This window comes from Mirounga leonina, unplaced genomic scaffold (genome assembly GCF_011800145.1).
Source record: "Mirounga leonina isolate KUSES-001 unplaced genomic scaffold, KU_Mleo_1.0 Mir_94, whole genome shotgun sequence".
NCBI lineage: Eukaryota > Metazoa > Chordata > Mammalia > Carnivora > Phocidae > Mirounga > Mirounga leonina.
Genome location: NW_023270855.1, coordinates 22,463 through 166,641, shown reverse-complemented (window position 1 = coordinate 166,641; position 144,179 = coordinate 22,463). Strand labels below are relative to the sequence as shown.

The 144,179-nt window shown below is 44.0% G+C and overlaps 1 protein-coding gene across 9 annotated transcripts; it reads left to right on the top strand.

Annotated features, from left to right (window-relative positions):
* The first annotated feature begins 29,071 nt into the window (after positions 1-29,071).
* On the top strand, positions 29,072-137,809 carry SLC41A3 (solute carrier family 41 member 3). Of its 9 annotated transcripts, XM_034996418.1 has the most exons (12): positions 34,966-35,061; positions 37,335-37,429; positions 45,556-45,842; positions 65,930-66,037; positions 97,384-97,455; positions 109,436-109,580; positions 112,477-112,623; positions 115,279-115,423; positions 116,572-116,651; positions 131,602-131,736; positions 135,573-135,721; positions 136,917-137,126. In XM_034996418.1, the coding sequence occupies exons 3-12, from the start codon at positions 45,588-45,590 to the stop codon at positions 137,124-137,126; spliced, it is 1,446 nt and encodes a 481-aa protein (XP_034852309.1). In that variant the 5' UTR covers positions 34,966-35,061; positions 37,335-37,429; positions 45,556-45,587. The 9 variants fall into 9 exon arrangements, with proteins under 9 accessions (XP_034852307.1, XP_034852311.1, XP_034852312.1 ...); XM_034996416.1 differs by lacking the exons at positions 34,966-35,061; positions 37,335-37,429 and adding an exon at positions 29,072-29,335; XM_034996420.1 differs by lacking the exons at positions 34,966-35,061; positions 37,335-37,429 and adding an exon at positions 34,679-34,728.
* Positions 137,810-144,179: the final 6,370 nt, after the last annotated feature.

The window sequence follows — 144,179 nt, the reverse complement described above, 5'->3', positions numbered from 1 at the left end:
CTCAGTCCCACAAAACTGTTCCCACCCACTTTAGGTGCCAGTCACAAGTAGCAGATCTCCAGGTTGCCCCACAACTTCTGTCTGATTTGGCTACAAATCGGAGGTTCCCATGACTCCCACCTGGAGTTACATTAATTTTCTAGAGGGGCTCAGAGAACTCAGAGAAACACTTATGTTTCCCGGTGTAATAAGGATATGATAAAGGATACAGATGAGCAGCCAGATGAAGAGATGCATAGGGTGAGGTCTAGGAGGGTCCTGAGCACAGGAGTCTCTGTACCAATGGAGTTGGGGTGGGTGTGGATGTCTTTGCCAACCTGGAAGCTCTCCAAACCCCATACTACTGGAATTTTTATGGACTCTACCTCGCATAGTCATGATCAGTCATTAACTCCATTTCTAGCCCCTCTCCTGTATCTGGAGATTGGTTGGAGGCAGGGGCTGAAAATGCCAAGCTTCTAATCATGGCTTCATCCTTTTGGTGACCAGTTGCCATCTAGGACCCTCCCAATCACCTCAATAGAATAAAAGATGCTCCTAGTGCTCTTCTCATTTAGAAATTTACAAGGGTTTTGGGAACCCTCTGTCCAATATGGGGTCAGAGACAAATATTAGTGTTCTTACTTAGGAAATTACAAGGGTTTCAGGAGCTCTGTGCCAGGAACCAAGGGCAGAGACCAATATGTATTTTCTATTATCTCACAGTAACAAGGATGAAACTATTAGTTTACCCATTTCCTTTATCCCCTTCTTTCTTGAGTTATAGAACCCCAAATTTTACATGGGCACATGGCTGACCAGAAGAAAGACAGAATTCCCAACCTCCTTTGCAGTTAGGTGATGGTCATGGAACTGAACCTAGCAGACGAAATGTGAATGGAAGTAATACCTGCCACTCCAGAGACATGCCCTTTAAAGGGGGGTCATGCTGTTGCTCTCCCTCTTTTCCTTCCCCTGGGCTGGCTGGAAGCAGACCCAGGAGACAGGGTGGTGGGCATTTTCCGACCATGCAGATATGGCAACACCTGTGGAGGGGGATAAATGGCACAGAGTGGCAGACACTTAAATACCAAACATCATGGGGTGATGTTCCAGAGTACCAGATGGTGACTGGTACACGGAGGTGACTGGCACATGAGGGAAATAAACTTGTTGTCTTTTTGTGATTTTTTTTTTCCCTCGGAGTTTACCTACAGTGGTAGGAGGGATGCTTTATTTACTTTTTTTTTTTATTAACGTATAATGTATTATTTGTTTCAGGGGTACAGGTCTGTGATTGATCAGTCTTACACAATCCACAGTGCTCACCATAGTACTTACCCTCCCGAATGTCCATCACCCAGCCACCCCTTCCCTCCCACCGCTCTCCACTCCAACAACCCTCAGTTTGTTTCCTGAGATCAAGAGTCTCTTACAGTTTGTGTCCCTCTCTGGTTTCGTCTTGTTTCATTTTTCCCTCCCTTCTCTTTGATCCTCTGTCTTGTTTCTCAAATTCCTCATATCATATGATACTTGGCTTTCTCTGATTGACTTATTTCACTTAGCATACTACTGTCTAGTTCCAGCCACGTCACTGAAAATGGCAAGATTTCATTTTTTTGATGGCTGCATAATATTCCATTGTATATATATACCACTTCTTCTTTATCCATTCATCCGTTGATGGACATCTAGGCTCTTTCCATAGTTTGGCTATTGTGGACATTGCTGCTATAAACATCGGGGTGCATGTGCCCCTTTAGATCACTACATTTGTATCTTTGGGGTAAATACTCAGTAGTGCAATTGCTGGGTCATAGGGTAGCTCTATTTTCAGCTTCTTGAGGAACCTCCATACTGTTTTCCAGAGTGGCTGCACCAGCTTGCATTCCCACCAACAGTGTAGGAGGGTTCCCCATTCTCTGCTTCCCCACCAACATCTGTCGTTTCCTGACTTGTTAATTTTAGCCATTCTGACTGGTGTGAGGTGGTATCTCATTGAGGTTTTGATTTGCATTTCCCTAAAGGCAAGTGATGTTGAGCACTTTTTCATGTGTCTATTGGCCATTTGGATGTCTCCTTTGCAGAAATTTGTGTTCATGACTTCTGCCCATTTCTTGATTGGATTATTTGTTCTTCGGGTGTTGAGTTCTTTATAGATTTTAGATACTAGCCCTTTATCTGATATGTCATTTGCAAATATCTTTTCCCATTCTGTTGGTTGTCTTTTGGTTTTGTTGACTGTTTCCTTTGCTGTGCAAAAGCTTTTTATCTTGATGAAGTCCCAAATAGTTCATTTTTGCCCTTGCTTCCCTTGCCTTTGGTGATGTTTCTAGGAAGAAGTTGCTGTAGCTGAGGTCGAAGAGGTTGCTGCCTGTGTTCTCCTCTAGGATTTTGATGGAATCCTGTCTCACATTGAGGTCTTTCATCCATTTGGAGTCTATTTTTGTGTGTGGCGTAAGGAAATGGTCCAGTTTCATTCTTCTGCATGTGGCTGTCCAATTTTCCTAACATCATTTGTTGAAGAGACTGTCTTTTTTCCATCGGACATTCTTCCCTGCTTTGTCGAAGATTAGTTGACCATAGAGTTGAGGGTCCATTTCTGGGCTCTCTCTTCTGTTCCATTGATCGATGTGTCTGTTTTTGTGCCAGTACCATACTGTCTTGATGACGACAGCTTTGTAATAGAGCTGGAAGTCCAGAATTGTGATGCCACCAGCTTTGCTTTTCTTTTTCAACATTCCTCTGGCTATGCGGGGTCTTTTCTGGTTCCATACAAATTTTAGGATGATTTGTTCCATTTCTTTGAAAAAAGTGGATGGTATTTTGATAGGGATTGCATTGAATGTGTAGATTGCTCGAGGTAGCATTGACATCTTCACAATATTTGTTCTTCCAATCCATGAGCATGGAACATTTTTCCATTTCTTTGTCTTCCTCAATTTCTTTCATGAGTATTCTATAGTTTCTGAGTGCAGATTCTTTGCCTCTTTGGTTAGCTTTATTCCTAGGTATCTTATGGTTTTGGGTGCAATTGTAAATGGGATGGACTCCTCAATTTCTCTTTCTTCTGTCTTGGTGGTGTAAAGAAATGCCACTGATTTCTATGCATTGATTTTATATCCTGCCACTTTACTGACTTCCTGTATGAGTTCTAGCAGTTTTGGGGTGGAGTCTTTTGGGTTTTCCGCATAAAGTACCATATCATCTGCAAAAAGTGAGTTTCAGTTCTTTTTTTTTTTAATTTTTTTAAAGATTTTATTTATTTATTTGAGACAGAGAGAATGAGAGAGACAGAGAGCACATGAGAGGGGGAGGGTCAGAGGGAGAAGCAGGCTCCCTGCCGAGCAGGGAGCCTGATGCGGGACTCGATCCTGGGACTCCAGGATCATGACCTGAGCCGAAGGCAGTCGCTTAACCGACTGAGCCACCCAGGCGCCCCTGAGTTTCAGTTCTTTGCCAATTTGGATGCCTTTTATTTCTTTTTGTTGTCTGATGGCTGAGGCCAGGACTTCTAGTACTATGTTGAATAGCAGTGGTGATAGTGGACATCCCTGCCATGTTCCTGACCTCAGAGGAAAAGTTCTCAGTTCTTCTCCATTGAGAATGATATTCGCGGGGCACCTGGGTGGCTCAATCATTAAGCGTCTGCCTTTGGCTTAGGTCATGATCCCAGGGTCCATGGGATCATGATCCCATGATCCCCATATTGGGCTCCCTGCTCCTCGGGAGGCCTGCTTATCCCTCTCCCACTCCCCCTGCTTGTGTTCCCTCTCTCACTGTGTCTCTCTCTGTCAAATAAAAATAAAATCTTAAAAAAAGAGAGAGAATGATATTCGCTGTGGGTTTTTCATAGATGGCTTTTAAGATATTGAGGTATGTACCCTCTATCACTACACCCTTAAGAGTTTCAATCAAGAAGGGATGCTGTACTTTGTCAGATGCTTTTTCTGCATCTATTGAGAGGATCATATGGTTCTTGTTCTTTCTTTTATTAATGTATTGTATCACATTGATTGATTTGTGGATGTTGAACCTTTGCTGCATCCCAAAGATTTTGAACAGTTGTGTTTTCATTTTCATTTGTTTCCACGAATTTTTAAAATTCTTCTTTAATTTCCTGGTTGGCCCATTCATTCTTTAGTAAGATGCTCTTTAGCCTCCATGTATTTGAGTTCTTTCCGACTTTCCTCTTGTGATTGAGTTCTAGTTTCAAAACATTGTGGTCCAAAAATACGCAGGGAATGATCCCAATCTTTTGGTACCAGTTGAGACCTGATTTGTGACCCAGAGTGTGATCTATTCTGGAGAATGTTCCATGGGCATTAGAGAAGAATGTGTATTCTGTTGCTTTGGGATGGAATGTTCTGAATATATCTGTGAAGTCCATTTGGTCCAGTGTGTCATTTAAACCCTTTATTTCTTTGTTGATCTTTTGCTTAATCTGTCCATTTCAGTGCGAGGGATGTTAAAGTCCCCTACTATTATTGTATTATTGTTGATGTGTTTCTTTGATTTTTTTACTAATTGGCTATTATAGTTGGCTGCTCCCATGTTAGGGGCATAGATATTTACAATTGTTAGATCTTCTTGTTGGATAGACCCTTTAAGTATGATGTAGTGTCCTTCCTCATCCCTTATTATAGTCTTTGGCTTAAAAATCTAATTTGTCTGATGTAAGGATTGCCACCCAGCTTTCTTTTGATGTCCATTAGCATGGTAAATTGTTTCCCCCCCCCCACTTTAAACCTAGAGGCGTCTTTGGGTCTAGAATGAGTCTCTTCCAGGCAGTATATTGATGGGTCTTGTTTTTTTGTTTTGTTTTGTTTTGTTTTTTATCCAATCTGATAGCCTGTCTTTTGATTGGGGCATTTACCCCAGGGTAACTATTGAAAAATATGAATTTAGTGCCATTGTATTGCCTGTAAGGTGACTGTTACTGTATATTGTCTCTGTTCCTTTCTGGTCTATGTTACTTTTAGGCTCTTTCTTTGCTTAGAGGACCCCTTTCAATATTTCTTGTAGGGCTGGTTTGGTGTTTGCAAATTCTTTCAGCTTTTGTTTGTCCTGCAAGCTTTTTATCTCTCCTATTTTCAATGACAGCCTAGCTGGGTACAGTATTCTTGGCTGCATATTTTTCTCATTTAGTGCTCTGAATATATCATGCCAGTCCTCTCTCACCTGCCAGGTCTCTATGGATAGGTCTGCTGCCAATCTAATGTTTCTACCATTGTAGGTTACAGACCTCTTCTCCCGAGCTACTTTCAGGATTTTCTCTTTGTCTCTGAGACTCATGAGTTTTACTATTAGATGTCGGGGTGTTGACCTATTTTTATTGATTTTGAGGGGGGTTCTCTGTGCCTCCTGGATTTTGATGCCTGTTTCCTTCCCCAAATTAGGGAAGTTCTTTGCTATCATTTGCTCCAATACACCTTCTGCCCCCTCTCTCTTTCTTCTTCTTCTAGGATCCCAATTATTCTAATGTTGTTTGCTTTATTGTATCACTTATCTCTCAAATTCTCCCCTTGTGATCTAGTAGTTGTTCATCTCTCTTTTTCTCAGCTTCTTTATTTTCCATCATTTGGTCTTCTATATCACTAATTCTCTCTTCTGCCTCATTTATCCTAGCAGATAAAGCCTCCATTTTTTTTTTTAAGATTTTATTTATTTATTCATGAGAGACACAGAGAGTGAGAGAGAGGCAGAGGGAGAAACAGGTTTCCCGCAGAGCAGGGAGCCCGATGTGGGACTCGATCCCAGGACCCTGGGATCATGACCTGAGCTGAAGGCAGATGCTTAACCACCTGAGATACCCAGGTGCCTAAGCCTCCATTTTTTATTGCACCTCATTAATAGCCTTTTTGATTTTGCCTTGGTTAGATTTTAGTTCTTTTTCTCCAGAAAGGGATTCTCTAGTATCTTCTATGCTTTTTTCAAGCCCAGCTACCATCCTTATAATTGTCATTCTGAACTCTAGTTCCGACATCTTACTAATGTCTCTATTGATTAGGTCCCTGGGAGTCAGTACTGCCTCTTGTTCTTTTTTTTTTTTGAAGTGAGTTTTTCTGTCTTGTCATTTTGTCCAGAGGAGAATAGATGAGTGAGAGAACAAAATGCTAAAAAAAATGCTAACAGGTAACAACGGCCCCAGAAAAATATACACTAAACAAATAAGAAGAGACCCAAAACTGGGGGGAAAAGAAAGGTGGGGGGAAAGAATATGATCAGGCTGGCGAAAATAACAGAGCCACACACAAGATTTTGGGTTTATTTTTGTCTGTAGAAGAAATTGCCTCCCAAAATTTTAAAGAAAGAAAAACTTATATATATATGTGTGTGTGTGTGTGTGTATATATATATACAAAAAATACGAGTAAATGCAATGAAGGAATGGAATATGACTGTAAAAATGAATATTAAAAAAGGAAATGATAAGAAGTGGGTTGAAAAAAAGAATGAAAAAAAATTTTTTTAAAAAGAGAATGTGATCAGGCGGGAGACTAGGACAATGTCATACACTAGATTTAGGGTATATTTTGGTCTGTTAGAAGAAACTGTATCCCAAAATTTTAAAGAATGAAAAACTTTTATTAAGGTTATATATATATTAAGGTTATATATATATTAAGGTTATATATATATATTAAGGTTAAATACAATGAAGAGATAGAATATGACTGTAAAAATGAAAAATTAAAAAAGATTTTAAAAAGTGAATTGATAAGATATTGGTTTAAAAAGGAAAGAAGAAAATTTTAACTAAAAAATAGAAAAAGAAAAAAAAATTTTTAAATTAACCTTGAAAGACTAAATAATTAGGGGGAAAACAGCCATGAATTCTATGTGCAGTATTCCCCTAGTGCTGGAGTTCTGCCTTTCTCATTGATCAGTAAACTTGGTCTTGGCTGGTTGTTCTTGCTGATCTTCTGGGGGAGGGTCCTGTTGCCATGGTTCTCAAATGCCTTTGCTGGAGGCATAATTGCCCCCCCCCTTGCCAGGTCCAGGCTAAGTAATCTGCTCAGGTTTGCTCTCAGATGCTTTTGTTCCCTGCACGCTTTCTGTACAGCTTTGGAGGACGAGAGTGAAAATGGTGGCTTCCCAATCTCTGCCCCAGAGGAGTTGAGAACTCAGGGCCCCACTCCTCAGTGCATCCCCAGAGAAAAGCAGTCAATCACTCCCATCTTCCCAGTCTCTGGCAGCACTCCGTGCTCACCCGGCCTGTGACCGAGTGTTTCTCTCTGGCACACGACCCTGTGTGGAGTCTTCAAACCCAGCAGATCCCTGTGGTGCACTCCTATGCCACTCCTCCTGGGGGAGGAAGGGGAGTCTCCCCAGATCTGCCATTTGTTGGGTCCCCGCTGGAAGAGCAGTGGCCTGACTGTGCCACAGATCATGGTTTATGGCAACCCCGAGCTGAGAGCCCACTCCTCGGCTCTGTCTCTGCAGCTGGCTTCCCCACTCTGATACCTGGGAGCTCTGCTGCATTCAGGCACCCCCAGTCTTCCTGTGACCCCATGGGTCCTGAGACCACACTGTCCCATAGAGAGTTCCATCCCCTAATTAGCCACTGGAGCAACGTCCCTCAGCGGAGCCAACTTCTAAAAGTTCCAATTTTGTGCTCTGCTGCTCTGTCACTTGCAGGTAGCGGCTGACGGAGAACCCCTCCCCCGCCGTCTATCATCCTGTATATTGCCTCAGATTCACTTCTCCGCACGTCCTACCTTCCAGAAAGTGGTCACTTTTCTGTTCAGAGTTGCTGCTATTCTTTTCTTTGATCTCCTGTTGAGTTCATAGGTGTTCTGAATGGTTTGATAACTATCTAGCTGAATTCCTGGGATCAGATGATATTTAGGTCTCCTACTCCTCCACCGTCTTGCTCCAGGATCATTTTTTCATGATTTTTAATGCATTTCTCTTTCTCCATGTTAACAGAAGAGTTAGAGGCATTTCAGAAATATAATAAACAAAATAAAAAATGCATGAGTGAATTGGGGCAAAGAAGAACGCAGCAGAAGGATAAAATCAGGGGTGAGGTTGGTATCAAAACTGCATGCTGTGAAATTTTATGCCATTTTAAAGATGGACCACAATTTAGCTCAGAGCTTTCTAGCTTACAAGAGTGTGAGGGAAATGGACCTGTGATTTAACTCACAGAGTCCATATGAGAGAAGAAACCAACTAGTTTTTCTGGAGTACAGAAAGAAGCCCATTTTATGAGTCCTCCTAAAAAAAAAAAAAACAAAAAAACCCAAACATTTTATCATATGATGACCACTGCCTTATACTATTTTATAGTATAAAAGTATATTTTATAGTAGGGTATTAAGCTGCAGACTGCTGTATCTTATGACCTTCCCCAAGGTAGGCTGAGCACATGTCGACCCACTGGTAGCCCAAGCGACCAACATGGTGGCATGGTTGGAACACTACATACTCCAACTAAAGTGGGGTGTGGTGGGGAAGTGGATGAACTCTGAAGCCCAGTTATAGCTCTCTGTTGATCTGACTTGATCTAAACATGATGAGTCAGAGGAAATAGAATTCATCAGAACCCATTTCAGGCAGAGCCTTGTACTTCTTCAGAAGAAATGTTCTGATGAGGTAAAAAGGGGCTGGTGGGGTTGTTCAGGATCAGAAGATGACCAGACTTGCTCTGTGAGATACAGGGAAGAGATCCTTGAAATATGTACAGGGAGGAGGTGAGTGGACCTGGCAAATGCTACAGGGGGAGGGTAGGGAAGGTGACCCCCTGGTGGCTGAGGCAAAGGGTCTTTGGGGGATATGTGGGAGTGTGTGGTGGAAATTCCTTCCCCTTCCTCCTCCAAGCTCAACAATTCCTCACTATTCCCTGTGCTTTCCTGTGAACTGCTCTTCTTGAGCAAACCCCAAAGAAGAGACGGTTTGTGTACCCAAGGAGACACAGGCAGAGGAGAGTATAGGAGCAAAGAAAGTTCACTGGTTATGTGAGTACACACTTAGGTGCAAGGTTGGGTTGTACATCCATCAGTAATCTTCAAAAACACTGCTTCTCCCAAGGGAATGTGTAAGGTGCCTTGGGCAGCGAGTACCTGGAGGGCACTCTAACCACAACCCCAGTGTCGTGGGGTCCTCTGCGCTGGGCCAAAGAGTGAAGTGCCCTTATAAACTGCATTTCAAATGGGCAAAGGAGTTTAACAATATATTAAAGACATGAGGGTACACATTACTCTACAAAGAGCATCAAATTGAAATCCTTCCATACAGTAAGCAGTCTTGCCCAGAATATATGCATAAGACCAATTCACTTAGGAACAGAGTCTTGGTACATAGTAAACATTTGATAAGTACCTAGGAATGAATGACTTGATAAATGTATCTCATCCTGGCCTTTGATGAGTTACTAAACTTACTCTGTGCTTCAATCCCCTCATCTATAAAATGTCACAGTGTTTTGAAAATTGCCTAACACTCAGTGAGGACAAGATAAATATTAGCTTCCCCATATGACTCATGGAGTGGATTAGATCAATTTCAAGGTCTAGTTTATATTAAAGTTGTTATTTGTTCATTGAGCAAATGTTGAGTGCCTACTATAAAAAATGAGGGCAGAATCAGAAGGAATGAAATCTTGCCATTTGCAATGACATGGATGGAATTGGAGGGTATTATGCTGAGCAAAATAAGTCAATCAGAGAAAGACATTATCATATGATCTCACGGATATGAGGAATTCTTAATCTCAGGAAACAAACTGAGGGTTGCTAGAGTGGTGGGGGTGGGAGGGATGGGGTGGCTGGGTGATAGACACTGGGGAGGGTATGTGCTATGGTGAGTGCTATGAATTGTGTAAGACTGTTGGATCACAGACCTGTACCTCTGAAACAAATCATACATTATATGTTAAAAAAAAAAAAAGAAGAAGATAGTAGGAAGGGAAAAATGAAGGGGGGGAAATTGGAGGGGGAGACGAACCATGAGTGACTATGGACTCTGAGAAACAAACTGAGGGTTCTAGAGGGGAGGGGGTGGGGGATGGGTTAGCCTGGTGATGGGTATTAAAGAGGGCATGTACTGAATAGAGCACTAGGTGTTATACACAAACAATGAATCATGGAACACTACATCAAAAACTAATGATGTAATGTATGGTGATTAACATAACATAAAAAAAGGATGCAAAAAAAAATGAGGGCAGAATGCACAGCTTGTTTACTTCATGATTCCAGTGCTTGGTACAGGCTTCATATATAATAAGTGCTCAATATATATTTTTTGATGAAATGAATAAAGCTGTATGCTGCTCATTCTAAATTCTCAATGCCATGGGTTATCTTCTAGGGAAAAAAAAATACATTACTATAATTCTTTCAAGAAGTAGTAAAGAACCTGACTAGATTTGTTTACTTTTGGAAAAACATGGAAGAGCCACCAAGGAGTTACTTCTGTATCATTCAGGATTGGCTAGCTTAACAACTCAATGAGCTTGTTTCTTACTTATGTTATGTGTCCATCACAGATTGTCAGGGGCTCCTTGTTCCAAGATAGTAGCATCTGCATGGAAAAGGGAAAGACAGCCTGGAGTCTGTGTCAGCACTTAAGTGCTCTTCACTGGAAATGACATGTCACTTCTGCTCCTAACCAACTAGTCCAGGCTAGCCACAGAGACCCACCCAACCAAGGGAGTAGGAAGTTCAGTCTCAATGTGCCCAGAAGTGGGAGAACTGAGGACCAGGGCCAGCATTAATCACTAACCCCAACAAAGGCTCTCAGCTCAGATCAGGAAAGTTTTTTCTTTAACTGCTAAGAAATAGATAATTTCATACTTATGTTCCAGTGCATAGAAAAAGATGAACATTTTCTAATTCTATCTACAGAACTATCATGTCGCTAGTATCCAAACTTGACAAAGATATGGAACGAAATGAATGGGACAAACACACAAATGGCAAGATAGTTAAAATCGGCAATAATATGCTCATAAATTGAATTTGTCTATATAGAGAGAATAACTCATTATGACCAAATTGTGTGCATCCTAGGAATACAAAGATGGTTTAAAGGAAAATAGAATCACCTCCATTGACAATGAAAGGTCATTTTCATGTACCTGTATTCAAAAATTCAGTTTGTCCCTTAATAACTCCGTGACTTTGGATAAGTGTATAACCTTTCTGACCCTTAGCTTTTCATATCTGTAGAGTGGAATCTTCACAGTCCTTACTTCCCAGGGTAATTGAGAGAGTCAGAAGACAATGAATCTGAAGAGTTCAGCACGTGTTTGTGTGCGATGTCAGTGCTCTATGCCAGCTGATTCTTTTGCCATTATTATTATCATCACATTGAATCAATAGCTGATTCAGACACTTATCCATTTCTTTATTCCACAAATATATATTGAGCACCTACTATGTGCCAGACACTTTCCAAGAGGAAGTTTCTGCCTTCATAATTTCCAGTAGGCAAAAAAACAGGAAACCAACAAGTAAATAAGTCTAGTATATATCATGTAGTGATAAGCATTTGGAGAATTGGGAATGCTGTGTTTGGGCAAGAGTGGAATGGGAGAGGTACTATTTTTATGGGGTGCTCAGGAAAGATCCTTCTGATAAGGTGGGATTTCAACAGAGATATGAAGGGAATGGGAATGAGGTAGGACACTGTTCAATGTGTGACACTGTTCTATAAGAAATGAAGTTTATTTCTACATCTCTTGATTTTGCTTGGCCTTGTGAATTTCTTTGACCAATAAGATGTAACAGATATGATGTTGTGCCAGGTCCAAGCCTTGGCCTCAAGAAGACATGAAGCTTTCACTCCCTCTGTGCTTGGAACCACCCCCACCCTGTGAACTAGCTTTTGAGCCAGCCTGGTGAAGGTTAAGAGACATGTGGCTCAACATTCCTGGTCCCCAGAGGCACAGCCACCTAGATGGTCAGCAGCTGACTGCAGGCATATGCATAAGTCCCAGAGGAGACCAATAGATGAGCCACTCGACTGGGATCAATCTGAATTATTGGCCCACAGGATCATGAGATAAATAAATGAGTGTTGTTTCCAGTCATGCAGGGTGGCTTTTTATGTAGCCAAAGCTAACTGATAGAGATAGTTTTAAGAAATGTAGTATCTGAATTAATATTTAAGTGTGGAAATTAGACTATAAGGGACATGTGTAGAAGGAAGGACACCATTAGAAGGTTGTTCCTCTAATTTAGGTGAGGGGAGGAGGTGGTATTGGTGGAAGTGATGGGGATTGATTTTTCTGGGCATTTTTTGAAAGTAGAACTAATAATATTTGCTGATGGATTGGGTATGGGGGTGTGAGAGAAAGAAAAGACTTGAGAATAATGTCCAGATGTTTGCTTGCACAACTGAAGTCCCTAAGTGCCATTTAGTGAGATGGAAAGGACACAGAAGCAAGTTGGGAAGGAAGGTTGAGTGGGCTGGTTTTGGATGTGTGAAATTTGAAATGCTTATTAAGCATCCACATAGAGATGCTAAGGAGACAGATTACACAAGTGGAATTAAGGGGAGAGGTCCTGTGGATTGGAGCATCATCACCATTGAAGGTTCTTAAATAGGACATGACCCTGGATAACTCAGCTAGGGCTGAGTATAGATGGGGGGTGCAGACTAAGGACATGCCCTGGGGCATTGCCAGTGTTTTGAGATTGGGGAGATAGGGAGGAACCAGCAAAGGTGAATGAGAAGGAGTGGCCAGTGAGGTAGGACGAGAACCAAGTAAGTGATGTCCTGGACTCCAAGCTCGGAAAGGCCTTTAAGGAGGAGGGAGCCTTTAATCAATGGTGTCAAATGCTGCTGTATAGGATGAGAACTGAAGACTGACCCCTGGATTTGTCAACAAGGAGGTTATTGGTAACCTTGAGGTGCACCGTTTTGAAGGAGGACTCAGGGCAAAAGCCTAGGGAGAGTGAGAGGAGATTCTGGGAAAGCAGGTATGTACAGCCCTTTCAGAGTGTTTATAAGAAAGGGCTGACTCTGAAAAACAACTCTGGAAGCTCCTCAAGAAGTTAAAAATAGACCTACCCTATGACCCAGCAATTACACTACTAGGTATTTATCCAAAGGATAGAAACATAGTCATATGAGGGGCACCTGCACCCCAATGTTCATAGCAGCCATGTCCACATTAGCCAAACTGTGGAAGGAGTGGAGATGTCCTTCAACAGATGAATGGATAAAGAAGATGTGGTTCATATATACAATGGAATATTACTCAGCCATCAGAAAGGATACTTACCATTTACATTGACATGGATGGAACTGGAGGGTATTATGCTAAGTGAAACTAGTCAGTCAGAGAAAGATAATTATCATATGGTTTCACTCATATGTGGAATATAAGAGGATCATAGGGGAAAGGAGGGAAACCTGAATGGGAAGAAATCAGAGGGGGAGAAAAACCATGAGAGACTCTGTACTCTGGGAAACAAACTGAGGATTGTGGAAAGGGAGTGGGGTGGGGGGATGGGGTAAATGGGTGATGGGCATTAAGGAGAGCACATGATGTTATGAGCACTGGGTGTTATATGCAACCTATGAATCACTGAACACTACATCTGAAACTAATGATGTACTATATGTTGGGTAATTGAGTTTAAATAAAGAAAAAGAAAAAAGGAAAGGGCTGGGAAAAGTGGAGTGCAACATGCAGTGCAACTATGGGAACATTCCACTGGAGAGAGAAAGATGTTATCTTGCAGGGGAGAGAGGGGGTGATCATCACAGCGATGCCTGACTAAGTTAAAGAGTATGAAGCTCAGCGGGTAAGAGAAAGCCATCCCCTACTCGTTGTTAAGGCTGAATCAGTAGATATATTCTCATTCAAATGAGGAACATCATTGCTTGATATCACCACTGTCTCTTAATTGCATAACAAGTTTTGGGCAATGCACTATAGCAAGGAATAAGTACAAATATTGCAAAGGCAAGGAGCCTTTTATTCAAATCAGTAATCCCATTTCTGAAAATGTATCATAAGGAATTAATTAAGAGTGACTAGGGGGAGGCATCAGCACTCTTCGCCCAAATCCAGTTCTCCTTGCCTTTCAGACACATGGAAAACTGCACTTCCTGGCCCTCTTTTGGGGGGATGGAGCCATGTGACTAATTCTGGCCAATGAGGTGTGAAGGGACGTAAATGTGTCACTTCTGGGCCACATCAATTAGCGTCTGGACTAAGACCCTTTCTCCAGTCTGAGGTGGTGACTAGCAACATATGACAGGGTGCTGCTCTGCCTGTTCCAAGTGACGTCAGTGGATCTGTGGCAGGAGCAAGAAAGTGGCTTTTGTTGTCATAAACTACAGGGTTTTTTGTTGACACAGTTTATTCTGACTACTGCAGTGATAGATGGGTGTTCCTCTGACTATAATTCTTAATAAAACTCTGTTATATCTACTCTAGAGCAACCAAAATATCAAAAGGTAGGGGAAGAGTTAAATCAATGATTCTCAACCCTGCTTGTTCCAATATCTTTATTTTCTATAACAAATATTTTATATCACCCTTTTTATATCCCCAAAGATTGATAAATAATATTTCCTTTTTTTAGGGGCTTAAACAAGAAATTTATTTTCTCACAATTCTGGGGGCTAGACTCTGAGATCAAGGTGTTGGCAGAGTAGTTTTCTTCTGAGGTCTCTTTCCTTCACTTGTAGATGGATGTCTTTTCCCTGTGTCTGATAGATCATATTTCCAATCTATACTTGTAACCTCAGTAAAATTACTATATTGCCCTCACTTTAATTCACCTGAGATATAAAGAAAAGGAATTTTACGTAAATTACAAGTGCTTCACTGTATAGGTGTTGGAAGAGCTGGGGTTCCACCCACTCTGGAACACTAAGCTGAATTCAGATTTTTCTTACAGGAATTGCAGACCAGGATCTGACCTGGGCGGCCCCCTGTGCCTTTGGCCTTGGCCATTCATGGAAGGGTCCAAGCATAAGCTTTTCTTTTTTTTTAAGATTTTATTTATTTATTTGACAGAGAGAGACACAGCAAGAGAGGGAACACAAGCAGGGGGAGTGGGAGAGGGAGAAGCAGGCTTCCCACCGAGCAGGGAGCCCAATGCGGGGCTCGATCCCAGGGCCCTGGGATCATGACCTGAGCCAAAGGCAGACACTTAATGACTGAGCAACCCAGGCGCCCCCAAGCATAAACTTTTAAAAATGTTGTGCTAAGATACACATAACATAAAATTTATCATCTCAACCAATCCCTTTTTAAAGATTTATTTATGAGAGAAAGAGAGAGAGAACAGAGGGAAGGGGCAGAGGGAGAGGAAAGAATGTCTTAAGCAGATTCTGCATTGAGCATGGAGCCCAATGTGGGACTCAATCTCATGACACTGAGATCAGGACCTGAGCCGAAACCGAGAGTGAAATGCTTTACTGACTGTGCCACCCAGCCACCCCAGCATCTCAACCAATTTGAAGCATCCAGTTCAGTGGCATTAAGTACACTTACATTGTTGTACAATGTTCACCACTATCCAACTCCAGAACTTACTCATCTTCCCAAACCGACTCTCCAAAACATAGACTTTTTATTTTTTAAAGATGTTTATTTATTTGAGATAGAGAGTGAGAGAGAGAGATCATGAGCAGGGGGAGGGGCAGAGGGAGAGGGAGAAGCAGGCTCCCCACTGAGCAGGGAGCCCCATGCGGGGCTTGATTCCAGGACCCTGAGATCATGACCTGAACCAAAGGCAGATGCTTGACTGGCTGAGCCACCCAGGCACCCCTACATAGACTTTTTAATGATGATGGCAAATGAGAGGGCTCAGAGAGCTGAGATATCACTTACAGCCAGAAGAAAATGCACATTATAAAGCTTACATCCATGCCTTTTCACTACATACTATACAATTTAGAATTTTAAATAAATCCTACAGTGACTTAATCCTAGCTCAATTATGTTACATTTTTAAACAGGAATGTGTTCCATGATAATATTTAAAATGCACCACAGGGCAAGATGGCGGCAGAGTAGGGGACCTCATTTCATCTGGTCCCTCTAATTTAGCTGGATATCTATCAAACCATTCTGAATACACACAAATTCAACCTGAGATGTAAGAAAATTTATCTGGATCTCTATAAGCAGAAAAATGACTACTTTACGCAAGGTAGGAGGTGTAGAACCTTGACTCTTCAGGGGAAATATCAGAAGATAAATGGAGGGGAGGAGGGAACCTCCATAAGCCAGCCACTGGAAAGTGATATAACACTGGAGCAAAAAATTGGGACCTTTGGAATTCTGCTCTAGTGAGAGACATCCCTTTCTGAAAAGGGCACAGGGGATGAATAGAGCGGAATTCTAGGTGGATTATTGTGGGCTCAGGATTCCAGGAGGGGATGGAGAACCATCTACACTCCAGTGGACCTCAAAAGAAAGCTGGGGTAGCAATTCTCATATCAGAAAATTAGATTTTAAACCAAGGACTATAATAAGAGATGTAGAGGGACACTATAATCATACTTAAAGGTTCTATCCAACAAGAAGATTTAACAATTGTAATATCTATGCCCCAACATGGGAGCAGCCAAGTGTATAAACCAATTAATAACCAAAATAAAGAAACATATTGATAATAATACTTTAATAGTAGGAGACTTCCTACTCACAACATTAGACAGATCATCTAAGCAAAAGGTCAACAAAGAAACAAGAGCTTTGAAGGACACATTGGACCAGGTGCACTTTGTAGATATATACAGAACATTCCATGCTAAAACAACAGAATACTCCTTCTTCTCAAGTGCACATGGAACTTTCTCCAGAATAGATCACATACTGGGTCACAAATCAGTTCTCAACCAATACCAAAAGATTGAGATTATTCCCTGCATATTTTCAGACCACAGTGCTTTGAAACTGGAACTTAACCACGAGAAGAAATTTGAAAGGAACTGAAACACTTGGAGGTTAAAGAGCACTCTGCTCAAGAATTAATAGATCAACCAGGAAATTAAGGAAGAACTTAAACAATTCATGCAAACCAATGAAAATGGAAACACATTGGTCCAAAACCTATGGGATACTGCAAAGGCAGTCCTTAGAGGGAAGTACATAACCATCCAAACCTCTATCAAAAAATAAAAATGCCAAATGCACAAGCTAACCTTACACCTAAAGGAACTGGAGAAAGAACAGCAAATAAAGCGTAAGCCAAGCAGGAGAAGAGAAATAATAAAGATAAGAACAGAAATCAATGAAATAGAAACTAGAAGAAAAGTAGAACAGATCAATGAAACTAGAAGCTGGTTCTTTGAAAGAATTAAGATCAGTAAACCTCTGACCAGACTTATCCAAAAGAAAAGAGAAAGGACCCAAATTAATAAAATCATGAATGAAGGGGGAGAAATTATGACTGATACCAAGGAAATAGAGACAATTATTAGAATTTATTACCAGCAGCTATATGCCAACAAACTAGGCAATCTGGAAGAAATGGATGCAATCCTGGAAACTTATAAACTACCAAGACTAAAATAGGTAGAAATAGACCATCTGAACAGACCAATAAAGCCAGCAAGGAAATTGAAACAGTAATCAAAAACCTCCCAAAAAACAAGAGTCCAGGGAGAGATGGCTTCCCTGGGGAATTCTACTGAAGCTGTTCCAAAAAATTTAAATGGAAGGAAAACTTCCAAACTTGTTCTATGAGACTAGCATTACCCTGATCCCAAAACCAGACAAGGACCTTATCCAAAAGAAGTACAGACCAATATCCCTGATGAACATGGATGCCAAAATATTCAACAAGATCCTACCCAATAGGATCCAACAGTACATTAAAAGGATTATTCACCAGGACCAAGTGGGATTTATTCCTGGGCTGCAAGGGTGGTTCAACATTTGCAAATAAATCAACGTGATAGATCACATTAACAAAAGAAGAGACAAGAACCATATGATCTTCGCAATTGATGCAGAGAAAAATTTGACAAAATACAGCATCCTTCCCTGATTAAAACTCTTCAAAGTATAGGGACAGAGGGAAGATACTTCAATATTGTAAAAGTCATCTATGAAAAGGCCACAGTGAATATCATTCTCAATAGGGAAAAACTGAGAACTTTTCCCTTAAGGTCAGGAACATGACAAGGATGCCCATTCTCACCATTACTGTTCAATATAGTACTAGAAGTCCTAGCATCAGCAATCAGACAACAAAAAGGAATAAAAGGCATTCAAACTGGCAAAGAAGAAGTCAAACTCTCACTCTTCAAAGATGACATGATACTTCATGTGGAAAACCCAAAGACTCCACCACCAAGTTATTAAAACTCATACAGAAACTGAGCAACATGGTAAGATATAAAATCAATGCACAGAAATCAGTTGTATTTCTATATACTAAGAATGTAACTGAAGAAAGAGAAATTAAAGAATTGATTCCATTTACAATAGCACCAAAAACCATAAGATACCTAGGAATAAACCTCACCAAAAAGGTAAAGGATCTATTCTCTAGAAACTACAGAACACTTATGAAAGAAATTGAGGAAGACACAAAGAGATGGAGAAACATTCCATGCTCATGGTTTGGAAGAATAAACATTGTTAAAATGTCTATGCTTCCTAGAGCAATCTACACTTTCAATGCCATCTATATTAAAATACCACTGGTATTTTTCACAGAGCTGGAACAAACAATCCTAAAATGTGTATGGAACCAGAAAAGACCCTGAATCACCAGCAGAATGTTGAAAAAGAAAACCAAAGCTGGGGGCATCACAATGCCTGACCTCAAGCTGTATTACAAACTGTGATCATCAAGACAGCATGTTATTGACACAAAAACAGACACATAGATCAATGGAACAGAATAGACCCCTGAAATGGACCCTCAACTCTATGGTCAACTAATCTTCAACAAATCAGAAAAAAATATCCAATGGATAAAAGACAGTTTCTTCAGTAAATGGTGCTGGGAAAATTGGACAGTCACATGCAGAAGAATGAAACTGGACCATTCTCTTACACCATACACAAAAATAGACTAAAAATGGATGAAAGACCTCAATGTGTGGTGGGAATGCATCAAAATCCTAGAGGAGAACTTGGCAGTAACCTCTTCAACATTGGCCACAGAGACTTCTTTCAAGACACATCTCTAAAGGCAAGGGAAACAAGAACAAAAATGAACTTTGGGGACTTCATCAGGATAAAAATCTTCTGCACAGCAAGGGAAACAGTCATCAAAACCAAGAGGCAACCCACTGAATGGGAGAAAATATTTGCAAATGACACTACAGATAAAGCATTGGTATCCAAGATCTCTAAAGAACTTCTCAAACTCAATACCCAAAACACAAATAATCCAGTCAAGAAATGGGCAGAAGACATGAACAGACACTTCTCCATAGAAGACATACAAATGGCTAACAGACACATGAAAAAATGTTCAACATCATTAGCCATCAGGGAAATACAAATCAAAACGACAATGAGGAGGGGGAGGAGCAAGATGACGGAGGAGTAGGAGATCTAAATTTTGTCTGGTCCCAGGAATTCAGCTAGATACGGATTAAACCATTCTGAACACCTATGAACTCAACAAGAGTTCAAAGAAAAGAATAGCAGCAACTCTCTGAACAGAAAAGCGACCACTTTCTGGGGTAGGACGTGCGGAGAAGTGAATCCGAGGTGATATTTGGGAAGATAGACGGCAGAGGAGGGGGCCTCCGTCAGCCGCTACCCGCAAGTGACAGAGCAGCAGAGCACAAAATCGGAACTTTTAGAAGTCGGCTCCACTGAGGGACGTCGCTCCAGTGGCTAAGTGGGGGGTGGAACACTTGCTGGGACAGTGTGCTCTCAGGACCCTCAGGGTCACAAGAAGACTGGGGGTGCTTGAGTGTGGCAGAGCTCCCAGGTATCAGAGCGAGGAAGCTGGCTGCAGAGATGAAGCCAAGGAGCAGGCTCTCAGCTCGGGGTTGCCATAAACCGTGATCCGCAGCACAGTCGGGCCCCTGCTCCACCAGCAGTGACCCAAAAAGCGGCAGATCCAGGGAGACTCCCCTTCCTCCCCTGGGAGGAGTGGCGCAGGAGCACACCTCAGGGATCTGCTGGGTTTGGAGACTCCACACGGGGTCATGTGCCAGATACAGAAACGCTCAGTCACAGGCCGGGTGAGCATGGAGTGCAGCCAGAGACCGGGGAGATGAGAGTGACTGACTGCTTTTCTCTGGGGGCTCACTGAGGAGAGGGGCCCCGAGTTCTCGGCTCCTCTGGGGTGGAGATTGGGAGGCCACCATTTTCACTCGTCCTCCAAAGCTATGCAGAAAGCTTGCAGGGAACAAAAGCTCCTTAGAGCAAACCCGAGCAGATTACTTAGCTCAACCGGGCAAGGGCGGGGCAATTGTGCCTCCTGCAAAGACATTTGGGAACCTCGGCAACAGCCCCCCACCCCCAGAAGATCAGCAAGAACAGCCAGCCAAGACCAAGTTTACCAATCAATGAGAATGGCAGAACTCCAGCGTTAGGAGAATGCAGCAAATAGAATTCATAGTTTTTTTCCCATGATTCTTTAGTCTTTCAAAGCTAATTTTTTTAACTCTCTTTTTCTTTTTTTCTTTTTTGAATTTTTCTTTTTCCCTTTTCAATGAACATCTTACCAATCCATTTTTTAAAAAATCTTTTTTTTTTCATTTTTAGAGTCATATTCTATCCCTTCATAGTAATTAACCTTATTTTTGGTACATATATATAAGTTGTTCTCTCTTTAAAATTTTGGGATACACTTTCTTCTAACAGGCCAAAATATACCCTAAATCTCTAGTGTATAGCTTTGTTCTAGTCCCCTGCTTGATCACATTCTCTCCCTTTTTTTATTTTATTTTTTTTTAAATTTTATTATGTTATGTTAGTCACCATACAATACATCATTAGTTTTTGATGAGTGATCCACGATCCATTGTTTTCGTATGACACCCAGTGCTCCATGCAGTACATGCCCTCCTTAATACCCATCACTGGGCTAACCAATCCCCCCTCCCCCCTCCCCTCTAGAACCCTGTTTGTTTCTCAGGTCCATAGTCTCTCATGGTTCATCTCTCCCTCCAATTCCCCCCGCCCATTTTTCCCTTCCTTCTCCTAAGGTCCTCCATGTTATCCCTTATGTTCCACAAATAAGTGAAACCATATGATAATTGACTTTCTCTGCTTAACTTATTTCACTTAGCATATCTCCTCTAGTCCCATCCATGTTGATGTAAAAGTTGGGTATTCATCTTTTCTGATGGCTGAGTAATATTCCATTATATATATGGACCATATCTACTTTATCCATTCATCTGTTGAAGGGCATCTCGGCTCTTTCCACAGTTTGGCTATTGTGGACATTGCTGCTATGAACATTGGGGTGCATATGGCCCTTCTTTTCACCACATCTGTGTCTTTGGGGTAAATACCCAGTAGTGCAATTGCTGGGTCCTAGGGTAGCTCTATTTTTAACTTTTTGAGGAACCTCCACACTGTTTTCCAAAGTGGCTGTACCAACTTGCATTCCCACCAACAGTGTAAGAGGGTTCCCCTTTCTCCACAACGTCTCCAACATTTGTTGTTTCTTTCCCTGTCCATTTTTGCCATTCTAACTGGTGTAAGGTGGTATCTCAGTGTGATTTTGATTTGGATTTCCCTGATGGCTAATGATGATGAACCATTTTTTCATGTGTCTGTTAGCCATTTGTATGTCTTCTTCAGAGAAGTGTCTGTTCATCTCTTCTGCCCACTTTTTGACTTGATTATTTGTTTTTTGGGTGTTGAGTTTGAGAAGTTCTTTATAGATCTTGGATACCAGCCCTTTATCTGTAGTGCCATTTGCAAATATCTTCTCCCATTCTGTGGGTTGCCTCTTTATTTTGTTGACTGTTTCCTTTGCTGTGCAGAAGCTTTTTATCTTGACGAAGTCCCAAAAGTTCATTTTTGCTTTTGTTTCACTAGCTTTTGGAGATGTATCTTGAAAGAAGTTGCTGTGGCCGATGTCAAAGAGGTTACTGCCTATGTTCTCCTCTAGGATTTTGATGGATTCCTGTCTCACATTGAGGTCTTTCATCCACTTTGAGTTTATCTTTGTGAGTGGTGTTAGAGAATGGTCCAGTTTCATTCTTCTGCACGTGGCTGTCCAATTTTCCCAGCACCATTTATTGAAGAGACTGTCTTTTTTCCATTGCATGTTTTTTCCTGCTTTGTCAAAGATTATTTGACCATAGAGTTGACGGTCCATATCTGGGTTCTCTATTCTGTTCCGTTGGTCTGTATGTCTGTTTTTGTGCCAGAACCATGCTGTCTTGGTGATCACAGCTTTGTAATATAGCTTGAAATCGGGCAACGTGATGCCCCCAGCTTTGTTTTTCTTTTTCAATATCTCCTTGGTGAATCGGGGTCTTTTTGGATTCCATAAAAATTTTAGGATTGTTTGTTCCAGCACTTTGAAAAATGTCACTGGAATTTTGATTGGGATGGCATTGAAGGTATAGATTGCTCTGGGTAGCATAGACATTTTAACAATGTGTATTCTTCCGATCCATGAGCATAGAATATTTTTCCATCTTTTTGTGTCTTCTTCAATTTCTTTCATGAGTGTTTTGTAGTTCCTAGAGTATAGATCCTTTACCTCTTTTTTTAGATTTATTCTGAGGTATCTTATGGTTTTGGTGCTATTGTAAATGGAATCGTTTCCCTAATTTCTCTTTCTACAGTTGCAATGTTAGTGTATAAGAAAGCAACTGATTTCTGTGCAGTGATTTTGTATCCTGCCACATTACTGAATTGCTGGATGGGTTCTAGTAATTTGGGGGTGGAGTCTTTTGGGTTTTCCACATAAAGTATCATGTCATCTGTGAAAAGAGAGAGTTTGACTTCTTCTTTGCCAATTTGAATACCTTTTATTTCTTTTTGTTGTCTGATTGCTGTTGCTAGGACTTCTAGTACTATGTTGAACAACAGTGGTGAGAGTGGGCACCCTTGACGTGTTCCTGATGTTAAGGGAAAGGCTCTCAGCTTTTCCCCATTGAGGATGATATTCACTGTGGGTTTTTCATAGATGGATTTTATGAGCTTGAGGAATGTTCCCTCTATCCCTATACTCTGGAGAGTTTTAATCAGGAAAGGATGTTGTATTTTGTCAAATGCTTTTTCTGCATCAATTGAGAGGACCCTATGGTTTTTCTCCCTCCTCTTATTAATGTGTTCTATCACACTGATGATTTGCGAATGTTGAACCACCCTTGCATCCCGGGGATAAATCCCACTTGGTCATGGTGGATGATCCTTTTAATGTGTTGTTGGATCCTATTAGCTAGGATTTTGTTGAGGGTTTTGGAATCCATATTCATCAGGGATATCGGTCTGAAATTCTCCTTTTTGATGGGGTCTTTGCCTGGTTTGGGGATTAAGGTAATGCTGGCCTCATAGAATGAGTTTGGAAGTTTTCCTTCTGTCTCTATTTTTGGAAACAGCTTCAGTAGAATAGGTATTATTTCTTTTTTGAATGTTTGGTAGAATTCCCCAGGGAATCCATCAGGCCCTGGACTCTTGTTTTGGGGGAGGTTTTGGATCACTGCTTCAATCTCGTTACTGGTTATTGGACTGATGTGTTTTTGTTCTCATTGATTTATTATTATTAGAGAAACCCTTTCTGGATAAATAAATGAACTAAAATCCAGCCAAGTTGAAATAAAAAAGGCTATAAATGAGGTGCAATAAAAAATGGAGGCTGTAACTGTTAGGATATTGAGGCAGAAGAGAGAATTAGTCATTCACACAATGCCTGGGGGGGGTGGGAGGAATACGGCAGGAAGAGAGCGCTGATTCACACCTCCACTGAGCCTTGCCTGGCATCCTAACAATGCAGAATAAATGAGAGAGCAAACGTCCAGGGCCCTCATGTGCTGCCTCGCTCTTGGAGCAGGTGGCGCCTTCCCTGGAGACAGAAGTCACCGTTCCCTCAGGAACACACCACCTGTGGCCCTGTGACTGGCGTAGCTCACAGCGTGGCTTGAGGAGATCTGTTATAGAACACTCATGTCCACAGTCACAGACTCCCCAGGACAGCAATGTAAATGACCCCCTCATGGCCTTTCCTTAGCTGGACCTGATATATCCTACTTAAAGGGTCTATCCAACAAGAAGATCTAACAATTGTAAATAACTATGCTCCTAACATGGGAGCAGCCAATTATGTAAGCAAATTAATAACAAAAGCAAAGAAACACATCAACAACAATACAGTAATAGTGGGGGACTTTAACACCCCCCTCACTGAAATGGACAGATCATCTAAGCAAAAGATCAATACGGAAATAAAGACTTCAAATGACACACTGGACCAAATGGACTTCACAGACATATTCAGAACATTCCATCCCAAAGCAACAGAATACACATTCTTCTCTAGTGCCCATGGAACATTCTCCAGAATAGATCACATCCTAGGTCATAAATCAGGTCTCAACCTGTACCAAAAGATTGGGACCATTCCCTGCTTATTTTCATACCACAATGCTTTGAAACTAGAAATTGATCACAAGAGGAAAGTCGGAAAGAACTCAAATACATGGAGGCTAAAGAGCATCCTACTAAAGAATGAATGGGTCAACCAGGAAATTAATGAAGAATTAAAAAAATACATGGAAACCAATGAAAATGAAAACACAACTGTTCAAAATCTTTGGGATGCAGCAAAGGCGGTCCTAAGAGGAAAGTATATAGCAATACAAGCCTTTCTCAAGAAACAAGAAAGGTCTCAAATACACAACCTAACCCTACATCTAAAGCAGCTGGAGAAAGAACAGCAAATAAAGCTTAAACCCAGCAGAAGAGAAATAATAAAGATCAGAGCAGAAATCAATGAAATAGAAACCAAAAGAACAGTAGAACAGGTCAACAAAACTAGGAGCTGGTTCTTTGAAAGAATTAACAAGATTGGTAAACCCCTGGCCAGACTTATCAAAAAGAAAAGAGAAAGGACCCAAATAAATAAAATCATGAATGAAAGAGGAGAGATCACAACCAACACCAAAGAAATACAAACAATTATAAGAACATACTATGAGCAACTCTATGCCAGCAAATTCGATAATCTGGAAGAAATGGATGCATTCCTAGAGATGCATCACCTACCAAAACGGAACCAGGAAGAAATAGAAAACCTGAACAGACCTATAACCACAAAGGAAATTGAGGCAGTAATCAAAAATCTCCCAACAAACAAAAGTCCAGGGCCAGATGACTTCCCAGGGGAATTCTACCAAACATTTAAAGAAGACTTAATACCTATTCTTCTGAAACTGTTCCAAAAAATAGAATTGAAGGGAAAACTTCCAAACTCGTTTTATGACGCCACCATTACCTTGATCCCCAAACCAAAGACCCCATCTAAAAGGAGAATTACAGACCAATATCTTGATGAACATGGATGCAAAAATTCTCACCAAAATACCAGCCAATAGGATCCAACAGTACATTAAAAGGATTATTCACCACGACCAAGTGGGATTTATCCCTGTGCTGCCAGGTTGGTTCAGCAACTGCAAATCAATGTGATACAATACATTAATAAAAGAAAGAACAAGAACCATATGATCCTCTCTATAGATGCAGAAAAAGCATTTGACAAAGTACAGCATCCTTTCTTGATCAAAACTCTTCAGAGTATAGGGATAGAGGGTACATAACTCAGTATCATAAAAGCCATCTATGAAAAACCCACAGCAAATATCATTCTCAATGGGGAAAAACTGAGTGCTTTTCCCCTAAGGTCAGGAACACAGCAGGGATGTCCACTACCACCACTGCTATTCCACATAGTATTAGAAGTCCTAGCCACAGCAATCAGACAACAAAAAGAAATAAAAGGCATCCAAATCGGCAAAGAAAAAGTCAAACTCTCACTCTTTGCAGATGATATGACATTTTATGTGGAAAATCCAAAAGACTCCACCCCAAAACTGCTAGAACTCATAGACGAATTCAGTAAAGTGGTAGGATATAAAATCAATGCACAGAAGGCAGTGGCATTCTTATACACCAACAGCAAGACAGAAGAAAGAGAAATTAAGAAGTCAATCCCATTTACAATTGCACCCAAAACCATAAGATACCTAGGAATAAATCTAACCAAAGAGGCAAAAATCTGTCCTCAGAAAACTATAAAATACTCATGAAAGAAATTGAGGAAGACAAAAACAAATGGAGAAACGTTCCATGCTCATAGATTGGAAAAACTAATATTGTGAAGATGTCAATGCTACCTAGAGCAATCTACACATTCAATGCATTCCCTATCAAAATACCATCAACTTTTTTCAACGAAATGGAACAAATCATCCTAAAATTTGTGTGGAACCAGAAAAGACCCCACATAGCCAGAGGAATGTTGAAAAAGAAAAGCAAAGCTGGTGGCATCACAATTCCGGACTTCCAGTTCTGTTACAAAGCTGTCATCATCAAGACAGTATGGTACTGGCACAAAAACAGACACATAGATCAATGGAACAGAATAGAGAGCCCAGAAATGGACCCTCAACTCTATGGTCAACTAATCTTTGACAAAGCAGGAACGAATGTCCCGTGGAAAAAAGATAGTCTCTTCAACAAATGGTGTTGGGAAAATTGGACAGCCACATGCAGAACAATGAAACTGGACCATTTCCTTACATCACACACAAAAATAGACTCGAAATGGTTGAAAGACCTCAATGTGAGACAGGAGTCCATCAAAATCCTAAAGGAGAACACACGCAGCAAGCTCTTCGACCTCAGCCACAGCAACTTCTTCCTAGAAACATCGCCAAAGGCAAGGGAAGCAAGGGCAAAAATGAACTATTGGGACTTCATCAAGATAAAAAGCTTTTGCATAGTAAAAGAAACAGTCAACAAAACCAAAAGACAACCGACAGCATGGGAGAAGATATTTGCAAGTGACATATCAGAAAAAGGGCTAGTATCCAAAATCTATGAAGAACTTATCAAACTCAACATCCAAAGAACAAAGAATCCAATCAAGAAATGGGCAGAAGACATGAACAGACACTTCTCCAAAGAAGACATCCAAATGGCCAACAGACAGATGAAAAAGTGCTCAACATTGCTTGGCATCAGGGAAATGCAAATCAAACCTCAGTGAGATACCACCTCACACCAGTCAGAATGGCTAAAATTAACAAGTCAGGAAACGACAGATGTTGGTGGGGATGTGGAGAAAGGGGAACCCTCCTACACTGTTAGTGGGAATGCAAGCTGGTATAGCCACTCTGGAAAACAGTATGGAGGTTCCTCAAAAAGTTGAAAATAGAGCTACCCTATGACTCAGCAATTGCACTACTGGGTATTTACCCCAAAGATACAAATGTGGGGATCCGAAGGGGTACGTGCACCCCGATGTTTATAGCAGCAATGTCCACAATATCCAAACTATAGAAAGAGCCAAGATGTCCATCAACAGATGAATGGATAAAGAAGATGTGGTATCTATACACAATGGAATATTATTTAGCCATCAAAAGGAATGAAATCTTGCCATTTGCAATGACGTGGATGTAACTGGAGCGTATTATGCTGGGCGAAATAAGTCAATCAGGGAAAGACATGTATCATATGACCTCACTGATAGGAGGAATTCTTAATCTCAGGAAACAAACTCAGGGTTTTTGGAGTGGTGGGGGATGGGAGGTAGGGTGGCTGGGTGATAGACATTGGGGAGGGTATGTACTATGGTGAGTGCTGTGAATTCTGTAAGACTGTTGAGTCACAGACTTGTACCTCTGAAACAAATCATACATTGTACGTTAAAAAAAAAAAATAAGAAGGCGATAGAAGGAAGGGAAAAATGAATGGGAGGAAATTGGAGGGGGAAATGAACCATGAGAGACTATGGACTCTGAGAAACAAACTGAGGGTTCTAGAGGGGAGGGGGGTGGTGGGATGGATTAGCCTGGTGATGGGTATTAAAGAGGGCACGTAGTGAATGGAGCACTGGGTGTTAATCGCAAACAATGAATAATGGAACACTACATCAAAAACTAATGATGTAATGTATGGTGATTATCATAACATAAAAAAAATGCCTATTAAAAAAAAAACCACAATGAGATAACCAATTTACCCCAGTTAGAATGGCTAAAATTAACAAGACAGGGAATAACAAATGTTGGTGAGGATGTGGAGAAAGGGGAACCCTCTTACACTTTGGGGGAGTATGCAAGATGGTACAGTCACTCTGGGAAACAGTGTGGAGGTTCCTCAAAAAATTAAAAATAGAGTACCCTATGGCCCAGCAATTGCACTACTGAGTATTTGCCCCAAAGATACAGATGTTGTGAAAAGAAGGGGCATATGTACTCCAAAGTTCATAGCAGCGATGTCCACAATAACCAAACTGTGGAAGGAGTGGAGATATCCTTCAACATATGAATGGTTAAAGAAGTTGTGGTTCCTATATACAATGGAATATTACTCAATCATCAGAAAAGATGAATACCCACCATTTGCATCAACATGGTTGGAACTGGAGGGGATTATGCTAAGTGAAAATAGTCATGAAGAGAAAGACAATTATCATATGATTTCACTCATATGTGGAATATAAGGAATAGCACAAAGGACCACAGGGGAAGGCTGGGAATACTGAATAGCAAGACATCAGAGAGGGAGGCAAACCATGAGAAACTCTGGACTCTGGGAAACAAACTGAGGGTTACAGAAGGGAGGGGAGTGGGGGAATGGTGTGGTGATGAGCACTGGGTGTTATATGCAACTAATGAATTGTTGAACACTACCTCAAAAACTAATGATGTTGGTCTATTGAACATGATAATAAGAAAAATGCAGCACAAGTTTTTTAAGCCCATTTTGACATTCCTTCATTTTTTAAATATACTGTTATCCTCCAGGCATGGAAGGGGCCCAGGCCTCTTGGGCCTTTGGGAGAAAATGGTCTGCGTCTTATAGGCGAGGAGGTAGTCTTTCCTCAGGCTCTCATGTCTGGTGAGTGGCTGACCCCTTTGCCAGCTGCTTTTCAAAGTGAAGTCAGCAGAATTTGTGGGACTATTTTTAGTAACCAGCTCAGTGACCTTAGGCCCTCTTTCTGAGGTCTGGGGCCTTGAGGTGTCTTCCCAGCAGCCTGGGTGTTGTTTCTAAGGGTCCTGGGTGTTGTTTCTAAGGGTCCTGTAAGCCCTGAGGTGGCAACTTCTGAATGTGCTATCCTCCTTTGTGGGGCTATTCCATCCTCCATCCCCAGGCTGGCAAGATCCTGGATGTGGGCCTAGTTGCTCCCGACATTTCGACCTGGAGGTTGAATCAGCAGCTTCACTGAGGCCAACCCTGAGTCCATGCCCCTACCCGGGTGCTGTAAGTCCCCCTGCATGAATCTTAACAAAGACAAGAAGTCTGTCCCCAGATGTTAAGTAATTTGGGGGGTGGAGAAGACTCCTAGGTCTGCTGTGGGGAGGTTTTCTAACAGAGGCATGATCATCCCTTGCATTGTAAAGCCAGCACTGCCAGACAAACCTTGGTAGGCAAGCCTCAGTTTCCTCATTGGAAAGTGGGAACGGTAATGCATGTTCTGCCTGCCCCCCAGGTCTGTCACAATGATTCTGTGACATCATGGATGTGAACATGTGTTGGAAAGTCCCAGTGAAGTGCAAGGTACTATTTCCATTACAGCATGAACAGTTTTGTTCATGGTTATGCTTTTGCAAATTGCAGGAGGGGTCCAAGTAACGGCGCTGTCTTCCTTCCTGGCAGCTTTCGGTGCAAGGGCGGTGGTCTGGGCCCAGTGCAGAGGGAACTGCTGCATTCTTGTCCCACCTCGAGTCCCATGTGGTTCTTCCTGCTGTCACTGAGTCTCTATCAGTTCCCTGCTGAGCTCTGGGATGGGGTCACTGATTTGGCAGGACGAACAATAGCAATGGCCCACTTCTCCCCATGTGAGTGAAGCACAGGGATGGCCTTTGGGTGTGGGTGGACCTGCTGGGGTTGTGGGCACCACACCAGCCCCGGATTATTCAGCATGCCAAGTGGGGAACAGAGAGGGGCAGGCCCTGAGTGATCTTGAAATATCTTCATCATCATCACAGACCAAATGTCTTTCCTTGGAATTTTACTGCTTCCTGTGTAAATATGACATCATAAATTTAATATCAAAGAGCAGCTAATTCATGGAGCAGTCATCTTTGAACCGGGACACTAGGTGAATCAGAGCATCTCCCTTATAAAGCACTCATTTGTTCATGCATTCATTCACTTGTTCACTTGTTTGAGAGAGGCAGTCTGGTTGATGGAATGGAAGGGCATCTTTAAATTCCTTTGGAACAGAGTTTGAATCCCAGCTCTCTCACTCAAGGCTGTGACCTTGAGCAAGTGGAGTAACTCTCCGGGAGCTCAGTTTGCTCATCCATAAAGAAGGCAGGTGACATTCCCTTCCCTGGTTTGCTCTGAGGGTTAGCACTGATGTGCAGACAGCAATCTGCACCCAGAGTAAGTGGCTAAGAATCAGACTTCTGCTCTCCAGCACTGCAACTTTTCATTTATCCTGCAATCAGCAAATGTCTTTCCAGTGCTGCAGATGTCCCTGCTTCTGGCCCCCTCAGGTTCCCCCTCCAGTCCCAGACACACCTGCCTGACTTCTTAATGTAGGCCAGCAGTAGTGCCCAGGAAGGCTTTCTCTGCCTGTGGGCGCCACTTGGCCCACCTTGTCTGACAGTTCATCAGGCCTGAAGGGCCAGCACACTATTGTGCCCTGGAAGTAGCCCTCACGTAAAGATTGGGGGGGAGTTAGGATTTGCACACCCTTCAAGATATGTCTGAGGTTCCCAGAGGTCCAGGCAGGACTGAGCTCCAGATGCCCGCAGTGGTAACTTGCTTGGTAATGAAATTTTCTTGGCTGCCCTCCATTCCCTGCCTCACCTCCCCCTCTTCTCCTACCAATGTTTTCTGGGATCATCTCCCAGATAAACTACTTGTACTTGAATCCTCATCTCAAGGTCACTTCTGGGGGCTGAGAGGGGGCAATTTAAAGCAAGCATCTAATAGGTACTAGCGGATATGTTCAGAGATGAACAGAGCCTCCTCCCTTGGGGAATTCACAGTCTAAGAAGCAAAAATATCCAACCTGATATAGCACAACGACATAGTTAAGAGGTGTTGGGGGTTGGGAGAAAAGAGGTTGAGGGGCATGTACTTGAATTTCCCAGGGGAGGACAAGCCTGAGCAGAGGCTAAGGGAGCCATCGCAGAGGGCAGCCTCTACAGGGACAGGACTGGGCAGGAGGCCGACCCCGCTGCAAGGTGTGGTCTCTGAAGGGGAGGCCAAGTGGCAGCACAGGGCAGGTGGGCTTGTTGTGAGAAGAGGGTGAGGGCCCTACACTCCGAAGTCATTTTGTGGGGTCAGTTTGCGGGGCAGGGCCACACCCCTCCACTCTGGGCAGAGGGGCAGTCAGGGCTTGGCCAGCCCATCACATGGGCCTCTGAGACTGTGGGGGGCTGGGCAGACCTTGAAATGGGGCTGCTGCCACCAAGATGAAGGCCATTTGGGGAAGACAAGGACTGGCTGGGAACGAAGGATGGATGCTGTAGTGGCAGAATGACAGCAGGAAGCTGGGACAGACATGAGGAAAGCTGTGGGTAGGGTAAAGCCCAACTTGTGCCCCAAACCTCCTTCAGTGATCCATCCACATGCCTGGAATCAGCCCCCTGCTTGGGATTTGTCCTGTCAGAACTTCAATAGTAACAATAAACATAGTAGCAGGAAACATGGGTTGAGCCCTCACTATCTGAGGGCTGAGGACTTTACATGGATGGCTTCCTGTCAACCTCAACCCTTTGAGGTAGGCACTAATATTAATACCACTTTGCAGATAAGAAAACTGAGGTTCATATCTTTCCTAAACTCAGCTCGGGCTTCCACAACAAAGTACTACAGACCAGGTGGCATGAAAAACAGAAATTTATTTCTCAGAGGTCTGGGGCTTGAAATCCAAGCTAAAGATGCCAACAGGATTGGTTTCTGGTGAGACTTCTCTTCCTGGGTTGTAGATGGCCACAATCTTGCTGGGTCTTCACATGGCCTCTTCTCTGTGGGCATGGGAGAGATAGGAAGAGAGAGAGAGAAAGAGAGAGATGAGAGATGAAAGACAGAGAGAGAGAGAGGAAAAAAGAGATGTGAGATGAAAGATACAGAGAGAGAGAGGGAGATGAGAGATGAAAGACAGACACACACACAGGGTGGGGGGCTCTTGAGTCTCTTCCCCCAGTTGTTGGGACACGAGTCCTATCTGCTCAGGGTTCCACCCATAAGCCCTCATTTAATCTTTATTGCATCCCTATAGGCCCTATCTCCAAGTACAGTCACACTGGGGATTAGGGCTTTAATATACAAATTTGTTGGGGGGGGAAGACATAATTTAGCCCATAATATCCCCTAACATTGTATAAAACTTTATCATTTACAAATGTCATTTCATAAATGGTGAGGTCTATATATCTTAAATTTCCATCCCAAGACTACAGTTTGGCATAGTAGCTCTTTGCAAAAGCTACTCACTGCTTAAAATTCAGACAGGCCTGTGGACTCCCAAGGCAGCATTCTGGGTGGGCACTTACAAATGCTGTAAGTGAGGGGAAGAGAATGGGGCATGAGCCAGGACCTAGTGCACACCACCTGCCACTTACCAAGGCCCTTAGGAATGGGTTCTGTTTCTTAGCATGGCGATTGTCCTTTGGAGCTTAGCTGGGGCTGCCCTCTTCACAAGAGAACTATATTCTCCCCATGGTTTCTTTACTAGAGGTCAACTGTTAGTTGACATTTATCATTACACTTTTGTTGGTTTATTCTTCTTGCAGTGGAGTTAAGTAGGAAATAAAATGTTTCTTATACCCATATTGAAACAAGATAAGCCCACCTAAAAAATTACAGAACCCACGGCAAGATTACAAGTGGGGGCCCACAAACCATATGTTTAAGTACATATGCAAATAAAACATGGCCGGGGTGCCTGGGTGGCTCCGTTAGTCAGTTAAGCATCTGCCTTGGCCTCAGGTCATGATCTCAGGGTCCTGGGATCGAGCCCCACATCAGACTCTGCTCACCGGGGAGTCAGCTCCCTCTCCCTCTCCCTCTGTGCGTGCTCGCTTTCTCTCTTTCAAATAAATAAATAAAATCTTAAAACAAAAACAACAAACATGGCTGTAAAATAGAGTTCATTCTATTTTCTGGCCTTGACAAATGTACCTCCATAGCAACTTGGGAGGCCGGGTTCAAATGTAGAATTCTTGGGCTCCTGTGTAAAGATACAGGGCCTGCCCCCCCACCTGTTCATTCTCTGGGACACTGATCCAGGTATACATCCTAGAAGTGGGCTTAGGGTCATTCAGAATTCCCAGGTCCTGGGGAGTTGGAGCATGGTCTAGAAAGTTTAGGGCAGGATTACTGGCTACCAGTGGACATAACCCCTCTTTCTGTCAGGAGGGCAGGAGGTGCCAGAGGATGGTTAGTCCCCTGAAGCCTAGGTGCATAAGGAGGTGTGCAGGCAGTACGCAAATGTGGAAGACTGCACATTTGCTGAAAAACAGGGTGTGCATGTGGGTATCTGTAAACTTGTAAATATTTTTGTCTTTAATATGCAGAGTTGTCTTTTACTGAAATAATATCATGTAGTATTAAATCTTGTTAAATATCTAGCTTTCACTTGCCCTTGCATTTCCACCGCTGTTTTGGACTTTCTTCTGGTTGGACTCATGTTGAATTTTGCCTGAGGCTCTCTCCCTCCAAAATCTCTCATCCCTCTTTAGATCTTGGTTAGAAGAGGCCCACAGTCAAGACATTTTTGAGTCAATCAGGGAAAACAGAACCAGACTGGGTATTGCTAACTTTGTTAGGTGTGTTACTGGTATTATGGGAATGCTTGAAAAAACAAACATTTATAGATTAGATAAGATACTCAAGTATTTAAAGGTGAAATATGTCTGCTGGAATGCTTTAAAATTGCTCCAGGAAAAAAAAACAACAACCCAGATGTGTGTGGGGGGGGGACGGATATAGATGGGGGGGGAGGCAAGGTGCAGGCTATGATGGAAGCTGGTCTATGGATGTGTGGGACAATTCCACTGTTCTACTTTTGCATGTGTGCACATTTCTACAATTAAGAAGTTAACCACAAGAACAAAACGCTATTCCTGGAGACTTGACGGAGCACTGGCTGCCAGCGAAGCATTTGTGCCTTAGGAATGGCCCGTCTTCACACCCCCTTTAAAGACGGGATCCTCAAGCCCCCTCTCCTCCCTGGAGGTTTTAGAGCCCGAGATTCGGTTTCCTTTGTAAACCAGGCCTCAGATGATTCACTACAACACAGGAGGAGGGGAACTTGGCGCGCTCAGGCAACGCTCGGTTTACACAGTCATAGCCTGGTTGAACCCGGCCTGGAGAGGACTTCTGGGCCCAAGAGTCCTCATCACGAACTCGACGCTCCCCGGCCCCGAGGGCGGGGTCTGCGCCGCCCCGCCTTCCTGCGCGCGCTGGGCAGGGCAACGCGCTGGTCAGTCTGGGGCCGCCCCTCCCCGCCTCCGACCCGCCTCCAGGGCCGGCCCTCGGCCCCGGCCCCGCCCCCGCGCGCAGTCTCCGGGTCCCGCCGCGGCCGGGAGGGGTGGCTAGAGGAGCGTGACTTCCCCGTTTCCTCCGTGAGCCTTACCCGCGGCCCGACCACCTCCTGCCTGTCTGTTGTGCGCCGCCGCCCGGGAGGGTATCCGGTAAGCGCGGCCCGGCGCCCCACGCGGGCTGGGGCGGGGGTGCGCGAAGTCTGGGGTAAACCGGGGGTGGGGTCCCAAGGAGGGCGTTCCGAGGGAGGGTCTAGATGTGTGGGGGTGTCACACTGGAGAGGCCCGGCCCAGGGGAAGCGCCGGGGTGGGACCAGGGCGGGGGATGCGTAGAAGAAGGAGTAAACCCAGGGCTGTTCGAAGGTATCTCGGGGCTGGGTGGGGCACACCTGGGAAGCCCAGGGCTTGGGGAACGTGGAAGACGAGGTAAACCGAGAGCCAGGGTGTCCGATGGGAGGCCCGGGCCAGGAGATACGCGAATGTAAGGTAAAACGGGGGAAGGGAAGGAAAAGTGGTTCCAGGGGCACCTAGGGCGGAGGTGGCGCCTGGGGAGGTAGCCAGGTTGGGACCCAGGGCAGGGGCAGCTCTGGATGAGGGACCTGGGGTGGAGAGAGACAAACCAGGGTTGGTGCAGTGCCCTTGCGGGTGGGAGGTGGGGAATCCAGACCTTGAGGGGTGGGCAAGTCTTGTTCCTCAGGTATCTCTGAGGCTCCCTCCTCCCCCACACATCCAGTGTTTGGGCTTAACTGGCCTCCTCTACCACACCTACTGATCAGAAACTACCCAGGTGGGTACTCCAGGTGATTCTGATGCAGCTATAGTTTAAGAACCACTGGTCTAAAACATTAGAACTTGGAGGGGTTTGAACTAGGTGGGGGACTGTCCCGGTGTCTTGTGACATAAATGCGTTATTAAATCTTCACAACTCTGAAGTCAGTGCTATTGTCCCCATTTAACAGATGAGGCACTGGAAGCACAGAAATTGAACTTTTCCTAGGACCCGCATCTAGGAAGGGGAAGAGCTGGGATTCAGACCCTTTGGGCAGGCTCCAGGGTGCTCCCACTGAACCCCATCCTCTGTGAAGCCCAGAGGCACTTTGACTCACAGCCAGGTAGTGGGCAGCTGAGTGGAGCCGATTGGTTCCAGCATTTCGGCTACCCAGTGAGTGGTTAGGAATGGCCATTCCTCCTGCCTTGGGGTGAGCACTAGTTTGTATGAGGTGCTAGCAACCAGGTCTCAGACCTGATGTGCACTGGGATTCCCAAAAGGTCTTGGATTCAAGGCCAGCTTCTCCCTGACTCACTGGGAGGCGTCTGGATGATCATTGACCTTACAGACTCATGTGACTGGCAGCCAGTGTTCATCTGGGCCCTGGTCCCCCTGCCCAGCCCCTCTCATAGCCTGCGCCAGAGGAAGGGGCTCCCAGCACTCTGGCCCTACAGGACTCTCACTCCACACTCTGACGCCTTGGCTGGGTAGTTCTTTGTTGTGGGGGGCTGTCCTGGAGCACTCCCTCCATCTCGTGTTCTCTGGGGGAAAGGCTGGATGGGCACCGCTGCCCTGAGTCCGTGCCATCTCCCCCCAGCCTTGCCCCTCTCTGTGGGCTACAGGAGAGGGTTTATTGTGTCCACAGCCACTCTCCCGACAGGAGCCTCCCTTACCAGCAGGCCCCAGGACCTGGCGTGTTCATTCATCTGTGCTCATTTCTTTTGATCCAAATGACACTGGAACCCATTCTCCTTCTGAAACATTCCCACGTTCTCCAGGAAACGGAGTGCCTCTGGCCACCATCCATGGGGATGCGAGGTCCCTGCTCGTGGGTCACGGTGTCCCCACACCGTAAGGGACACAGAGCAGGTGGGAATGCCTGCTGGGTGCTGACCACACTGGGCCTCTGACCCATTTTAGATGATTTTAGAGGACATTCCTCAGTGTGCTTTCCTCACACAAGTTTCTCTTGGAGCTGTTCCCTGGGATCCCCCTAGCTCTGCCTTGCACCTTGAGATGTGGCCTCTTTCTCAGCAGTTGGGGAATCCTTCAGTTTAGCTTGGCTGCTGGCCTCCTGATGTCAACCTGGTTTCTTGGCATATTTGGAAACTCATTTGTGTTCTACCTGAATCTCACCACAATGAGTGGGTCATCCAGAGGGTTTTACTCCTTTTGAAAGGAAAGAACAAATCTTCAAGGTTCGTGTTTCTCTAATCTAGTTTTTGTAAACATTTTTTGGGCCTCTTTTAAATTGGTTATCTTGTCTGGATATCTGTGCCCTTCAGCTGGTGCACTTTCCTGCTGCCTGGTTATCTTGTGACCACAGGTGCTGGGTGATTTTTCCTGCTCTTCCCAGCACTGTCTGCCTTGTCCACTCCTTCCTGCTCACATGCATGGGTCACGGATGTGTCTTCTCTTCATGAAGTGATGCAGTGGTGATCAAATTGACAAAGGGCCCAGTTTATTAAAAGCAACAAAGGAAGGATTCTCTAATAGGCTGTATTTCATCCTTTGTTGACTTTTTTTGCCTGCAGTTTTATTCTTTATGGGTTTTATACATTTTGTATTAATTTAACTTTTCTGTTTTGATGTCCTAAAGAACCTGTGGCCCTTTGCGGGTTCAGCTTGTGAAGTGGTAATTATACTGTGTTTATTATTATTATTAGATGCTGAAGCTATCACTGATTGACAGTGGTAGTCTGTTTACATTTTGTTCCTTTGTCATTTTAGTCCCTCCTCAGACAACTTCTGAAAGCATCTTATTTTCTAGCAACAACAGAATGTTCCAGAGCCATCTTGATTTTTCTCCTGCCTCAAGTTATGGGATTCATTGTCCTCTAAGAGTCCTGGTTCTGAGTATTAGAGGTGAATATCTGAGTGTCAGATGTGCGTGGGGGTACCCCCCCCCCCCAGACTAAGGGAAAGTTCTGTTGCTTTGGACTACTTTTAGAAGTGTCAGAGCCAGAAAGTACATCCTTTTTAAAGGTTGGTGTTCACATTGACTTTGAGTATTTTGATGCCATGTACACAGCTATCCTTGCAGTACACCATGGCTGCTAAGATTTGTCTCCCACACTGGAAGTCCTCAACTCAGCCCTCAACTCTCTCACCCCAGAGGAGGGCAGGTGAACTGTAACTGAAGTCACAGAGCCCGAGCATTGTCAGCTTTGATGCATAACAAAGCACAGGAAAACCGAGGGACTTAAAGCCAACAGTGATTTATCCTTTCTCAATGTTCTGTACATTGCTGGGGTGTAACTTTGGCTTCACGGGGTCATCTGGGGTCACTCGTGGGCCCTGATTCCTTTTAGTGGGGGAAGCAACAGAGTTGTCTTTTGAAAACAGAAAATCAGTCTGTGGAAGAAACATGAACTCCTTGCTCTGCCTTTAAGGTCCTACAGGACCGGCTGCCCTGCCATCCTCTTGCATCCAGGTACCGCAGACTTGTCAGCCTCTTTGCAGTTTCTTCCTTGGAAGCACCAAGTTTGCCCTACCCCAGTACCTTTATACTTGCTGCTGTCTCTGCTTGCAGGGCTCTTTCCCTAGACCTTTGCACAGCTGGCATTTAAAAAAAAAAGTTTTATTATTTATTTTTTAGTAATTGCTACACCCAACATAGCTTGAACTCACAAGAGTCACATGGTTTTCTGACTGAGCCAACCAGGCGCCCCTGTGCAGTTGGTATTTTTTTTTTTTTTTTTTTTTAATGAATTAGAGCTAAGTAAAATGTCACCCTCTCTTCTAGGGCCTTCCTTGATCCTCCATCTGTATCCTACCCTACACTTTCCCGGCAATGCCCCTGTCAGTTCACTGTATTAAATTTCTCTTGTTCATTTATTTGTTCTCTTGTTTATTTCTGTCTCTGCCTCTAGAATACAAATTTCCTGAGAGCAGGACCTTTATCTGTCTTGCTTTTCACGTGTTCTTGGTGCCTAGAAAATCCCTAGCATAAAAGGAAGGAACAAAATGTTATTTGTTGAATGGATGATGAATCATTCATGCACTGAGGGGGCGAGAGGGATGAATAGGTGGAGCACAGAGGATTTTTAGGGCAGTGAAACTACTCTGTATGATATCATTATGGTGGACACATGTCATTAAACATTTGTCCAAACCCACTTGAGTGTACAATGTAGGAGCGAACTGGACTCGGGGTGATTATGATGTGTCAGTGTAGGTTCACTGTAACATGCTCCTCTTGTGCAGGATGTTGGGGGAACTCTCTGTACCTTCCTCTCAATTTTTCTATGAACCTAAGACTGCTCTAAAAAAGAAAGGTTTTTTTTCCTAATAGTGCACATCCATTGGGAAGAAGTCTGAACAGTATAGATGTGTATAAAGTCCAAAGGATTATATCCATGCCTCCTGAACCCCAAGCTCTTTCTGTTATACCCAGGCCTCCTGTGTTGACTGGTTGGGTGGCTGGGGTGCCTTTCATGGGAAGGATGAGATGGAGAGTCGATTCCAAGACATCGAGAGCTCTGCGTTAGACCTAGGGTGCCTGAGACGCTTCTCAGACCACTGAGTAGGAGGTTGACTCTGTGTGTGGATCCCGGCTGAGCTGGAGAACTCTTTCCGGCGGGGGGGGCAGCGCAGCACATCATTGTTACTTCAAGCGCGGGCCTGGGGGAGGTCCGGACACAGGCTGTGGACAGAAGAGAGGTGAGGAGAGCCTGGCATGTCAGCGCTGGAGGTCGGGGGAAGAAGCCACAGCAGGACACCAGTGGAGTAGGACCAAGTGAGGCGCACATGGAAACCTGGGAAGGGCCACCAGGAAAGACAGAGAATTTCAGATAAACAGTGAATCACTTTTCAACGTAAGAGTGTCCCATTTGACCTGCTGCATCTGGCAGCCCAGAGCCGGGAGGAGAAGGCTGTGACGTCCATCTGGCCTTTCCACCAGGATGCTGTAAAGCCCAGGGAAGCCTGTGGGCCTGTACTACTTGTGATGAACCCCCAGCCAGTTCCCCAGCTGGAAGCACAGTTGAGGCTGGACCAGCCCTTGTGGTTCTTACTATCACAGGAAGCGCCTCAGCAAAAACCATCAGAAAACTTTGAGGAACAAGCTTTCTTACAGGTCCCGGAGGGGACACGGCACACCTCAGGGCCACACGGCCACACAGTGCAGTCTCAGGTGGAGAGAGGGAGGGGGCGAGGACATGGGGCTCGGCCTTTCCTGGGGCGAGATAACTAGGGTTTCATGGGTTCACTGTTTATCAGATGATTTAAAACCTAAGAGCAAGAATGAGGATGAGGGAAGGGAGAAGCGGGGTCACTCAGGCAGTCAGTGATCTGGATTACCTAGGATTTGCTAAAGGGGGAGCTCTGGGGGTGCAGTGACCTGGCTCTTGGGTTGGTTTGCCAGCAGCTGTGTCCTATAGCTGGGTGTGCAGATGTCTTTGATATGGATGCCTTGGCCATCAAAGGCTTCCTGTCAGGCACACACTACAAAGGAGTCCCGAGGAGCCTCAGGAGAAACAAAGTCAGCCAGCACCATTAACATAGCCTTTATTCTAGAGTGCTGAACACTAGAAGGCTTCCAGAGAGCATTCTGACTTGGGGAAGGAGGGTGGAATGTTTTATGGGCTTTAGCAGGAAGGTATTGGTTAGAATTCCCCTAGACTTAGCAGGAAGGGGGAAGCCCCAGTCCAGCCAGTTTCAGAAATGAGAGCAGGGCATTGTTCTTGAGGGTCAGCAGCTCTTTCAGGCAGTTGACTTTATCAGGAGGGATGAAAGGAGCAGGAGCTAAAGTCCCATGCAGGAGGGGGTGGGGGGCACACTGCGGGGGCAAGGATGTGGGGAGGCCATGGTGGGCAGGTCTCAAGTCCTTGAGAGTGTCTCATGACATGCTGAGGTTTGGGGGAATTGTTTGGCATCGTGCAGGTGACCTCTGGCCTTGGCAAGGGCCACTTGTGCAGGGAGGAGCCGGATGGGTGTTGTTGAGCACAGAGGCAAGGACACCGAGACAGTGGGGATGTGTCTCTTTCATTGTGTTCTGAAGGGGAGGAGAGAAATGGGGTACAAGCTAGAGGGTGGCTTGAGGTCAAGGGAGCTTGTTTGAGAGGGAGATTCTAGAACAAGATCCTGTTGTCATTAGATGATCCTGCAGAGGTAGAGGGGAGAAACTGAAAAGGCAGGAGAGAGGAGACCCTTGTGAGCGCTGGTCCTTGAGAGGGCTGAGGTGGGTGCTGGGGCACAGGCGAGAGGCTGGCACCCCTCACCCCCTTTACCCTGTGTTTCCTCTGCTATGTGATGGAGGCAGTAATAGACCTTCTTGGGACTTGTGAGGCTAAGGGATATGAAGGACCGCTGCATGGGTCATGGGTAGCTGTGTCTATTATTTTTTTTTTTTTTTTAAGAAATTTTTGGTCTGGGTCTGCCGGGGTGGTTGGGCCCCCCCCCCCCCCCCCCAGCTCTGTTTTACTAATTGTCCTTCCTCCCCATGTGTTCCAAGGGAGCCACATAGAATAGCAGAATGGGGACCTGAGACCCTGTTGACGATTTTATATGTGGCTCGCAGTGATGGTTGGACTGGGACTCTTTTCTCCATTGTTACCTGCTTTCCTACTATGGCCAAGCCTCCCATGTGAGCCTGACTCACTTTATCAGCACTGCTGCCCTGAGTGGGATGAATTTAAAGAGAATGTTTGGTTTACCTCGAGGGTTCAGGCTTAGAGGGTTTAGGGCAAGAAAGTCACTGGGATGGTAGAACAAGGGTCTTAGTCCTAACGAATGACCTGGGCCTGGACCAGCCAGGTAAGGGTGGCTCCTGTGGGGGGCAGGACCAGGGCGGGGGGCCAGGGTGGGCCACGCTGGGCCTGCTGTGGCAGGAGGAGCAGACATTTCCTGTCCCACTGCTGGGCTGCTATAAAGCCTTTAGGAGTCATGCAGGAATAAGTAATTCCGGTTGTTTGTTTGTTGTGGTTTATTGCCTTTCTGAGCTGAGCAAAGCCTGCCTTGGCCCAAGTTCTGTAAGGCTTGTGTGTGCGGATGGTTCCTACCTTCAGAGGTGTCCCTGAAGATGTGAGGCCTCCTCTGTGCCCTGCTTACTCGTTGCTCACTCAGGCTGTCCTCACAGGCCCAGTGTCTCTGTTGACTTCGATAAACCTGCTGCACATAGTGCAGGGCCCCTGGCCCTCTGCCAGTGGGGAGGTGGGGCTGGTGGCCTTGGGCGGCTTGTGGCTACAAGTTAAAACATGTATCGACTAACTGAGAGCAGTCCTAAACAATAGTGTCTGCTTTCTTTGCAGGTTAGATCAGTAAGTCATACTCCCATCTATTCCTGTCTGGTCTCTTCGGCCAACATCAGGCCTTCAGCTCGGGTCATGATCCCAGGGTCCTGGGATCGAGTCCCGCATCGGGCTCCCTACTCTGTGGGGAGCCTGCTTCTCCTTCTCCTCCCCACTTGTGCTCTCTCTCTCTCTCACTCTCTTTGTCTCTCTCTCTCAAATAAATAAAATCTAAAAAAAAAAAAATTAAGGAAAAAAATTAAATCCTGTGGAAAAGAAGGTTTTACCAACACCTGGGTGGACTATCAAGGATGACATGAGATGCTAAAAACAGAGGTGGACAGGTATATACAAAACAACCCAAGATCTAGAACATTGATTTTTTAAAAAATAGCATGCATGAGTGTGTCTGTGTGTGTACGTTGGAAGGATATATACTAGATTTAGTGGTATTTGGGGGCAGTAAAATTGTTGATGATTTAAACTTCCATATTTACACCTTTTTTGTTTTCTAAATTGTATTTCTTATGAACACATTACTTTTGTATTAAAAAACAATCAAGTGATTTTTATTTTGTAAAGGATGGTCCCTCGGGAGTAGAATAGGTGGATCGTGGCAGGTCATTTAGTTGCATTCGACACAGCAGTAAAATGAGATGGTCCCACAGCGTGGCTGAATGTGAGAAACCTAATGTTGGCCGAAGAGACGAGACAGGAATAGATGGGAGTATGACTTACTGATCTAACCTGCAAAGAAAGCAGACACTATTGTTTAGGACTGCTCTCATAGTTGGTAACACTAAGGAAGGAATCAACAACAGCTGAGGAGTGGTTCTTCCCAGAGTTCGGACAGTGGTACCCTGTGGTAAGGAGTAGGAGCTGTTATTGGACAGGGGCTCAGAGAGTTTGGGAAGCTGGTAGTCTTCTGCTTCTTCCCCTTATTCCATAAATAATTCATGAATATTTTTTGACACACAAATCACGTACCATAAAATTCACCCCTTCAAAATGTATAATTCAGGAGAACAGAAAATACATGTTCACACAGAGACTTGTGTACATATGTTCATAGCGGGGTATTATTTGTAATAACCAAAAAGTAAAAAAAGTTCAAATGTCCGATAAACAAAATGTGGTCTATTCATACAGTGGAATATTTCACTAGTATATGAAACTTTGTTCCTATATATAGCTCTGTACTCTACTTTGTGCTCCTACTGTCATACAAATTGCATATTTAGTTATTGTGTACCCATATATAGTGATTTGTAGTTACTGAATTATGCAATTGTCTTTGAATTGGATGAGAGAAAGAAGAGTTATTAACAAAAATGCAGTTATGCTGTTTTTTATATTTGCCTTTGTAGTCACCTTTACTCATGCTCTTTCCTTCTTTATGTGGATGCAAACTACTATCTGGGTCCTTTCGTTCCAGCCTGAAGGACTTTCTTTGGTGTTTCCTATATAGGGCAAGTGTGCTAGTGGCAAGTTCTCTTGGTTTTTGTCTATCTGGGAATCTCTTAATTTGTCCTTAATTTTCGAAGGATGCCTTTGCTTCTCATAGAACTCTTGGCTGGCAGTCTTATTCTTTAAGCTCTTTGAATATGTCATCCTGCTGCCTCTGGCCTCCATGGTTTCTGATGCGAAATAAGCTATTAATCTTGAGGAGCTCTTGTACATGAAGAGTGACTTCTCCCTGCTTTTAAGATTCTCTGTCTTTGACTGATAATGGTGTGTCTTGGTATGGATCTCTAAATTTATTCTGCTTGGAATTTGTTGAGGTTCTTAAATATGGGAATTTTTCTGATCATATTTGGAAAGATTTTGCCCATTCTGTCTTCAAATATTCTTTTGTACCCCTTTACTCTCTCTTCCCTGAGACTCCTGTTATGCAAATGCTGGCTTGCTTAATGGTGTCCCACAGGCCTCTGAGGGCTTGTTCATTTTTCTTCATCCTGTTCTGTTCTTCAGATTGGATAATCTGTTGATTTATCTTTCAGTTCAGTGGTTTCTTATTCTCCCTGCTCAGGTCAGCTGTTGCACTCCTCGAGGGAATTTTACACTTTGGCTATTATATTTTACAACTCCAGAATTTCTACTTGGTTCTTTTAAAAAGTTTTTATCTCTTTATTGATATTCTCTGTTTGGTTAGGCTTCATTTTCATACTTTCTTTGGTTCTTCAGGCATGGTTCTTTAAGTTCTTTGAACGTATTTAAAATAGCTGATTTAAAGTTTTTGTCTAGTAAGTCCAATGTCTGGGCTGCCTCAGGATATTTTTTATTAATTGCTTTCTTCCCTGTGCATAGGTCATAGTATCATGTTTTCTTGCATGTCTCATATTTTTTGTTGAAAACTGGACATTTAAAATTCTATAATGTGGGGCACCTGGGTGGCTCAGTTGGCTAAGCGTTCCAGCTCTTGGTTTTGGCTCAAGATCATGATCCCAGGGTCCTGAGATTGAGCCCTGCATCGGGCTCTCTGCTCAGCGGGGAGCCTGCTTCTCCCTCTCCCTCTGCCTGCCGCTCTCCCTGCTTGTTTTCTCTCTCTCTGTCAAATAAATAAAATCTTTTAAAAGATTTCGTAATGTGACAACTCTGGAAATTAGATTCTCCCCTCTTCTCAAGGTTTCTTGTTATTGCTGCTTGCTGGAGTTGTTGTGTCTTTGGTGACTTTTCAGAGTGACCTCTTTAGTTTGTATTCTGTGTTGTATGCGGCCACTGAAGTCTCTGCTCGTGGTCAGGTAACGCTTGGCTAGAGATCTCCTTGAAGGCCCCGCGTGGAACTGCGTGGAACTGCCGAACATCCCTGTCTGTGCCTGGGGGCTCTGTGTGTGCATTGGGGCACACCTTCAGCACGTTGTCTGGTAGCGGACAGCTCTGCCTCGCCCTCACTTTCTGCTTGTGCAGAGCCTCCAGAGCAGCTGGAGGGTAGAGCTTTGGGCCTTCTCAGCTATTTTGTGAGCAGATGCCCAGCCCAGTATGAGTGGCCTTCTCGATTCCCAGGAATTTTTAGGAACTGCAAAATTTGCACATCTAATTCCCCTTTTCCTTTTAGGCTTTTTGGTTAGTGTATTATTTACCCCAGCTATTACCCACTGCCTCAGGCAGCTGTGAAGTGTCTTTAATTGTTTCCAACAAATGTCCCTCAGGGCAAGGCTTTTGTACACTGAGTGAATTAGGAGTGGGGTGAAATACAGATAGTTTGTAAGTGGCAACTTCCAGTGATCCACCTACTAGGTCAAAGAATGACAATTTTTTGAAAATGAGGCTTTGAAAGAGCTTGAGCCCATTCTGTTCTCTCTGGGCTGTTGGTTTTTTAGGCTGCTGCAGAACCAGAGAGCAGGGGGTGGGACTAAGGCACAGTTAATATATCACAATCACCTCTGTTGCTGTTCTTGCTAAAGATTAAGCATTTTTTTTCTTGAATAAATACTCTTTGCATTACTGCAAGCCTTTGATTAATTCCCAGAGTTCTGAAAAAGTGGATTCCACACTTTTTGCTAGTTTTCTTGTTCTTTTATGGAGAGAATTTTCAGTTCCCTATACCACCAGGTTTGCTAACTCCAGTTCCTAAATATTTAGTGCTCTCTTCTATAATGTGTTTTTTTCCCTCAAATATGTGCATATTAAATAAAAAATCTATTTAAATTGGGGTTGCAGGAGACCATGTGGAGGCAGTCACTGTGTGAGGGCTTACATGGCATCAGCCCCAGAGGGGTCAGGAACTCTACTGAACAGCCCCTGTTGCTTTGTATCTCCTAGGTTAAGGCTGCCAGGGGCTCAGCTCTGCTTACATGGATGGGACGGAGACCCGACAGCGGCGGCCAGAGGAGCTGGTTCTGCCACACAAACTCAGTCCTGGAAGACTCTCTGCAACCTCAGAAGATGGACCTCTGAGTGAATCTGAGAGCCAAAGGGCGGTCCCTAAACCACTGGGGACTGAGCTCAGCGGGGAAACTGCCTTGTCCATTGGCCTTCAGGTGGTAGTGCCCTTCATGTTTGCAGGACTGGGACTCTCCGGGGCTGGTGTACTTTTGAACTATTTCCAGGTAAGAGGAAACTAAATGGTAATAGTGCTGTTGGTGGCATTGTTGAATGTCATCCCTGAAGAGTAGGCAGCTGCATGTTGAGTCCAGCTTGAGGACAAGGGGCAGGGCCTTCTCTTTCAAATATCATTTTTCTACAAATTGGGCAAGATTCTTTTAGTTACTGGTGATGGAGACTAAATTTAACCCAGGTTAAGCTTTAAAAAGACAATTTATTAGCTCATATAATTGAAATATCTAAGGGGTTGGATTTCAGGCATGGCATGATCTAAGTGCTTAAATGATATCATGATGCTGGCTTTTTCTCTGTCACTCAGCTATGTTTTATTTTCAGGCAGAATTCTGTACCTAGATGGGAGGATGGCCCTTGGCAGTTAATCCTTAATACATGTGTTCTTAGAAAAAAAAAGAGACCTCTTTGTCAATGTCCACATCAATCTCTAAAAATTGATCCTGATGTCAGGCATCCACCCCTGTTCCAGTCACTGTTCCCTAAAGGAGGACATTCTCTGCTTGGCTAGCCTGACTCACGTTGTTAATCACTCTTTGAGGGGAGGCAGGGCCCGTTGATTTGCAGCCCTCCTGGGATGCCACATAGTGAGGAACTGGGAGTTACCCATCAGACAAAAAAATTACCAATGAACCATGCCTTTTCTGTTCTTCTACTGTCAGAGCCCCATTCCTTTCATCAGTGTGACCTTCAGAAGTCCTCCCTGGAAAGGCATAATACCTAAGGATATTCTAAGTCATGACTGGCCAGATCTCTCCTATCAGTTCGCAACCAGCAGAGAACAAAAATCGTCTAGAGTGGGGCAGGCTGGGAGAAGCAGGGCTGACACATCTGACAGCTCCCAGCCTGTGCCTCACTCAGTGCTCTAGGGACTCTGCCCTGGGAGTGGGGGTGGTGGTGGGCTCTCTGTGCCTGGGAACTTGAGCCCTGCCCCTCACTCATTTGGGTCCCAGTTCTGCCATGTAGCTGTAAGGGTGGTAGTTTAAAATTTTTTTTAAACCAACACTAAAATCAGATTTCATGTAAAAGTCTGAATTTCTGTTTTCTCTTGAAAACCTGGCAACTGTTACAACGTTGGACCCACATTCTCTCAGGGCCACAGTCAATGGTTGCTGCCCCCTCTAGGTGGTCGTGTTCTCTAGTTTGCCACAGTCCCCACCACTCCCTCTTATTACACCATCCTCCTTCACTCCATCACCTGCCTGGCCCTGCCCCAGTATGGGGTTCTCAAAGACCTTTCCAACAACCAGCTGTCTAGTTTCTCATGACATCACCACACCAGTGACCAGCTCCACTCTGAAGATCCACCTAGACCTCGTCAGGCCCTAGGATGGCCTTCTCTTAAACTGGAGTCCCTATCCTGGTTGGATTCAGCCCTAGTCCCCATGTTTGGTCTCTCTCTGACCTCCAGCCCTCAGCCCTCTCCTTTCTCTCGGTGACCTGGTGCCTTCTGGCCCTACATCCTTCTTTAAGCTGTGGTCAGTCAGCACTGCCGTAACCTCCAGAGCATCTCAGTGCCTGGCTTCCATAACCTGGAGATTCCTCCCCATCCCACTCCCACCTCCTGCCCCTGCCTCCTCACTGCCTTCCTTACTTCAGGTCCTCCTCCCCGCAGTCCATTTTCTGTACCAGCGATTTTCAAAACGTCTGTTTTATCGAGGGTTCCTAGCAGAATGATGTCACTGAGCATGTATCTCACACACTCACACACACACACACCTTGCACATATATATTTATACATACATTCATACACATCAGCCCCCTGTATGTACACACATTGGTTTAGAAAGTGTACACACACACATAAGTTTATAAATTACATATGGAGAGGCAGTATAATAGTGAACTGAACTGCTTAAGGGCCCAGGCTCTGGAGCTTTTTCTAAGTGGGTTTGAGTCCGACCTTTGTCACTTACACAAGTTGCTCTTTGTTCCCCTGTTTTCTCTTCTGTAAATTAGAGTTGACCCCAACAAGGTTGTTAAGAGGACCGTGAAGTGCTGGTCACAGTGCCGGGCATTAGAAAGCACCCAGTGAAGGTTAACTGCTGTTGTTCCTGTCATCACTGATATTCTGTCACATGCAGTGCTGGGCCAGTTTTCAAAAATTTACATAAAATTTCAACTCAAGAGGATAAAGATTAGGCAGAAATATCCATCTAGAGTTTCTTTCATGTGTTCATTGGACCCACATGAGGGTCATGGCCCAACTGCCATGTCAGGAGGACTGCCATGATGCAGATCTGAATTTTAAGATCCCTGTTAATTTTTCTATTAACTGTGGAATAAAATCCAGGCTCCACAAACTGGTATCCAAGGGCTCCCCTTGGCTATATCAATTAGGATGGTTTCAGCCACAAATATCAGAAAGCACACCTAGAATAGATTAAATAAGAAGGAAATCTGTCATCTCCCAAAATGGAATTTCCGGGATAGGGTAATTCAGGGTTTGGAAAGTGTTATCATCACCAGTCAACGATGCCTGCAAGAAACCAGGACCTTTCCAAGTTCCTGCCAAGTCAGCACCCAAAGTTGGCTTTGTCCTACAGCTACATCATGGTCAGAGGGAGAAGAATGGGTCATGTGTTCTGGCTCCTCCTTCTTAAGCACAGGGAAGCTTTCCTAGGCACTCCCAACAGAATTCCCCCACTTCTTACTGGCAGATTTGAGGTACATCCCACTTTGAAACCAAAAATTTGCAAAGGGAATGGAATGGCCTCGATTGGTTTGGCCTGCTTGAAGTGAGGAGAAGAGTAGGTCCCCTGCCCTGTGGGGACAGGGGTGGGTTCCTGTGTACAGTTGGGTTCCGTGGGGAAGGCTGGAAAGGGGCAGTGGTGCCACACTGGCTCAGGGCTGCTGAGGCTCCAGTTCTGCAGCTCTGTCCAGTGGTGCTGGCTCTAGTCTCAGCAGCATGGTAGCTTCCAGCCTCACTTCGACTGTCCCCTCCCTGTGCCTGCCTTCCCACCAGCCCCAAGTGAAGAGACCTCCCATCATCCTTCCTGCCCCATTTCACATAGGCAGTCTTTCACGGAGGTGCTGGCCCCACTGACGTTTCACCTTCACAGATGATGGGATATTTGCCATTTCCTTTTATCTTGTGTGTTGATCTGGTGTGTCCTTGGTTTGAATGTGAACTCCCTGAGAATAGAGGCTACACTTTTTTTTTAATTTTATTTTCCTGGAAAAGGTAGAATATTCATGTGGTTCAGGGTTCAAAAGGTTCACCAATGTGTGCAGGGACCAGGCTCCCCAGTCTACACAGAGGCAGCCAGTGGGCCCCAGTTGGTTGTGTTTTCTCCTAAAGATATTTTATGCATGTACAAACAAGTATCTGTATCTGTTCATCTGCTTCTGTATATTTTTCTCTTTTTTCAAGTTTTAGCACATACAGACTATTGAATGCTTTGCTTTTTTCACTTTACAATAGAGCTGTACAGTATATTCACTACACAATATGTTCCCTTTACAATATTCTTTATAGGTATATTAAGAGTTTCCTTTTTTTTTTTTAATGGTTGTTCAGTGTTCCATTATACAAATATACCAGAATTTATTTAGCCATTTTCCTTCTTATGAGCATTTTAAATTTAATTTAATAGTTTGCTATGGCTGCCATAACAGAGTACCACAGCCTGGGTGGCTGAAATGTCAGAGACTTCTTTTCTCACAGTTCTGGAGGCTGGAAGTCCAAAATCAAGGTGCCCTCAGCGTCGGTTTCTCTTGAGGCCTCTCTCCTTGGTGTGCAGATGGCCACCTTCTCCCTGGTCATCCCTTTCTACATGTCTGCGTTCAAATTTCCTTTTCTTGTAAGGACACCAGTCATATTGGATTAAGACCTATCCTTATGACCTCATTTTAATTTAATGCCTTTTTAAAGGCCCAATTTTTTGGCAACAGATGCAGTCATATTCTGAGGTATGGGGTGGGTGAGGAGGGTTAGAACTTCATTTTGGGGGAGGGGGTATGATTCTGCTCATAACAACTTAAAATGGTATTACTAACAAAAGCTGCAGTGAATCATCTTGACATTTCATACACACCTGAGTAAATGAGTAGGATAAATTGTTGCAAGTAGAAGTGCTGGGTCGAAAGATGCATGCATTTTCAACTTGGACAGATATCCCCAAATCACTTGCCCTGGAGGTGGGACCAGAGCAACAAAACTAGAAGCTGGTTCTTTGAAAGAATTAATAAGATCGATAAACCTCTGGTCAGACTTATCCAAAAGAAAAGGGAAAGGACCCTAATCAATAAAATCATGAATGAAAGGGAAGAGATCATGACTAACACCAAGGAAATAAAAACAATTATTAGAAATTATTACCAGCAACTCTGTACCAACAAATTAAGCAACATGGAAGAAATGGATGCCTTCCCAGAAACTTGTAAACTACCAACTGAAGCAGGAAAAAATAGACAATCTGAACAGACCAATAACCAGCAAGGAAATTGAAACAGTAATCAAAACCTCCCAAAATACAAGAGTCCAGGGCCAGATGGCTTGCCAGTGGAATTCTACCAAACATTTAAAGGAGAATTAATACTATTCTTCTGAAGCTGTTTCAAAGAATAGAAATGGAAGGAAAACTTCTAAACTTGTTCTATGAGGCCAGCATTACCCTGATCCCAAAACCAGGCAAAGACCCCATCAAAAAGGAGAATTACAGACCAGTATTCCTGATGAACATGGATGCAAAAATACTCACCAAGATCCTAGCCAATAGGATCCAACAGTACATTAAAAGGATTATTCACCCCTACCAGGTGCGAGTTATTCCTGGAATGCAAGGGTGGTTCAACATTCGCAAATCAGCGTGATAGAGCACATTAATAAAAGAAAATTGAAAATATGATCCTCTCAATTGATGCAGAAAAAGCATTTGAGAAAATACAACATCTTTCTTGATTAAAACTCTTCAAAGTGTGGGGATAGAGGGAACATACCTCAATATCCCTCCACCACCAAAGGAAAATGCCTGTTTTCCAGCACTTGACAACATAGTTTATTATCAAATCCTTTGATCTTTAACAATCCCATAGATGGAAAATTACATTTCATTGTACACTCTATTAGTCTCTATTACTATGTAACACATCATCCCAAAATTTATCAGCTTAAAACAGCACTCACGTATTATCTCTTGGGTGCTGTGGCAAGAATCCAGGTTAGCTGGTTTTCCTGCTTCCAGGCCTCTCAGCAGTCAAGATGTTAGGCCACAGCCGTGGCCTCTTCCCAGTGGGCTCACCCTCCCCCAGTGGAGGGATTCAGCTCCTGGCGGGTTGTTGGACTCAGGGCCTCAGTTCCTCATTGCCTGTTGCCCAGAGGCCACCTTCAGGACTTTCCCTGCTGGACGTGTCCAACATGGCAGCTTCATCAATGCATGAGGTCCGAGAAGGAAACGATCTGTTAGCAAGACACAAACCACTGCCTTTTATAACCTCACCACGGAAGAACATCTTTCCTCTTTTGGCTAGAGGCAAGTCACTAAGTTCAGCCTGTGTTCAAGGGGAGGGGATTACACCAAGTGTCAGTACACAGGGTATCAGGGGCCATTGTCAAGGTCCCTTGTGGTGTAGTTTGCATTTCTTACATTAACGAGTGAAGTTGAATATCTTTGGATATTTGCTTCTATTTTTTGCCCATATTTTTATGGAGTGGTTATCCTTTTTCTTACTGATACCTAAGGGTTCTTTATATATAGGGAAATTGGCCCTTTAATTGTGATATGGATTACAAATATGTTTCTCATTTTTCTATTTATCTTCTGACTTTGCTTTTGACCCTGCATGTATTTTTTTTTTTTTAATGTAGTGAGATTAATATTCTTTCTTTTAAGGCTCTGAGCCCGTGTCCTCCTTAGAAACAGAAGCTTCCTCTCGTATAGCTTTCCAGCCCCTTGGGTACCCACACAGGGCAGCATATTACAGGGTTTGGGAATGTGTTCATATGAAGAAGAAAGAACCCCATTCTTTGTGATGAGTCTGATCTCTTCGCATTACATATAGCAGAAGTTCAAACTGGTGGTCTCTGCAGAGTGGTCAGGAACCTTGGGCCCCATGGAAGTGGGTGGGGTAAAGAGGAGGGAGGGTCTGGCAGGGATGGTGCCTTAGCAGAGACACTCGGAGCAACCTAGAAAGGCAGGAGGGCAAGGGGCTGGCAGGAAGGGAGAAGCAAGGGGGTGGAGAGTTCTGTGAGGGAAGGGATTGGAGCCTGGACTGAGTGTCACAGGGGCTGAGGCCAGCCTGTTGCCTCGCCCTTGGTGAGGGAAGATTCCCATCCTAGGGTTATGGAGGTGGTTGAACATAGGGCACCCAGCCCTGGAATGTTGAGAAATGCCACAGGGACTCCTAGCCTGAGAGGGGCCAGCAGATGCTGTGCAGGGCCCTCAGTAGGGAGTGCTTGGGAGCAGAGTGAACCTGCAGGGGTGTGGGAGGCACTGTGTGGTATCAAAAGGGTGGGGAAGCCCCTGGTTTCTGTGGGAGGGTGTGACTGGCATGGTCACAGGATGGCAGGGAAGTAGAGTCCACTACTCAGGGATAAGAAGGCACCAGCCCTATGATAAGAAAGGCTGTGAGAACAGCAGGGTGGAACCTGTGGGTAGGCTACTCAGGACCATCCTGCTTTGCCCCCATGTCACAGTAGCACATCATACTGCTAGTTTTAGGCCTCACACCACATTGACCCTGGGATGCCTTGACGCCAGCTTAAACCTTGGGACTGGGACTTCTAGGGAGCAGGCAAAGTGCCTCCCGAGCAAGTGAAGCAGCCTCTTGACCTGAAGGGAGAGGGTGAACTTGTAGGGGTTCCCCATTGCAGCCCATAAAGGCAGTGGAAGGGCCTGTTTTGGGAGTGCAGGGAGCATGTATCCCCAGGAGCATGAATCCAGATTAAAATCAATGCCAGATTAATCAACCTCCCACCCCCAGTGGGGCTCATTTGCTACCTTGTAGCTTAAATAGGAGTTTTTTTGAGAAGAACAAGCACTGGCTGCAGGGGAGGTGGTAGTTTACTGAGTCCTTCCTGTAGAGCCAGCATTGTGTATCCTATATATCCAGGAGGGCCTGGCCGTGGTCAGTAATGTTGGAACACCAAGGAGGACAAGCAGTGTCCCAGTGAGGCCTTGTCTGTGGCCTTACTACATGTGGAGACATCTATGACTTTGACCTATATTTGGGGTGTCTCTGAGAGAAGAGTGTCCCAAGTTCTTCCTTACCCTGAAAGGAACAAGTCAGGCAGTGGCCCGGGAGTTTGTGAAAGGTGCAGGTGGAGACATTTGCTGGCCAGGGCATCCAGTGCTAAATGGCAGCCTAAAGTTTGGGACTTCTGCTGACTGTTGGGTGGGTTGTGTCCTTCATTAAGGACATAAACATTCTACTGAGCTCCGTCACATAGTACAGTGGTCATACCACCCATGAAGTATACAGACACCATTGCTGTGCACTCAGTTGATGTCGTGGGGGCTCCCTACACAGCCCAGGGGACCAGGGGAGTGGTGACAAGGGACTGAGGCATTTGGCAAGGGGCTGAGGAAGAACAGGGGAGACCTCTTCCTGGAGGTGGCATATGCCAGGGGTCCGAGGTTTGATTGCATCCTGCATTGAGGAGGCCTCAATAGCTATGCCTCCCAAGGCTCAATGGGCAGCTGGGTATGGAGGGTCACAGGCCAGGGTCTGTGAAAGCCTCTCTTTCCAGGAGAGCCCAGTGTGTGGCCAGCAGTTGCTGCTTGGTTGGTGTATTGTGTAGACAAGGTATTTTCTTTCATCTGAAGTCCTTGGGCACTGTGTGTCCATTATGGATATACGGTCTAGAGACTAGGAAGCATAAGAGGAGGTTGCTAAAGCTTTTTCAGTGGAGTATTTGAGGGCACTGATGGGAATGCCTCTTGACTTTATTTATTTTTTTAAAAGATTTTATTTATTTGAGAGAGAGAGAAAGAGCACAGAGAGAGAGGAAGAAGGAGAAGCAGACTCCCCACTGAGCAGAGAGTCCAATGCAGGGCTCCATCCCAGGACCCCGAGATCATGACCTGAGCCAAAGGCAAAAGCTTAACTGACTAAGCCACTCAGGTGCCCCATACCTGTTGACTTTAATTTGGACAGATTCTAGGGCCTTTTGTTGGAGGTGTCCATTCAAGGCAGGTGTCTTTGCAAGTGACAGAATAAATGGGCATAAGTAAAATGTGTAGATGAGCACTGTGTTGCCTCTGGATCCAAAAAGGATTAAATGATGTTGGGCTTGTATTAACAGTGTGTGCTGAGAGATCGGTAGCTATTTTCTGACAGTGACAAGGATGGAGTTGCTCTGGGTTTACCAAAATAATTTTCATGAATTTGCCAAGGTGGCTGGCTTTGCCTCCTACATGTGGAGTCATGGCCCATCCTCTCTTTATGAACTCCTTTCTGAGTATTTGGATGCCCTTAATGAATGTGTCACATGAGTCTCCCTGGAGGAAGATATCGTAATGTAATATCAGACCTGTGCTCCTCGAGAAGGGTGCAAGCAGTTAAGATGTTGTCTGCAAAGATTGTGCATAGCAGAGCTGGTGAGGTACCCCGTGAGTAGCCTGGAAAAGTGTCTATTCAGAGTTGAAGGTTACCTGCACCTAAGAGGCTGTTGAGATAGGCACTGAATAGAACACATTAGCCAGATCTGTAGTAGCAAAAGACTTAACGGCTGCTGATTGGGTGGAGGCAGTAATCTCAGTAACATTGGATGGGGGTCTCTGGATGGAACCAGAGCATTAAGGTTATGGTCATGCACTCTGAGGCACCTTATATTCTTTCCAGCTTTAAGAACAGGCCAAATTGGACCTTTAAAAGGAGGAGCAGTGGGGGTAATCACTCCTTCACCAAGTAGGTCTTGTATGATCCATTTCAATCCTTGAAGACCCTCTGTTAGTTTACACTGGACTGTGTTAACTGTTTTAGCTCAGCAGAGGGGGGTGTTTCATGGGGTCTCATTTTTTCAATTTAATTTATATGTCAGACTAGGTGACAGGAGTGTCATAGAGCACTTGCACCTACCCCCCCCCCCCCACCATCCAAAGGCACCTCCTGCCAGGACATGGCCAGTTGGCAGTAGTCCTTGACTTGGTGATGGGAAGAGATGGCTGTGGCCAGGAGAGACAGTGGAACACGGAGCAGGCTAACGCACAAGCTGGCCAGTAGTTCGCGGCTCCATCCCAGGCAGCCCTGGCCATGTCAGCAGCTAGTTAGCAAAGAGCAGCTGGTGAAAGCTGACCAGGTTTGGGCTGTCCTATTTATGATGCCAACTATTGGAATCACCTCCTCCTCACTCCATTGGTGAGAGGGTTTCCCACCCTAGCATTATGGAGATGGCCCAAACACATGGCGACCCCAACACTGGACAAAGGAAATCACTGAGTTTATCAGTCACATATACTCACAGCCTGGGGGAGGAGGACACTGCCTACCACCCAGAGACACACACAGGGTTGCGCTGGGGAGCAGAGTGAACTGCCAGGAGCTACAGGAGGCAGGCTTTGTAGTAACAATACGATAAGGTGCCCCTGGTTCCCATGGCAAAGTGTGGGCTGGCCGGAACTAAAACCCCCTACTCGGGAATAAGCAGGAACTGTGCCTGGTCCCCTTGATAAGGAGAGTTGCTTGACTAGAGGACCTTGTCTGTTGGAGCAGAGTAGGGAAGGGAAGTTGCAGTTAGACCATTTGAGGCCCTCCTGGTTTCACCAGATGCCAAGGCAGCAAATCATAATGATTTTAGGCCTTACACCACTCAACCTATAGAAGGCTGATGGGTTTCTTTTTCTCTTTGTTTCTATGATTCTATTTATTTGTTCATTTGTTCACTCATTCATGCAATCCGTGTGTGTGTGTGTTTGTGTGTGTGTGTGTGAGAGAGAGAGAGACAGACAGACAGACAGACAGACAGAGCAGCACTGTCCTGGACACTATGGAGGACCCAACAGCAGGCCCCGCTCTCACGGCATCATAGTCAAGCAGGGAGGGACAGACAGCAGATGCATAAGTCAGTGTTAGACAGCAGAAAGGGCTCTGAAGACAAGCAGGCCAGCTGTGCCTCAGCCTCAGAGGGGGAGGCTGGAGGAGGCCTGAGGACTAGAGGCTGGAGTGAGGCCCGAGTGACATGAGGGAGCTGCCTAGAGAAACCATGTGTGAGAACAGCTGGCCCTGGGGATCCTGATTCATTGGTCTGTGCCTGGGTCTGGGCTGCACGTTTCAGGTCGTTCTGCTGGCAGAATAGACTGAAAACCACTGATGCTGTCCCACCCCTCATGATTAGAAGTTAGAGGCCCACACAGGGGCAGGGACTTATTCAGGGTCACCCAGGAAACCACCTCATCCTTGACCCAGATTCTACCCTGCTGCCCAGAGCAGCCCCAGAATCTAGTTCAAGCTCTCTGAGATTTTCTACTATGCTACAGAACTGTTTTTAAAATCACATTGCTGATTTTCTGGATTATGACCCAATAAACCATGTTGACAGATTTTGTTCTCAAATAGCACAGGAAAGTAATTTTTTTCATGTAATGATATATTTTATTTATTTTTGGTGACAATTTATGTTTCGATGGTTATGAAAGCAAGTAATCACAATAGAATGTACAGAAAATTATAAAATAAAGGTCACTTTTAATTCTGCCACTCAAAAGTAGCCACTTTTAGCATCTTGATGTATATCCTTCTGACCTTTTACTGCTTGTGTTCACTGCTCTGTGTGTGTGCGTTTATGTTAATTTCTCATTTGATTTTTTAAACAGAAATGAGAAACATTTTTGTAATGATTAAGAACTTGCTTAATTAAGAATCTCTTTCTGTGTGAAATTATGTAAATGATTGTCTATTTCCATATCTTCTGTACTGATGAGAATGGTTCAAGGGCCCACTGTGTATAATTATACATTGTATTAGGATGTTTGACCAAATTCAGAACTATAAAGAAATTGCAGGAGTTGCTGAAATCAGAAGTGATCACTTGTTGGGGGCCCCTCCAGCTGGGTGCCGTGGGAACAGTGTGATCAGTGGCCAGAGAAACCAGGCCAGGTCCAAGTGGTTCTGTTGTAAACCAATTAACTTCTGCAACTTCTTTCTCAAAAACATGCCATTTCTCTCTGCCTTCTGCTGGTTTAGACTCTTGTTTGAATACAGGGACTGATGGCGGGCAGCAGCAGATGGGAAAAGGGCAAGGAGTGGACTGCAGGGAGGTTGGTGGAGGCAGTCTGCCCCGGGAGTCAGGGTCTTAGTCCCGCCTCTGATACTAACATGTGTGATGATCTTGGGCAAACCCTCTCAGGGCCTTCAATTTCTTTCTTTCTTTCTTTTTTTTTTTTTTAATTTAACTTCAGTTTAGCCAACATACTAGTTTTTGATGTAGTGTTTAATGATTCATTAGATGTGTATAACACCCAGTGCTCATCACGACATGTGCCCTCCTTAATATCCATCACTCGGGTACCCCATCCCCCCAACGCCCCTCCCTTCTGTAGCCCTCAGTTTGGTTCCTGGAGTCCGGAGTCTCTCATGGTTTGTCTCCCTCTTTGATTTCTTCCCATTCAGTTTTCCCTCCCTTTGCCTATGCTCCTCTGCGCTATTCCTTATGTTCCACATATGAGTGAAACCATATGATAATTGTCTTTCTCTGACTTATTTCACTTAGTGTTATACCCTACAGTTCCACCCATGTCGATGCAAATGTTGGGTACTCATCCTTTCTGATGGCTGAGTAGTATTCCATTGTATATATGGACCACATCTTCTTTATCCATTCATCTGTTGAAAGGCATCTCAGCTCTTTCCACAGTTTGGCTATTGTGGACATTGCTGCTATGAACATTGGGGTGCATATGGCCCTTCTTTTCACTACATCTGTGTCTTTAGGGTAAATACCCAGTAGTGCAATTGGTGGGTTGTAGGGTAGCTCTATTTTTAACATCTTGAGGAACCTCCATACTGTTTTCCAGAGTGGCTGCACCAGCTTGCATTCCCACCAACAGTGTAAGAGGGTTCCACTTTCTCTGCATCCTTGCCAACATCTGTTGTTCCATGTCTTGTTAATTTTACCATTCTGACTGGTGTAGGGTGGTATCTCAGTGTGGTTTTGATTTGTATTTCCCTGATGGCTAGTGATGTGGAGCATTTTTTCATGTGCCTGTTGGGCCTTCGATTTCTCATTTGCAAAAACAGAAGGTTGTACTTCTTGGTGAACATCCTAGAGATATTTTTGCGAGTCTGGTGATGGATTGAAAGTGAAATGATTCAGCGTGAAAGGCCATTGAGAAGCACAGATGGCTACACAAGGGAGTGAAGCTCTTTCATTCGTTCATTTATTTATTCACTTGCAGGTCTCAGTGCTATGTGTGGTTGGTTGGTCCTCATCTCTGCTCCCATTCCTTGGGTTTCCTTCAGAGCACTTATCACAGGTCATAATTACATTTTCATTTTTATGTTTGGCTGCCACACTGGAAGGCATGTGGAAAGCGTGTGTCTTTCAGCTAACATGTACCATGACACTTAGACCAAGAGTCTGGCAAATATTAGTCCCTCAGTACTAATTTCTGGAGTAAATGAATGAATGCTTTCCCCTGCTCTGAAGTTGCAGCAGTGAGTCAGCCAGATTCCAATCTCAAGAGGAGCGCACTCCAGGAGGGGAGAGTCAACGTGTGTGCATTTCATGCTGCCACTGAGCAAATGTGCGCTTGCCTTCAGAGGGGTTCAGAAAAAGAGCTTGGGGATTCTGGGGAAGATGTTAGGCTCTGGCCAGGAAACTGGGATGGCCTTAAAGATGAGAAGACACTTCAGTTGGCCCTGAAGTTTGGCAAGAGTTTGGCCTGAGCAGTGTGTGGAACCTGCAGGAGTATTGTGAACATAGGCATGGCCCACGTGAGGGTCCCGGGAAGTTCCTTCTAGGCTGTGTGGTGGATGACCATGTTCTAGAAAGAGAGGGCTCAAATGGATGCTTTTCCCCCCAAAATTGTGAGGGACCTTTAATGTCTGGCCACAGAATCTCAACTTTTTCAGATAATGAGTTGACAGCTAATGAGGGTATTTGGGCAAGCAGGTGACTTGGAGATGTAATATAAAATGTTAATGTGAAGAGCATATTACTTCTGGTGGACAGATGGGTTAGGAGGTAGTAAGGGCCGTGGTAAAGGTGGTGTCCATGAGCTGGAGAGGAGGGGACAGACATGGGAGAGACGTGGGGACAAGCAGATTGGATGTGGGGTTGAGGTGGTCAGGGGATGGGTAATCAGAGTGGGTTTTGGGTTTCTGGCAGAACCATTCATTGAAGCAGGAGGCTAGGGAGAGGGGTGGGAAGGAATGATCATGGAAGACTGATCGAGTTACATGGGGGTTACACGGAGTCTGAAAGCTCAGGGGAGGCTTGGTAGTTGTTAGTTTATCTGAGATGAGAAAAGTAGAGTGGGGATGAGGCTCCCAGATGTCCCTGTTACCTATTGCTATGCAGCACACCACACCCAAATTTGGTGACTTGTTTCAAGCCAGTCGTTCAGTTTGATCATGAACCTGCAGTTTGGATAGGGCTCCATGAGAATGGGTGTCTGCTCCGTTGCAGCATCTGCTGCTGTGGCTTCCACACATCGTACGCAATGCAGGGTAGCTCACTTACATGACATGACAGTTGCTGCTGGCTGTCACCTGGAATCACAGCTGGAACACCCATAGGGTGCCTCTCCGTGTGACCACTTGGGCTCCTCACAGTGTGGTATCTGGGTTTCAAGCATGAGCATCTCAGGAGATGGGAAGTGGAGACTTAGTTTCTCAAGAACCAGACTGGCATGATGTCTCTTCCACTGTGTTCTACTGGGCCAGCAGTCACAAATCAAAGGGACGAATGTCCAAGAAGGGTAGAGCTCGTTATGTCTGGCTCCAAGGAGAGGCTTAAAAATATCTGTTGAATGAATGAGTAAATGAATTATGTGAGGACAGATGCAGAGAGAGGAATATCTGGGGCTTGAGGGAGATATTTTTTGGAGAAGTTTGGCTGGAGTTGGTGAGGAGGTGGATAGGCTTGAGGAAATCAGTAGGATCTAGATTGGTGAGGACCATGAACTCCAGGCTAAGGGGATGGGACCTGAGTGTGGGATAGACTATCCAATAGAGGGGAACCAGCTAAGTTGCCTGAGAGGAACAGGAGCAGAAGTTGAGGCCCAGATCAAGGGCCTGGTCCAGGTTAAGTCCTGTTGGGTCAGTAGGTGAGTGTGCTTCTGACCTGGGGCTTCTTTTGGTTGTGGCCTTGATCCTTGTTCCAGCCAGCCCTCAGGCCTGCCATTCTGTCCTTGGTACCTGTGGAATGCACAGGGCACACCCAACAATAGAATCACAGGCAGTCAAAGGTAACGTCCCAGCCAACTCTCTGGGTTGGGGCAGTCAGCAGGCCATCAGGGTTGGTCTAACCTTTGTAGTGGATGAGAGTGGTGGGGTCCCTTTGGAGACATGTTTATAAGCCTTCTGGGCCCTTGAGAGAGAACAGGGCTGTATTTCCTCTGTGAACACAGCTTCTTCATATGGCCATGAGCCTTTGGACTCTGAAGTCAAGGTGATCGTAGGACATGGCTTCTTTCTTGGGTACCTGCAGCCCTCTCAACTTGAGGAATGAACTCCTCAGGGGCCTGTAGGAGTGGGTCCTTTATGCTGAGATTTGTCCAGGCACTTCTCTGCCTAGTAGAAGCAGCCTGGGGTGCATAAGCAGAGGCAGGCAGGATTCTTTGCAGCCCTCACCAAGGCCAGGCCTCATGTGGCTCTGTCTCCCTGGGTCCAGCCCAAGCCAGCGTGGGCTGGATGCTGTCAAGGTCACTGGGAGAGATTGTGAGTCTCCTCATGACAGTCCTGCTGAGGGAGGTCCCAGCTGACACAGCAGCCACTCTCTGAGGAGAACCTGATCTGCAGGGAGTGGACAGACAGCAGGAGCCAAATGAGGCTCTGAGTCACACTGGCCTTTGTTTCTTGCTTGCTGTCGCCCTTGGTGGGGGGGCAGTCGGGGAGCCTTCCAGCAGCTCAGGGCACTGGCAACATTACCTGTGTGGACCTCTTAGGAAACATATCCTGGTGTAGGTGAGGAGGACAGAGGACAGACTTGGACGTCTTGCTCCTGTGCATGTGGTTGGCAGCCTGACCATGGTGGTCACCCAGCTGAATCTGGAGTTTCGCTTCCAGGGCAAGAAGCTGCGAGGCTTCAGCTGTGAGCTTACCCGGTCCCCCCACGGGGTCTTCCCTGAGACTGTCTTCACTATCATTTGCCAGATCGTGGTGCCCATTCTATTCTCAGGCTTGGGCATGTTGACGGCCGGCCTGGTGATGAACATCATCCAAGTGCGTACTGGGCATATGATAACCAGCATGGGGCCCTGGATGGAGGGAGTGGGGAGCCAGGCTCCCTGGGGATCACAGATAGATTGGGAGAGCCCTGAGCCTGGCCTGATGCCCAGGAGTCCCGGGCTCAGTGGTGCCAGCCGGAGGTCCCTCCAGAGGCCTCAGGTCTGAGATCCATAGAAGCTTCTGATGACCCTCTCCAAGGTCAGCCCACATGAACAATGTTAGCCTGGGGAGCTCAAACCATTTTCCTTCCAGGGAATGCAGGTTCATCAGGCAGGGCCTGGAGGGGTTCAGACTCTTTGCCTATTTGCTCACTATGTGAGGGAATTCATTAGCCTCCCCTGCATCAGCTTCCCCACCTACAGACAGGGTTAACGAATGCACCTACCTCACAGGGTTGTGAGGATGGGCGCCCGAGTATGCCTCATGCTGTGGCCCTGAGGGTGATGGGCACTGTTCCCTCCAGTCCCCAGAATCTCTGTCCAGAGCCCGGGCTGGGGTCCAGGTGGCACGGGATGCGGCGATCTCTTTTAGGTGGAGGCATTTGTAGGGAGGCCCTTGAGCGAGAGCACACACTCTAGCATTCGCTTCTCCTGGTCTGTTTATGCTCAGGTAATGCTGTTTGAATCATTGAGGGTTTGCTTTGTCTGCCTAAACATTTTTATAGAATTAGTCTGTGATTCTAGACAATATATGTAAGTGAAGAAGAGAGGGTGCCCATAATCTTGGTCAACGTTGTGGTGTGTATCTGTCAAGAACGTATGGGATCGGGGCGCCTGGGTGGCTCAGTTGGTTAAGCGACTGCCTTCGGCTCAGGTCATGATCCTGGAGTCCCGGGATCGAGTCCCGCATCGGGCTCCCTGCTCAGTGGGAAGCCTGCTTCTCCCTCTGACCCTCCCCCCTCTCATGTGCTCTCTCTCTCTCATTCTCTCTGTCTCAAATAAATAAATAAAATCTTAAAAAAAAAAAAAAAAGTATGGGATCATACTATATGATATGCTTTTTAGTCAGTGAAATTAAATTTAAATTTAGTTTTGCAGCCCATGGGGACATCCCAGCTAGTGTGTGCCTTCCTCAGTTGGACCCCACATCTCCTTCCTGATGGCTGCTCAGCCTTCCTGTGCACCTGTCTCTGAGTTGGAGAGGGGCGATCAGCACCCACCCTGTCCCCCAGTCTCTGGATGAGGCTCATGATGCCTCCTACTTAGCCTCTGCTTGCACGGCTCAGTGGATGGCACACTCACTGCTCCTGGGGCTAGAGCAGCCCGTTGTGTACTGGCCAGGACTGTTAGAAAGCATTCATTTGTGGGGCTGGCAACCTATATACCCATCTCTCCCACCTCAGAGCTTCACCCCTTGGGCTTTTGTAGTAGTCTCTCACCCCTTCCCTAAGACCCTCCTGGGGATACTGGGGACAGACACTCTGCCCTGGGTCTCTCCTTTTTGACCTTCCATGGCCTCCTCACGGAGCATGAGTTTGAGCCCCTCCACTACATTGCGTGTCCCTTAGTTGCTGCAGCCTGGGAGAATGTTGATCAGTCAGCTGGGGGATCTTGGCAGAGTCCAGAAGATTTGATGGTATGTGGGGGGGAAGATGGGCTCGGGATTGTACCTGACCATTAGCAGTGGTGGTGCAGAAGGCGAGTCCAGGAGAACTGTCTACTGGAGGGCAGAACACCTTTCTGGACCTCTGTGTTAAGTTGCCATCTGGGAGGCTAGCATGCAGCAAAAGGGGTGTCTTGGAAGGCAGGCCCAGAGCATACCGGGGGAAGGCTGTCTGCAAATCCAGGCCTTGAGCCATCCAGCTTTGGGAGGCCCGGCAGCTGGGAGAAACAGAAAAAACCCTGGAAGATACAACTCATTCCTTCTTCCCATTTGCAAACGTGCAGGGCCTCCCGGCTATGGTGAATTTCAAGGGCACTCAGGTTTGCATGGCTCCTGCGCGTGCACCACCACCTCCCTACTCACCGCTGCTCAGCGGTGCAGGAGGCAGTCTTGCCAGCACCATTCCACAGGGTAGTCCCACAACACAGGAGGGTGACCTGGCTCCATCTGTTCCCAGGCTGCCTCATGCTGGGGCCTCGGGTCTTAAGAGCCTGCAGCAAGGATGACCACCTGGCAGGTGTGCCTCGTGGCTGTGCCTGGCACAGTGGGCTGGCCCCAAGGGCACTGGTCAGGTCCTGGCTTTACCTCCTCTAGATTTGGGGCCAGGGGTCTGTTCTCTGTTTATGGGGTCTGGGTTCAGTCTATCGTTGGGCCCAGGGATTGAGGCCCAGTAAGTGGTCAGAGTATCAGTTCGTTGTTTTTGTTTTTGTTTTTCTTCAAAGAATTATCTTTCAGTTACACAAGGAAGGAAGGTATAAATGTTTCTCTTTTTTTATAAAGTAAGTATCGCAGTTGAGGTTAAGCCCTCAATCTCAGTTTATTCGTGGAGGAAGCCTCTATTATCAGGTCACGTGTGTCCTTCAGACCTTATCAGGGTGCACCCAGAGGCAATGACAGGGGTTTTAATTGTGTATGTGGTCTTTCTGCACTGAATCAGACATGAATTAGGATGTAGCCATGCTCAGAGTAGGTGAGATGAATTCATTCATTCATCTGATTCCTCATTTATTCGCTCAGCATATTGTGTTGAAGTCTGTACCAGCTGCTCTGGGGCTCTGGGGGTGCAGCGGTGAGCAGAAGCAGGCCTATCCCTGCCTTCCTGGCATTTGTAGCCTAGTGGGCGAGGCAGGCACTCATCTGATCATCCCACAAACAAGTATCAGGGAGCAGAGGCAGTGAGCAGACGTTTGCCTGTGAAGAAAGAAGGAACAATTCTTTCTTCCTAGAGGGATCGAAGAATCTGTAGTTAACAGGACAGCTGGAGTTGGACCTTAAAGGATAATATAATAGCTTCTAGGATGATGTGAGAGATAGCAAACATTCCAAGCAAAGGGATCAGTGTGTGCAGAGATACAGATGAATGACATTTGCAAGGAGTGAGGAATGGCACGCGGCCACGGTCATGGGGGCAGGGTGCTGGACAGGCAGTGAGGGGATCTGTCTGCTCTGCTCAAGTTGTATGCTGAGTATAGAGGAGTTGTTTGGGTGTTGGTGAGCCCTCTGTGGCAGGGGATGCTGAGGGGGGGGGTGTTATTTTTACTCTTGAGTCAGTGGGTACTCGGACTTGTGTGTCAGCTGAAAAGAAAGTACTCGGGAGCAGGCCAGCTTGCTTGGGAGGTGGGAGGAGGCTTGGGGTAGACAATGCCAGCCTTAGGGGAGGCCAGAGCCCAGGGAGGAGGGCCCTGTCAGGAACTGGATAGCAGACTGACCTCTCTGGATGGGATGTGGTGCACTGATAGGACAGCTGCACAGGGAACTGGGGCTGGATGCTTCTGGAAGACCAGGAACTGCAGGAGGCTGCTGATGGTGGGAGTACCTCCTTGCCTGGTGACACAGTTTTCTTCTGAACTTTCAGGGGAGGGCAGACTCCTAACTCCATCAGAGCTGGGAATGGATTCTGAATGCCCCAGCTTTGCAGATAAGGTAAAAGGAGAAAGGAAGCCATCAGCCATGGGTGCTCTTTCTCCATCGAAGACCTGAAGGAGGCCCGACCCCTTTCACTTCAGGTCCTGTAAGATGTTTTGTTGGGATGCTTTAGATGACTCTTCTGGGCCCCTACAGTAAGTGGGTTCATACATCTTCAGTTTCAGGGAACAGGGACCAGACGCCAGGCCTCCTGTCTCCTAGCTGACAAAGTAGGAGGATGTTTTAGGTCTAGAATTCTAAAACCAAGAGGAGCCTTTAGTGTAGGGATCACATGTATCTATAGGGGCCAGAGAGGTAAATTAAGTCAGTAGGACCAGATGGGATATTGAAAATTGATGGAGGGGGGCACAGGCAATCTAATTGCATATAAACAGGTAGAAATCATTTTCACTTCACAAACAAGTTTTTTCTCTTCCAGTTTTCTTAATGTATGTGCCCCTTTCATTCTTTTTTATTTTATCTTATCTTTATTTGAGATAGAGTGAGAGCGAGTGAGAGAGAAGAGGGAGAGAGAGAGCACGAGGTGGGGAGGGGCAGAGGGAGAAGCAGGCTCCCCGCTGAGCAGGGAGCCCGACTCAGGGCTTGATCCCAGGACCCCGGGATCATGACGTGAGCCGAAGGCAGATGCTTAACCAACTGAGCCACCCAGGGGCCCTTTTTTTTTATTTTTAATTTTTTACATTTGATAGAGACCTAGATAGAGACATATTCTGTCTGTTTTGACAAATCCAGAGTCTGCACATGATGCTGTGGGGCCACTTGGCCGTGGTGTCTTGGGGACACCTGGGAATCACTGTCCCTGGTAGAGCAGGGCCACTCCTCAGTCCCAGCTGGTCTTGCCAGCGCTCCCATTCATGAGGAATCTCCCAGCTTTGAAATCGGTGACTCGTTCCTGTTGCTACAAACACATGGGCCACACTGGACACAGTGTGTTTGCAGACTGGACCCAGCCAGTTGGCCTTGGACCCCAGCTTGCCCCCCAGTTTTCCCAGCTGCTGAAGGCCAGAGAAAGAAAGGAACTCTCCTGAGGCCACTAGTGCTGTTCACTGAATAGTATTCAGAAAATTTCATGGCTTCCTTATTCTATGTTTAATTTAAAGCCATTTAAGAAACTACTTAGTCTTACTTATGAGAAGTAACTTGCCACAACTTCTTTCAAGAAATTTTGAAGATGTGCCAATATGTGTATTTGAATTGATCTCCTTATTCTTTCCCCACCAGCATTGGCCCGTGTTTGTAGAGGTTAAAGACCTATTGACGTTGGTGCCATCCCTGGTGGGCCTGAAGGGGAACCTGGAAATGACGTTGGCGTCACGACTCTCCACAGCTGTAAGTAGATATCTGAGTGTCTGGGCCAGCTGCCCCCCAGGGATGGACCCATGGGCACCTCCCAAGCTCCCCTCGTATCTTGTTAGCCCGGGGGTTGGACTCTGGAAAAATGAGTGTCATGAGGTTCTGTTCTATCACGATGCTCCACCTGGTCACTCCTCCCAGTCTGCCATCCTGTTTTTCCATGGCCCAACTGGACTGCTGGCAAGGGCCGGGCCCAGCACTGTGTGCCCTCAGTTTCTCCTCTAACCCAGTGTCAGGTGCTGCTCTGTGTCCCCGAGCCTGGCTCCACACATTCACATAAAAGTTGTAATGAGCAATGCAGACTTCCTGGAGAGTTTGGGAGAGGAAACAGAGGACTTGAATCACCATGGCACCCACCTCTGTTGGAGGACTCTGTTCTCTAGAATGGCTCCTTGAATGCTCCGTCAGCAGAGCAGCTTCTCAGGGTTCTATAGCTCACACTGTCCTCGCCTTGTTACTTGTGGCATCCCTCCCAGCTCTCATGGGAGCTGAAATTCTCTGTCTTTTATGCATAGTGGTCTCTCCCCTTTGTGAACCAGTGTGTGAACCAGGCCTGTGGCAAGAGGAGGTATGGTACAGGCAAGAGACTGAAAGAAGAGCAGTGTAGCTGGCACAGTGCTGCCCGGAGAGGTGGGTGAAGGGCAGTCAGCCTGACAGTGGCCCTGAAGAGCCACATCCTAATCAGTCAGGCCTGTGCATGGTTCCCTATGTGGACAGGGTCTTTGCAGGTGTGGTTAAGTGAAGGACCTGGGAGATTATCCTGGATTATCCAGGTGGGCCCCAGTGTCATCACAAAGGACAGGGAAGTTTCAGAAGAAAAGGCCATGTGAGGGAAGCCAAGGCAGAGAAGATGCTATGCCATGGATTTGAAGATGGAGGAAGAGCCAGGAAAGGTAGCTCTACCTGCTGGAAAAGGTGAAGAAACAGATTCCTCCCTAGAGCTTCCAGAGGGAGTAAGGCCCTGTTGACACCTTGATTTTTCCCCAGAAGACTCATTTCAGACCCGGCCTCCAGAACTGTAGGAGAATGCATTTCTGTTGTTTTAAGCCATGAAATTTGTGATAATTTGTTACAACAGTAATAGGGAATTAACAGGTAGGACTGGATCATTTACAGACCCGTAAGGACATTGAAATGTTTTATTTTTTTATTTTTATTTTTTTAAGATTTTATTTATTTATTTGAGAGAGAGAGAATGAAAGAGAGAGCACATGAGAGCGGGGAGGGTCAGAGGGAGAAGCAGACTCCCCGCTGAGCAGGGAGCCTGATGTGGGACTCGATCCCAGGACTCCAGGATCATGACCTGAGCCGAAGGCAGTCGCTTAACCGAGCCACCCAGGCACCCCATTGAAATGTTTTAAGCAGCAGATAACATGATACAGACACGCACACGAATGATTACATTGGTCAATGTTTGAGAGGGGAAAAAATGTTGCTTGCAGCCTCTGCTGTGGTGTCATTTCAGGTGTTAGCATTTTTATTTCATAATGTTTAACTACATGTTAAACATTCTCTGCAATGATCAAATCTTCGTTGTAATTTGTTTTAATACATAAAACATAGAGGGAAAACACACTAGTAGTATAATTCATTACAGGCATCTGTCCAAGGAGAATACCGTCATTATCATCACAGTAGAACCTTTGAAGGCACTCAACACCCATTCTGTATTTTTGTTTAAATCACTGTATTAGGGTATAAGTTAATAAAATAAAAACTCACAAATTTTAAGCATATAGGTCAGTGACTTTTGACAGATCTGTGTCCCCGTGTAACTACCACCCCAGTTGAGATCTAAAACATTTCCATCTCCCCAGAAGATGTCTCCTCGTGCACTCAGCCCAGCCTCTCCCACCACTCTATCCTGGCAACCCTGATCCAGCTCCAGACTCTATAGATAAGTTTTGTTTTCAACACACATTCATGATTTTTAAAAATACTCATAGTGCAACTTGAAATAGAATAATTTTTCTGTATTGTATTTATTTGTTTTATTTACATTGTTTTATTTTAGCTATATTGTTCTGGTTGTTTTAGATATTGTAATAAACCAAGAAAAGGAAGTAAGAGACTTGCATATTGGGAAGGAGGAGAAAAACTCATTATTTGCTATCGACATATTTGCCATCTTGGAAAAATCTAAACAAATCAGCTAGAAAACTGTGAAACTAATAAGCTCAATAAAGTGACCTGGTTTCAAAATTCTAGATGAAATTAAAAAAATATATGTATTGACATACATAAATGTGTATCTATGTACTTGTGTACACACTAGAAATAATCATTTACAAAATACATTCAGAAAAGAGGTATCTTTTAAAACATAAAGTAATTTTAAAACATCTTCAGACTGAAGCCATTGTTTAGGACCTATACAAATAAAACAACAATACTTTACAAAGGGAAATATAAATTTGGAGAGAGATATGAAGTTCCAGAATGGGGAAAGTCAATGTTGTAAAGTTACCAATTTTCCCTGTCTTAGTTTATAAAGTTAATGCAGTTAGTATCAGTGTGCCAAAGGAGTTAGGGGAACAGTTGACAATATTATTTTATTTTATTATTTATTTATTTTTTTAATTTAATTTAATTTTATTATGTTATGTTAGTCACCATACAGTACATCATTAGTTTTTGATGTAGTGTTCCATGATTCTTTGTTTTCGTGTAGCACTCAAGTGCTCCATGCAATACGTGCCCTCCTTTATACCCATCACCAGGCTAACCCATCCCCCCCCCCCCCTAAAACCCTCAGTTTGTTTCTCAGAATCCATAGTCTCTCATGGTTCATCCGCCCCCTCCGATTCCCCCCCCCTTCATTTTTCCCTTCCTTCTCCTAATGTCCTCCATGCTATTCCTTATGTTCCACAAATAAGTGAAACCATATGATAATTGACTTTCTCTGCTTGACTTATTTCACTTAGCATAATGTTCTCCAGTCCATCCATGTTGATGTAAAAGTTGGGTATTCATCCTTTCTGATGGCTGAGTAATATTCCATTGTATATATGAATCACATCTTCTTTATCCATTCATCTGTTGAAGGGCATCTCGACTCTTTCCACAGTTCGGCTATTGCGGACATTACTTCTGTGAACATTGGGGTACATATGGCCCTTCTTTTCACTACATCTTTTCACTATATTGTCTTTGGGGTAAATACCCAGTAGTGCAATTGCTGGGTCCTAGGGTAGCTCTATTTTTAACTTTTTGAGGAACCTCCACACTGTTTTCCAAAGTGGCTGTACCAACTTGCATTCCCACCAACAGTGTAAGAGGGTTCCCCTTTCTCCATAACCTCTCCAACATTTGTTGTTTCTTCCCTTGTCCATTTTGGCCATTCTAACTGGTGTAAGGTGGTATCTCAGTGTGATTTTGATTTGGATTTCCCTGATGGCTAATGATGATGAACATTTTTTCATGTGTCTGTTAGCCATTTGTATGTCTTCTATGGAGAAATGTCTATTCATGTCTTCTGCCCCTTTCTTGACTGGATTTTTTTGGGTGTTGAGTTTGAGAAGTTCTTTATACATCGTGGATATCAGTCCTTTGTCTGTGGTGTTTGCAAATATCTTCTCCCATTCTGTGGGTTGCCTTTTTGTTTTGTTGACTGTTTTCTTTGCTATGCTTCTTGATGAAGTCCCAAAAGTTCATTTTTGCTTTTGTTTCACTTGCCTTTGGAGATGTATCTTGAAATAAATTGCTGTGGCCAATGTCAAAGAGGTTACTGCCTGTGTTCGCCTCTAGGACTTTGATGGATTCCTGTCTCACATTGAGGTCTTTCATCCATTTTATCTTTCTGTATGGTATTAAAGAATGGTCGAGTTTCCTTCTTCTGTATATAAATATCCAATTTTCCCAGCACCATTTGTTGAAGAGACTGTCTTTTTTCCAATGCATATTTTTTCTTGCTTTGTCAAAGATTATTTGACCATAGAGTTGAGGGTCCATATCTGGGCTCTCTATTCTGTTCCATTGATCTATATGTCTGTTTTTGTGCCAGTACCATGCTGTCATGGTGATCATGGCTTTGTAATATAGTTTGAAATGAGGGAGCATGATGTCCCTAGCTTTGTTTTTCTTTTTCAGCATCTCCTTGGCCATTCGGGGTCTTTTCTGATTCCATACAAATTTTAGGATTGTTTATTCCAGCACTTTGAAAAATATCATTGGAATTTTGATCGGGATGGCATTGAAGGTATAGATTGCTCTGGGTAGCATAGATATTTTAACAATGTTTATTCTTCCGATCCATGAGCATGGAATGTTTTTCCATCTCTTTGTGTCTTCTTCAATTTCTTTCATGAGTGTTCTGTAATTCCTAGAGTATAGCTCCTTTACCTCTTTGGTTCAGTTTATTCCAAAGTATCTTATGGTTATAGGTGCTATTGTAAATGAAATTGATTCCCTAATTTCTCTTTCTACAGTTACATTGTTAGTGTAGAAGAAAGCAACTGATTTCCATACATTGATTTTGTGTCCTGCCACATCACTGAATTGCTGTATGAGTTCTAGTAATTTGGAGGTGGAGTCTTTTGGATTTTCCACATAAAGTATCATGTCATCTGCAAAAAGAGAGAGCTTGAATTCTTCTTTGCCAATTTGAATACCTTTTATTTCTTTTTGTTGTCTGATTGATGTTGCTAAGACTTCTAGTACTATGTTGAACAGTAGTGGCAAGAGTGGGCATCCTTGTCATGTTCCTGATCTTAAGGGAAAGGCTCTCAGCTTTTCCCCATCGAGGATGATATTCGTTGTGGGTTTTTCATGGATGGATTTTATGAACTTGGGAATGTTCCCTATACTCTGAAGAGTTTTAATCAGGAAAGGATGCTGTATTTTGTCAAATGCTTTTTCTGCATCAATTGAGAGGACCCTATGGTTTTTCTCCCTCCTCTTATTAATGTGTTCTATCACATTGATTGATTTGCGAATGTTGAACCACCCTTGCATCCCGGGGATATATCCCACTTGGTCGTGGTGGATGATCCTTTTAATGTATTGTTGGATCCTATTAGCTAGGATTTTGTTGAGGATTTTGGAATCCATATTCATCAGGGATATCTGATATCTGAAATTCTCCTTTTTGATGGGGTCTTTGCCTGGTTTGGGGATTAAGGTAATGCTGGCCTCATAGAATGAGTCTGGAAGCTTTCCTTCTGTTTCTATTTTTTGAAACAGCTTCGGGAGAATAGGTATTATTTCTTCTTTGAATGTTTGATAGAATTCCCCAGGGAATCCATCAGGCCGTGGACTCTTGCTTTTTGGGAGGTTTTTTGATCACTGCTTCAATCTTGTTACTGGTTATTGGCCTATTCAGGTTGTCAATTTCTTCCTGTTTCACTCTTGGCAGTTAAGAGGTTTCCAGGAAGGCATCCATTTTTTCCAGGTTGCTTAATTTATCAACAACTACCCGTTGTTGATAATAATTTCTAATAATTGTTTCTATTTCCTTGGTGATAGTCATGATCTCTCCCCTTTCATTCATAATTTTATTAATTTGGGTCCTTTCTCTTTTCTTTTGGATAAGTCTGGCCAGTGGTGCACCGATTTTATTAATTCTTTCAAAGAACCAGCTTCTAGTTTCATTAATCTGACCTACTGTGTTTCTAGTTTCTAATTCATTGATCTGTGCTCTGATTTTATTTCTCTTTTAATGCATGGCTTAGGCAATATTTGTTGCTTTTTCTCCAGTTCTTTAAGGTGTAGAGTTAGTTGGTGAATTCGGGATTTTTCTATTTTTTTGAGTGAGGCTTGGATGGCTATGTATTTCCCCCTTAGGATCCCATAGGTTTTGGACCAATGTGTTTTGGTTCTCATTGGTTTCCATGAATTGTTTAAGTTCTTTGATTTCCTGGTTGACCCAAACATTCTTGAGCAGAGTGGTCTTTAGTTTCCAAGTGTTTGAGTTTCTGCCAAATTTTTTCTTGTGATTGAGTTCCAGCTTTAAAACATAGTGGTCTGAGAATATGCAGGGAATAATCTCAATCTTTTGGTATTGGTTGAATCCTGATTTGTGACCCAGTATGTGGTCTATTCTGGAGAAAGTTCCATGTGCGCTCAAGAAGAATGAGTATTCTGTTGTTTTAGGGTGGAATGTTCTGTATATATCTACGAGGTTCATCTGGTCCAGTGTGTCATTCAAAGCTCTTGTTTCCTTGTTGATTTTCTGCTTAGATGATCTGTCCATTGATGAGAGTGGAGTATTGAGGTCTCCTACAATTAACGCATTGTTATCAATATGACTCTTTATTTTGGTTAATAGTTGGGTTATGTAGTTGGCTGCTCCCAATTGTTAGATCTTGTTGGATAGACCCTTTAAGAATGATATAGTGTCCTTCTGTGTCTCTAACTACAGTCTTTAGCTTAAAATCTAATTTGTCTGATATAAGAATTGCTACCCCAGCTTTCTTTTGAGGTCCATTGGCATGGAAGATGAATCTCCATCCCTTCACTTTCAGTCTGGATGTATCTTTAGGTTCAAAATGAGTCTCTTGTAGACAGCGTATGGATGGGTCCTGTCTTTTTATCCAATCTGCAACCCTGTGCCGTTTTATGGGAGCATTTAGGCTGTTCACGTTGAGAGTGATTATTGAAAGATACAAATTTACTGTCATCATGTTGCCTGTGAAGTCCTTGTTTCTATAGATTGTCTCTGTAAATTTCTGTTGTAGATCACTCTTGGGTTCTTTCTCCTTTTATAGAACCCCCCTTAATATTTCTTGCAGGGCTGGCTTAGTGGTCACATTCTTTCAGTTTCTGCCGGTCATGGAAGCTCTGCATCTCTCCATCCATTCTAAATGACAGCCTTGCGGGATAAAGTATTCTTGGCCGCATGTTCTTCTCATTTAGTACCCTGAATATGTCTTGCTAGGCCTTTCTGGCTTGCCAGGTCTCTGTGGATAGCTCTGACATTATTCTGATGTTCCTCCCTCTGTACGTAAGGAATCTCTTCCCCATAACTGCCCTTAAGAGGGTTTCCTTCGTTCTGTGTTTGCGAGTTTTACTATTACATGCCGGGGCATTGGTCTGTTTTCCTTGATCTTGGGAGGGGTCCTCTATGCCTCTAGGACACAAATGTTTGTTTCATTCCCCAGATTAGAGAAGTTCTCAGCTACGATTTGCTCAAATACATCTTCTAGTACTCTCTTTCTCTCTCCACCCCTCAGGGATCCCAATAATTCTGACATTGGAACGTTTCATGGTGTCTCTTATTTCTCTTAATTCTGTTTTCATGGATTTTGAGCTGTTTCTCCCAAGCCTCCTCTTTTTCCTTCTTTTCGATCAATTGGTCTTCTAGATCACTAAGTCGTTCTTCTGCCTCATTTGCCCTAGTTGTTAAGAGTATCTAGATTAGATTGGATCTCATTGATAGCATTTTTAAGTTCTGCCAGTTCAACTTTCATTTCTGCCCTTAGAGACTCTATGTTGCCATTAATCAATTTCTCCATTCTAGCTATTATCTTCATAAATGTTACCCTGAAGTCCCATTTCTAACATCTTGGTTATACCCTGTATCCATTTGTAAATCTGTGGCAGAAGTCACAGTCTCTGAGTCTTAACTGTTTTGAGGGTTCCTCTTCCTAGTCATTCTGTTGAGGGGTGGCTGAGAGAATGTACAGAGTGCAAATTATTGACCAGAACCCAAGCAAGATGCACCTGTTTTCTAGGGACCTTAGGGTTGCTGGCCTCTTGTTTTCCCAGCCTGTCTTCTGGGGGAGGGGCCTGCCACGCTGTTACTCAGGCAACCCTGTTTGGGCAGAGTTGCCCTGCCCCCTTTGGGGAGGATGGGCTCAGTGAAAACTGGTTTTTCAGGGCTTTTGTTCTCTGGCGGCTTTCCCTGGTGGCTTTCTCGTCTCTTCAGAGGGTCAGAGCAGAAGCGACTGTTTCCAACCCTCTGCCTCAGAACAGAGAATTTGCAGTCTGTTCTTCAATGAGCTCTCCAGGCCACACTATCTCCATTTCTGTCTATGCTGCTAAAAACTGTAGCACCCTGAGTTGTGCACCCCTCAGCAGTACTCCCAGTCCTTGCCTCCAGGTTGGGGCACAGTGGCACGTCTCTTCACTTTGTGCTTCTAAAACCACCAGCCGCCCCCAGTTTGCACACACGGCCCCGCATCTCCAGGTTTCAGTCCAGGGGGGCTACCCTAATGTCCTTTCCCCACCACTACCAGTCTGCGAGTCTGTGCCCCATCCCCAGCGCGGGAGCTTTCATGAACCAGTGGTTCAGGATCCCCACAGCTCCCTCACCCTTCTGTTTTATCTTCCGATACCTGCCCACAGAATCCGACTCCCTGCTTCATACCTTGAAACCAACCGCCTGCAAGATTCTGTTTGTAGAGATCCAGATATAACTTCTTACATCTCAGGCTGATTTCGTGAGTGTTCAGAGTGCTCTGGTGGATATCCAGCTCAATTCAGGGGACCAGATGGAATAGGGTCCCCTACTCCTCTGCCATCTTTTCCCAAGTCCAACAATATTATTTTCAAGTTGATCTGGCCGAATAAGTGAGTGAGAATAGCCAAGGAAATATTGATTGGAAAAAGAGTAAAAATACTAATAGTAATGGTGAAATTTGATTTCCACATTTTAAAATGTAATATAACGCTATAGTAATTAAACTATTTTGCAACCAGTGTTAGTTAATGTATCATACAACAAAATAGAACATCCAGAAAAAAAATCAGATGTATACAAATATGATCTATTGAATATTGGCATTTTAAACCAGTGAAAAAGGTTGAATTTTTAATAAAAAATTATTTATTTATTTGAGAGAGGGAGAGAGAGAATCCTTAAGCAGACTCCCCCTGAGCAAGGAGCCCAATAAGGGGCTCGATCCCAGGACCCTGAGATCATGGCCTGAGCTGAAACCAAGAGTCCGACGCTTAACCAGCTGAGCCACCCAGGCTCCCCGAAAAAGGATGAGTTATTAATAAATGGTGCTGAGATCATTGGTTAATTCTTTAGAATTAATTTTTCCTTATGTCCTACATCAATATGTATGTTGAGCAGATTGAATAATTTAAAGTGAAGCATGATACCAGGAAAACACACCATTATTTTTAGAATCTGGTGATAGTGTTTTTTAAGTAGCAGAACAAATGCAAAACCCATAAAGGAAAGATGATGGTCTTGTCTTAATTAGATTGGAAACCATGTAATAATTTGTTTTAGTTTTTTAGGGCCACCATAACAATGTACCACAAACCGACTGGCTTAAACAACAGAGAACTGTCTCACGGTTCTCAGGGCTGCGAGTCCAGATGAAGGTGTGGGCAGGGTTGGTTCCTTCTGAGGGCCACAAGGGAAAATCTGTTCCAGGCCTCTCTCCCAGCTTCTGGGGGTTTGCTGGAAATTTTTGATGTTCCTTAGCTTGCAGACACACATGGCATTCTGCCTGTGTTCCTGTCTGTGTTCAAATTTCCCCTTTTTGTAAGGACACCAGTCTTACTGGTGCCCATCTTACTCCAGTATGACCTCATCTAAACATCATTGCAACCCTATTTCCAAATGAAATCACATACTGAGGTACTGGGGTTAGGACCTCAACATCTTTTGGAGGGATACAATTCTACATACAATTTCCTTGCATAAGTTTAAATGGGGAATAACTAACAAGGGAAGAAGTTATAATATATAAAATTAACAGTTTGTATCCTCAAGTATGTAAGTAGCTCTTAAGTAGCAATATGAAGACAAACCCGTCAAATCAAAATGAACAAAGGACATGAATCATAAATCCATGTTTGCAAATAAATAAGACTATAAAGCAATAGAGAAAAACATCTCAATCATACTAGTCACCAGTGGATATTCATTAACCAGTACTATTTTATTGTGTATCAAGTGGGCTCAGATGAATATGAATGTGATTGTCCACTGTTGGCAATAGTGTGGAGTATGAGAATTGTCAAGCACTGATGTCAGCAAGTGTAATTTGGTACAGTCTTTCAGAAGAGCAATTTATCAAACCACAAATATATGTAGACCCTTTACCCCAGAAATTCTGTTCCTGGTGGGTTATCCTAAAGAAGCAGTTAGTTACCCAGAGATATTAGTACAAGGATGTTCTCCCATAGCTTTTTTTCCTACTTTTTATTTTGAAGTAATTATAGATTCATAGGAAGTTGCTAAGATAGTACAGAGTCAACCTTTGTACCTGCCTCCCACTCTCCCTCAGTCTTTGCATGTTACATAGTTCTACTGCATTACTGAAACTAGGACATTGACATTGGCACAAGCTGTGTGCAGAGTTCTCTGTCATTTTTATCACATGTAGATTCCAGTGATCATCACCACAATCAGGAATCAGAATTGTTCCTCCCCATAGAGACCTCCCTCAGGCTACCCCTCCCCCAACCTTAATCCCCAGCAACCACTTGTCTGTTTGCCACCTTTAAGTTTTTGTCATTTGGGAGGAGCTTAGTGTTTCTAAGCGGTAATGTGGTTTGTTGTGTATATCAGTAGTTCATTGTTTTTATGGCTGAGTAGGATTCCATTCCATGTAAACCACAGTTTGTTTAGCCATTCACATATTGGAGGATATTTTGGTTGTTTCCAGTTTGGGGCTATCACAAATAAAGCTGTTAGGAAAATTTATGTACAGGATTTTACGTAGATACAGTTTTCATTTTTCTCACCCTGGGAGTGAGATCGCTGAGCAGTATGGTGTTTTAGTTTTTAAAGAAACTGCCAGAAAATTTTGTCAGTTCCCACCAGCAATTTAAAAAAAAATTTTTATTATGTTCAACTAGCCAACATATAGTACATCATTAGTTTTTGATGTAGTGTTCAACAATTCATTAGTTGCATATAACACCCAGTGCTCATCACAACACGTGCCCTCCTTAATACCCACCAGCAATTTTTTTTTTAAGATTTTTTTTTTTTTTTTTTTAATTCATGAGAGAGAAAGGCAGAGGGAGAAGCAGGCTCCCAAGGAGCAGGGAGCCCGATGCGGGACTGGATCCCAGGACCCTGAGATCATGACCTGAGCTGAAGGCAGATGCCTAACCATCTGAGCCACCCAGGCGCCCACCCACCAGCAATTTTTGTCATAACCAGTTTTTCCATATTCTTGCCAGTATTTAGTATTGTCACTATTTTTAATTTTAGCCATTTTATTGAGTGTGCAGTGATATCTCATCTTGGTCTTAATTTGCATTTCCCTGAAGACAATGCTGTTGAAAATCTTTTCATGTGCTTATCTGCCCTTCACATACCGTCCTCAGAGAAGTATTCATTCATATCTTTTCCCATTTCTAATTGGATTTTTTATTTTTGATTCTTGAGAGTTCTTTATACATTCTGTATATGAGTTTTTTGTCAGATAGGTGGTTTGTAAACATTTTCTCCTAGTCCATAGCTTGTCTTTTCATCTCCCACCCCAACAGGTTCATTTAAAAATTTTTTTAATTGTGATAAAATACACACAATAGGAAATTGACCATCTTAACCATTTCTGAGTATCCAGTTCACCGGCATTAAGTATATTCACATTGTTGTACAACCATCACCACTATCCATGCAAAGACTCTTTTGGTTTTGGAAAACTGAAATATTGTTCCTATCAAACAATGATTCCTCACTCTCCTCCCCTCAGCCCCTAGCAACCACCACTCTACTCTGTTACTATGATTTTGGCTACTCTAGGCACCTGATGTAAGTGGAACCATACAGTCTTTGTCTTTTTGTGACTGATTTCACGTAGCATAATGTCATCAAGCTTCATTGATGTTTTAGCATGTGTCAGAATTTACTTTCTTATTAACACTAATATTCCATTGTGTATATAGAGCACATTTTGTTTATCCACTCATTCATTAATGGACACTTGAGTTGTTTCCACCTTTTACATATTACAAATAATACTGCTATGAAGATGGGTATGTAACCATATCTTAACATCCCTGCTTTCAGTTCCTTTGAAGTACAATTTCAAGATCATGTGGTAATTCTATTTTAATTTTTTGAGGAACTACCATACTGATTTCTTCAGGGACTGCACAATATTAGATTCCCATCAATGGTGCACAACATCATCTCCAGCACTTGTTACTTTCTATTTCTTTGACAGTGATCACCCTAATGGGTGTGAGTTGGCACCTACTGTATTTTTGATATACATTTCCCTAATAAATTAGCTATGTTGAGCATCTTTTCATGTGCTTGGTAGTCATTCTACTTTGGAGTAATGTCTGTTCAAGTCTTTGCATATATTTTTTAAAGATTTTATTTATTTATTTGACAGAGAGACACAGCGAGAGAGGGAACACAAGTCGGGGAGTGGGAGAGGGGGGAGCAGGCTTCCTGCAGAGCAGGGAGCCCAATGTGGGGCTCGATCTCAGGACCCTGGGATCATGACCTGAGCTGAACACAGACGCTTAATGGCTGAGCCACCCAGGCACCCCTCTTTGCATATTTTTAATTGGGTTGTTTGTTTTTTGTTGTTGTAGTATAGTTCTTTATATATTTTGGATATTAATTCCTTATGAGGTCTGTGATTTGCAGAGTTCCAAATTCCCAACATTCTATAGGTTACCTTTACACTCTATTGATTGTATCCTTTGATGCACAGTTTTTAATTTTGATGTAGTCCAATTTGTATGATTTTACTTTTATTGTCTGTGCTTTTGGTGTCATATGCAAGAAATCATTGCCAAATCCAATGTCATAAAGCTTTTCTCCTATGTTTTCTTCTAAGACTTTTGTAGTTTTAACTCTTATGCTTAGGTATTTGGTCCATTTTGAGTTCATTTCTGGGTGTGATATAAGGGTCCAACTTCATTCTTTTGCATGTGGCTATCCAATTTTTCCAGCATAATTGCTGAAAAGATTCTCCTCTCCTCCACTGAATGCTTGTAGCACCCCTGTTGAATATCTTTTGACCATATATGTGACGGTTTATTACTGGGCGCTCTAGTCCATTCCATTGGTCTATATGTCTGTCTTTATGCTAATACCACACTGTTTTGATTACTGTAACTTTATAATACATTTTAAAATTATGGAGTATGAAGCCTCCAACTTTGTTTATCCTTTTTCAGGTTGTTTTGCCTATTTGGGGTTCCTTGAAATTTCATACGCATTTTTGAAGGGATTTTTCTGTTTTGCAAAAAAAACCAAAAATACCATTGTGATTTTGATAGAGATGGATAGTAATGTTCCTCTTTCATTTCTAGATTTTGAGTCTTCTATTTTTCTTTCCTAGTTAGTGTAGCTAAAGTTTTGTGAATTTTGTTGATTTTTTCAAAGAACCAACTCCTGGTTTTATTTTCTTCTTTTTTTTACTATTCTCTATTTTTCTCTGATCTGATCATTATAGTTCCTCCCTTCTACTAGCTTTGGGTTTAGTTTATTCTTGCAAGTTTCTTAAGATGTCATTTTTGGTGCTTGATTGAGATTTTTCTTTTTTAATGTAAGTGTTTGTAGCTAAAAATTTCCCTTTTAGTACTATTTTCACTGTATCTCTTAAGTTTTAGTATGTTGTGTTTCCATATTGATTTATCTGAGTATATTTTCTAATTTCCCTGTGATTTCTTTTTTGATCCATTGATTGTTTAAGAATTTTTTTTAATCTTAATGTATTTGTAGGCATTCCAGTTGTCCTGCTATTGATTTCTTATTTCATTCTATTGTGATTGGAAAAGATAATCTGGAGGGGAAAAGATGGCGAAGGAGTAGGGGACCCTATTCCGTTTGGTCCCCGGAATTGAGCTGGATATCTACCAGACCACTCTGAGCACCCACGAACTCAGCCTGAGTTGTAAGAAGACCTGGATCTCTACAAACAGAAGATCGCAGGTGGTTGGTTTCGAGGTACGAAGTGGGGAACCGTGATTCCGCGGGCAGATATCAGAGAATGAACAACAGCAGGAGGGAGTTTGGCTATGGGGATCCTGCATCACCGGTGAGTGAGAGCCTCCCGCGCTGGGGACAGGGCACAGACTCATAGACCAGTAGCGGCGACGAAAGGACTTTAGATGGAAACCTGAGCGGCAGAGCCATGCCTGTGAACTGGGGGCGGCTGGTGGTTTTAGAAGCACAAAGGGCAGAGATGTGCCCCGACCTGGAGGCAGGACTGGGAGTGCTGCGGAGGGGTGCACAACCCAGGATGCTTCAGTTTATAGCAGCACAGACAGAAACGGAGAGAATGTGGCCTGGAGAGGTCACTGAAGAACAGACTGTGATCACTCTGCTCTGAGGCAGAGGGTTGGAAATGGTCTCTTCTGCTCTGACTTGCAGAAGAGATGCGGAAAGCCACCAGGGAAAGCCGCCAGAGAACAAAAGCCCCAAAACACCGGTTCCCACTGAGCCCATCCCCCACCACAGGGGGCAGGGCAACTCTGCCCAAAAAGGATTGCCTGAATAACAGGGTGGCAGGCCGCTCCCCCAGACAGGCTGGGAAAACAAGAGGCCAGCAACCCTAAGGTCCCTAGAAAACAGGTGCATCTTGCTTGGGTTCTGGTCAATAATTTGGACTCTATACATTCCCTCAACCACCCCTCAACAGAATGACTAGGAGGAGGAACCCCCAAAATAGGAAAGACTCAGAGATGATGACTTATGCCGCAGATTTACAAATAGATGCAGATATAACCAAGATGTCGGAGATGGAATTCAGGTTAGCAAATGTGAAGACAATAGCTAGAATGGAGAAATCAATTAATGGCAACATACGAGTCTCTAAAGGTAGAAATGAAAGCTGAATTGGGAGAATTTAAAAATGCTATCAGTGAAATCCAATCTAATCTAGATAATCTAACAGCTAGGGTAAGTGAGGCAGAAGAACGAATTAGTGATCTGGAAGACAATTTGATATAAGAGGAAAAGGGGAGGCCGGGGAAAAACAACTCAGAATCCATGAAAAAAGAATCAGAGAAATAAGTGACACCATGAAGCGTTCCAAAGTCAGAATAATAGGAATCCCGGAGGGAGTGGAGAGAGAGAGAGAAGACTAGAAGATATATTTGAGCAAATCATAGCTGAGAACTTCCCTAATCTGGGGAGTGAAACAAACATTCGTGTCCTAGAGGCAGAGAGGACCCCTCCCAATAAAGGAAAACAGGCCAATGCCCAGGCATGTAATAGTAAAACTAGCAAATCTGTAAACCAAGGAAATCCTCTTAAGGGCAGTTAGGGGGAAGAGATTCCTTATGTACAGAGGGAGGAAATTCAGAATAACGTCAGACCTATCCACAGAGACCTGGCAAGCCAGAAATGCCTGGCAAGACATATTCAGGGTACTAAATGAGAAGAACATGCAGCCAAGAATACTTTATCCGGCAAGGTTATCATTTAGAATGGATGGAGAGATGCAGAGCTTCCACGACCGGCAGAAGTTGAAAGAATATGTAACCACTAAGCCAGCCCTGCAAGAAATATTAAGGGGGGATCTATAAAAGGAAAAAGACCCCAAGAGTGATCTACAACAGAAATTTACAGGGACAATCTATAAAAATAGGGTCTTCACAGGCAACATGATGACAAATTCATAATTTTCAGTAATCACTCTCAACATGAACGGCCTAAATGCTCCTGTAAAATGACACAGGATTGCAGATTGGATAAAAAGACAAGACCCATCCATATGCTGCCTACAAGAGACTCATTTTGAACCTAAAGATACATCCAACTGAAAGTAAAGGGATGGAGATCCATCTTCCATGCCAGCGGACCTGAAAATAAAGCTGGGGTAGCAATTCTTATGTCAGACAAATTAGATTTCAAACTAAAGACTGTAGTGAGCGACACAGAATGACACTATATCATTCTTAAAGGGTCTATCCAACAAGAAGATCTAACAATTGTAAATATCTATGCCCCCAACATGGGAGCAGCCATCTACATAAGCCAACTATTAACCAAAATAAAGAGTCATATTGATAACAATACGTTAATTGTAGGAGACCTCAATACTCCACTCTCAGCAATAGACAGATCATCTAAGCAGAAAATCAACAAAGAAACAAGACCTCTGAATGACACCCTGGACCAGATGGACCTCATAGATATATATAGAATATTTCACCCTAAAACAAGAGAATACTCATTCTTCTCGAGCACACATGGAAAATTCTCTACAATAGAGCACATACTGGGTCACAAATTAGGACTCAACCGATACCAAAAGATTGAGATTATTCCCTGCATATTCTCAGACCACAATGCTTTAAAACTGGAACTCAATCACAAGAAAAAAATTCGGCATAAATTCAAACACTTGGAAGCCAAAGACCACTCTGTGAAGAATGTTTGGGTCAATCAGGAATTCGAAGAAGAACTTAAACAATTCATGGAAATCAATGAGAACGAAAACACATCGGTCCAAAACCTATGGGATACTGCAAAGGCAGTCCTAAGGGGGAAATATATAGCCATCCAAGCCTCACTCAAAAAAATAGAAAAATCCCGAATTCACCAACTAACTCTACACCTTACAGACTAGAGAAAAAGCAAGAAACGATGCCTAAGCCACGCATTAGAAGAGAAATAATTAAAATTAGAGCAGAAATCAATGAATTATAAACCAGAAACACACTAGGTCAGATCAACAAAACTAGAACCTGGTTCTTTGAAAGAATTAATAAGATTGATAAACCACTGGCCAGACTTATCCAAAAAAAAAAGAGAAAGGACCCAAATTAATAAAATTATGAATGAAAAGGGAGCGATCACAACTAACACCAAGGAAATAGAAACAATTAGAAATTATTATCAACAACTATATGCCAATAAACTGAGCAATCTGGATGAAATGGATGCCTTCCTGTAAATCTATAAGCTTGCACGACTGAAACAGGAAGAAATTGACAATCGGAATAGGCCAATAACAAGATTGAAGCAGTGATCAAAAAACCTCCCAAAAAACAAGAGTCCACGGCCTGATAGATTCCCTGGGGAATTCTACCAAACATTTAAAGAAGAAATAATACCTATTCTACTTAAGCTGTTTCAAAAAACAGAAACAGAAGGAAAACTTCCAGACTCATTCTATGACGCCAGCAGTACCTTAATCCCCAAACCAGGCAAAGACCCCATCAAAAAGGAGAATTTCAGATGAAAATCCCTGATGAATATGGATTCCAAAATCCTCAACAAAATCCTAGCTAATAGGATCCAACAATACATTGAAAGGATCATCCACCAGGACCAAGTGGTATTTATCCCCGGGATGCAAGCATGGTTCAACATTCGCAAATCAATCAATGTGATAGAACACATTAATAAGAGGAGGGAGAAGAACCATAGGGTCCTCTCAATTGATGCAGAAAAAGCATTTGACAAAATACAACATCCTTTCCTGATTAAAACTCTTCAGAGTATAAGGATAGAGGGAACATTCCTCAAATTCATAAAATCCATCCATGAAAAACCCACAGCGAATATCATCGTCGATCGGGAAAAGCTGAGAGCCTTTCCCTTAAGATCAGGAACACGTCAAGGATGCCGACTCTTGCCACTATTGTTCAACATAGAAGTCCTAGCAACAGCAATCAGACAACAAAAAGAAATAAAAGGTATTCAAATTGGCAAAGAAGAAGTCAAGCTCTCTCTTTTTGCAGATGACATGATACTTTATGTGGAAAACCCAAAAGACTCCACCCCCAAATTACTAGAACTCATCCAGCAATTCAGTAATGTGGCAGGATACAAAATCACTGCACAGAAATCAGTTGCTTTCTTATACACCATGCAACTGTAGAAAGAGAAATTAGAGAAATGATTCCATTTACGATAGCACCAAAAACCATAAGATACGTCATTATAAACCTAGCCAAAGAGGTAAAGGATCTATACTCTAGGAACTATAGAACATTCGTGAAAGAAACGAAGAAGACACAAAAAGATACAAAAATATTCCATGCTTATGGATTGGAAGAATAAACATTGTTAAAATGTTTATGCTACCAGAGCAATGCCATCCTGATCAAAATTCCAATGACAGGTGGGAGGAGCAAGATGGTGGATGGATAGGAGCCTAAATTTTGTCTGGTCCCAGGAATTCAGCTAGATAGGGATCAAATCATTCTGAACACCTACGAACTCAACAGGAAACGAAGAAACGAATAGCAGCAACTCTCTGAACAGAAAAGCGACCACTTTCTGGAAGGTAGGACGTGCAGAGAAGTGAATCAGAGGCGATATTAAGGAGGATAGATGGCGGGGGAGGGGGCCTCCGTCAGCTGCTACTGGCAAGTGATAGAGCAGCAAAGCACAAAATCGAAACTTTTAGAAGTCGGCTCCGCTGAGGGATGTCGCTCCAGTGGCTAAGCGGGGGCTGGAACCCTTGCTGGGGCAGTGTGGTCTCAGGACCCCCGGGATCACAGAAAGACCACGGGTGCCTGAATGCAGCAGAGCTCCCAGGTATCAGAGTGGGGAAGCTGGCTGCAGTGACGGAGCTGAGGAGTGGGCTCTCAGTTCGGGCCTGCCATAAACCGTGATCCACAGCACAGACAGGCCACTGCTCCTCCAGCAGGGACCCAACAAGCGGCAGATCTGGGGAGACTCCCCTTCCTCCCCCAGGAGGAGTGGCGTGGGAGCACAACTCAGGGTTTGGAGACTCCACACGGGGTCGGGTGCCAGAGATAGAAATGCTCGGTCACAGCCCAGGTGAGCACGGAGTGCGGCCAGAGACTGGGGAGATGGGAGTGACTGACTGCTTTCCTCTGGGGGCACACTGAGGAGTGGGAACTGGAGTTCTTGGTTCCTCTGGGGCAGAGATTGGGAGGCCGCCATTTTCACTCTTGTCCTCCAAAGCTGTACGGAAAGCTTGCAGGGAACTGAAGCTCCTGAGAGCAAACCTGAGCAGATTACTTAGCCCGGACCTGGTAAGGGCGGGGCAATTCCGCCTCCGGCAAAAACATTTGGGAACCACGACAACAGGCCCCCCCCCCCCCCGCCCCGAGAAGATCAGCAAGAACAGCCAGCCAAGACCCAAGTTTACTGATCAATGAGAACAGCAGAACGCCAGCACTAGAGGAATACCGCACACAGAATTCATGGCTTTTTTCCCATGATTGTTTAGTCTTTCAAAGTTAATTTTTTTTAACTTTCTTTTTTTTTTAATTTTTCTTTTTCCTTTTTTCAACTGACATCTTATCAATCCCTTTTTAAAAAAAATCTTTTTTATTTTTTATTTTTAGGGTCATAGTCTATCCCTTCATAGTAGTTAACCTTATTTTTGGTTAACCTTCTCCTCAGATCCCCGAGGTGTGCTCCCACGCTACTCCTCCCAAGGGAGGAAGGGGAGTCTCCCCAGGTCTGCCGCTTGTTGGGTCCCTGCTGGAGGAGCAGTGGCCCGTCTGTGCTGCAGATCATGGTTTATGGCAACCTTATATTCTGTACAGACCAAAATATACCGTAAATCTCTAGTGTATGGCTTTGTTCTAGTCTCCTGCCTGATCACATTCTCTCCCTTTTTTTTTTTAAATCCTCTTCTTTCTTTTTTCAACCAACTTATCTTTTCAATTTCTTTTATAAAATCTTTTATAATTGTCATTTTTACAGTCATATTCCATCCTTTCATCATATTAATTCTTATTTTTGTACATATATAAGTTTTTCTTTTTTTAATATTTTGGAAGGCACTTTCTTCTAACAAACCAAAAAACACCCAAAATCTAATGTGTGACACTGATCTGTGCACCAGCCTGATCATATTTGATCATATTCTGTTTTTTGTTTATTTGTTTTTATCTTTTTCATTTTTTCCCTTTTTCTTTCTTTCCCTTTCTTTTCCCCCGGTTTCAGGTGTCTTCTGATTTGTTTAGTGGATATTTTTCTGGGGAAAACATTGTTACCCTATTAGCATTTTGTTCTCTCATTCATCTATTCTCTGGACAAAATGACAAGATGGAAAAAATTGCCTCAAAAAAAAAAAAAAAGAACAAGAGGCAGTATCGACTGCCAGGGACCTAATCAATACAGACATTTGTAAGATGTCGGAACTAGAGTTCAGAATGATGGTTTTAAAGATACTCAGCTGGGCTTGAAAAAAGGATGGAAGATATTAGAGAAACCCTTTTTGGAGAAATAAATGAACTAAAATCTAACCAAGTCGAAATCAAAAAGGCAATTAATGAGGTGCAATCAAACATGGAGCTTCTAACTGCTAGGATAAATGAGGCAGAAGAGAGAATTAGTGATATAGAAGACCAAATGATGGAACGTAAAGAAGCTGAGAAGAAGAGAGATAAACAACTACTGGATCATGAGGGCACAATTCAAGAGATAAGCGATACCATAAGATGAAACAATACTACAATAATTGGGATCCCAGAAAAAGAAGAAAGAGAGAGAGGCAGAAGGTATATTGGTGCAAATTATAGCAGAGAACTTCCCTAATTTGGGGAAGGAAACAGGCATCAAAATCCAGGAGGCACAGAGAAGCCCCTTCAAAATCAATAAAAATAGGTCAGCACCCCGACATCTAATAGTAAAACTTGAGAGTCTCAGAGACAAAGAGAAAATTCTGAAAACAGCTCGGGACAAGAGATCTGTAACCTACAATGGCAGAAACATTAGATTGGCAACAGACCTATCCACAGAGACCTGGCAGGGCAGAAAGGACTGGCATGATATGTTCAGAGCACAAAGAAAAATATGCAGCCAAGAATACTGTATCCAGCTAGGCTGTCACTGAAAATAGAAGGAGCGATAAAAAGCGTCCAGGAGAAACAAAAACTAAAGGAATTTGCAAACACGAAACCAGCCCTACAAGACATATTGAAAGGGGTCCTCTAAGCAAAGAGAGAGCCTAAAAGTAACATACACCAGAAAGGAACACAGACAATATACAGTAACAGTTGCCTTACAGGCAATACAATGGCCCTAAATTCATATCTTTCAATAACTACCCTGAATGTAAATGGGCTAAATGCCCCAATCAAAAGACACAGGGTATCAGATTGGATAAAAAAACAAGACCCATCAATACGCTGTCTGCAAGAGACTCATTTTAGACCCAAAGACACCCCCAGATTGAAAGTGAGGGGGTGGAAAACGAATTACCATGCTAATGGACACCAAAAGGAAGCTGGGGTGACAATCCTTATATTAGACAAATTAGATTTTAAACCAAAGACTATAATAAGAGATGAGGAAGGACACTATATCATACTTAAAGGGTCTATCCAACAAAAAGATCTAACAATTGTAAACATCTGTGCCGCTAACATGGGAGCAGCCAATTAATTATATAAGGCAATTAATAACAAAAGCAAAGAAACACATCAACAACAATACACTAATAGTGGGGGACTTAAACACCCCCCTCACTGAAATGGACAGATCATCTAAGCAAAAGATCAACAAGGAAAAAAAGATTTTTTTTTTATTATGTTATGTTAGTCACCATACAATACATCATTAGTTTTTGATGTGGAGATCCACGATCCATTGTTTTCATATAACACCCAGTGTTCCATGCAGTACATGCCCTACTTAACACCCATCACCGTGCTAACCAGTCCCCCCACACCCCTCCCCTCTAAAACCCTGTTTTATTCTCAGAGTCCATAGTCTCTCATGGTTCATCTCTCCCTCCAATTGCCGCCCCCCCCCCATTTTTCCCTTCCTTCACCTAATGTCCTCCATGCTATTCCTTATGTTCCACAAATAAGTGAAACCATATGATAATTGACTTTCTCTGCTTGACTTATTTCACTTAGCATAATCTCCTCCAGTCCCATCCATGTTGATGTAAAAGTTGGGTATTCATCCTTTCTGATGGCTGAGTAATATTCCATTGTATATATGGACCACATCTTCTTTATCCATTCATCTGTTGAAGGGCATCTCGGCTCTTTCCACAGTTTGGCTATTGTGGACATTGCTGCTATGAACATTGGGGTGCATATGGCCCTTCTTTTCACTACATCTGTGTCTTTGGGGTAAATACCCAGTAGTGCAATTGCTGGGTCCTAGGGCAGCTCTATTTTTAACTTTTTGAGGAACCTCCACACTGTTTTCCAAAGTGGCTGTACCAACTTGCATTCCCACCAACAGTGTAAGAGGGTTCCCCTTTCTCCACAACGTCTCCAACATTTGTTGTTTCTTTCCCTGTCCATTTTTGCCATTCAAACTGGTGTAAGGTGGTATCTCAGTGTGATTTGGATTTGGATTTCCCTGATGGCTAATGATGATGAACATTTTTTCATGTGTCTGTTAGCCATTTGTATGTCTTCTTCAGAGAAGTGTCTGTTCATCTCTTCTGCCCACTTTTGACTTGTTTTTTGGGTGTTGTGTTTGAGAAGTTCTTTATAGATTTTGGATACCAGCCCTTTATCTGTAATGTCATTTGCAAATATCTTCTCCCATTCTGTGGGTTGCCTCTTTATTTTGTTGACTGTTTCCTTTGCTGTGCAGAAGCTTTTTATCCTGATGAAGTCCCAAAAGTTCATTTTTGCTTTTGTTTCACTAGCTTTTGGAGATGTATCTTGAAAGAAGTTGCTGTGGCCGATGTCAAAGAGGTCATTGCCTATGTTCTCCTCTATGATTTTGATGGATTCCTGTCTCACATTGAGGTCTTTCATCCACTTTGAGTTTATCTTTGTGAGTGGTGTTAGAGAATGGTTGAGTTTCATTCTTCTGCATGTGGCTGTCCAATTTTCCCAGCACCATTTATTGAAGAGACTTTCTTTTTTCCATTGCATGTTTTTTCCTGCTTTGTCGAAGGTTATTTGACCATAGAGTTGAGGGTACATATCTGGGTTCTCTATTCTGTTCCATTGGTCTGTATGTCTGTTTTTGTGCCAGTACCATGCTGTCTTGGTGATCACAGCTTTGTAATATAGCTTGAAATCAGACAGCGTGATGCCCCCAGCTTTGTTTTCCTTTTTCAACATTTCCTTGGCAATTCGGGGTCTTTTCTGATTCCATAAAAATTTTAGGATTGTTTGTTCCAGCACTTTGAAAAATGTCATTGGAATTTTGATTGGGATGGCATTGAAGGTATAGATTGCTCTGGGTAGTGTAGACATTTTAACAATGTTTATTCTTCCGATCCATGAGCATGGAATGTTTTTCCATCTTTTTGTGTCTTCTTCGATTTCCTTCATGAGTGTTCTGTAGTTTCTAGAGTATAGATCCTTTACCCCTTTGGTTAGGTTTATTCCGAGGTATCTTATGGTTTTTGGTGCTATTGTAAATGGAATCGTTTCTCTAATTTCTCTTTCTACAGTTGCATGGTGTATAAGAAAGCAACTGACTTCTGTGCATCGATTTTGTATCCTGCCACATTACTGAATTGCTGGATGAGTTCTAGTAATTTGGGGGTGGAATCTTTTGGGTTTTCCACATAAAGTATCATGTCATCTGCGAAAAGAGAGAGCTTGACTTCTTCTTTGCCAATTTGAATACCTTTTATTTCTTTTTGTTGTCTGATTCCTGTTTCTAGGACTTCTAGTACTATGAACAATAGTGGCAAGAGTCGGCATCCTTGATGTGTTCCTGATCTTAAGGGAAAGGCTCTCAGCTTTTTCTGATCGATGATGATATTCGCTGTGGGTTTTTCATGGATGGATTTTATGAACTTGAGGAATGTTCCCTCTATCCTTAAACTCTGAGGAGTTTTAATCAGGAAAGGATGTTGTATTTTGTCAAATGCTTTTTCTGCATCAATTGAGAGGACCCTATGGTTCTTCTCCCTCCTCTTATTAATGTGTTCTATCACATTGATTGATTTGTGAATGTTGAACCATGCTTGCATCCCGGGGATAAATACCACTTGGTCATGGTGGATGATCCTTTTAATGTATTGTTGGATCCTATTAGCTAGGATTTTGTTGAGGATTTTGGAATCCATATTCATCAGGGATATCGGTCTGAAATTCTCCTTTTTGATGGGGTCTTTGCCTGGTTTGGGGATTAAGGTAATGCTGGCCTCATAGAATGAGTTTGGAAGTTTTCCTTCTGTTTCTATTTTTGGAAACAGCTTCAGTAGAATAGGCATTATTTCTTCTTTGAATGTTGGTAGAATTCCCCAGGGAATCTATCTGGCCGTGGTCTCTTGTTTTTTGGGAGGTTTTTCATCCATGCTTCAATCTCATTCCTGGTTATTGGCCTATTCAGGTTGTTAATTTCTTCCTGTTTCAGTCTTGGCAGCTTGTAGGTTTCCAGGAAGGCCTCAATTTCATCCAGATTGCTCAATTTACTGACATATAGTTGTTGGTAATAATTTCTAATAATTGTTTCTATTTCCTTGGTGTTAGTCGTGATCTCTCCCCTTTCACTCAATTTTATTAATTTGGGTCCTTTCTCTTTTCTTTTGGATAAGTCTGGCCAGTGGTTTATCAATCTTATTAATTCTTTCAAAGAACCAACTTCTAGTTTCATTGATCTGATCTACTGTGTTTCTGGTTTCTAATCCATTGATCTGTGCTCTGATTTTAATTATTTCTCTTCTAATGCATGGCTTAGGTATCATTTGTTGCTTTTTTCTAGTTCTTTAAGGTGTAGAGTTAGTTGGTGAATTCGGGATTTTTCTATTTTTTTGAGTGAGGCTTGGATGGCTATGTATTTCCCCTTTAGAACTGCCTTTGCAGTATCCCATAGGTTTTGGACCAATGTGTTTTCGTTCTCATTGGTTTCCATGAATTGTGTAAGTTCTTTGATTTCCTGGTTGACCCAAACATTCTTGAGCAGAGTGGTCTTTAGCTTCCAAGTGTTTGAATTTATGCCAAATTTTTTCTTGTGATTGATTTCCAGTTTTAAAGCATTGTGGTCTGAGAATATACAGGGAATAATCTCAATCTTTTGGTATCGGTTGAGACCTGATTTGTGACCCAGTATGTGGTCTATTCTGGAGAAAGTTCCATGCATGCTCGAGAAGAATGAGTATTCTCTTGTTTTAGGGTGGAATGTTTTATAAATATCTATGAGGTCCATCTAGTCCAATGTATCATTCAAAGCTCTTGTTTCCTTGTTGATTTTCTGCTTAGATGATCTGTCTATTGCTGAGAGTGGAGTATTGAGGTCTCCTACAATTAACGTATTGTTATCAATATGACTCTTTATTTCGGTTAACAGTTGGCTTATGTAGATGGCTGCTCCCATGTTGTGGGCATAGATATTTACAATTGTTAGACCTTCTTGTTGGATAGACCCTTTGAGAATGATATAGTGTCATTCTGTGTCTCTAATTACAGACTTTAGTTTAAAATCTAATTTGTCTGATATAAGAATTGCTACTCCAGCTTTCTTTTCAGGTCCGCTGGCTTGGAAGATGGATCTCCATCCATTCACTTTCAGTCTGGTTGTATCTTTAGGTTCAAAATGAGTCTCTTGTAGACAGCATATGGATGGGTCCTGTCTTTTTATCCAATCTGCAGCCCTGTGCCGTTTTATGGGAGCGTTTAGGCCATTCACGTTGAGAGTGATTACTGAAAGATATGAATTTATCATCATCATGTTGCCTGTGAAGACGTTTGTTTTTTTTTTTTTTAAGATTTTATTTTATTTATTTATTTGAGACAGAGTGAATGAGATACAGAGAGCATAAGAGGGAGGAGGGTCAGAGGGAGAAGCAGACTCCCTGCCGAGCAGGGAGCCCGATGCGGGACTTGATCCCGGGACTCCAGGATCATGACCTGAGCCGAAGGCAGTCGCTTAACCGACTGAGCCACCCAGGCGCCCTGTGAAGACGTTTTTATAGATTGTCCCTGTAAATTTCTGTTGTAGATCACTCTTAGGGTCTTTCTCCTTTTATATATCCCCCCTTAATATTTCTTGCAGGGCTGGCTTAGTGGTCACATATTCTTTCCACTTCTTCCAGTGATGGAAGCTCTGCATCTCTCCATCCATTCTAAATGACAGCCTTGCTGGATAAAATATTCTTGGCTGCATGTTCTTCTCATTTAGTACCCTGAATATGTCTTGCTAGGCCTTTCTGGCTTGCCAGGTCTCTATGGATAGCTCTGACATTATTCTGATGTTCCTCCCTCTGTATGTAAGGAATCTCTTCCTCCTAACTGCCCTTAAGAGGGTTTCCGTATTTCTAAGATCTGCGAGTTTTACTATTACATGCCGGGGTGTTGGCCTGTTTTCCTTCATCTTGGGAGGGGTCCTCTCTGCCTCTAGGACGTGAACGTTTATTTCATTCCCCAGATTAGGGAAGGTCTCAGCTATGATTTGCTCAAATACATCTTCTAGTCCTCTCTCTCTCTCCACTCCCTCCAGGATTCCAATTTTTCTGACATTGGAACGCTTTATGGTGTCACTTATTCTTGTCATTCTATTTTCATGGATTCTGAGTTGTTTTTCCCTGGCCTCCTCTTTTCCCTTTTTATCTATTATATTGTCTTCCAGGTCACTTATTTGTTCTTCTGCTTCACTTACCCTAGCTGTTAGATTATCTAGATTGGATTGGATCTCATTAATAGCATTTTTAAATTCTCCCAATTCAGCTTTCATTTCTGCGCTTAGAAACTCTATGTTGCCATTAATTGATTTTTCCATTTTAGCCATTGTCTTCACAATTGCTAGCCTGAATTCCATCTCCGACATCTTGGTTATATCTGCATCCATTTGTAAATCTGAGGCATAAGTCATAATCTCTGAGTCTTTCCTATTTTGGGGGTTCCTCCTCCTAGTCATTCTGTTGACGGGTGGTTGAGGGAATGTATAGAGTCCAAATTATTGACCAGAACCCAAGCAAGATGCACCTGTTTTCTTGGGACCTTAGGTTTGCTGGTGTCTTGTTTTCCCAGCCTGTCTTCTGGGGGAGGGGCCTGCCGCGCTGTTACTCAGGCAACCCTGTTCGGGTGGAGTTGCTCTGCCCCCCGTGGCAGAGGATGGGCTCGATGGGAATCAGTTTTGGGGGCTTTTGTTCTCTGGCGGCTTTCCCTGTGGCTTCCTGCATCTCTTCTCCGAGTCAGAGCAAAAGAGACCGTTTCCGACCCTCTGCCTCAGAGCAGAGAGAGCACAGTCTGTTCTTCAGTGAGCTCTCCAGGCCACACTGTCTCCGTTTCTGTCCGTGCCGGTATAAACTGCAGCATCCTGGGTTGTGCGCCCCTTCACAGTGCCCCCAGTCCTGCCTCCAGGTCGGGGCACGTCTCTGTCCTTTGTGCTAATAAAACCATCAGCCACTCTCAGTTCGCCTGTGCAACCCCAATCCGGGTTTCCGCCCCAGGGGCTGCCCTAACATCCTTTCCCTGCCGCTACCGGTCTGCGAGTGTGTGCCCCGTCCGCAGCACGCGAGGCTGTCGCTCATCGGCGATGTAGGATCCCTACGTCCAGGTACCCTCCCACTGCCATTTATCGTCCTATATCTGCCTGCGGAATCAGGGCTGCCCACAGAATCAGGGCTCCCCGCTTCATACCTCAGAACCAACCGCCTGCAATATTCTGCTTATAAAGATCCAGATCTTCTTACATCTCCGGCTTGTTTCATGGGTGCTCAGAGTGGTCTGGTAGATATCCAGCTCAATTCCAGGGACTAGTTGAAATAGGGTCCCCTACTCCTCCGCCATATTTCCTTTCCGGAAATAAGGACTTTAAATGACACACTGGACCAAATGGACTTCACAGATATATTCAGAATATTCCATCCCAAAGCAACGGAATACACATTCTTCTCTAGTGCCCATGGAACATTCTCCAGAATAGATCACATTTTAGGCCACAAATCAGGTCTCAGCTGGTACCAAAAGATTGCGATTATTCCCTGCATATTTTCAGACCACAATGCTTTGAAACTAGAACTCAATCACAAGAGGAAAGTCAGAAAGAACTCAAATACATGGAGGCTAAAGAACATCTTACTGAAGAATGAATGGGTCAACCAGGAAATTAAAGAATTTAAAAAATTCATGGAAAGAAATGAAAATGAAAACATAACTGTTCCAAATCTTTGGGATGCAGCAAAGGCAGTCCTAAGAGGAAAGTGTATAGCACTACAAGCCTTTCTCAAGAAACAAGAAAGGTCTCAAATACACAACCTAACCCTCCACCTAAAGGAGCTGGAGAAAGAACAGCAAATAAAGCCTAAACCCAGCAGGAGAAGAGAAATAATAAAGATTAGAGCAGAAATCAGTGAAATAGAGACCAAAAGAACAGTAGAACAGATCAATGAAACTAGGAGCTGGTTCTTTGAAAGAATTAAGAAGACTGATAAACCCCTGGCCAGACTTATCAAAAAGAAAAGCGAAATGACTCAAATAAAATCATGAATGAAAGAGGAGAGATCACAACCAACACCAAAGAAATACAAACAATTATAAGAACACATTATGAGCGACTATATGCCAGCAAATTTGATAATCTGGAAGAAATGGATGCATTCCTAGAGGTGCATAATTGCTCTTTGTAGATGTTCTCATTTTGCTCATACATCTTTTCCTGATTCCCTTTAGATCTCTATCCATGTCCTCCTTTAGTTCATTGAGCATATTTAACACAGTTGTTTTAAAGGCTTTTTCAGATAAGTCCAAATCTTTTGTTTCTTTAGGGTTAGTTTTTGTAGACTTATCTTGTTCCTTTGAATGGATCATGTTTCCCTGTTTCTTTGTCTGCCTTGTCATCTTTTGTCAAAAAAATGGCATTTGAGAAAATAGCCACCTCTCCCAGTCTTTGCAGACTTGCTCCATAAAGAGGAAGACCGTCACTTATCAGTCTGGTGTGAAGGCTTAAAGTCTTTTCAGGCCTTTTCTGGGCATGTGTCTTCCTTGGACCTGTGTATGTGCTTTTCTTTCCAACCCAATTCAGCACACAGGGCTGCTATTAAATGTCTTGATTAACCTAAAAAGCCCAGCCCTGCTTCTCCTTGGGGCCTTAGATGTATTATTGTATTCTTCTGACCATATTCTTTGCTCGAGGCACGCATGGGCCTGCAGTTCCCTGCAACTGTACTGTATCCAGCACCCACCACTGGTTTTGGTAGCCTGCAAACTGATATCCAAACTATGCCACCTTCCTCCTTCTGATCTCCAAGTCAGGCAAAACAGAAACCAGTCCCTCAGGTAGCCTCCAGGCAAGTCAGGATGGTGCAGACTATTCCACTGTTTCCCTTCTGTCCTGAGAGAGGGACCAAACACTGTACTGCTCTGCACAGAGGAGGGAGTAGGGCAAGGATAAGCAAAAACACTGGAATTGTCTACTGTTTTGAGTGTGGGTTTTTCTTGGTTGAGCACTCACTTGGTTTTACAGATCCATAACTGGTTTCTAGAGCTCTCACAAAGCTGATTTGGTCAGTCTGTTGTTTACTTTGGGTTTTCACTGGAGGAAGAGGGCCTGGAGATTCCTAGTCTTCCATCTTGCCGATATCACTCTCCCTCAGTTTTCTTTTAAATTTACTTTTCGTTTTATTTTAGTGTATCTTCCAGTAATTGTTTCAGGTAAGATTTGTTGGAAGTAAATTTTTTGGACATTTGCAGCTTGACAATGCTCACATTTATCCTCACATTTGAATGCCAGCCTGGTTGCTTACAGAATGCATGGTTCATAGTTATTTTTCTTCAGTACTGAGGTATGTTTTCAGTGTCTTCTTGTGTTCAGTGTTACTGATGGAAGTCTCATTACCTTTTTTTTAGATTTGATTTATTTATTTGAGAGAGAGAGAGAAAGCAAGAGAGAGAGCACAAGCCAGAGGGGGAGGCAGAGGGAGAGGCATACTGCCTGCTGAGCAGGGAGCCCAATGCGGGACTCTCTAAGTTGGTCTCTATAATAGATGCCCCACCTTCCCACTGATTTTCTTTTTGCATTCTTAGCAAAAAGCCACCGAGCCTGTCCTTGGACTGGCTTTGTTGCTCCAGCTCTTACCCTACATCTCTGGGACTGCCATTCCAGAGTAGAGCAGTGTCCATCTACCTTGATGGAGACCTGTCCCCCAGGGCCCGCTCCCCGTGGTTTATCCTGCTGGCCTGGTCCTCACCATCTTGCCCTGCTTCCTTCCTGCTTTTACTGGCTTGGTCAGTTCCCCACAGTTCTGGAAAATGGACCATTTAATGATCTTCACACCACATCCCACCACCATCCTACACTGTCTCAGCATCCACATGGATAACTCATCCCAAACCCAAGCCTCCCAATTTTTGGATGGCTTCATCTCCAGTGACCTTCACCTCCATTCCACCTCAGCTGCCCAGGCCCCTCACCTGGCCTTGAAATGCTTACACATGCTCCAAAATCCTATTGACTTCACATCCCACCTCTTCTCACAGCTTCCTTCCCTCTGGTGCTCTTCCTCCCTCATCTCTACAAGGTCTTCAAGCTCCCCAGCCAACCACTCCTCCTCCTGCACCTCTTGGCATCACTCCCTTTCCTGTTCAGCCTCAGCTTGGAAATACAACATCTTGAGGAAGGAATGCCTTTCTAATTCATACTCAGAGGTCATGGGCCAGTAGCATCCCTTATCTGATGAGTACCAGGGTTCGAGTTGGCTGATCGATAGGAAACAGCAAATGGGCACATTGAGTCCAGTGAGCACCTAGTGCATTGAGGAGCAGAGAGGGGCAGCGAGCCTGTTGGCCTCACATGTTCGGCACACGGCAGGCTGTGTAACTGTGTTCTGCTCCACCTTAGTTCCTTGTCCCTGTGAGCACCCCTGTGGTGGGTATTGGTCTACCTTTGTGAAGGAGTCACCTGGGGCTATATGATTGTTCCATGCTGCATCCAAGGTGTCCATCATGCTGAAAACAATAGCATCCCCTTATTTGTTCATGAAAAGTAACTCCATTTTTCCCTTGGAGTTCAGGAACTTAATGAACTCAGTACAAAGGAGCTAGGAAAATACATTTATCTACATCTTGAATTTTGCTGGTAAGTACTATGAAGCTAGGAGCTGATTACCATTTTTAAAGGAGAAAATCGTATTTCAGATCTTGTTTTTTTATCCTAAGAGAAGGACTTGAGCATTTCTTAAATAGGATGATTTGCAGAGGTCATGTTGGGGTGGTTAGTGGTCATCTGAGATGTGACTTGCTGGAAGGGGGAGTAGGGAATTGTAGGTGTTGGGGACAATGTGGCCAAAGACTTGGCTGAGGGCATAAGCCAGCTTCCCAGCAGAAGTCCTTCCCATGCTACCTGTAGCTGAGCTTTAGAGTCAGGTGGCCCTGAAATTGTTGGTGACACTTATCTCTGTGTGCTTGCATACTTGAGCATGGGCGAGATGGTCTATGACACTATCTTATTCTCAAAGGGACTTGGGTCCTTACCTTTCCCAACCCCAGTCAGTTTTGAAAGCTGGGCAGAATAATTTGTTCTAATATCAATGAAATGATATTTGCTGATTTCTGTCCTGAGAGACTGCCTTTTCCAGGAAGGCTTGGCCTGGCTTTGTGACTACCCAGACTTACCCTTTGTCCTTTTCTCTCCATCCTAGGCCAACACTGGACAAATTGATGATCCCCAGGAGCAGCACAGAGTTATCAGCAGTAACCTCGCCCTCATTCAGGTGACTCTCCCCTTTGTCCGATTGCTGAATCTCCTCCCTGCTTTTGAATCTGCAGCCAGGCCTGCTCCATGTAGGAAGGCTGAAGACTAAGTAAGCCTTTGTCCGTGCACTCCGGACTGAACTTGGGGAATGGGCCACCCATCCACCCTGCACCCACCAGACCACACCCATGTGGCAGCTGGAGGCTCAGCCCAGCTATAGGGTACCAGCATGTCCACCTGAAAGTAGATGCCTCTTCTGAGAACCCAAGGTCCCTCCAGTGCCCCCAGCCCCTTCTTTTCAAGACAGGCTTATTGAAAGATTCACCTGTACTTGCTCGCTCCTCTTTCTCATAGCCTGGACAGAGCTAACAGCTTTCTCTTCCCACTATCTTGACCCAAGCTGTGCTTGCCAAGGTCACTGACATCCTAATTGGTATACCCTCTGATTGCCTCATACATGTGATCCTACTTATTCTCTCTGGAGCATCTGCTATTCTTCCTGCCTGGAGGTTCCTCCGTGGCTGCACTCCTGCCTCTCAGCCTGTTCTTTCTCAGACTTTGCAGGACACCCCGCTCCCCATGCCTTTGTCTCTTAAATGCTTCATGCTCGTTCAAATTTGTACCTCCTTCTAGCAGACCCTAGTTGGGCTAAGTTCTCATTCTAGCAGTCTCAGAGTATTAGAGTCAGGAGGCCCAGGGCAGGGGGGAGACTGGGAAGAGATTGGCTCAAGGTAAGAGAGGAATGGCTTCATCCAGAACCTTCTGGGCTTCTCTGGCTGGGGGCAGCCTATGGCCACACAAAGAACCTGGACTCTGAGATCAGACAGGCCTGGAGTTAAGGCTATCATTTATCAACTGGGTGGCCTTGGGCAGGACACACAAGACTTGCTTAGCTGTATCTCGCTGTCCATCAAATTAGGAGGATACCCACTTTACCTCTCACCTGGGTTCCAGAGCCCCTGTTTCTAGCTCTCCACTGGGTATCTCCATCTACCTGTAGCAGAAGCATCCACAAAACAGCTTAGACAGATCTGGCCTCATCACCTCCTCTCCTCACACTCACTTCTTGTGAAGTCCCCAACCCTGAAGAGTTTGATGGTTGAAAGCTCATTCTGGGGGTCGACCAGCTGGAGGCCCTTGGGCAAGTCACCTCACCTTATCTATAAGATGGGCCACTGTGAGGTTTCAATCATGGAAGACTGTGACACCTGGCCAGCATGTGGTAATCTCCCAATCATGGTCGCTGTGCCCATTAATCAAGCTAGAGACCAAGTCACCCTCAGCATTTCTCTGCTCCTTATCCTTCTGTCCAGTCCTGAGGAGTCTGCGTCTGAGCTGTGCTTGAATCAGACCTGCTTCTCCTTCTCCTTGCCTTGGCCTCTTGGTCTCTGACCTCACTGACTACAAACCTTTTCACTGTTCTCACTGCCCCAGGCTTCTTCCTGTCCGGCTCTCCTCTGCATGGCCACCTGAGTGACCTTTTCTAAATCCTAAAGCTGATCAGGTGTCCTCCTCCTGAGGCTCCTTTGTTGCTTCTTCTTGTCCAAGTGTGGGCCTAGCCCAGAGGCACTCCTGGCCTGGTCCTGTCCTCCTGCAGTCTCCTGTCCCCCATCCCTGCTGCCTTTGCATATGTGGTTGTCTCTCCTTGGAATGTCCTTTCTCTTCCTGTTCTTCTGGCAGTGAAGCTCCAGTCAGTTCCAGCCCGATACTGGGTACTCTCCAGGGCTTGTACAAGCTGCTGGGGCTGCCCTGGTTGCAATTCTGTGTTTAGATGTCTGCCTTCCCCACTTGAGCTGAGTCACGTGGGCCAGGACCCCAGCCTGTGGCTGAAGAGCTTCGGAGATTAAATGAGATGCTCGTGATGCCCTTAACAGAGGGTCTGACAAGGGACAGGTTATAAATGCCTCAGCTACAAGTCACCAAGTCCTTGTCCATATGCATGCACATTTCCACATGATTGATTCTCAACAAACATTCATTAAATCCCACTCTGGGCCAGGCACTGGCTTGGCACATTGTCCTGATCATAGCATGGATATAATTTTGTCTTCCCCCTTTTTTAAAAAGCTTAACATTGAATCACAAGTGGTACAATAAATTTCATAATTGAACTTTTTAATAACTTTGTATTCTATCACAAATATACCCAAGAGTGATATTTAACAACTGGTAGGGCCTAAGCACGAAGAGCTGGTCTGGCAGGGCCAATGCCAACTGTCCAGACTCAGCCCTGTTCCACTTCTTTCGACTGTCACCACGAGGGTGCACCTGCAATTGTTCGTATGTTTCTACTCAATAAATTATACTGCAATGAAATTATTTTGCATGAATTTCTTAAAAGAAGTTCCCACAAGTTCACAAGGTATGAACAATTTGAAGTTCTAGATTTTTTTCCAAAAGGATTATAAAATACTTGAATTCTTAGTATCAAATAATAGACCAGTATTAATATTTCTGTTATTAGTTTCTCCGTAACCTCACCATCATTGAAAGTATTCTTCTGAGTGACTTTCTGCATTTACCGTATATATGTATGTGTCCATAGACAATATATGATACAACTTTCTGTGTTTTTTAAGCATTAGAAGTATTGTACTGGACATATAATTCTGTTACTTGTACTTTTAAGAGTGACTTAATGAATGAAAATCACTGAGAATAGCAGATAGTAAGCAGTCAGTAAATATCAGCTCCAGTCATCATTATCATTATTTTGTGGCTCTTTGTTCACATGTGCAAATGTTTTCCTGGGAAAATGCTAGATCATAAAGTAACCAAATCCCCTCCCCCCAAAATCTTGTACCAATTTTATCACATCTATGTATAAGAGAACCATTTCCCCATATATTTGTCAATGTGTATCTTATGTTATCAGCCTTTTAAATTTTAATTTTACCTAGTCTGATGGATAAAAATAGTGTAGCCCATCCATTAATTCATTCATTGGATGAGCACAGATGAGGGCTGAGCACCTGCAGACATGGCACTGACCTTTTAGTAGAGGAAGACCAACGTCAGTTACAAAGAAATAAGATACCTACTATCAAATTGGGATTTTATTTTAAATTTTCCTGATTATTCAGGAAGTTGGTCACATTTTTGTGTGTTTCTTAGCCATTTGTATTTCCTTTTCTGTGAATTGTCTATCCATACCCCTTGTACATTTTTCTTTCAGGTTGTCTTTTTTAAAAAGTTGCCATTGGTTTATTTTGATCACTAATGCTTTATTAGTTGTAAATGCTGGAGATATTTTCTCCAGCTGTCTCTCCATCTTTGAATTTCTGGTATCATATAGAAGTCATACTTAGATTTATATACATTTATCTCTTTTTCTTTATAGGTTTTACATGTTATATCTTCAGAAGGAGTCCCTTTCTAATCCAAAATCTGAAACATACTTTCCTATTTTTTCTCCTGTTTTACACTTGAGGTTTTATGTTTAGTGGTGTGTGTATGTGCGTGCACGTATAAAGTAGAAATATATTTTCTCCCCCCAGACAGATGCCTGCTTTCCCTTTCCCTGTTTATTCAGTATCCACCCATTCCATACTGATTTGAAATGCCACCTTTATCTTTATTAAATTTTTATATATTAAATTTTCATGTATTCATGATACTATTCGTGGACACCAGTCTGTCCTGCTGATCTATTTCTCTGCCAATACCACCATGTTTTAATTACTATAGCCTTAAAACTACGTATTGATAATGAATGTGCCAAAACTCCCTCTTGATCTTTTTTCTCAAATTGTCTTGGCTACTCTTGCACATCTACTCATCTTTGTAAAACTTAAGATGAGTTGTCAAGTGCCATGAAGAAGCTTGTTGGGACTTTGATTGGAATTATATAGGTTAACTTGGGGAGCATTTTTCATCCATGTATATGGTAGAGTTCTCTGTTTATTCAGCCTTCTTTAATAACACAACATGTTTCCATTTCCATTAAGACATTTGAATTGCGGGGGGGGGGGCAGAGCAAGATGGCGGAGGAGTAGGAGACCTGGATTTCGTCTCCTCTCAGAAATTCAGCTGGATAGGGATCAAACCATTCTGAACACCTACAAACTCAACAGGAGATCGAAGAAAAGAATAGCAACAACTCTCTCATCAGAAAAGCGACCACCTTCTGGAAGGTAGGACATGTGGAGAAGTGAATCCGAGGCAATATTCGGGAGGATAGACGGCGGGGGACGGGCCTCCGTTGGCCGCTTCTGGCAAGTGATAGAACCACGGAGCACAAAATCGGAACTTTTAAAAGTCTGCTCCGCTGAGGGACGTCACTCTGGTGGCTAAGCGGGGGGTGGAACCCTCCGGGACAGTGTGGTCTCAGGACCCTCGGGGTACAGAAAGACTGGGGGTGCCTGAGTGTGGCAGAGCTCCCAGGTAACGGAGCAGGGAAGCCGGCTGCAGAGACGGAGCCCAGGCGCAGGCTCTCAGCTTGGGGTTGCCATAAACTGTGATCCGCGGCACAGTTGGACCACTGCTCCTCCAGCAGGGACCCAACAAGCGGCAGATCTGGGGAGACTCACCTTCCTCCCCTGGGGGGAGCGGCGAGGGAGTGCACCGCAGGGATCTGCTGGGTTTGGAGACTCCACATGGGGTCGGGCGCCGGAGATAGAAACGCGCGGTCACAGGCCAGGTGAGCACGGAGTGAGGCTGGAGACTGGGGAGACGGGAGTGACTGATGGCTTTTCTCTGGGGGCTCACTGAGGAGCAGGGCCCGAGTTCTCGGCTCCTCTGAGGCAGAGATTGGGAGGCCGCCATTTTCTCTCTCCGCCTCCAAAGCTGTACGGAAAGCTTGCAGGGAACAAAAGCTCCGGAGAGCAAACCCGAGCAGATTACTTAGCCAGGAGGGGGCAAGGGCGGGGCAATTCCACCTCTGGCAAAGACATTTGGAGACCACGGCAACAGGCCCCTCCCCAGAAGATCAGCGAGAACAGCCAGCCAAGACCAAGTCTACCGATCAATGAGAATGGCAGAACTCCAGCACTAGGGGAATACTGCACATAGAATTCATGGCTTTTTTACCATGATTCTTTAGTCTTTCAAAGTTAATTTTTTTTAATTGTCTTTTTTTTTTTTTGAATTTTTCATTTTCCCTTTTTCAACCAACGTCTTATCAATCCCTTTTTTTAAAAAACATTTTTATTTTTCATTTTTAGAGTCATATTATATCCCTTCATAGTAGTTACCCGTATTTTTGGCATATATATATAAGTTGTTCTCTCTTTAAAATTTTGAGATAGTTTTTTCTAACAGATTAAAATATACCCTAAATCTCTAGTATATGGTTTTTTCTACTCCCCTGCCTGATCACATTCTCTCCCTTTTTTTTCTCTTTTTTTTCTTTTTTTAAATCCTCTTCTTTCTTTTTTCAAACAACTTCTTATCAATTCCTTTTATAAAATTTTTTATAATTCCCATCTTTACAGTCATATTCCATCCCTTCATCATATCAACCCTTATTTTTGTACATATGTTTTTTTTCTTTAAAATTTTGGGAGGCACTTCCTTCTAAAAGACCAAAATTCACCCCAAATCTAGTGTGTGGCACTGATCTGTATACCAACCTGATCATATTTGATCACATTCTGGTTTTTGTTGTTGTTGTTTTGTTTTGTTTGTTTTTATCTTTATCTTTTTCTTTTTCTTTTTTTTTTCTTTTTTCTCTCTTTCCGTTTCTTTTTCCACTGCTTCAGGTCTTTTCTGATTTGTTTAGAGTATATTTTCTGGGGACGTTGTTACTCTGCTAGCATTTTGTTCTCTCATTAATCTATTCTCCTCTGCACAAAATGACAAGACGGAAAAAATCACCTCAACAAAAACAACAAGAGGTAGTACCGACTGCCAGGGACCTACTCAATACGGACATTAGTACGATGTCAGATCTAGAGTTCAGAATCATCACTTTAAAGATACTAGCTGGGCTTGAAAAAATTATGGAAGTTATTAGAGAAACCGTTTCTGGAGAAGTAAAAGAACTAAAATCTAACCAAGTTGAAATAAAAAAGGCTATTAATGAGGTGCAATCAAAATGGGGGCACTAACTGCTAGGATAAATGAGGCAGAAGAGAGAATCAGTGATATAGAAGACCAAATGATGGAAAATAAAGAAGCTGAGAAAAAGATAAACAACTACTGGATCACGAGGGCAGAATTCGAGAGATAAGCGATACCATAAGGCGAAACAACATTAGAATAATTGGGATCCCAGAAGAAGAAAGAGAGAGGGGGGCAGAAGGTATAATGGAGCAAATTATAGCAGAGAACTTCCCTAATTTGGGGAAGGAAACAGGCATGAAAATCCAGAGGCACAGAGAATCCCTCTCAAAATCAATAAAAATAGGTCAACACCCCGACATCTAATAGTAAAACTTACGAGTCTCACAGACAGAGAAAATCCTGAAAGCAGCTCGGGAGAAGAGATCTGTAACCTACAATGGTAGAAACATTAGATTGGCAACAGACCTATCCACAGAGACCTGGCAGGCCAGAAAGGACTGGCAGGATATATTCAGAGCACTAAATGAGAAAAATATGCAGCCAAGAATACTCTATCCAGCTAGGCTGCCATTGAAAATTGAAGGAGAGATAAAAAGCTTCCAGGACAAACAAAAACTAAAGGAATTTGCAAACACAAAACCAGCCCTACAAGAAATCTTGAAAGGGGTCCTCTAGGCAACGAGAGACCCTAAAAGCAACATAGACCAGAAAGGAACACAGACAATATGCGGTAACAGTCACCTTACAGGCAATACAATGGCACTAAATTCCTATCTTTCAATAGTTACCCTGAATGTAAGTGGGCTAAATGCCCCAATCAAAAGACACAGGCTATCAGACTGGATTAAAAAACAAGACCCATCGATATGCTGTCTGCAAGAGACTCATTTTAGACCCAAAGACACCCCCAGATTGAAAGTGAGGGGGTGGAAAACCATTTACCATGCTAATGGAGACGAAAAGAAAGCTGGGGTGGCAATCCTTATATCAGACAAATTAGATTTTAAACCAAAGACTGTAATAAGAGATGAGGAAGGACATTATATCCTACTTAAAGGGTCTATCCAACAAGAAGATCTAACAATTGTAAATATCTATGCCCCTAACATGGGAGCAGCCAATTATATAAGGCAATTAATAACAAAAGCAAAGAAACACATTGACAACAATACAATAATAGTGGGGGACTTCAACACCCCCCTCACTGAAATGGACAGATCGTCTAAGCAAAAGATCAACAAGGAAATAAAGACTTTAAATGACACACTGGACCAAATGGACTTCACAGACATATTCAGAACATTCCATCCCAAAGCAACGGAATACACATTCTTCTCTAGTGCCCATGGAACATTCTCCAGAATAGATCACATCCTAGGTCATAAATCAGGTCTCAACCGGTACCAAAAGATTGGGATCATTCCCTGCTTGTTTTCAGACCACAATGCTTTGAAACTAGAACTCAGTCACATGAGGAAAGTCGGAAAGAACTCAAATACATGGAGGCTAAAGAGTATCCTACTGCAGAATGAATGGGTCAACCAGGATATTAAAGAAGAATTAAAAAAATACATGGAAACCAATGAAAATGAAAACACAACTATTCAAAATCTTTGGGATGCAGCAAAGGCAGTCCTAAGAGGAAAGTATATAGCAATACAAGCCTTTCTCAAGAAACAAGAAAGGTCTCAAATACACAACCTAACCCTCCACCTAAAGGAGCTGGAGAAAGAACAGCAAATAAAGCCTAAACCCAGCAGGAGAAGAGAAATAATAAAGATCAGAGCAGAAATCAATGAAATAGAAACTAAAAGAACAGTAGAACAGATCAACGAAACTAGGAGCTGGTTCGTTGAAAGAATTAACAAGATTGATAATCCCCTGGCCAGACTTATCAAAAAGAAAAGAGAAATGACCCAAATCAACAAAATCATGAATGAAAGAGGAGAGATCACAACCAACACCCAAGAAATACAAACAATTATAAGAATATATTATGAGCAACTCTATGCGAGCAAATTTGATAACCTGGAAGAAATGGATGCATTCCTAGAGATGTATGAACTACCAAAACTGAACCAGGAAGAAATAGAAAACCTAAACAGACCTATAACCACTAAGGAAATTGAAGCAGTCATCAAAAATCTCCCAAGAAACAAAAGCCCAGGGCCAGATGTCTTCCCAGGGGAATTCTACCAAACATTTCAAGAAGAATTAATACCTATTCTTCTGAAACTGTTTCAAAAAATAGAAATGGAAGGAAAACTTCCAAACTCATTTTATGAGGCCAGCATTACCTTGATTCCAAAACCAGACAAAGACCCCATCAAAAAGGAGAACTACAGACCAATATCCCTGATGAACATGGATGCAAAAATTCTCACCAAAATACTAGCCAATAGGATCCAACAGTACATTAAAAGGATTATTCACCACGACCAAGTGGGATTTATTCCTGGGCTGCAAGGTTGGTTCAACATCCGCAAATCAATCAATGTGATACAATACATTAACAAAAGAAAGAACAAGAATCATATAATCCTCTCAATAGAAGCAGAAAAAGCATTTGACAAAGTACAGCATCCTTTCTTGATCAAAACTCTTCAGAGTATAGGCATAGAGGGTACATACCTCAATATCATAAAAGCCATCTATGAAAAACCTACAGCGAATCATTCTCAATGGGGAAAAACGGAGAGCTTTCCCCCTAAGGTCAGGAATGCGGCAGGTATGTCCACTATCACCACTGCTATTCAACATAGTATTGGAAGTCCTAGCCACAGCAGACAACAAAAAGAAATCAAAAGCATCCAAGTTGGAAAAGAAGAAGTCAAACTCTCACTCTTTGCAGATGATATGATACTTTATGTGGAAAACCCCAAAGACTCCACCCCAAAACTGCTAGAACTCATACAGGAATTCAGTAAAGTGGCAGGATATAAAATCAATGCACAGAAATCAGTGGCATTCCTATACACCAACAACAAGACAGAAGAAAGAGAAATTAAGGAGTCGATCCCATTTACAATTGCACCCAAAACCATAAGATACCTAGGAATAAATCTAACCAAAGAGGCAAAGGATCTGTACTCAGAAAACTATAAAATACTCATGAAAGATATTGAAGAAGACACAAAGAAATGGAAAAACATTCCATGCTCATGGATTTGAAGAACAAATATTGTGAAGATGTCAATGCTACCTAGAGCAATCTACACATTCAATGCAATCCCCATCAAAATACCATCCACTTTTTTCAAAGAAATGGAACAAATGATCCTAAAATTTGTATGGAACCAGAAAAGACCCCGCATAGCCAGAGGAATGTTGAAAAAGAAAAGCAAAGCTGGCGGCATCACAATTCCGGACTTCCAGCTCTATTACAAAGCTGTCATCATCAAGACAGTATGGCACTGGCACAAAAACAGACACATAGATCAATGGAACAGAATAGAGAGCCCAGAAATGGACCCTCAACTCTGTGGTCAACTCATCTTTGACAAAGCAGGAACGAATGTCCAATGGAAAAAAGACAGTCTCTTCAACAAATGGTGTTGGGAAAATTGGATAGCCATATGCAGAAGAATGAAACTGGACCATTTCCTTACACCACACACAAAAATAGACTCCAAATGGTTGAAAGACCTCAATGTGAGACAGGAGTCCATCAAAATCCTAAAGGAGAACACAGGCAGCAACCTCTTTGACCTCAGCCAAAGCAACTTCTTCCTAGAAACATCACCAAAGGCAAGGGAAGCAAGGGCAAAAATGAACTATTGGGGCTTCATCAAGATAAAAAGCTTTTGCAAAGCAAAGAAAACAGTAAACAAAACCAAAAGACAACCGACAGAATGGGAGAAGATATTTGCAAATGACATATCAGATAGAGGGCTAGTATCCAAAATCAATAAAGAACTTATCAAACTCAACACCCAAAGAAGAAAGAATCCAATCAAGAAATGGGCAGAAGACATGAACAGACATTTTTCCAAAGAAGACATCCAAATGGCCAACAGACACATGAAAAAGTGCTCAATATCGCTCGGCATCAGGGAAATCCAAATCAAAACCTCAATGAGATACCACCTCACACCAGTCAGAATGGCTAAAATTAACAAGTCAGGAAACGACAGATGTTGGCGGGGATGCGGAGAAAGGGGAACCCTCCTACACTGTTGGTAGGAATGCAAGCTGGTGCCGCCACTCTGGAAAACAGTATGGAGGTTCCTCAAAAAGTTGAAAATAGAGCTACCATATGATCCAGCAATTCCACTACTGGGTATTTACCGCAAAGATACAAAAGTAGGGATCCAAAAGGGTACGTGCACCCCGATGTTCATATCAGCAATGTCCACATTCGCCAAACTGTGGAAAGAGCCAAGATGTCCATCGACAGATGAATGGATAAAGAAGATGTGGTACACATTGTGTGGTACACAATGGAATATTATGCAGCCATTAAAAGGAATGAGATCTTGCCATTTGCAACGACGTGGATGGAACTGGAGGGTGTTATGTTGAGCGAAATAAGTGAAACAGAGAAAGACATGTATCATATGATCTCACTGATATGAGGAATTCTTAATTGCAGGAAACAAAATGAGGGTTGCTGGAGTGGGGGGGTGGGGTCAGAGAGATGGGCTGACTGGGTGATAGACACTGGGGAGGGTATGTGCTCTGGTAAGTGCTGTGAATTGTGCAAGACTGTTGAATCTCAGATCTGTACCTCTGAAACAAATAATGCAATATAAAGAAAAAAAGAAGAAGAAGAAGGTAGCAGGAGGGGAAGAATGAAGCGGGAGAAATCGGAGTGGTAGACGAACCATGAGAGACGATGGACTCTGAAAAACAAACTGAGGGTTCTAGAGGGGAGGGGAGTGGGAGGATGAGTTAGCCTGGTGGTGGGATTTGAGGAGGGCACATTCTGCATGGAGCACTGGGTGTTATGCACAAACAATGAATCATGGAACACTACATCTAAAACTAATGATGTAATGTATGGGGATTAACATAAGAATAAAAAAATAATAAATAAATAAATAAAAGACATTTGAATTGCAGTTGACCCTTGGACAAGACAGGTTTGAACTGGGCAGTCCTGCCCCTATGCAGAGTTGATTCAGTACAGTACTGTCAATGTATGTATGATTCCTTATGATTTTTTTTAATTTTCTCTTCTCTAGCTTACTGAACTGTAAGGATACAGTATATAATACACATAATATACAAAATATAGTGTTAATCGACTTTATGTTATGGGTAAGGCTTCCGGTCAACAGTAGGCTATTAGTAGTTAAGTTCTGGGGGAGTCGCAAGTTATACATAGGTTTTCACCTGCATCGGCGCCCCAATGCCTGTGTTGTTGAAGGGTCAACTGTACTGATAACAGGTGCCAGTATTGATACTCAGACCTGGACACATCATGTACTGGCCTGAGTGAGCAGCAGAGATGTGTCCCCACCAAGATGAAATGGGAACTGCAGCTGGGATGGGGGAGAATGTAGAGAAAGGGGGCACCAGCATGCAGAGCAAGTGCCAAGGAAGGAAGGCAGAGAGAGAGATGGAAAGTGTACACAGAGGCTTCCAAGGTGTAGCTGTGGATCATGGAGTGTTTCCACATTGCAGGGGACATTGGTTGTCTGTATAGCTAGAGAGCACTTTTCCCTAGAGCTGTGGGAGGAGCCACAAGCAAGAGACTGGTGGCCTTTGGCTAAGGGCCGAGTAGAAGATGAAGATTTCCTGAAGCAAGATAGCTTTGAGCTAGTTGCAGAACAGGAAAACAACAGTTTTCAAGGGAGTTGGATTGAAGCAAGGTGTTAGTCTTTGTTTTTCCCAGGTTGGAGGGGCCCTTGGCAGACTTTAGGGTATGGGACGAGAGGTAGTGGTGAGTGACATACTGACCTCTCAAGGTCAGAGAGGAGGCAGAGTGAAAGGCAGGGAGGAGTGATGGTGGTCAGTGGCACCTTTCCTCACGTTTCTGATTTCTGCCCTGACAGGTGCAGGCCACCGTCGTGGGGCTCCTGGCTGCCATGGCCGCCCTGCTGCTGGGCGCTGTGTCTAGGGAGGAGTTAGATGTGGCAAAGGTGGAGTTGCTGTGTGCCAGCAGCGTCATCACCGCCTTCCTCGCCGCATTTGCCCTCGGTGAGCTGTGCCCCCACCCCAGTGACCACCCCCTCCTGGCTCTCTCCGCCCCCCTTCCTCAGTGCTCTGCTCTCAGCTCTTTGTGTTGCAATTCCTTGAGATGTGAAAGATGGGAGCACTAATGGTGGAGCCTCATATATCCTGCCAGGGGCTGGGGGAGAGCCTGTTGGGTTACCAAGACGCACCTTAAAGGTGGGCAGGGCGGATGATGAGTCCACTCTTAGGCAGGGTGTGTGTGCCAGAGCGAGCTGCTGACTCCACATCTCTTCCTTCTGCTTGTTTATAAAGAACTGGCCTTTGCTCAGTAGACACATTCATTTCTTCATCCATCCATCCATTCATTCATTCACTTACTCATTCAGTCAGTCTTTAAACATTTCTCAAGCATGGCTTGCATATGGGCTTGTGGTGGGATCTGGAGTCTGCAGTCATGGTGGGGAGCAGGGCTCAGGTTTTAACTTCAATTTCATCTCTGCAGGCAGCCCTTGCACATGTTCCACCCTCCGGCCTTCTCCCCAACTGTCACCACGCTCTTCTGCACCGTGCACCTGTTTTCCTTATAGAGCACTTGTGAAAATCTGTAATCATCCACTTTCTTCATTCATTTTCTGTCTCACCTCCTCGCTAAAATGTCAGCACCTCAGAGAGGGGCCCTGCTTCTCCAGTTCTGTTCCTGTCACACTGCCTGCCACACATCAGATGCTTCCTATGTGTCTGCAGAAGGCGGGAAGACACAAGCATTGACAGACATGAGCTCACGCATGACAGTGGCAACGACAGTGGCCAGGCAGTTGCTGTAGAATGTCACCCATTCGCTCATTTCTCAGTACTTACTGAGTGTCTGCCGCATGCCAGGCGCTGTTGCGGTGCTGGGGATGCTCTGGGGAGTGACTGCACCATTCTGTGATGTTGATATTCTGGTACAGAGTGAGACATCCGTACACGAGCACAAAGGGCCAAGTGTCTAGGGTAGCCCCCAGTTCACAGTCATGCTTTCTTTTCATGTCCTGTTTGTTCACTTCAAATTCTTGTTCACTTATTTGTGCGCCGTCCATTCCTCTGCCCGACAAGCATTTACTGTGTGAGTACAGCGCCTGATGGTTATTTTCATTACCTAAAATAGGCATATTTCAGCTCCTAAATGTTTGCTAAATGAATGGGGTTTATTCTGGTTCTCTTCTGGACTGCGTGTCTGAGTGTCTCTTGCAAACCATGTGCAAGTACAAGAAGGAATAAGTGGACACTATAAATTGGATTTGCATTTACACTTCTGTCCTCCATCTGACTGCTCATAAAAGCCCTTTGAGCTCAGTGTTTTGTAAGATGATGTGGCGGGCTATTTGGTGGATTCTGTTCCTTCCTGTGCTAGTGTATATAATCAGGAGGGAGGATAAAAGTGTAGAAAACCAGGAGCAGATCACAAGCTGCACTTCCCTGGGTAGGAGTGTGCTCCTGGCCGGGTACCTGTGCCAGTCTGGCCAAGGGAAGAGCAGGGCGAGTACGCCACACCTTCTGGAGAATTAGAGCTCAGGAGATGCTTGACATGAAGTCTCTTCTGAAAACAGCACCATCAGATGATTCAGGAGGCCAGTCCTGTTCCTGTGGGGCCCTGTAGAGAATGCCATTTCTAGCTCTCCATTTTACAGATGAGGAAACTAAGGCCCCGAGGGGGAGCGGAGCTCACCAGCATGGACATAGCCGGGTTGTCCAGAGATGTGTAGGAGTTCAGAAACATTGCTGGTGGCTCCTCATGTGACCTCGACGTGACTCTGCTGTAAAGCCAGGTGGTGGTGGTGGTGGTGGTGCTGGTGGATTTTAGTAGGTGCTCTCAAACTGGTGGTGTCTGTGTAGTCCCTGTGGGATTGTTACCAGACTGCCAGCTGTGCAGACTCAACTTCACTTAGAAGTGACATTTCAAAAGAGAGAAAGCAGCTATGACCTGGTCATGAAACAGGGGACAAACTGTGGCCAGTTAGTATGGCATTGAGATGAGAATAATAATTTTGTTTAGAGTTACGAATACTGGGTAAAATGTTAAAACATCAATAGCCAAGATACAAAGTGTCTTCTTAAAGACCCACACGCGACACTGTTGGTTTAAGTCCTAGGTAGTGGCCGAGGGCTAGAGGACGACACACGACTGTCGCCTCAGAGCACAGGGTCAGGATGGAAACTAGGCCCCGGGGAGGTCTCCAGTGCAGCACCTGAAACTCCACCCCCAGCCCCACTGGCAGAGGCCACCTGCTGCCTGCACCCAGTGGTGGCCCTGCTGGGCTCCCAAGATGGGCCTGTTCCCCAGAGATGCAGCCCCACTGACAGTACTTTATGCAGTCTGCACCTGCTTCCCCTTCCTTCCCACCCCCTCTCCCACCCTGGGCACCCTGTGCACCATCCTGTGGCTCTCCTGGTTCCCCTTCCCCCAGCAACTCTCCCCTCACAGGCTTTGCCCCTAACAAACCTCTCACGTTGCTAATCCCACCAAGGTACCTGTTTCCCTGGGAACTCCAGTGGACACAAGAGGCCGTGCCCTGCCCCTGGGGCTCTGTCATTCAGAGCAGTTTTGGAGTCCTCTTTCCTGCATTGAGGGGCTGTGAGCTTCATGTCTGTAGTCCCAGGTGGTGAGGAGCCCGGGAGTCTACTCCCTGCTATCTCCCCATGGGTTTGAGTGTATCCTCAAAGCTTTCAGGCTGCTCTTCGCAGCCTGTCACAGGGGTCCACCCCGCCCCCCCACCTCCCACTGCCGCAGCCTGATTCTCAGGCTCCAGCATAGCAGTGAAACTGAGTGTCAGGGCAGCCTGGCTCCAGGCTTGGTCTGTGTGGATCGAGGCATTACTGAGCAGCCTTGCAGCCACCTTCTCATCCTGTGCTTTGAGTCTCCTCTGTCTCCTGTCTGCAGGAATGCTGATGGTTTGTATAGTGATTGGCGCTCGGAAGCTCGGGCTCAACCCAGACAACATTGCCACGCCTATTGCTGCCAGCCTGGGAGACCTCACTACATTGTCCCTTTTGGCTTTTGTCAGCAGCTTCTTCTACAAATACAAAGGTAGGGGTGCCCCAGGAAGGGGGGCGGGGCACGAGCAGGGCTGGGTCTGACATCCGCACCCAGCCCACAGCATTCAGACCAGGCACCGCTCACACAGAAAGGAACTTATGGGGTCTGTCGTGGGGTCAGAAATCCTACTTTTCCCAAGGCAAAGCCTGAGGTCATTCAGCAGATTTGAGGTGTTCCCTAGCAGGTACCTGAAGCTTTCCCAACCACTCGGGTCAACAGATTCGTTGTCTGTCTCCCCTTAGGACAGGGGTGCACGAGGAGGCCAGGGAGGACTGGAGGCTAACAGAGCTCCATGGGAAGGCATTTCACATTGGACACATACAAACCACCCGGAAAGGGACTCCCAAGGAGGAGTGTCACAGCCATGGGCAGCAGCAGCATATCGTCCCTCCACAGGTGTGAGGAGCCCAGGGCTCCTCAGAAGGTGGCCCGGTGCCCTAGTCAGCAGCCGAGGGAGACAGGCACACATCTTGTATGACGGGCCCTCACGGCTAGAGGCCCTGACTCCACCAGGGGTCTCCCCAGGTGTGTCCTGGGATTATCGAGGTTTGCTCATGCCCTGGGCAGTGTAGCCAGGCAGCATCCCCCTTGCCAGATGGTTCTCACCTGCTGGGTTTTCACAGCTGACCACTCTCCTCTGAGTGTCACAGTTGTTACTTTCCACCTAAGCTGGCCACCCGCAGTTGTTTGGATCTAGTAAGTGTGGATTCTGAGCATGGTCACAACCCTGAGTGCTGGCGGGGCAGGTGGCATCAGTGAGTGGTGTGGATGGTGAAGAGGACAGTGGGGAGCGTTGGAGGAAATGCCTGGACAAAGGCACAGCTGCATCGAAGCTCCGGCTTAGCATTGCCCCATGGGAACGTGGACCCAGGACCATGAGAGATCACCCAGCATCTCCATGCTGGCATCTGAAGCATACTGACAGAGTACCTGCCACTTAGAGTGTTCAGGCCCTGGAAACCTTTCCCTCTCAGCCTTGGGCCTGGCTCCTTGCCACCCTGGGATATGCTTGCCACCAATGTTTAATGGTTGGGAGATTCTCAAAGTTCCTGTAAGTGGCAGTGAAGATCTAATAAGATGACCTAATTTTCCTTTTAAACCAAACTGAATTTAAAATAAAATTTGTGTATGGGTTCGTTAATGGAGTTTTATAGGTGTCCCTAGACCCTTCCTCTCCACCCTGCTGTACCCCTACTGAAATAGTGCATGTTTCAACACATGACTTACTAGCCGTTGAGTAGTGTTGGGCTGTCCATCTCTTGAATTAGACTGTGACTACACCTTGGGTGTGCTTGGGGGGTTCACTGGGCCTGGCGTGTACTGGATAAATCTTCACTGACAACTGTGTCACCTGTCAGTGCAGTTGGGAAGACAAGCATATGCGGGGGGATGTGCTCATCATGGTGGTGGGAAAATATGAGGTGGAACCTCTGCCAGGGCTTCCAAGTCATTCTAGAACAACTGGACTGCAAAACTGTCCCAAAAGTAGTGCCCCTATAGGCTGCTGCCTTCCAGAGTCTTTGAGACTTGCTTAGAGCTTGCTGGGCTTGTCCCTCATCTCCTGGGATGGTGAAGAGGCTGGCCACTTCTGCCATGGAGCACTTTGTCCGGAGCCCACCATGGGCACCTGTGGCCCGCCCTTCCTTGTAGTTGCTCAAGGAAAGGAATGGACTGTAATTGCCTAGTGCAGAGAAAGACAAGTGGGAGATTCTCCTAATGATGCTACTCAGAGAAAGGGGGTGTGGGGCACAGACCCACCTGCACGCCTCTGAGGGCTGAGGCCCACTCTGCAGAAGGGCATGCACCACCCTGAGCCTGAGCCTGCCCTTTGGAGGTGGGGCTAGGCGGTGAGAGGACAGTTCTAGAGAAATCTGGTGTCTTGTTCTGTGTGCATTTGGAAGGTGACACACAGAGAATAAGCAGGAAGAGTGTGAGTGGGAATGGTGCTGGTGTGTGTTGGGCCCTGGCCGGACCCCAGGTACAGTCAGGTGTCCCAGATCCAGGTGTGTTTTCATGGCTCACACCAGTGCAAGAAAATGACACGGGCATGAGTAGCTGCAAAGCTGGCCATGTTCTGGGCCCTGAGACCCATGGATGCCAAGGGGGTCACCTTGGGCTGGCCTCAGCCAGGAGCAAGATTGGCATCATTAGTTAACTCTGGCATTAGCCCTGATTTCTGCATGCTGGCTCGAGTCCTCGTGGGCCACCTCTTCACACTGTAGTCTCTCATATGCCTATCTGAGGGGTAGTTAAGAACATGAAATGAGTTTGTGCTTGGGAAGTGCTGAGCACGGTGCTGGCCCATGGTCACAATCCTATAAATGCCACCATTAATAATAATAATTAGGTTGGGATGGAAGGAGATGGAAGAGGTACTTATGTCAGGAAAATAGCAAAAAAGAGAGGGGAAGGGGACTGTGACAGGAATTGAGAACAAAGAGGAGCTTTTCCAGTTGCTTCATGAGATGGTAAATTCTTTGAGAGGTATGTTAGGTTGGTCCACTCTAAGCTGCTGGGGACAGAAGTGTCTCCTCAGACCTCTAGCGCTTTTAGCTCTCAGCCCACCCCTCATCTTTGCAACCCAGGCCATGGCCCACCAGGCCATGCTCATGTGCCCTGGCACACATCCCCTCCCTCTCCCCACAGACAATCGATACCTGACGCCGCTGGTGTGTATTGGCTTCATGGCCCTGATCCCCGTGTGGGTCCTCATTGCCAAGCAGAACCCACCCATCATGAAGATCCTGAAATTTGGGTGGTTCCCAATCATCCTAGCGATGGTCATCAGCAGGTGAGCATGAGTGAGGGCTGCCGCCAACTTCTCCCTTCACATACCACCCCTGGCTTCTGTGGACAGAGAGAGTGGCCTGAGAGCCACAGAACCTCTGGAGTGAGGGTGGCACTCATGGCTGCTGTGGGCTTCTCCACTAAGTCCTGGTGCTGGCTGAGTCATACCTCTTTATTCTTCATCTGTTTCCCTCTCACCAGGAACCTTAGGCCTTACTTATTCTGAGAGCAGCCCTATTTACAATTGCAGGAGCACCAGAGAGCCAGGCAGAGCCAACCTGGGAACATCAGATGAGTGCGCTAGTGCCTCCGCTCCCTGCCCCCTCATGGCACTGCAGGACACTGGGTCTCCCACTCCTGTGCTGCCAGAGCTCTCACTGGCCTGGACCCCTGCTTAGGCTGTAGGGAGCCCCTTACCTGCCTCTGTGAACACCATTCTACAGCATGGCTGCCGGTGGGACTTGGGAGGCTGAGGGATTATTGGCCCTGGGCCCTTCAGCTCATCTCAGGTCTTCTACCCTTGAAGCCTGATCCTCCAGAGCCCTTTCTGTTAGTAGACCTGGACAGCGGCCACCCCAGTCTTTTCTGAGGTGCTTTCCTAACTTTGAATCTCAGGGAGAAGCGGTTATGGACTAGGTGTCTTTGCTTCCAGAAAGCTCCTGGGCTCCTTATACAAACCAGTCTAACTTTTTCAGGAATGTAGCAGCAGGGCAGCCTTTGCTAAACTACAGGGGCTGGTGGGAGTGAGGTCTTGTTGTGGCATCTCTGAGAACAAGCAGCATGGGATGATACTCATGCAGGTTCCATTTTCTGCTCAGGAAACTAGCATTTCAGTTACATTTCAGGGCATGGGTCACGTGGCAGAGCCCAGCCAGCTAATTGGCCTTGGAGGGGAGTTTGTCATTTGTTTTTAATGAGCTGACATTATCTGATGGGTCTTCTGGAACAGCTGAGGCTCAGAATACAGGTGGAGAAGTGAGCGTGCATAGTGCAGAGGACACTGGGGAGACCAGCTTGGCTACAACAGATATTTTGTGTAGGGGTCAGGAAAGTGCTAAGCTGAGAAGGCAGGCTGATAAAACATTTTGTATAGAGGTGTACCAGGTCACCTACAAGGGTAAACTAACCATTTGCCCTCTACTCTCTCCCCAGTTTTGGAGGGCTCATCTTGAACAAAACTATTTCTAAACAGCAGTACCAAGGCATGGCCATATTTACTCCCATCATATGTGGTAGGTATCGGCAGCACTGTCACCTGGGGCCCTCAGTGTGCTGGGCTGTGCTGGCCCCCAGGGCCAGGGCAGTGCGATCTGACAGCAACGACTTCAGAGATTCGGCCCCAGGCCCTCAGAGGCATGGCCATGCTTCTGCTGGGCAGCGGCTGCTAGACTGGTTTTTCTCAGGTGGAAGGAGACCCTTGGAGAGAAAGCCCTGCCCACTGTTCCACCAGCTCACACCCTTTTCCTCCTAGTCACCACGGAGACTTGAGCCTTCCCGCAGAGCTAAATCCCACCTGTTGAAGGCACACCATGTCTAAGCCAGGATTTGCTGGCTCCTGCAGACGGAATGTGGCCTTCAGAACTGGGGTGTTGGCTTCTCATGGTTTTGTTTTGTTTTTAAACTTAGATTCACTGATGACATTTAAAACTCAGACATTTGCACATAAAAATCTGGATTTCTGTTTTCTCCTTAAAAAGCAAGGCTGTGATAGTACTGAATTTACATTCTCCGTGAGGTGAGAATCAGCTGCCACTGAAATAGGACTTATGCTGTTCCGTTTGCCCGAATCCCCTCCATTCCCCATTGTCTTTCACCCAGCATTTCACTGATTCACCTTTTAGGCTTAGACCCTGTGGGCATTTATGGTGAGGACCCTCTTTTAACCAAAGCTTGGTTTGTCCCCAGCTTCTGATAAGGATCTGTAAATGGGACCAGCCAGTCAGGAGAGGAACCAAACATGATAACTTACTGCACACTTTGCTTGGTCCCAGGCCCTGGTGTTCTGGGTCTGTAGAAACATGCTTCAGGGATGCCTGGGTGCTCAGTTCGTTAAGCATCTGCCTTTGGCTCAGGTCATGATCCCGCAGTCCTGGGATTGAGCCCCACATTGGGCTCCTCACCCAGCAAGGAGCCTGCTTCTCCCTCTGCCTGCAGCTTCCCCTGCTTGTACTGTCTCTCTGTCAAATAAATAAATAAAATCTTTTTTTTTTTTAATGAACATATAATGTATTATTTCTTTAGGGGTACAGGTCTGTGATTCATCAGTCTTACACAATTCACAGTGCTCACCATAGCACATATCCTCCCCAATGTCCATTACCCAGCCACCCCATCCCTCCTACCCCCCACTCCAGCAACCCTCAGTTTGTTTCCTGAGATTAAGAGTCTTTTATGGTTTGTCTTCCTCTCTGGTTTCATCTTGTTTCATTTTTCCTTCCCTTCCCCTATGATCCTTTGCCTTGTTTCTCAAATTCTTCATATCAGTGAGATCATATGATACTTTTCTCTGATTGACTTATTTCACTTAGCATGCTACTCTCTAGTTCCATACATGTCGTGGCAAATGGCAAGATTTCATTTTTTTTTGATGGCTGCATAATATTCAATTGTATATATATATACATCTTCCTTATCCATTCATCTGTTGATGGACATCAGGCTCTTTCCATAGTTTGGCTATTGTGGACATTGCTGCTATAAACATTGGGATGTATGTGTCCCTTCGGATCACTACATTTGTATCTTTGGGGTAAATACCCAGTAGTGGAATTGCTGGGTCATATGGTAGCTCTATTTTCAACTTTTTGAGGAACCTCCATACTGTTTTCCAGAGCGGCTGCGCCAGCTTGCATTCCTACCAACAGTGTAGGAGGGTTCCCTTTTCTCCGCATCCTCGCCAACATCTGTCATTTCCTGACTTGTTAATTTTAGCCATTCTGACTGGTGTGAGGTGGTATCTCATTGTGTTTTGATTTGTATTTCCCTGATGCGGAGTGATGTTGAGCACTTTTTCATGTCTCTGTTGGCCATTTGGATGTCTTCTTTGCAGAAATGTGTGTTCATGTCTTCTGCCCATTTCTTGATTGGATTCTTTGTTCTTTGGGTGTTGAGTTTGATAAGTTCTTCATAGATTTTGGATACTAGCCCTTTATCTCATGTCATTTGCAAATATCTTCTCCCATTCTGTCAGTTGTTTTTTGGTTTTGTTGACTGTTTCCTTTGCTGTGCAAAAGCTTTTTATCTTGATGAAGTCCCAATAGTTCATTTTTGCTTTTCTTTCCCTTGCCTCTGGAGACATGTGTAGCAAGAAGTTGCTATGTCCAAGATTGAAGAGGTTGCTGCCTGTGTTCTCCTTTAGGATTTTGATGGATTCCTCTCACATTATGGTCTTTCATCCATTTGGAGACTCTTTTTTTTTAAGTTTAATTTAATTTTATTATGTTATGTTAGTCCCGATACAGTACATCATTACTTTTTGACGTAGTGTTCCATGATTCATTGTTTTCGTATAACACCATTGTTTTGCTCCATGCAATATGGGCCATCTTTTTTTTTTTTTTTTTAAGATTTTATTTTTTTATTTATTTGACAGAGAGAGACACAGTGAGAGAGGGAACACAAGCAGGGGGAGTGGGAGAGGGAGAAGCAGGCTTCCCAAGGAACAGGGAGCCCGATGCGGGGCTCGATCCCAGGACCCTGGGATCGCGACCCAAGCCGAAGGCAGACGCTTAACGACTGAGCCACCCAGGTGCCCCAATATGGGCCATCTTAATACCCATCACCAGGCTAACCCATCCCTCCACTCCCATCCCATCTAAAATTCTCCGATTGTTTCTCAGAGTCCATAGACTCTCATGGTTCATCTGCCCCCTCCGATTTCATCCCCTTCATTTTTCCCTTCCTTCTCCTAATGTCCTCCATGCTATTCCTTATGTTCCACAAATAAGTGAAACCATATGATAATTGACTTTCTCTACTTGACTTATTTCATTTAGCATAATCTTCTCCAGTCCCATCCATGTTGATGAAAAAGTTGGGTGTTCATCCTCTCTGATGGCTGAGTAATATTCCATTGCATATATGGACCACATCTTCTTTATCCATTTGTCTGTTGAAGGGCATATTGGCTCTTTCCACAGTTTGGCTATTGCAGACATTGATGCAATGAACATTGGATGCTTCTTTTCACTACATCTGTAGCATCAGGGAAAGACTTTAGGGCAGTCCCTGGGACTGAAACCCAGAGCGGTGGGGCTGCGTGTGCTTTTTTTTTTTTTAAAGATTTTATTTATTTATTTGAGACAGAGAGAATGAGAGACAGAGAGCATGAGAGGGAGGAGGGTCAGAGGGAGAAGCAGACTCCCTGCCGAGCAGGGAGCCCAATGCGGGACTCGATCCCGGGACTCCAGGATCATGACCTGAGCTGAAGGCAGTCGCTTAACCGACTGAGCCACCCAGGCGCCCCTGCGCGTGCATTTTGAGTCTATCTTTGTGTGTGGTGTAAGGAAATGGTCCGGTTTCATTCATCTGCATGTAGCTGTCCAATTTTCCCAACACTATTTGTTGAAGAGACTGTCTTTCTCCATTGGATATTCTTTCCTGCTTTGTTGAAGACTAGTTGACCATAGAGTTGAAAGTCCATTTCTGGGCTCTCTCTTCTGTTCCATTGATCTATGTATCTGTTTTTGTACCAACACCATACTACCTTGATGATTATAGCTTTCTAATAGAGCCTGAAGTCCGGAATTGTGATGCCACCAGCGTTGCTTTTCTTTTTCAACATTCCTCTAACAACTCGGGGTCTTTTCTGTTCCATACAAATTTTAGGATTATTTGTTCCATTTCTTTGGAAAAAGTTGATGATATTTTGATAGGGATTGCATTGAATGTGTAGATTGCTCTAGGTAGCATTGACATCTTCACAATATTTGTTCTTCCAATCCATGAACATGGAAAGTTTTTCCATTTCTTTGTGTCCTCCTCAATTTCCTTCATGAGTATTCTATAGTTTTCTGAGTACAGATTCTTTGCCACTTTGGTTAGATTTATTCCTAGGTATCTTATGGTTTTGGATGCAATTGTAAATGGGATCGACTTCTTAATTTCTCTTTCTTCTGTCTTGTTGTTGGTGTATAGTAATGCCGCTGACTTCTGTGCATTGATTTTATATCCTGCCACTTTACTGAATTCCTGTATGAGTTCTAGCAGTTTTGGGGTGGAGTCTTTTGGGTTTTCCACATAAAGTATATCATCTGCAAAGAGTGAGAGTTTGACTTCTTCATGGCTGATTCGGATGCCTTTTATTTCTTTTTGTTGTCTGATGGCTGAGGCCAGGACTTCTAGTACTATATTGAATAGCAGTGGTGATAGTGGACATCCCTGCCGCGTTCCTGACCTTAGGGGAAAAGCTCTCAGTTTTTCTCCATTGAGAATGATATTCGCTCTGGGTTTTTCATACATGGCTTTTATGATACTGAGGTATGTATCCTCTATCCCTACACTCTGAAGAGTTTTGATCAAGAATGGATGTTGTACTTAGGTCAAATGCTTTTTCTGCATCTATTGAGAGGATCATATGGTTCTGGTTCTTTTTTTTATTAATGTATTGTAACTCATTGATTTGCGGATGTTGAACCAACCTTGCAGCCCAGGAATAAATCCCACTTGGTCGTGGTGAATAATCCTTTTAATGTACTGTTGGATCCTATTGGCTAGTATTTTGGTGAGAATTTTTGCATCCATGTTCATCAGGGATATTGGTCTGTAGTTCTCCTTTTTGATGGGGTCTTTCTCTGGTTTGGGGATCAAGGTAATGCTGCCTCATAAAATGAGTTTGGAAGCTTTCCTCCCATTTCTATTTTTTGGAACAGTTTCAGAAGAATAGTTATTAATTCTTCTTTAAAAGTTTGGTAGAATTCCCCTGGGAAGCCATCTGGCCCTGGGCTTTTGCTTTTTGGGAGATTTTTGATGACTGCTTCAATTTCCTTAGTGGTTATAGGTCTGTTCAGGTTTTCTATTTCTTCCTGGTTCAGTTTTGGTAGTTGATACATCTCTAGGAATGCATCCGTTTCTTCCAGATTATCTAATTTGCTGGCTTATAGTTGCTCTCATAATATGTTCTTAGAATTGTTTGTATTTCTTTGGTGTTGGTTGTGATCTCTCCTCTTTCATTCATGATTTTATTTATTTGGGTCATTTCTCTTTTCTTTTTGATAAGTCTGGCCAGGGGTTTATCAGTCTTCTTAATTCTTTCAAAGAACCAGCTCCTAGTTTCGCTGATCTGTTCTACTGTTCTTTTGATTCCTATTTCATTGATTTCTGCTCTCATCTTTATTATTTCTCTTCTCCTGCTGGGTTTAGGCTTTATTTGCTGTTCTTTCTCCAGCTCCCTTAGGTGTAGGGTTAGGTTGTGTATTTGAGACCTTTCTTGTTTCTTGAGAAAGGCTTGTATTGCTATATACTTTCCTCTTAGGACCGCCTTTGCTGCATCCCAAAGATTTTGAACAGTTGTGTTTTCATTTTCATTTGTTTCCATTAATTTTTTAAAATTCTTCTTTAATTTCCTGGTTGAACCATTCATTCTTTAGTAGGATGCTCTTTAACCTCCATGTATTTGAGTTCGTTCTGACTCTCCTCTTGTGATTGAGTTCTAGTTTCAAAGCATTGTGGTCTGAAAATATGCAGGGAATGATCCCGGTCTTTTGGTACAGGTTGAGACCTGATTTGTGACCTAGGATGTGATCTGTTCTGGGGAATGTTCCATGGGCACTAGAGAAGAATGTGTATTCTGTTGCTTTGGGGTAGAATGTTCTGAATACATCTGTGAAGTCCATTTGTTCCAGTGTGTCATTTAAAGTCTTTATTTCCTTGTTGATCTTTTACTTAGATGATCTGTCCATTTCAGTGAGGGGAGTGTAAGGGTCCCCCACTATTATTGTATTGTTGTCAATGTGTTTCTTTGATTTTATTATTAACTGGCTTATATAATTGGCTGCTCCCATGTTAGGGGCATAGATATTTACAATTGTTAGATCTTCTTGTTGGATAGACACTTTAAGTGTGATGTAGTGTCCTTCCTCATCTCTTATAGTCTTTGCTTTAAAATCTAATTTGTCTGATATAAGGATTGCCACCCCAGCTTTCTTTTCGTCTCCATTAGCATGGTAAATGGTTTTCCACCCCCTCACTTTCAATCTGGGGGTGTCTTTGGGTCTAAAATGAGTCTCTTGCAGACAGCATATCAATGGGTCTTGTTTTTTTTATCCAATCTGATACCCTGTGTCTTTTGATTGGGGCATTTAGCCCATTTATATTCAGGGTACCTCTTGAAAGGTATGAATTTAGTGCCATTGTATTGCCCGTAAGGTGACTGTTACTATATATTGTCTTTGTTCCTTTCTGGTCTATGTTACTTTTAGACTCTTTCTTTGCTTAGAGGACCCCTTTCAATATTTCTTGTAGAGCTGGTTTGGTGTTCACAAATTCTTTCAGCTTTTTTTTTTTTTTTTTTTCCTGCAAGCTTTTCATCTCTCCTTCTATTTTCAATGACAGCCTAGCTGGATACAGTATTCTTGGCTGCATATTTTTCTCATTTAGTGCTCTGAATATATCATGCCAGTCCTTTCTGCCCTGCCAGGTCTCTGTGGATATGTCTGCTGCCAATCTAATGATTCTACCATTGTAGGTTACAGACCTCTTATCCTGAGCTACTCTCAGAATTTTCTCTTTGTCTCTGAGACTTGTGAGTTTTACCATTAGATGTTGGGGTGTTGACCTATTTTTATTGATTTTAAGAGGGGTTCTCTGTGCTTCCTAGATTTTGATGCCTGTTTCCTTGCCCAAATTAGGGAAGTTCTCTGCTATAATTTGCTCCAATACACCTCCTACCCCTCTCTCTCTTTCTTCTTCTTCTGGTATCCCAATTATTCTAATATTGTTTCATCTTATGCTGTCACTTATCTCTCGAATTCTACCCTCGTGATCCAGTAGTTTGTCTCTCTTTTTCTCAGCTTCTTTATTCTCCATCATTTGGTCTTCTCTATCACTAATTCTCTCTTCTGCCTCATTAATCCTAGCAGTTAGAGCCTCCATTTTTTATTGCACCTCATTAATAGCCTTTTTGGTTTTGACTTGGTTGGATTTTAGTTCTTTTATTTCTCCAGAAAGGGTTTCTCTAATATCTTCCATGCCTGTTTCAATCCCAGCTAGTATCTTTATAATCGTCATTGTGAATTCTAGTTCTGACATCTTACTAATATCCGTATTGGTTAGGTCCCTGGCAGTTGGTACTGCCTCTTGTTCTTTTTTATGAGGTGATTTTTTCCATCTTGTCATTTTGACCAGAGGAGAATAGGGAATGAGAGAACAAAATGCTAACAGGATAATAACCCTGACCCCAGAAAAATATACACTAAACAAATCAGAAGATACCCTAAACTGGGGGATTAAAAGAATATGATCAGGTTGGTGAAAATAACAGCCACACACTAGATTTGGGTGTAGTTTGGTCTGTAGAAGAAATTGCCTCCCAAAATTTTAAAGGAAGAAAAACATATATACATACAAAACTAAGGGTAAATATGAAGGGATGGAATATGACTGTAAAGTTTATGAAAATTAAAAAAATTTTAAGAAAGGAAATGATAAGTTGGTTGAAAAAAGAATGAAAAAAAAAATTTTTTAAAGAATGTGATCAGCGAGCGAGGTAAGATGGTGGAGGAGTAGGAGACCTGGATTTCGTCTGGTCTCAGGAATTCAGCTGGATAGGGATCAAACCATTCTGAACACCTACAAACTCAACAGGAGATCGAAGGAAAGAATAGCAACAACTCTCTGAACAGAAAAGTGACCACTTTCTGGAAGGTAGGACGTGCAGAGAAGTGAATCCGAGGCGATATTCAGGAGGATAGATGGCGGGGAGGGGCCTCCATCCGCTGCTTCTGGCAAGTGATAGAGCTGCGGAGCACAAAATTGGAACTCTTAGAAGTCTGCTCCGCTGAGGGACGTCACTCCGGTGGCTAAGCGGGAGGTGGAACCCTCGTGGGACAGTGTGGTCTCAGGACCCTCGGGGTCACAGAAAGACCGGGGGTGCCTGAGTGTGGCAGAGCTTCCAGGTATCAGAGCGGGGAAGCCAGCTGCAGAGACGGAGCGGAGGTGCAGGCTCTCAGCTCGGGGTTGCCATAAACCGTGATCTGCGGCACAGTCTGGCCCCTGCTCCTCTAGCAGGGATCCAACAATTGGCAGATCCGGGGAGACTCACCTTCCTGACCCAGGAGGAGTGGTGCGGGAGCGCACCGCAGGGATCTGCTGGGTTTGGAGACTCCACATGGGGTCGGGTGCCAGAGATATAAATGCTCGGTCACAGGCCAGGTGAGCACGGAGTGCGGCCGGAGACCGGGGAGATGGGAGTGACTGCTTTTCTCTGGGGGTGCACTGAGGAGCGGGGTCCCAAGTTCTCGGCTCCTCCGGGGCTGAGATTGGGAGGCCACCATTTTCACTCTCATCTTCCAAAGCTGTATGGAAAGCTTGCAGGGAACAAAAGCTCCCAAGAGCAAGCCCGAGCAGATTACTTAGCCCAGACCGGGCAAGGGCAGGGCAATTCCGCCTCGGGCAAAGACATTTGGGAACCACAGCAACAGGCCCCTCCCCCAGAAAATCAGCAAGAACAGCCAGCCAAGACCAAGTGTACCCATCAATGAGAATGGCAGAACTCCAGCCTTAGGGGAATACTGCACATAGAATCCATGACTTTTTTACCATGATTCTGTAGTCTTTCAAAGTTAATTTTTTTAACTTTTTTTTTTTAATTTTTCTTTTTCCCTTTTTCAACCAACATCTTCTCAATCCCTTTTTTTAAAAAACATTTTTATTTTTCATTTTTAGAGTCATTCTATCCCTTCATAGTAGTTACCTGTGGAGCTGGAGAAAGAACAGCAAATAAACCCTAAACCCAGCAGGAGAAGAGAAATAATAAAGATCAGAGTAGAAATCAATGAAATAGAAACCAAAAGAATAGTAGAACAGATCAACGAAACTAGGAACTGGTTCTTTGAAAGAATTAACAAGATTGATAAACCCCTAGCCAGACTTATCAAAAAGAAAAGAGAAATGACCCAAATCAACAAAATCTTGAATGAAAGAGGAGAGATCACAACCAACACCAAAGAAAAACAAACAATTATAAGAATATGAGCAACTCTGTGCCGGCAAATTAGATAATCTGGAAGAAATGGATGCTATTCATCAACTACCAAAACTGAACCAGGAAGAAATAGAAAACCTGAACAGACCTATAACCACTAAGGAGATTGAAGCAGTCATCAAAAATCTCCCAAAAAGCAAAAGCCCAGGGCCAGATGGCTTCCCAGGAATATTCTACCAAACATTTAAAGAAGCATTAATAACTATTCTTCTGAAACTGTCCCAAAAATAGAAATGAAAGGAAAACTTCCAAACTCGTTTTATGAGGCCACCATTACCTTGATCCCCAAACCAGAGGAAGACCCCATCAAAAAGGAGAACTACAGACCAATATCCCTGATGAACATGGATGCAAAAATTCTCACCAAAATACTAGCCAATAGGATCCAACAGTACATTAAAAGGATTATTCACCACGACCAAGTGGGATTTATTCCTGGGCTGCAAGGTTGGTTCAACATCCACAAATCAATCAACGTGATACAATACATTAACAAAAGAAAGAACAAGAATCATGATCCTCTCAATAGATGCAGAAAAAGCATTTGACAAAGTACAGCATCTTTTCTTGATCAAAACTCTTCAGAGTATAGGCATAGAGGGTACATACCTCAATATCATAAAAGCCATCTATGAAAAACCTACAGCGAATATCATTCTCAATGGGGAAAAACAGAGAGCTTTTCCCCTAAGGTCAGGAACGCGGCAGGGATGTCCACTATCACCACTGCTATTCAACATAGTATTAGAAGTCCTAGCCACAGCAGACAACAAAAAGAAATCAAAGGCATCCAAATTGGCAAAGAAGAAGTCAAACTCTCACTCTTTGCAGATGATATGATACTTTATGTGGAAAACCCCAAAGACTCCACCCCAAAACTGCTAGAACTCATACAGGAATTCAATAAAGTGGCAGGATATAAAATCAATGCACAGAAATCAGTGGTATTCCTATACACCAACAACAAGACAGAAGAAAGAGAAATTAAGAAGTCGATCCCATTTACAATTGCACCCAAAACCATAAGATACCTAGGAATAAATCTAACCAAAGAGACAAAGGATCTGTACTCAGAAAACTATAAAATACTCACGAAAGAAATTGAGGAGGACACAAAGAAATGGAAAAATGTTCCATGCTCATGGATTGGAAGAACAAATATTGTGAAGATGTCAATGCTACCTAGAGCAATCTACACATTCAATGCAATCCCCATCAAAATACCATCCACTTTTTTCAAAGAAATGGAACAAATAATCCTAAAATTTGTATGGAACCAGAAAAGACCCCGCATAGCCAGAGGAATGTTGAAAAAGAAAAGCAAAGCTGGTGGCATCACAATTCCGGACTTCCAGCTCTATTACAAAGCTGTCATCATCAAGACAGTATGGTACTGGCACAAAAACAGACACATAGATCAATGGAACAGAAGAGAGAGCCCAGAAATGGACCGTCAAGTCTATGGTCAACTCATCTTTGACAAAGCAGGAAAGAATGTCCAATGGAAAAAACAGTCTCTTCAACAAATCGTGTTGGTAAAATTGGACAGCCACATGCAGAAGAATGAAACTGGACCATTTCCTTACACCACACACAAAAATAGACTCCAAATGGTTGAAGGACCTAAATGTGAGACAGGAGTCCATCAAAATCCTAAAGGAGGACACAGGCAGCAAGCTCTTCGACCTCAGCCACAGCAACTTCTTCCTAGAAACATTGACAAAGGCAAAGGAATTAAGGGCAAAAATGAACTATTGGGACTTCATCAAGATAAAAAGCTTTTGCACAGCAAAAGAAACAGTCAACAAAACCAAAAGACAACCGACAGAATGGGAGAAGATATTTGCAAATGACATATCAGTTAAAGGGCTAGTATCCAAAATCCATAAAGAAGTATTCAAACTCAACACCCAAAGAAGAAAGAATCCAATCAAGAAATGGGCAGAAGACAGGAACAGACATTTTTCCAAAGAAGACAGCCAAATGGCCAACAGACACATGAAAAAGTGCTTAACATCGCTCGGCATCAGGGAAATCCAAATCAAAACCTCAATGAGATACCACCTCACACCAGTCAGAATGGCTAAAATTAACAAGTCAGGAAACGACAGATATAGGCGGGGATGTGGAGAAAGGGTAACCCTCCTATACTGTTGGTGGGAATGCAAGCTGGTGCAGCCACTCTGGAAAACAGTATGGAGGTTCCTCAAAAAGTTGAAAATAGAGCTACCATATGATCCAGCAATTGCACTACTGGGTATTTACCCCAAAGATACAAAAGTAGGGATCCAAAAGGGTACGTGCACCCCGATGTTCATATCAGCAATGTCCACATTCGCCAAACTGTGGAAAGAGCCAAGATGTCCATCGACAGATGAATGGATAAAGAAGAGGTGGTATATATATACAATGGTATATTATGCAGCCATCAAAAGGAATGAGATCTTGCCATTTGCAACGACGTGGATGTAACTGGAGGGTATTATGCTGAGTGAAATAAGTGAATCAGAGAAAGACATGTATCATATGACCTCACTGATATGAGGAATTCTTAATCTCAGGAAACAAACTGAGTGTTGCTGGAGTGGGGTGTGGGGTGGGAGGGATGGGGTGACTGGGTGATAGACACTGGGGAGGGTATGTGCTCTGGTAAGCGCTGTGAATTGTGCAAGACTGTTGAATCTCAGATCTGTACCTCTGAAACAAATAATGCAATATATGTTAAGAAAAAAAAAAAGATAGTAGGAGGGGAAGAATGAAGGGGGGAAATCGGAGGGGGAGAGAAACCATGAGAGGTGATGGACTCTGAAAAACAAACTGAGTGTTCTAGGGGGAAGGGGGTGGGAGCATGGGTTATCCTGGTGATGGGTATTAAAGAGGGGACGTTCTGCATGGATCACTGGGTGTTATGCACAAACAATCAATCATGGAACACTACATCTAAAACTAATGATGTAATGTGTGGTGATTAACATAACAATAAAAAAATTTTTAAAAATGTGATCAGGCGGGATACTAGGACAATGTCATACACTAGATTTAGGGTATATTTTGGTCTGTTAGAAGAAAGTGTATTGCAAAATTTTAAAGAACGAAAAGCTTTATATATATATATAAAAGGTTAAATACAATGAAGAGAAAATATGACTGTAAAAAATGAAAAATTAAAGGTTTTTAAAAATGAATTGATAAGGGGGCGCCTGGGTGGCTCAGTCGTTAAGTGTCTGCCTTTGGCTCAGGTCATGATCCCAGGACCCTGGGATTGAGCCCCACATCGGGCTCCCTGCTCTGTGGGGAAGCCTGCTTCTCCCTCTCCTACTCCCCCTGCTTGTGTTCCCTCTCTCGCTATGTCTCTCTCTGTCAAATAAATAAATAAAATCTTTAAAAAAAAATGAATTGATAAGATGTTGGTTGAAAAAGGAAAGAAGAAAAATTCAACTAAAAATTATAGAAAAAGAAGAGAAAATTTAAAAAATTAATTGAAAGACTAAAGAATCATGGGGGAAAAAGCCATGCATTCTATGTGCTGTATTTCCCTAGTGCTGGAGTTCTGCCATTCTCATTGATCAGTAAACTTGGTCTTCGCTGGCTGTTCTTGCTGATCTTCTGGGGGAGGGGACTGCTGCAGTGGTTCTCAAATGTCTTTGCTGGAGGCGGAATTGCCCCCCCCCCTTGCCGGGGGGCCGGACTAAGTAATCTGCTCGGGTTTGCTCTTGGGAGCTTTTGTGCCCTGCAAGCTTTCCATACAGCTTTGGAGGATGAGAGTGAAAATGGTGGCCTCCCAATCTCCACCCTGGAGGAGCTGAGAACTCAAGGCCCCACTCCTCAGTGAGCCCCCAGAGAAAAGCAGTCAATCACTCCGATCTCCCCAGTCTCCGGATGCACTCCGTGCTCACCTGGCCTGTGACCGAGCATTTATATCTCTGGCACCCGACCCCGTGTGGAGTCTCCAAACCCAGCAGATCCGTGAGGTGCGCTCCCGCGCCACTCCTCCCCAGGGAGGAAGGGGAGTCTCCCCGGATCTGTCGCTTATTGGGTCCCTGCTGGAAGAGCAGTGGCCAGGCTGTGCCAGATCATGTTTATGGCAATCCTGAGCTGAGAGCCCACTCCTCGGCTCCGTTTCTGCAGCTGGTTTCCCTGCTCTGATACCTGGGAGCTCTGCCACACTCAGGCAACCCCGGTCTTTCTGTGACCCTGAGGGTCCTGAGAGCACACTGTCCCAGCGAGGGTTCCACTCCCCGCTTAGCCACTGGAGTGCTGTCCCTTAGTGGAGCAGATTCCGATTTTGTGCTCCGTGCTCTTATCACTTGCTGGTAGCCAGCTGATGAAGCCTCCCTCACCCCGCCATCTATCTTCCAGAATATCGCCTTGGATTCACTTCTCTGCATGTTCTACCTTCCAGAAAGTGGTCGCTTTTCTGTTCAGAGAGTTGCTATTCTTTTCTTTGATCTCCTGTTGAGTTTGTAGGTGTTCTGAATGGTTTGATACCTATCTAGCTGAATTCCTGGGGCCAGAGGAAATTTACGTCTCCTACTCCTCTGCCATCTTGCTTCTCCCCTACCAAAATCTTAAAAAAAAGAAATAGGCTTCAGAGGCCCTTGGGCACCCCCTCCCCCTAATTCCATGGGAACCTAGGTGATTGTTCCTTGCATGTCAGTGACACCCAGTAGGTCTGCTCCCAACAGAGGCAGGGCTGGCCACTCACACAAGGGGCTGGCCACCTAGAGAACTGCATCACCTAAGTAAGGTCCTGATGTTTAACACTTGGAAAGATTTCCTTGTATGTCATCAACTCAGATGCCTCTGGTGCCACAAAAGCAGTTTGAGTTCGGCAGGTGTGACAGTAACTGGGCTGTAAGGAGTGGCAGGGGACAGTCATGCTGCAGAGCATGTTCCTGGAGTGGAGAGAGTGGGGCCTGCTCAGCTCCATCCAGTTGCTGCCTGTCAAGATTGGAGGTCTGGAGTTGCCCCAGCTGACTTGTTAGGAGAAGCTGGCAATTATTTTGAGCTACTTTTTAAAAGGTTTTTCCTTTTTTTTTAAATCGTGTATAATACCCAGTGCTACGCAACTATTGAATCATTGAACACTACATCAAAAACTCATGATGTGCTATATGGTGGCTGACTGAACATACATATATACATACATACATACATAAAAAATCATGTGGGTCTAGCAAAATAGATCTGCAGCTGTCCTCTGCCCACAGACCATTCTTTGTATCCAGGGTAGTTGGTTTCTCCCTCTGGACATCACTGGGGCACATCTGGCCCAGTGAGGGATTAATCCCCAGGGGGCTGAGGAAATTGAATGGGGGCAGCCCGCCCACCCTCTAAAGGAGAGGGCCATGAGTAGGCCCTGTTCTCTGCCAGCCCCAGATCCTGGCCCTGCAGAGGGAGCTTGGCATGACCTTTGTCTTCTGGGCCCTGGGGTCCTGGCAGGGCTGCGCACAGTCCACTCCATGTGGAAGCTGGGGCCTCAGCAGGCCTGTTGCAAATGATAGCTCCTCTTCTCTTGCTGCTGTCCCCAATTTCTCTTCTGTCTCCTTCCCACCTTAGGGGAAAAAACACTTTCATTTTCTCAGATGTTCCATTCTGGAATCTGATTCCTGTCACATCCTACGACTTTTAATGGCTTATCAAAATACCTTTCCATAGACCTTTCTGTCACTGTCTTCCCTCCCTCTCTCCCTATTCCCTACCCCCTCCCTCTATGCAACAAATATGTATTAAAAACCTACTTTGCCAGTCACACTTCCTTCACCATAGAGATAGCTGTCAAGGTGATACCTCACTCACAAGGTCCAGTTTACCCTTGCTTGGGGCTGAACAAGATCTGTGGTAAAGTGGGAGGGAAGGAAGAAAGATCCAGTGCTGAATCAGTCAAGGAAGTCTTCCTAGAGGACATAGACTTAAAGTAAGAGATAGAACTTAGAGACTGGCATAAAAAAGGGGAAACCACATTCTTTTTCTCCTCCCAGGTGTTGGTGGCAATCTGGTGGCCATTCAGACCAGCCGGATCTCCACCTACCTGCACATGTGGAGCACGCCTGGTGTTCTCCCCCTCTGGATGAAACAGTTCTGGCCTAACCCATGCTCCACTTTTTGCACCTCAGGTGGGTCTGGTGTCTTCCAGAGGCCATGTGGCCATTTCTTTACACAAGTAAAAATTGCCATCCTTGGAATCTGCTCTGTAGCAACAGATGTCTAAGACCAGTGCTGACCTCAGCCCAGATCATCTTCAAGGACACAGCTCCTCCTCCCAGAGACCTGACTCCCCACCTCTACCTCTGGTTGATTCATCCATTCATTCAGATATTTAATTCTGCTAGGTACTAGGTGTCAGGTTGCAGTGATGAGTCAGAGAAAGCTGATTCTTGCCCACATGGATTTACATGATCCAGAAGAGCAGATAAACACACCAAAAAAGGAGCATTTAACTACAAATTGTGGCATGTTTTAAAATAAAAAACTACAGGGTCCAGTGGAAGGAATTTCAGGAGATATTGAGATATGGGTTTGGCAAGTTCCTCTCTGAGGATGATGGGGGGAGCAGGGGAGGGTGTGGGGGGAGGAGGCATGCTGGAGCAAGAGGGGCATTTGAGGCAGGGGGGACAGCCTGAGCAAAGGCTCAGAAGCAGGAAGGAGCTTGGTAAGTCTGAAGAACTGAAAGGCCAGGGAGGCCTGAGCATAATGAGCAAGGGAGAGGATGGAGAAAGCTGAGATCAGGGAGGGAGGGGTTGGTCATTATAGGGCCTTGAAGCTTGAGGAAGGGAGACTGGATTCTATTCTGAGAACCACTGGAAACCTTTTGAGGTCTTTTCTTTTTGTTACTTTTAAAACTTGGATCTTTTCTCCCACTGCATTTTCTTTTAATCATTTCCTTTCTGTTTCAAGAACTACCTTTAGCCATTCTTTTAGGGTAGATTTGCTGGCACATTCCTGAAGGATATTTTTGCCAGATATAAAATTCAGGATTGATGGTTCTTTTCAGCACTTGAAAAATGTGCCCCTTTCTTCTGAATCCCCTGGTTTCTGATGAGAAATTACTATCATTTGAATTATTTTTTGTCTTTTGTTTGTTTCAAGACTTTTTCTTTACTTTTTAGTCTTTGAGTTATGATGCACATTGGTGTGGATTTCTTAGGGTTTGCCATGTTTGGGGTTTATTTAGCTCCTTGAGTACATGGATTTATCTTTTGCCAAATTTGGGGAATTTTAAGCCATGATTTCTTTGATACACCTTCAGCCCCACTGTCTTCTTCCTTTCCTTCCTGTATTCTGATGACATGAATGGTGGATCTTTTGTTACAGTTCCACAAGCCCTGGAGTCTCTGTTCAATTTTCCCCCCAGCCTATTTTACTCTCTCTTATTCAGATTGGCTAATTTCCATAGTTTTTTTTCAAGTTCATGGATTCTTTCCTCTGCCCTCTTCACTTAGCCAGTCATCCCTTGCATTGAGTTGTTTGGGGTTTTTTGGCTATTGTATTTTTTCAGTTCTAAAATTTCCACATGGGTCTTCTTTGTATCTTCTGTTTCTTTTCTGAGACTTTCTGATTTTTTTTTACCAAAACTTTCAGATAATTCTGCCATCTGTGTCATATCAAGTTGAAATTTTTTTTTCTTTTATAAGAAGTGATTTCAGATTGAATCCCAGGCATTCGGGGTATATGTTATGAAACTCTGGATCTCATTTCAGTCTTTTTCAGCTACCTTTTCTGACACTGCACTACTGAAGGAAAGGGAATGCATTGCTTCCTTACTGCCAGATGGGGGTAGAAGCCCAGGTTTCCCCCCACCCCTACCATCCCCACCGTCTCTGTTAATACACTGGGGGAAGAGGAGCACTTCATTGCTGGTGGGCTGGGGAGGAGTCCACGTTCCTCTGACACTATCCTGGCTGAGAGGGAGAGGGAAGCTTTGTTATTGCTGCCCACATGGCCTTCACAGACATGGTTGAGTCGGGAGCTCATTACCACCAGGCAGAGTACCACTTACTCTCCACTCAGCCTTCTCTATCCCACCTCAACCAGAAGGGGTGAGTGGCACATTCCACCTAGATTTGGTCAGAAGTCCAGGCTCCCCTCTTGGCCTTTGCTAATGGAAGTGGGGCTGTAGTTTTTCCTGTGATGTTTGGCTGGAATAGAGAAGTTGCCTAAAAGTTCTGTGTTTTGCTAGGCTGTCCCTCTTTTGGACTTTTGGCTAGACAGAGCGGGCTTTTGTTGAGTCTTTTTTTTTTTTTTTTTTTGGTCTCTGCCCATTGATGTTTCTGAGTTGCTGACTTCTCTAGCATCTGCTCTGGGATATATGAGGCAAAACTCCCCCAAAACACCAAAACAACAACTCAGGGAATTCACTTCTGTGTTGTTTGTTGGGTTCCCAGGTCCCTGGCCAGCCCACCCTTTCTCTGCACCTTTTCAAATCTTCTTATGTTTGTTTTATATATAATGTCCAGGGTTTTTAGTTGTATTTAATGAGAGGAATAGGAAGAACTATGTCTAGCCATCTTGTCTTGAAGTGGAAATTACCATTGAATTTTCTGATTTGTCATTTATATATAGAAAATCTGTTTCTATTCCTCCATTATTTCTGTATCTGTCTTAGTTCAGCTGCTATAATGGAAGTATAGAATGGGTGGCTCATAAATACAAGAAGCTTATTTTTTATAGTTTTGGTTTGTGGAAGTTCAAGGTCAAGGCACTAGCAAATTTTGTCTGGTGATGGCCTGCTTACTAGTTTGTAGACAGCTGTCTTCTCACTGTGTCCTCACATGGTGGAAGGAGTGAAGTGTCTGAGGTGTCTTTTATAAGGTTATAAGCACTAATGACATTCATGAGTGCTGTACCCTTATGACCTAATCATCTCCAAATACCATCACATTGAGGGTTAGATTTACAACATATGGATCTGGGTGATGGAGGACACCCAGATGCTATAGCAGCATCTAAATATTTTACTGAATTCTTATTTATGTAATGTTTCTATAGATTTTCTTGAGTTTTAGGGCCAGCTGCCAATAGCAATTATTTATTTTGCTTCTACTTTTTTTTCCAAAGAATCTTTTCATACCTTGTCTAATTTTTCATCATGAATAGATTTTGGAGCTCTTGAGTGTTCTCAGCCTCTCTCTACATATTTTATGGTAGTGTTTTTAGCTTCTAAGCTGTATGATTGTTCCTCCTCTTTCTTGTTAGCTTGATGAAATATATTAACTCAGAGGTAAATGGAGACTTTTTATTGAAACTCTATTTCCATTGAGAAGTCAGTTGCATTCATATATTACAATTTTTAAAAGTGTGTGTGGTTGGAGCAGGGAAGTCACACTTCTTGCAGAATCTCAAATTCTTAGAGTACTGAAGCCAAAAGAGAATGTGCTGAATGAGTCCCAGAGGCTTAGCATGAGGAAGGGGCTGCCTGAGGCCTCCCATGAATGTGCCACCCTTCCCTGGATTACTAATTCCACATGCTGAGCCTTCGTTTGTCCACATTCCAGAGCTCTCTCCCACCTTAAGCCCTTTGCATGTTCCCTTTCCTCTGCCCAGAGTTCTCTCCTTGAGATTCATATCTCAGCCTAGATGTCATCTTCTCTCAAGGGCTTCTAGTCTCCAGTATTCATCCTACTAATATACACTTTGTTCTCTACCACATTATCCTGGTTTATTTTCATCCTCACACTGGTCAGTTTGAAATGACTTTTGTTTCTGCTACTCGATTCTGTTTGTTTGTTTTTTTCTCTCTCTCTCTCTCTCTTCCCTAAAATGTCAATTCCATGAGGGAAAGGACAGGAGTATATCCCCATATGAGAGAATGTGCCTGCCACATAATAGATGCTCAGTAAACACTCGTGTAATAGATAAATGAATGTGGGTGCCTCACTGGAGACTGTCACATGCCAAGGTGGCTTCTGCTGCCCAGCAGGTTACACAATCTCCTTGGTTTTGTTTTTTTCAGAAATTAATTCCATATCAGCCCGAGTCCTGCTCTTTCTGGTGGTTCCGGGCCATCTGATTTTCTTCTACATCATCTACTTGGTGGAAGGCCATTTGGTCCCAGACAGTAAGATCTTTGTGGTGTTCTATCTGCTAGCAAGCCTGATCCAGGTGAGGATGACTATAGCAGTATCAGAGCAGCATTCAGTGGTTGGTCAGCCAGCACGATTTGTCTTGGTTGGCAGGGGGGGCAGTTCCAGGACCCCCATCTTCCAAGAGCCAACTTGTTCAAGCCCAAGGGCATGATCCAGACAGAGAAGCCACTCCACACTCTGTATTGCACACTTCACACTGAACATTCCACACAGCACATGCTACACTGCACATTTCATAGGGTACACCCCCCACAAGGCACACTCCATACTACATATAGCACACTGCACACTCCTCAGCAGAGGATCAAAGGTTCATCCTGAAGTTGCAGCAAGTTGCCGTGAAGCAAGTTGATGAGTGGGTCCAACTGATGATCTGTGCCATGCACACCAACCATCACAGATAGGGTGGGCAGAGACCAGCCCCCTGCTGGAGTGTTGCTGAAAGGCATGTAGGGACTTAAGTCAGGACTGGATGGTGATAAGGACATGATGAGAGAGATTAAGCTGGTGCCTGCCTCTGGGTAGTACTCAGCAGACTGTCTGCCCAGACTAGCTGACTGATGCCCCTCGTGGGCCCAGGTTGTCTGCAGAGATAACTGGACACTGATGGGCAATTCTAGGAGGGCAGTGCTAGAACTGGGGACTGACATGTTCAAATCTCCCTGAGTTAGGGCATTTACAATTGCAGCATGTCCCTGACCCTGAACAGAGCTGGGGCACTCTGACAAACTGTCTTGAGCAGGAGCAGGGAAGGGGCTGGAGTCAGCCTGGGACAGGGGACCGAGGAGCCCTGGAATGAAGCCAGGACTGTGCTCACTACTGGCACTTTCAGGAAAGGCTTAATGTCCAAAGCTGCCCATACAAGGGCTTCCAGCAAACTCAAATTGAAGTCCCAATAAGGTCTATGTCTTGAGTTTTCAAGGATAGTGAGAGGAGTTGGTGTAGCAGAGATGGTCTGTCTGACACCTCAGTTTGCCACAAGTAGGACCTGACCACAGGGAGGGAAGCTAGGCAACTATGGATAAGGGTGGACTTCCTGCCTCTGCATGAGTTCATAGCTGGGCACTGGCCCCAAGAAAAGCTAGAGGAAGGGGACTCCTTGGAGTGGACATGTCCACCTTGGTATCTGCCTTTGAAATTTGCTGTTTCTTAGTGACACTTAACTATCTGACTTAGTTGTTATTTTTTGTGTCTGCTTGCTCTTGTGCCAGGTGACGATTCTCCTGTACCTGGCAGAAGTGATGGTTCGGCTGACATGGCACCAGGCCCTGGATCCAGACAACCACTGTATCCCCTATCTCACAGGGTTGGGGGACCTCCTAGGGACTGGCCTTCTGACACTCTGCTTTCTTATCAACTGGTTATTGAGGAGTGAAACAGGGCTGGATGGCTTCTCAGAACCAGCATCTGGACCTCCCTAATGAGCCCAGGCAGCCCCAGTTGCTCAGTAGAATTTTCCTTCACACCAGCAGGGTACAGAATACAGTTTCTCCCTGCCTGGGTCCTCAGGAAAGATGGTTGACACCCTGCCTCTGCAGTGGCCCTTTGTCAGTCTGCTAAGGACACTAACACACATCTTGACTCTGGAGTTGGAACCTGAGCCTATGAGGGTGAGGGAGGCCTGAAATCAGAAGCATTGTTTGTGTGTGAATGTGACTGCATGTTCCCGGACATAAGTGCACACCCATGTGCTTGGTGAGTGCAAATGAGTGTGCATGTATGTGTGGAGAGCAGGGGACTCTGGCCTGAAGACGCTGAAGGAAGAGACATGTCCGGTGCACTTGGGAGATATGCTGGCACTGTTCTGTGCCCATGCAGCCTGGATTGGGGAGGAGCAGGAATGAGACGCCTTCTGTGCCCAAGCCTCAGGACTGAGCTGTGGCTTAAGCACAGTCTTCACCAGCTCTGAGCTTCGTTGGCCATTTTGCCAGTGTGCCTGCAAATGTGCAGCCCTTCCCAAAACAGCCCTTCCTTGCACACACTGCTCCCAGTATTTAATCCTGTTAATGTTTTTTCTCTTTTTCTTCCTTTTATGTTTAAGCAAAACTTCTGTTTAGATTTTAATGATCAGAGAAGTATAAAATAAAACATAGATTATATTATACTTGGCCTTTGTGTCCTTAAAGATAGTTAATGCCACCATGAGACTTGGGGTCTATAAGTAACAAAAACCTCTGGTGTTTCTCTAGTGTCTGTTTCTCAAACTGTGGTCTCTAGCATAGAAGCATCAACATCACAGAGAAACTTGTTAGAAATGCAAGTTGTTTACCCTCCCTCCCCTAGGCCTGCCAAATCAGCCTATCTTGGGGTAGAGCTCAGCAATGTAGGTTTAATAAGCCCTCCATGTTGTTCTGATACACTCTCACATTTGAGAACCACTACTCCAGAATGCCCTCACTTTTTTAAAATATATGTTTACTTCCTGATTCTTTTTTTAATTAATTTAATTAATTTATTTAAAGAGCACACACGAGTGGGGAGAGGGCAGAGGGAGAGAGAGAATCTCAAGTAGATTCCACGCTGAGCATGGAGCCCAACACAAGGCACAATCCCATGACCCCAAGATCATGACTGGAGCCGAAATCAAGAGTCAGGTGCTCAACTGACTGAATCACCCAGGCACCTGCTACTTCTTGTTTCTTATTAACTCATCCTAACAACTTTAGCCATGGTTTGGACTGAGGATTATTATCTTCACCTGGTAAAACAGGTATTTACTTATTAATTTAGCACATATGGACATAGACCATCTTGTATCAGTGCCCCAGAAGGAAAGAGGTGGCATCCTAACTGGTGTAATTGGGCAGGGCTTGAAGAAGGGACAGTTTACAGATACATGGGGAACAATGATGAAGCACCCTATGCCTGGGCACAGTTAAGGGGCTGTTACCACCAGAAACTCCCCTGAACTGGGGAGTGAATAGGAGTGGGATTATCTGAGGTTGGGTGGAGGGGCATCTCTATTTAAAAAAAAAAAAAAACAAAAAAAAAACAGCTACCATCAGCTGTGGCCTGGCAGAAAGAGATCCATGGGAATAAATACCCCAACCCTATTCTCTGCTTACCCTTTAAACTGCTAGTGTCTCCCACACTTATGGATGGTTCCATAAATATATAGAGGTCTCAGCCTCCTGAGGCTCAGAGCCAGTTGAGGGTGGAGAGTGGTTCTGGAAAGGCAAGTGGAGAATATCCGGCACACCTAGGTACCAAGTCCTAGGCTAAGTACTGGGGATGCACTTGTGGGCAAAACATTCATCATCTCTCTCTCAAGGGTCTAGAGGAGAGATGGTCAATAATAAACATCATAGGTTTGTGATAACATGGATGGACCTAGAGGGTATTATGCTAAGTGAAATAAGCAGACAAAGATAAATACCATGTGGTTTCACTCATATGTGAAATCTAAAAAAACTAAACAAATGAATAAACAAAAAGCAGAATCAGACCTATAAATACACTGATGGTTGCCAGAAGGAAGTAGGGTGTGGGGATGGGCAAAATAGGTGAAGTGGAGTGGGAGATACAGTCTTCCAATTATGGAATGAGTCACAGGGATAAAAGGCACAGCATAGAGAATATAGTCAATGATATTATGATAGTGTTGTATGGGGACAGAGAGCAGCTATATTGGTGAGCAGAGCATAATGGGAAGAGATGTTGAATCCCTATGATGTATGCCTGAAACTAATAGTGTGTCAACTATACTCAAATAAAAAAATTGCTTAAATAACACTATACCAACAAGTGTTAAAATTCTAGCTGTCATAAGTCTTGCAAAAGAGAAGAATATGGTGCTGTAGAAGTATGTAACGAGAGCTAAGACTTATTGAGCACTTACTGTGCCATGTTCTGAGCATTTTACATGTGTAAACTCAGTGTAATAGCCTCACAGCAACCTGATGTTATAGGTATGATAGATCATCCCCATTTATAGATGAGGAGACAGCCATTTTGAGGTCTCTTCACTTTCCCAAGGTTCTTTGGTGAGTGGTGGTAATCTGGCTGAGACCCAAGCTATGCAAGTGGTAAAGGGATTTGACCAAGACAGGAGCTCAGGAAAGATTTTTCTTCAGGAAGTGCCATGTAAGCTGAGATCCAAGAATAAGTAGGAGTATGAGCAACTATCTGCGAGCAAATTAGATAACCTGGAAGAAATGGATGCATTCCTAGAAATGTATCAACTACCAAAACTGAACCAGGAAGAAATAGAAAACCTAAACAGACCTATAACCACTAAGGAAATTGAAGCAGTCATCAAAAATCTCCCAAGAAACAAAAGCCCAGGGCCAAATGGCTTCCCAGGGAAATTCTACCAAACATTTCAAGAAGACTTAATACCTATTCTTCTGAAACTGTTCCAAAAAATAGAAATGGAAGGAAATCTTCCAAACTCGTTTTATGAGGCCAGCATTACCTTGATCCCCAAACCAAAGACCCCATCAAAAAGGAGAACTACAGACCAATATCCCTGATGAACACGGATGCAAAAATTCTCACCAAAATACTAGCCAGTAGGATCCAACAGTACATTAAAAGGATTATTCACCACGACCAAGTGGGATTTATTCCTGGGCTGCAAGGTTGGTTCAACATCCGCAAATCAATCAATGAGATACAATACATTAATAAAAGAAAGAACAAGAACCATATGATCCTCTCAATAGATGCAGAAAAAGCATTTGACAAAGTACAGCATCCTTTCTTGATCAAAACTCTTCAGAGTATAGGCATAGAGGGTACATACCTCAGTATCATAAAAGCCATCTATGAAAAACCCAGAGCAAATATCATTCTCAATGGGGAAAAACTGAGCGCTTTTCCCCTAAGGTCAGGAACACAGCAGGGATGTCCACTATCACCACTGCTATTCAACATAGTATTAGAAGTCCTAGCCACGGCAATCAGACAACAAAAAGAAATCAAAGGCATCCAAATGGGCAAGAAGAAGTCAAACTCTCACTCTTCGCAGATGATATGATACTTTATGTGGAAAACCCCAAAGACTCCACCCCAAAACTGCTAGAACGCATACAGGATTTCAGTAAAGTGGCAGAATGTAAAATCAATGCACAGAAATCAGTGGCATTCCTATACACCAACAACAAGACAGAAGAAAGAGAAATTAAGAAGTTGATCCCATTTACAACTGCACCCAAAACCATACGATACCTAAGTATAAATCTAACCAAAGAGGCAAAGAATCTGTACTCAGAACACTATAGAATACTCATGAAAGAAATTGAGGAAGACACAAAAAAATGGAAAAACGTTCCATGCTCATGGATTGGAAGAACAAATAGCGTGAAGATGTTAAGGCTACCTAGAGCAATCTACACATTCAATGCAATCCCTATTAAAATACCAACCACTTTTTTCAAAGAAATGGAACAAATAATCCTAAAATTTGTATGGAACAGAAAAGACCCCGAATAGCCAGAGGAATGTTGAAAAAGAAAAGCAAAGCTGGTGGCATCACAATTCCGGACTTCCAGCTCTATTACAAAGCTGTCATCATCAAGACAGTATGGTACTGGCACAAAAACAGACACATAGATCAATGGAACAGAATAGAGAGCCCAGAAATGGACCCTCAACTCTATGGTCAACTAATCTTTGACAAAGCAGGAACGAATGTCCAATGGAAAAAAGACAGTCTCTTCAACAAACGGGGTTGGGAAAACTGGATAGCCACATGCAAAAGAATGAAACTGGACCATTTCCTTACACCACACACAAAAATAGACTCCAAATGGTTGAAAGACCTCAATGTGAGACAGGAGTCCATCAAAATCCTAAAGGAGAACACACGCAGCAACCTCTTCGACCTCAGCCACAGCAACTTCTTCCTAGAAACATCGACAAAGGCAAGGGAATCAAGGGCAAAAATGAACTATTGGGACTTCATCAAGATAAAAAGCTTTTGCACAGCAAAAGAAACAGTCAACAAAACCAAAAGACAACCGACAGAATGGGAGAAGATATTTGCAAATGACATATCAGATAGAGGGCTAGTATCCAAAATCTATAAAGAAGTTATCAAACTCAACACCCAAAGAACAAAGAATCCAATCAAGAAATGGGTAGAAAACATGAACAGACATTTTTCCAAAGAAGACATCCAAATGGCCAACAGACACATGAAAAAGTGCTTAACATCGCTCAGCATCAGGGAAATCCAAATCCAAACCTCAATGAGATACCACCTCACACCAGTCAGAATGGCTAAAATTAACAAGTCAGGAAACGACAGATATAGGCGGGGATGTGGAGAAAGGGTAACCCTCCTATACTGTTGGTGGGAATGCAAGCTGGTGCAGCCACTCTGGAAAACAGTATGGAGGTTCCTCAAAAAGTTGAAAATAGAGCTACCATATGATCCAGGAATTGCACTACTGGGTATTTACCCCAAAGATACAAAAGTAGGGATCAGAAAGGGTACATGAACCTCGATGTTTATAGCAGCAATGTCCACAATAGCCAAACTATGGAAAGAGCCAAGATGTCCATCGACAGATGAATGGATAAAGAAGAGGTGGTATATATATACAATGGAATATTATGCAGCCATCAAAAGGAATGAGATCTTGCCATTTGCTACAACGTGGATGTAACTGGAGGGTATTATGCTGAGTGAAATAAGTGAATCAGAGAAAGACATGTATCATATGACCTCACTGATATGAGGAATTCTTAATCTCAGGAAACAAACTGAGGGTTGCTAGAGTGGGCGGTGGGGTGGGAGGGATGGGCTGACTGGGTATAGACACTGGGGAGGTTATGTGCTCTGGTAAGTGCTGTGAATTGTGCAAGACTGTTGAATCTCAGATCTGTACCTATGAAACAAATAATGCAATATATGTTAAGGGAAAAAAAAGAAGATAGCAGGAGGGGAAGAATGAAGGGGGGGGGGAAATCGGAGGGGTAGATGAACTATGAGAAACGGTGGACTCTGAAAAAGAAACTGAGGGTTCTGGGAGGGAGAGGATGGGTTAGCCTGGTGATGCGTATTAAAGAGGGCACATTCTGCATGGAGCACTGGCTGTTATGCACAAACAATGAATCATGGAACACTACATCTAAAACTAATGCTGTAATGTATGGGGATTAACATAACAATAAAAAAAACTAATGATGTACTGTATGGTGACTAACATAACATAATAAAATAAAATTATTAAATTAAATTAAATTAAAACAGTAAAAAAAAAATAAAAAACAAAGAGGCACATACACCCCATGTTTATAGCAACATTATCAACAATAGCCAGACTCTGGAGAGAGCCCAAATGTCCATCGACTGATGAATGGATAAAGAAGTGGAGTATATATATACAATGGAAAAGTACTTGGCCACCAAAAAGAATGAAATCTTGCCATTTGCAAGGATGTGGATGGAGCTAGAGTGTATTACACTAAGTGAAATAAGTCAAAGACAAATACCATATGATCTCACTCGGAATATTTTTCATTGCCACAAACTTTTTTTTAATTTAAATTCAATTAGGCAACGTAGAGTACATCATTAGTTTTTCATGCAGTGTTAAATGATTTATTAGTTACATATAAAACCCAGTGCTCATCACATCACGTGCCCTCCTTAATGCCCATCACTCAGTTACTCCATAGCCCCACCCACCTCCCCTTCTGCAACCCTATTTCCCAGAGTCAAGAGTCAGTCATGGTTTGTCTTCCTCTCTGATTTCTTCCCATTCAATTTTCCCTCCCTTCCCCTATGATCCTCTGTGCTATTTCTTATGTTCCACATATGAGTGAAACCATCATATGTGGAATTTAAAAAGGAAAACAGATGAACATGTGGGAAGGGGGTAAAAAGCAAGAGAGGGAAACAAACCATAGGAGATTTTTAATGCTAGAGAAAAAACTGAGAGTTGATGGAGGGAGGTGGGTGGGTGATGGGCTAGATGGGTGATAGGCATTAATGAGAGAACTCTTTTTTATTATTACGTTTTATTTAGTTATAGTGCAATAGTGGTTTCTGGAGTAGAATTCAGTGAATTCATCACTTACATAAGACACCCAGTGCTCATCACAAGTGCCCTTGTGGGGGTGACCTCATGGTGTCCCACACTGGTTGTCCCTCCAACACCTGCTCTTAGTGGGGCAGCCCCATGGGGCCACTCAGGGGAGACCCAGGATAGGCACACCCTGGCGGTCCTGGGGAAGCCACAATGGGGCACTCACACCCAGGGAGTGAGAGCACCTCAAATGCATTGAGTCCATCTACCCTGTCCTCTGCCTCCTTTCTGGCCAAATCCCTGCCCAACTGACCCATGATTTCCCTCCAGATGCTGCCCTGCCCCAACGTCCTTACCCTCCTGTTCTGTTGCCTGGCACCAAAATGTTCCACGGGGCCACACAGAGAATGCACAAGACAGGCATGCCTGGTGTATTGCAGGGCAGATTGGTGGGGAGGTGCTTGCACCGGAGGATTGTAAGGACTCCAGCAGTGCTGA

What these genes read in the sequence shown, in the direction of transcription:
- SLC41A3 (XM_034996414.1), top strand. Translation starts at nt 45,588, where the DNA reads ATGGATGGGACGGAGACCCGACAGCGGCGGCCAGAGGAGCTGGTTCTG. An exon ending in CCTCGCCGCATTTGCCCTCG is followed by an intron (nt 109,581 to 112,476) that starts GTGAGCTGTGCC and finishes TCCTGTCTGCAG; the next exon opens with GAATGCTGATGGTTTGTATA. An exon ending in TGCTAGCAAGCCTGATCCAG is followed by an intron (nt 135,722 to 136,916) that starts GTGAGGATGACT and finishes CTCTTGTGCCAG; the next exon opens with GTGACGATTCTCCTGTACCT.